Source organism: Sarcophilus harrisii, chromosome 3 (genome assembly GCF_902635505.1).
Source record: "Sarcophilus harrisii chromosome 3, mSarHar1.11, whole genome shotgun sequence".
NCBI classification, from domain to species: Eukaryota; Metazoa; Chordata; class Mammalia; order Dasyuromorphia; family Dasyuridae; genus Sarcophilus; species Sarcophilus harrisii.
Genome location: NC_045428.1, coordinates 82,885,830 through 82,996,762, shown reverse-complemented (window position 1 = coordinate 82,996,762; position 110,933 = coordinate 82,885,830). Strand labels below are relative to the sequence as shown.

Below are 110,933 nucleotides of genomic sequence, written 5' to 3'. Positions count from 1 at the left end.
GGTCCAGTTAGGCTCCTTGCAGTTACGTTATCCTTTGAGTCACTGATTCTCTGTGTCTCCAATACCCACAAGAGGTCACTGTGTAATGGACTGGATGAAGAGAATTTTTCACCCCCAGCATTTAGAGGAAATAGACCTAGGTGGTATTGACTGACAGTTTCCAAACAGTGGGGCTCAAGCCAGGTCCTGCTCTTCTCTTGACATCTCTTGCTTTGGTTCTGTGCAAGAGTAGATTGCTTTTGTACTCCATCTCTCCCAACCAGCTGAAAAGCTCTGTTGTCTCGGAGGAGCGGATTTGGACCTGATATTCCAGCCCTGGTTATTCCTCTGAAAGCCGGACTAGACTTTGAAAATGAGAGGTGCATGTATACTTATTGTGTATCTAATTTATGTTTTAATATATTTAACATCTACTGGTCATCCTGCCATCTGGTGGAGGGGGTAGGGGGAAGGAAGGGAAAAATTGGAACAAGAGGTTTGGCAATTGTCAATGCTGTAAAGTTACCCATACATATAACCTGTAAATAAAAAGCTATTAAAAATAAAAATAAAGAAAGAAAATGAGACCTGATATTGTACCTGAGGTCCGAGTTACCTCACTGCTGCTATTTCCATTACAGATAGGTTCTAAACTTCCTGCTTCCTTTAAACTCTGCCCAGGGCCACCCTATCTGGGAAAGCTACTTCCCTGTGTAGTTATCCCTTTCAGTCAGCCCTGGATCTGGATACTGGTTTGTCAGTTCTCCCTTGTCCTTGAACAGGAAGGGCCTCTGGATGAGTTTAAGTCTGTGACCTACTCTATTGCTCTTATACAATCTCTCTTTGGACCTTGGAGTACTCAGTGCACATGCTCTTGATTTGACTTGATCCCCTCGCTGTCTCTCTTTGCCAAGCTGTCCTGGATAAAGGACTCACTATGACTTTTTTAGATTTCCTCGTAAGGATTTGGTCTGGTATATTTTCTAGATTTCTCTGGAGAGGTTTGTGAATGGGAGCTCACTGCATTGCTTCCTATCAATTCACTATTTGACCTCTACCCTGATAAAAATCCTAAAACAAAAAAAGTACAAAGCACCTATCTACTTGAGAAAATGATATTAATTCATTAGAGTTTGGATATGCTTAACTTTCAGTGTCAAGTCTTGCTTACACTCTTAAAATTATTGAGGAGCCTAAAGAGTTTTTGCTTAAGTCAAATATATACATATATATATATATATATATATATATACACACACATACATATATATATATATATACACACACCATATTAGAAATCAACATTATTATGAAAATTTTATTTCATGAATCCCCCAAAAGGATAGATCACATAAACTAATAGAAATAAGATAGAACTTCAGTTTCTTCAATTTGCATTTTTCTAATTATTACTGATTTTGAGCATGTTTTCAGAGGATGCTTGATATATTAGATTTCTTCTTCTGAAAACTGCCTTTTCATACCCTTTGATAGTTTAATATTTGCGGAATAACATAAATTTGATTCAGCTCTTTCTAGTCTTTGTGTTATGGCACAGTTCTCTTTTATTGTCCTGAATCTGTTTCCCTAATTATCCTGACCCAGTCCTGACTCAGTTTCTCTGCTTCAAACTTATCAAAATGCCTCTCCCCATCTCCGGGGAGGCTCACCCCATCCTGTCAGAATCCTGTTCCCATTCTCAGCTCCCTGACTCTGCCCCTGCCTCAGTCTGAGCCATGTGTATATAGGTCACTGAGAAGTCATATTGTTTGCTGGATTCTTGGAGACAATAGTCTCATTCAGCCCTGGAACCAAACCATGGCTCCATTTGGTCCCAGTAAAGCTCTAGATTAAATAAATTATTAAATACTCTCTAATCTCTATCTTGCCTCAGTTTCTCTGGCATTACATTTTGGAGGCTTCCTAACAAGATGTTAGAAAATGAGCAGGATTAAAGATGAGACCTTGGGGTCTCCTCTTGGGCCTCAGGGAGGCTGGGGATCTGGGTTCTCTGCTTGGAGAGGCTGGCCCTCTGGATTTTTTTTCCAGAGCCTCCAGGAAAGAGCAGTTTCCAGCCACAACTATGCCTGATGGTGGACACTTCCATTTGGCCATGAGAGAATCTGATCTGAAACCCCTGCAGGGTAAGTTTTCTGTCTGGTCTGATTGCTAGCAAATCTGGTCCCCAGAAAAATTTGGGCTGATGAGCCACACAACTCTGGCAAATGCCAGTAGGACTATATGTGGCATTATCTAGTTCTGAGTACCCTTTGGGTACTATCTGGTTTTAATCTGAGCATTCTCTGTGAAGGCAGAGAAATGCACCAAACTGGGAGGGAAGACTCTGGAGCTGACAACTTCCCTCAGGGCTATCCTTTCCAGATAGCCCCTGTTCCATGTTAAATGTTTTGTTTTATGTTATAACTGCTCAGTCAAAATCTGAGTGTGACTTGTCTGTCCTGTTGGTTCAGAGCTGTGCTAAATTAAGAAATTTGGGAATTGGTTATTTCAATGTTGCATTTGTACTTAGTATGAAATTTGCTTGTGATCTTAAACTTTTAAAAACTGGCACTCAAGTAGTTTAAATTCAGGTGTGGGTTGGATTGAGCTATCCTAGATAAAGCCTCTGGAGAACAAAAGGAGCTTATGCTAATTGCTTTGAACTCTGGCTGGAGAAACATCTGATTAGAAATTATAGGATGATTTTAAAATTGTGGGAAATAATTTTACTGTTGCCTATGCAGGCTAGATTTAGTTATCTTTGAATGTAAGATCTTAAGAACTTGGAGTGAAGTTCTGTTAATTTACCTGAAAGGGGTCACATTTCTCTAATTAGGTAAAGACAGGTCATACTTTTCTACAGGCTTCAACTCTGGTTTAGGAAAAGTCCATTGGGAAGGGTGGCCAGGTGAAATCCTCTCCACCCCCTTCTCACACCCCCTCCCCCCCACTACTTTCTACTACTCTACTAGAGTAGGAATCCATTTGTCTTCAAAGGTGAAGATTAAACTCACCCCCACAGCTCTCTGCTACTCCAGCTATGGATCACCTAGTTAGCCTGGGGTGAAGGTTAGCTCACCTTCCTTGCCCTCTGCCTCTTAGGAGGTGGAGTGGGGGGGAAAGGTGGCCATGTGGAATTTCCCCCCACAATAAGTGTGCTCAAGCCTCTTTCTGCAGAGGTTTGACTTTGGCAGAAGATTTCAAGAGATAGGCCTGATTTTAAGTTAATTGATGTATAATTCTATAGGGCTATTTCTAAAAGTTTAAAAGATATTTTTAAGACTCTTTCAGATTCTTTTCTGTAGAATTGGGTATTCTGTATAAGTTTAATTAATTGTATCCTGAGATTATGCCCATCATTTAAAGGGCTTCTGAAAATAATATTTTTTTTGTCTTTTTGAAAATATTTCTGTTATGGACAATACGTAATTTGGAATATTTGTTTATGTATTGGGTATTTTTAAAAGCAAACTGATTTGTATGTATAATGTTCACTTATGGAAACATCTACTTAGATATGAAAGAAGTGAGACAAATTCTTACTGTTATCAATATAAGGTTATGGTAAATATCTGTTTAGGATTTATCTGAAACTTCAGTTAATGGAATTTGCTATTAGAAGTAAAATTCATTGGGTTTATAATTAGTGCTATTTAGGAGTTTTAAAGCTCCATCCTCTGACAGTTAGTGGGACAATTAACTGTAGTAAAAAATGAATTAAAGCTATTTTATCCTGTTTTTGCTGAAAGTTAAGTTTTAACTGCTTATGTTATAGTTGTATGCCTGCATTTTTTCCTCCCATGACTGATTTCCATGACCAGAGCAATGCTCAATAAGAAACTGTTAATGCAATTCAATCATGTCATACCTTGCTATTTCCAATCTGGGTTATATGTTATACCTTGCTGTTTCCAACCTGGTTATATGTAATCAGTATATTCTGAATACTTGGCAAACGGTCATCTATCTGTTACTGAATATTTATGTCTGTAGATATTCAGGTTTTTAAAGGTTTCTAAATAATGAGAGAGCAAAAGCCTAACTGCCATTTTATCTATTGGGAAGCTGCTGGCCAATTCATACTGGTCTCTTCACATTTTGTATCAGTCTGTTCTAACCTTTACTTGTTGGATTTGTGTTTTTTGTTCTAGATTTTGGCCAAAATTACAGGTATTGACTTGCTTCAGAGACATGGATCAGCCCATCTGAAACTTTGGTAGAAGGCAGCACAGCCCCGCCCATCCCCTCCATGGACAGAGCATCTCCTCAGTAGGAAGCAGGGGAAGTGGGAAAGCGGTTGAATTATTGTTAAAATTTTAACTATATCATTGTGTTTAAGATTTGTTAAAACTGTTTAACTATTGCTGTATGTTTGAGGGATTTTTAGGAAACTTAACTATACTAGTCTGTTATGAATAGGAATTTTGATTCACTCTAGGGATTTATATATGGAATGGTCATTTGATAATTCTTTTCCATGAGAAAAAAAAAGGAAGGAAACTGGTTGAAACTGGTTAGGAAATTGGGAAAAACTGATGTATTTTTCTTAGGCACTTCTGCCCTGCCCCCTATTTCATTAGTTCAGATTGAATTGGAAATTATTTAAACCGTCCTTTTCGTTTTTACTCCTTGCTTAAAATTTACTGCATTATAATTTGCTGGTTATGTTTTAACTTTGAAATCCCTTATTCTGCTGGAATTGCCCTGGCACACTCAGTTTTGGGGATTATTTTTTAGAAACAACCAGAAATCAGACACCTGTCCTGGGACTGGCAGTCTCTCTGATCTGTTTCTCCACTCCTGTTAGCCCAGTTCCTTAATTAAGCATACTTAAAAGGACTTTGCAGTATTGATATCAGGACTCTAATAGTTCGGGCTTGCCTGCCTTGGTCTAACTGCATAATTTGCTCAGAAATCTGGATCCCAGTAGCAGCTCCTGTTCTATCCAGAGGGGACAGGTGGAGCTACTTCAGGCCCCACTTTTTCCCCTCTTTGGAGTCCCTGACAGAATTAGGAAGCCTCTCTTAGGATGTGCAGCAGGACTGTCTTGAGCACTGCTACTCAGCAGAAGCTGAGTTTAATGCACAAATGACCACAGACCTAACTTACAGTGAACTGTCCATCTCAAACTGGATTCTCTGGCTGAGATGACCCAACTGCAGAGGACCTGCTATATCTGCAACAGGGGAGTTTGTGTGTCTCTCTGAATGAGGAATGCTGTTTGATGCTAATAATTCTGGGGTTATCAGGGAGAAACTGGTCCTTGCCATAAGTGCTTGCGTTTTTCTAGTTTTAGTTTGGTTTATTTGCTTTCCATGGGGTGATCAAAATTATTGGTGCTAAGACCTTCTAAAGGAAGATAATTCAATGATTTGAATATTCAGAAGAGAGAGAGAGTGTGGAATGTTATGCCACAGTTCTGTTTCCATAATATCCTGACTCAGTTTCCCTGCTTCTCAATCCTGCAAAACCTCCCCTCCTTCTTTATCAGAATATTTGATAAGGATAAAAGATCTTATGTTTTAGAATATCAGAATGCCTCTCCCTGTCCCAAGCTATCAGACCCCCACCCTGTCAGAATCCCATCCTGCTCTCAGCACCCTGACTCCACCCCTGCCTCAGTCTACCCCGAGCCTGAGCAATGTGAATTTAGGTCATTGAGAACTCACATTGTTTGCTGGATTCTGGATTCTTGGAGATAATAGTCTCATTCAGCCCTGGGACCAAACTATGGATCCATTTGGTCCCAGTATATCTCTCCCTTTAAATAAATTATTAAATACTCTCTAATCTCTATCTTGCCTCAGTTTCTCCAGCATTACACTTGGAAATGAGGCTTTTATTGAAGAAACTTGCTGCAAATACCTTTTTTTTTTAACCTATTAACTATTTTCCTTCTAATCTTCTACATTAGTTTTGTGTAAAAACATTTAAATTTTTTGTATTAAAAATTGTCTATTTTATTCTGTGATATTGTGTGATACTTTCAATTTCCTATTTGGTCAACTATTTCACTATTCATAGATTAGAAAGTTAATTTCTTCCTTGTTTCTTTAATCTGTCTATAATAAGACTTTTATATTGAAGTCATATATATTTTTGAAATATGTTGATGTACAAAATAAGATATACAAAGTATTGGTATAAATTTAATTTATGCAAGAACATTGGGCAAGGCTACATCCTAATTTTACTTCTGCATGTTGTGAATTTAATCTGTTCCATTTATTTGCCTATATTTTAAGCAGTAGCAAATCATTTTGATGACTACTACTTATATAGCTTAAGATCTAGGGCTCCTATGCTCTTTGCTTTCCCCCTTTTTCATTATATTTTTGACCTTTCTTCAGAAGAAAGGAAGAAATTTTCTTGTTTTTCTAGCTCTAGAAAATAATCTTCTGGTTGTTATGAATCTAAAGTAAACTAATTTTAGTATTTTCATTTTTATTATCATAACTAGGCCTAGTCATGACAAATTAATATTTCTCCAATTATTGAGGTTATCTCCATAAAAACTGTTTTGTAATTCTATTCATATTATGTGTATCTTTCTCCTTTTATCTCTGTTGAGTATGCCTAGTAATATATAGAAATGCTGACAATTTGTGTGGTTTCAGTTTATAATCTCGTAACTTGTTAAAATTATTAATTATTCCAATTAATTTTTAGTTGATACTATGGTTTTCTAAGTAAACCAACATATCATCTGAAAATAGTTAAAAATCTTTGTGTCTTTTAATTAAGTAGCATGACTAACATTTTGTCAAATAAGAGTGGTGATAATGGGCATTCTTGTTTTATGTCTAATTTTATTAGAAAAATAATGCAAATTAAGACAATTCTGAGTATCACTTCTCACCTTTCAGATTGACTAAGATGACAGGAAAAGATGACAAATATTGGAGGGGATGTGGGAAAACTGGAACACATACATTATTGGTAGAGTTGTGAAATGATCCAATCATTTTGGAGAACAATTTGGAACTATGCTCAAAGGGCTATAAAACTGCAAATCCTTTGATCCAAGCATTATCACTATTGGGTCTGTATCCCAAAGAGATCATAAAAAAGGGGCCAGAACCCACATGTGCAAATTGTTTGTAGCAGTTCTTTTTGTAAAGACAAGAAATTAGAAATTAAGTTTCCATCAGTTGGAAAAAGGCTGAATAATTTATGGAATATGAAGGTAATGGAATATTATTGTTCTATAACAAATGATGAATAGGCTGATTTCAGAAAAGCCTGAAAAGACCTATATGAACTGATGCTGAGTGAAATGAGCAGAACCAGGAGAACATTGTACACACAGTAACAAGACGATTATATGATGATCAACTGTGATGAACTTGTCTCTTTTCAACAATGAGGTGATTCAAGGCAATTCCAATAGAATTGTGATGGAAAGGGCCATTAACATCCAGAGAGATCAATGGAGACTGAATATGGATCAAAGCATAGTATTTTCAATTTTATGTTGTTTGCTTGTTTTTTTTTCCCTTTATCATTTTTCCCCTTTTTGATCTATTTTTCTTGTGCAGCATGACAAATATGGAAATATGGTTTAGAAGATTTTTACATATTTAACTTATATTTGGTTGCTTGCTATCTAGGGGAAGGCAAAAGTGACAGGGAGGGAGAAAAATTTGGAAAATAAATTTGGAACACAAAGTTGTGTAAAGGTGAATTTTGAAAACTCTTTGCATGTATTTAAAAAAATAAAAGACTATTAAAAAAAGAAGAAAAAAGTCTCTCATTTCCCCCTGATACATATAACTCTGGATCTTTTTTTGGGAAAGGTACATTTATAGTTTTTAAAAATCCATTTATTCCTGTGCTTTTTAATGTTTGAATTTTTTTTTTAAGTTTATAAATTTAGCATTGTTTGAACCTTAATCTCATTGGATTATTTTTCTTTTAACATGAGAAATGAGTGCCATATTTATTGAAAGCTTTTATACATTTTGATAAAATCATGATTTTTAAACTTATTAAAATAGTACCTTATTTCAATACTTTTGTTGACATAGAACCAACCATGAATTAGTGAGATAAATACAATGTGGTCAAAGTATAAAATCTTTTTACTATATTGATATAGACTCTTTGCTTATATTTTAATGAAAAGCTTTAGTATCATTCTTTAAAGATATTGGTCTTTAATTTTCTTTCTCCATCTTGACTTTTTTGGTTTAGGTGTTAAAAACAATTTTATCATAAGAGAAATTGAGTAGATCCCATCTTTTCCTATTTTTGTAAGCAATTTACGTAATATTGGAACTAATTTTTCTTGGAAACTTTTATAATATTCACTTATAAATCCATTTAATTCTGAGGTTTTTTTCCTTTTGGGAATTTATTTATGGCTTATTCAGTTTCTTTTTCTGAGATTGAGTTATTTAAATTCTCTATTTCTTGTGCTGTTAACTAGGGAATTTATATTTTTGTCACTATTCATTTAAGTTACTGATTTTATTTGCATTTGTTGTTCAATTGTTTTCGATCATATCTAAATCTTCATGACTCCATTTGGAGTTTACTTGGCAGAGATGCTGGAGTGATTTGTCATTTCCTTTTAGAATTCATTTTACAATTACAAATTACATTACTAAGAGAAATGAGATTAAATGACTTGACTAGGTCATATAACTTATGTCTGAAGACTGAATGCAGGAATATGTCTGGCACTTTATCTACTGTACCACTTAGCTGGCATATCATTGGACAAAATGGTTTCTAATAACTTATTTTATTTCTACTCTTCTTTCTTGATGAATTTGTCTTTTTTCCTTTTAGATGTTAATAATTTACCTCTTTTTAAAAAATCAAGTGGTTACTTTTTTTTTTGCCCTCTTCCTCTTTGCAGTGAAAAAGATGATAAAATAAATGGGCTGATATCAACTAGGAGTCTATAATTGGAGGATATCTTCCTCTTCTTCCTACCCTCTTTGCCTTTCCTAGTCCTAGATTATTAGATGATTCCTTACCTCTTTTAACAACCTTTTTGGTAATCATTGTTCCATAGTTGATATTTGTTTTGTTGCTTCTATTCTCTTCCAACTCTGCCTCTTTTTAAATTCTCTACGCACACGGCCTTTCTCTCTCTGGGTGTTCTTTCTTAGTTTATTGTATTTCTGCACTGTGTACATGTTTTTGTCCAACCATCTTTTGCTTTTCTAAGATGAGCAAAGTTTCTGAGAGGCTAGCTTTCCTCATAATACCTCCTCCATGCTTGTATACCTTCTTCAATTGTGCCACAATTATGAAGAATTATTAATCTTTCCCCTCCTGTTTTATTATAATGCAGTTATTACTACCTCTATATTCTTTTTTTTTCTCTTAAGAACAAAACTGTCCCATATTCAGACAATGAGTTTGTTTTTCTTTGCTATTTTGACCCTTGAAGGAAGTTACATTCTGAATAGCTGTCTTTCCAATTAAGCCAAACACTTAATTACTAGTCCTTTTAAATTAATTGAACAATTTTCTAGGGTTCTCTCATCTCCTGCATTTGCATTTTAAAAATTGTACCTAATTGTTTTGTCACCAGGAATGCTTTGATGTTATCTATTCCATTAAAGATTCTTTTTTCTCCCTGTAGGATTATGTTTGTCTTTGTAAGATGTTATTCTTTAAATCTTTTTTTCTTGCCTTTTGGTGTGGAGTATTTCAAAATTTCCTTTCATTTATTGTAACTGTTGCATAACCTTATGTGATCCTTGTTTTTCCTTGGTATCTTATTCCTGGCTTCTTAGCATTCTTTAACATGAAAATCCTGCAGCTTGACAATCAGAATTCTGAGAGTTAAATTTAAGATTTACCTCAAGCGGGATTCACTGTGGATTCACTTTGTCCTGAAGTGCTAATAATTTGGGGCAGTTAAAAAATTAATGCAAAATTTTGTTGATGTTTTTTCTTTTCATGCTATTTACATTTTCTACTAGTTCCCTTTTCTTACCTCTTCCCAAAAAGTCACCCCTTATAATAAGAATAAAAAAATAGAATAAAGAAAAACAAGCCTTGATGAATGAAACAACATATCAAAAAAGTTAGATACTATTTGTAGTGTTCCACACCCAGGTTCACTCATCTCTGCATAAAGGAAGGACCTATTTGATCTTAGAGGCAAGCTTGTTCATCATACTTTTGGAACATTCAATTTCAATTTTGTTGTTGTTACTGCTGATATTCTCTATCCATTTACATTGTATCCATGTTACAGTTAGTCAAATGAGTAATACTTCACTCTGCTTCAGTTCATATGTCTTTCTATACTTTCTTATTTTAACCATGTTCATTCTTTTTATGCACTCTTGAAATAGGATATCCAGATTTTTGGGTTTTTTTTTTTTTCCCATTTAGTCTTAAGCGAGTCCAGTGATTCTTAAAGCATCTTTCTCCATCCTGCTGTCTGGGTCATTTGTTTCTTATAATAGGTATCTCATTTTTTGTTTCCAACTTTCCAGTTTTTTGACTTAATTGTAATATTTTTTCTTGTATATTGATTTTCAAGTTGTTTATTCCATTTTACTTTTCTTCCACATGAATTAGCTAAGATCCACTATCATCTGTCTTTTTTTAGTTTTTGTCTGTTTACTCATGTATTCAAACTACACATTAGGCCTTTTGGTAAAAGTCTCCATCCCTTTCAAGATTCTCTTGGCTCATCAGTTGAATGATCATTTATCAGTTAGCTTTGTAGAGGAGCATTTGCTGATTCATACCAGAAAAATCCTTTCAGAAATTTTCTTTGATTTCTGTCTTCAGCAAGTTAATACTCAATCTGTTCTCAAATGATTTTTAAATTTATATATGTACCATTTGTAACCTATTGTATTATAAACTCCTTGGGAACAAAAATTATTTGCTTTTCTTTTTATCATGAATATTTAGCAAAGTATCTTTCATATGGAATATTTAATAGATATTTCTTAGTTTATGTCTTAGCATGTCTACAGTTCTATTATTCCTTTTCTTTCCTTCCCTTCCTCTTCCTCATTTAAAAATATCTACCAATTGGAGTTAATTTAGACTAACTACATAAAATCTATTTTAATATACTTATTGAATGCAATTTTATGTTTTATTCTTAAGAGAGCTAAGTGATCAAATAATACAGGTAGTTTTCAAGAAATATAAGCCATTAGTAACCACATGAAAAAAATACTCTAAATGCAAGACTGAGATATTGCTAAAATTCATCAAATTACAAAGAACTACATTTAAAATGTTGTAGAATTGGGGCAGCTAGGTGGTGCAGTGCATAGAGCACCAGCCCTGAAGTCAGGAGGACTTGAGTTCAAATTTGATCTCAGATGCTTAACTTCATGTGTGACCCTGGGCAAGTCACTTAACCCCATTTGCTTCAGAAAAAAAAAAAGGTTGTAGAATCTGAGAAATTGGCATAGCAATACCTTGTTATTGTGGAGTAGATAGAGCATCAACCCTGGAATCAGGACGAGTTCAATTCTAGTCTCAAACACTTATTAACTGTATGACCCTGGGCAAATCTCTTAACTCTGATGGCTTTAAAAAAAAAAAAAAAAAAAAAAAAAAAAAAAAAAAAAAACTTACCAAAACTGTCATTAGAAATACGAATTCAAACTATTCTGGAAAACTATTTGAAATTATATTGGAAAAGTTACCAAACAATTCATATTCTTTGATCCAGTCATCCCAGTACTGGTCCCAGTGACTACAAAGTCATTGAAAGTAATGTCCTATGTGTACTAAAATGTTCATACAACTTTTGGCACCAGCAGCCCTTACTTCTGCCTATCCTCTCCTGCACCCCAAATAAACCAAACTTGGAAACAAATTTTGTCTGTTAACTGGTAAATTGCTGAATAAATTGCAGCATACAAATACAGTGGAAATATTGTATTACAAGGAGTGATATGAAAGATTTAGAGAAATATAAAATTTGTTTGAACTGATGCAAAGGGTGAAAGTGGGAAGCAGTCACAAGTTATCATATGATGATAAAGAAGATACATTTAAAGAAACATGAAAATTCAAGTTGAATACAAATCACAATTTTATTTTCAAAAGACATGTAGGAGACATGTAAAAGTGAAAGAGGAAAGTAAAGGGAAATGTCATGCATAAAAATTTCAATTAGAATGTACATTAAAACAGTATTAAGGAGCCACTAACTCAGATTGGCTATTAGTGATCTGAATTCTAGAAAACAAAACATTTGATAGTCTTCCTCATAGTTAAAAGGCGGAGGACTATCTGTGTGAAATATAGTAGAATGTTTAAACTATGGCTGCTCTGTCATTTGGTTGTGTGTTTCATCCCAAATACCTTTATCACCTTGACACCATTCCCCAATCTCTTCCTTTATTCAAGTTTTTGATGATGAAAAAGGTGAAGTGAAGAACAGCCCCTCTATTTTGATCCCATTCTTTCCTATTTCCATTGAAAGCCCAGTCTTCTGGATTTGTAACTTTTGACATTATCCTGGAATTTTATCTGCAATTAACTGCTAAACCTTGAAGTTTCTGTTTCCACATGATCTTGGACTCTCCACTCATAGCTGTCACTTTAGTTTGGGCTTTCATTACATTTTGCTTAAGTTATTGCAAGTCTCTTATTTGGTCTGTCTCCAACCTTTCACCATTCTAGGCCATTTTATACAGTGCTGTCAAAGTAATTTTCTTTTAAGCACAGTTCTATGAATTTCTTACGTACTCAATTCTGGTGGCTTCTTTTAGCTGCTAGTATAAAATATTTCTTTTTTTAAAGACATCGTAGCCAGCTAAATGGCAAAGTGGATAAAGCACAGACCCTTAAGTCAGGAGGACCCGAATTCAAATGGAATTTTTGATGCCTAACACTTTTTAGCTGTGTAACCCTGGGCAAGTCACTCAACCCTAATTGCCTCAAAAACAAAACAACTCCCCCCCCAAAAAAAAAAATTCACAAGCTGAATGTAATCCTCTATTTTTTCAGTTTCAAGGACTACTCCTTCCTGACTCTGAAATACAGCCAAACAGGCCTTTTTTCTTTTCTCTCCACATTGCACAAGAAAAACTCTGCTTCCTAAATGGCCCTATCAGGGAATAATACTCAGGACTCCTCCATCATACCACACAGAAATCACTCAGCCCTGGAACCTTCCTCTACTTGAGGTTATTCCCTTTAAATGGAAAGTAGAAGGCTTCTAGAATTTCCATTTAAAGAGGATGCATGCCTACTATCTCATCTCCTCTCCTTTCAGTTTTCTTTTATGTACTGTCTTCCCTATAAAATATAACCCTCCATTCAGGAAAGTGACTGTCTTTCATATTTTAAATAATTAACAGTGCTGAGAACTATCTCACTGCCTAGTCTCTCTCCAAGTTATTCCATCGTACATTAAGCTGTCATTTAAAAAAAAATGTAGATTTAATTATATCATGCCCTAACTACAGGTTCTCTTACGTAGGTCCTGGAGGGTAAGAAATATTTTTTTCTTTCTATATTAGGTGCTTGGCACAGCGTCTGACACATTATAGGGTCTTGTATGCTTATCAAACGTAATATAATACACCCTCCCTAGGCCTATTACTGTTAAGACAGAGTTTCTATTTGGATTTCTCGATTGTCTAAACCAAGTATCCTTACCCTCCAAAAATTACCTTGTATATATATATATATATATATATATATATATATATATATATATATATATACATACTATATTCGTTTTTCAATATGACTCATTCGTTTCTATTTTCAAATGTGCCAGGCCTTAAAAAAGTTTTGATACACTATCACACCTCAAGCTATTTCCCTATTATTTCTTCTTTCTCAGCCAATTTCTCAGAAAAAGTTTACAGGCATTGATTCATCTTCTCCCTTCCCAGTCATTTCAATCTTTTATCATATGGCTTTTGACCCCATCTCTAAAACTGTTTTCTACAAAGTTTAAAAGTGATTTTCCTTAAGTGAAGGTCTGACCATTCATGCTCTTCCTACTCAGTCGATAACTCCTAGAACTTCCGGTTGTCTCTAGGATTAAATATAGTTTACCACTTGGCTTTTAAAACTTTATAATCTGATTCCAATTTACCTTTCCATCCTTCTTAAATATTCCCCTTCTGGACTCTAGTCAAACTGGTCTTTTTGCTATTTCTCACACATGTTTCATTTTCTCTTATTGCCTTTGCATTACACTGCATTTTCCCCAGTTCTGAAATGCTTTTCCCACTTTTACTTCAGAGAATGTAACTTTTTCAAGTGTTGTTAAATTTAATGAGTTAAACTGATACACTTCTCTGAGGAAGTTGTGAACCTATTAATTAAAGGGATCTATGGCGCCTGGCCCTGCTTTTGTCAAAAGACTTGGAAGGAGGGAAGACAGGGCTTTTAAAACCTGGGTGTATCTTCTAATTGGCCTGACAGTGGATTATTTGGACCTTTCCTGGCAAGGGTAAGGCAATCTCAATTGGTGGACACTTTAATGAGATGGGTCAATAGTTCTCAGCTCCTCCCTACTACTTAATGGAAATTTCATTTCTCTCTAACACTTAAGGAATGATAGTTGCTCTGAGATCCAGCTGCCTCTAGAAACCTTAGCTGGAAAAATCATCCCAATAATTATCTTCCTGCGTTAGTCTCTCACCAGATCACCCCAACTTTAATGAAGGAAAAGCAAGGACCAAAAACACGGGCCCCTGGAAAGAGCCTACCTCAGGCTGGCTTCAGTTTACAGAGGAATGAGAAGCAAGGGCAAGGGCCCCACTTGAGGCCTGGCAGAAGCTGAGTAATGAACATATGTCTTGGGACTCACATGTTTATTCATGTCCTTCAAAAGTGGGGCCTGACAAAATCGGGATGGATCATTGAAAAGTATTAAATACAGCATATTTTTTTGTCAGTGCAAGTACTACAAAGCCCTTCCTAATCTGCCCAACAGCTAAAGTCCTACATTCCCTAAATTTACCAGTATTTGTTTTCTATTTATTTGGTATATACTCATATTTGTGTGCATATGTCTCTCCAGTAAAATAAGAACTTCTCTGAGAACAAGAGGAGTTTCATTTTTCTCTTTATGTCACCCATCTGGTACACAGCAGACATTTGTTGACACAAACAACGAGGCTATAGTAGAGGGATTAAGAAAGTTCTAGGATATTTACATAAATAAACTAAGAATATCTTAAGAGGACGTAATGAAGATTCAAATACAAGAAATCAACACTGATAGCTGAAGGGAAGCATTGAGTCCCTTTATATTTAAAAAAAAAAAAAAAATCCACATACATAAATAAGGTTTATTCAGGGAAAAAAAAAAGTACACAGCTCTCCAGAAACACAATATTTATTTAACATTTTTTAGATATTCTTTTCTGCTTGGCAGACTGATAATGAATTTTTTACATCTCTATTTACAATGACTTAAAATATTTTTTTTAAATCTCTGGCAGATATTTACAAGGTCAACAGTAAATATATTTCACATTTCAACAACAGTCAATAGCATTAACCAGTTTCAGTAAGACAATTATTAAAATAATGGCTTACATGCACATGATCTTCAATGTGTGTGTCACCCTCAGTTCTAAAAGAATGAAGATTTTTACTGGTCCTACGTTAAGGGACATCACACAGAAGAGATCTCATTTTTTAGATAAATTTTCACCAGCAATAAATCTTAAATAGTTAAGCAGGTTAGTGCAACCATCAATTTAATGCTGGTGAAAAATAAGGGTTTATTTGTTTTTGTTTTTTTTTTTAACATGGTCCACATCTTTTCATCTAATAAACATTCTCAGCAAGGGTTTATTTACTGCTTCCTTTTCTATTAAGACAGAGAAAACTATACAATGCCAAAGTCATAAAAGTCCTTCAGAAACCTTAGCTCAGAAGAGCCAAACTAGCATGAGAAACAAGTATGAAAATAATCTTTTAACCATTAAAGACTGTATCTCTTAGCTAGTCAAACTGAATGTAAATCCAGTATAATTTCAAGGATAAGAATCAAAAAGATTCATTGTAAAGTATATGAATTTATTACAAATGTTAAAAAGACCACATGAGGGGCATACTTCTCAGTACAGTTTTCTTAATAAAACTTAAAAAAAAAAATACCCTCCTAATGTCTAGAAAACAAACCTATTTATAGCTTCAAAATGGTCTGGTTAAACTTACCAAACCATTAATCATTTTTCTAATTTCTCTGTTAAGGAAAAACAGTATGCAGAAGCGACTTGAGTACAGCATCTTATTTTCTTGATCACATTTCTTATTTTTAATAAAATGACTAGTTAAAATGGCAGATTTAAGAGTAATAATCCAATCAGCTCACATTACACATAAATAATTCTTAGCTCAAGATAACTATAAAGAAAAAAAAATCCTGAGTAATTACTCATAAATTATAGGTGAAGAAATTACCCATTTTACCAATTACATTCCCCCATATGCCACAAACAAATCTAGCAGAAATGTTTGTGAGTGCTAATTTAAAGAGGTCCATTTCTGTGACTTTCCTGTGGCATGTCACATTAATAAGGTGTTTTTTGGTCCAGATCTGATTTCATCAGTGTAGTGATGAGGTATGAAGACCTCCTTGAAGGTTGATGATGAACTAATCATCTCTAACTTGATTATAGCAAGTTGTCTGGGAGTATTAATATGCCTAGTGCTCAGATCCATCCACTCTACCTCTCAATTTGAAAGATGATGATGTCCAAGTTCTCTCACTCTCGCTCTTTTTTATCATGACTTTCAAGAAGACCAATAATTTTAAAATTATTTCTCCTGTATCTATTTTCCAGGTCAGTTATTTTTCCAATTTGATATTTCAATTTTTTTTTCTTTTTTTTGATTTTACTTTAATGTATCTTGATTTTCTATGATATCTCATAATCATTAGCTTCCATTTGTTCAATTCAATTTTTTTTCTTTCTTCCTTTTTTTGGTGGGTAGGGGCTGAGGTAATTGGGGTTAAGTGACTTGCCCAGGGTCACACAGCTAGGAAGTGTTAAGTATCTGAGGCCAGATTTGAATTATGTCCTAATGTCAGGGCTAGTGCTCTATTCACTGCACCATCTAGCTGCCCTTCAATTCTATTTTTTAAGAAATTATTTTCCTCAGTGAGCTTTTGTACCTCCTTTACTAAATGGCCAATTTTTTTATGGCATTCTCTTCATTAGCTTTTTCTTTTTCCTTTTTTCCCCCCTAATTTTTCTTCTCTCTCTCTTACTTGATTTTCCAAGTCCCTTCTGAGCTCATCCATGGCCTGAGGCCAATTCTTATTTTTCTTGGAGGCTCTACCTCTCAGTTTGAAGATGAGTTACTGATTTTTAAATTGTTCTATTCAAAATTGGCATATTGTAGGATCTTTAGTCTCCTACATAAATTGGTGAAAAGACATAGAAAAGATGTCACATTACATGTGCCATGAGAAGTCTTCAGTAGGCAATAACATATGAATTTATATGTATCTTTTATTGAAAATGGCTTTATCTTCTATATGACTTTCTTATGAAAAATATTTCTAATTCTTACTTTGTTTCATAGACACAATCAGATCTTCTATTCTATATATTTTAAGTTAGCTTAAAATTAATAGAAATCACCATTAGAATAAGGACAAAAATCAATTTATTTCAAGTAAAGAAAAAAGAATAGAAATCTCTAAGAATTCTACCCAGACCCCCAAGTGTAGTATATCTATAGATAATCTATATTTCAAAAAATCTATTCCGTTTACTTTTTTTCCAAATTAAAAAAAAAAAAGGGGGGGAAGGAAGAATTGTACAAATCCAAGATAATTTAAAAATCATATTTGGTCTGTAAATTTCTTTGGTAAAATTAATGAAATCAGGGAAGACAAAAAGGCAACATAGGACTAAAAATCTACAAACAATGCAACTCAGAATGAAATCAGTCTTTTAGTAGAGAATCAAGTAGTCAATTAAGTTTTTTTTGGGAAAAATGATTTATGATAGTTTCCTACATTGAAACAATAAAAAAAAATTAGGCATTCTCACTGCTATTGTCCACGTTACACTTATTTCTACATACCATTCTTTTTATAAGTCATATTCAACATCATAGTAGTGTACCTTCAAGAATTCATTTATATAACAACTGTAAACGGTACCAATACATTTTTTCAAATTAAGAAGCAAAAAAACTTTACTCACATTTCCAGCTCTATACTACTTATTATTTCATACAAATCAGCTTTTCAAACTGTGACAATGCTAGTTTTACAGTTTTTTCCAAGCTAATTCACTACTAAACAGTACTGTGGAAGTAGTATATCTCTAAAATAAAAACGCTGTCTGGTTCAAAATGAATTCTACCAAATTGGGGGGGGGGGGGGGGGGGGGGGGGGGGGGGGGAGGGGCCGGGGAAAGGTGGACTCTTTAATTCTAGTGACTCAGAATGATCATTCATCTGTTACTCATTTTCTTGAACATGCAAATCTATCATTAAGATGATAATTTTGGCAAAGGCTAACTATACCAATTTTGATGACTAAGATTTCATTAGCATCATTAACCCAATTTTACTATTCTGTAATCTGACAAATTCTACAGAGAATTTGAGCACTTTGTTTTATGAAATAATTTTTTAGAGAACATGTATCTTTAAGGCAAACCATAAATTAATCATTACAAAGGCTTGTCAAATGATTTTTTAATACTCTGAAACATAAAACAATCAACTATCTTGAAAGATGAAAAATAATTTATATATAGACTGTTTAACATGGCCTTAAAATAAAAAAGGATCTAAAGCTTATATGGAATTTCCTGATTCACTCAATAGCTCTGACTTAGAACATATACTTTTCCCCTCCAATAAAATGCAGAAATAAAATACTGATCTTCAAATATGCAAAACACACATATTGACATTTTGGGGCAGAGTTGGGACAATAGTTGCCACTATTCAGCAGAAGGCTACTATCCTTTAATCCTAAAATGTTTTTTTTCTATTTACAAATGAAGATGGGAGAGAATTCACTGAAGGAAGTGGATTGTTAAACATACTCAAAGTACACATACAAACTTCAAGTGGTGGGGAAAAGAAAATACTATTTCATTCTAATATTCATAAAATAGTGCAAATTAAACAAATTAGAAATTTTTTCATTCTTGTTTTCCTAATGTCATTAATCAGATAATTAATTTTAAAGTTAACAAGTAGAATTTGAGAATTCAGATTAGAAATGTTAAACTTATGCATCTGAAACTACTGCAACTACAAGACACTTAATAAGGTATTTACTTATTATGATATGATGACTATTACAATAAAGAAGCAGAAGATTTACAATAAATATAACTTTCCATTCATGCCAGGAAATTTGACCTGTATTAATAATGTAATATTAAGTATAATCTCTAAACATTATTAAAAAAAAAAAAAAAAAAAAAAAAAAAGACTGGAGCAGAAACTTCAGTACTTTAATTCTAATTTGCAATATTCAATTAAAATTGTAATTACTTTACTACATTGATATTTTAGTAAAATTTGAGTAACAAAAATATTAAGTCATTGCAGTGGGAGTTACTTTGCCTTTAAATAAAGCCTCAGAAAAATTATCAAATACGGAAGCATATCAATAAAATGTGGTAGAAATTATGACATAATATATTAATACTACCTTATGTGTACAAAGAAACCTACATTTCCAGCACTTGTGTGTATGTAGTATTCAACCACTGGAAAAAAATGGTTTAATCTACATTTTACTTGCATATATCTTTTCCTTTAAATGCTTTACCAAATAACAGAATAAAAGACTGAAGGGATCAGAGTGCTTGATGCTATATACTACATGTACTGTAAAAGAATAGTTAGTGCCTAGTATAGGCACTATAAAGACAAGAATCCTAGATTTAGTCCTAGTTTCCACCAGCTGTGTGGCACTGGACAAGCCACTTTATGTCTCTGAGCTTCAGCTTTCCCATCTATAATGGGAGGGAAGGGGTTGGACTAAATGATCTTCAAAGTTCTTCTAGCTCCAAAATCCCATGATTCTACAATACACATGTAGAATAGCGTAAGCTAAGGAAAAACAACAGCTTCAAATTAAAATCTCCCTACTACCAACAAAGAGCAGCTTATTTAAAAAAATTTTTTTAATAATTTATTCCTCAAAGGCAACTTTTCATTTTATACTTTATTTTGCTTCTCATCAAGTTCCTTTTTAGTGAAAGACCTGTTTTAACCTGGGCTTAAAATAAGCTGCTCTAACCCTATAAATATTTCCTATCCCTTCAGGCACTTTGCCAAATCATGATCTAATATGGGCAACCATCAATGAAAACCTACTTTATTATAGACAACTGGCATTTCATTCCTTAATAGCTTTACTATAGATGGCTCAATTCTGATTTTGGTGACACATTTAAGGTTAGGTTTGTTATAATTATCTGTAAGACACTTTATGGAAATTATGAATAGCCAGTCTAAAATGAATTAATTTTTATGACAAAAATACATGAATAAAGATTTCCAAATGCTTATATCCCAATTATGGTGTATACAAAAAGGCATTACTTCAAGAAAAAAGTGCCAACAAATAAACCAAACAATCATATAAAAACCTACACCGGAAGCCATAAGGCATTTTCCTAAACTGACAACTCAATGATAATGCCATTTTATTATTTTTTTAACTACTATTAACAACTTGGATATTTATTTTTAACTCAATAAAATGTTTCAAAAATAGAATCTAATTGTAGTAAATAAAAGGACATAATGAAAACACAACTGTTCATCAAAATTATGATGTTCTGATGGGTATAATAAGTATGCATGTGTACACTGAGTATAGATATATCTCCAAAGTATAAATAATATTTTTCAAAACCAAGTTTATATATACATCTTGTACTTTGAGCAAGAAAAAAGGGGGACTTTGAAGTTTTGAACTATTTATTATTTCAGACTCCTATTTATACTTGTAATTTTGTGCTTGAAGACACTTAACAAATGTTTGTGGAATCACTGAATTTTACAAAAGACAAATCTTTTGCTCTTTTAAAAATAAATGTCTTCTGCAAAACAGTTACTCATTACTTCCAGTAATCTACAAGTGATCCTCTCCTTTTATACATGAAATTTTAATATGGTCAAAATTCTGCCTTCTCATTTATTTAAGATGTCTTTCATTTCTATGGTATTTTTATGGACCAATTTAAAAAAAAATATATTGTGCCTGTCTAAAATGTGAGATAGTTACACACATACATCTATGCATGTACATATGCAAATGTGTATATATAAAATCTCTACCTTACTTCTGGGTTTTGCCAGTGGTATAGGTATCTTTGATTCACTGATCTACATATGAACTGAAAATATGACAACGTCATCTTGAAATAAGAATCTAATTGTTCTAGTAATTGAAAATCTTTCCCATCAAAATTAAAAGATTCTTTTTATTTTAAAAAATGAAGAATTAAGGGCCTTTTCTGGCATTCATGTTTATCAAATTTCAATAAAATTTCAATTTCTAGAATTTTTCTTACAACTTTTTTGAATTTTAAGAGAAAAATCTATTTTCTACGAATTCCCCAAAACATTTTTTCCACAATAACCATGAAAAATGCCTAAAAAAAACCTGCATAACATTAGCACTGATCTGTGTTATAGGAAGATAACTTATGTGATTCCAAGACAGCAGAGTGACAGACACTGTTCTCTGTGAGCATGTGTATATGCGTTTATTTTCCAAAGGCAGCATATTTCCTTCTATTTTAATTAGCAAAGCCAAAAGACTCAGGGAAGCTATGTAGTATCTAAAATGATTTTTCAATCAAATCAGAATTTCAAAAGATACACTTTTGTAGCTTCTTGCACAATTTCTAAAAGCTAGTCATACATTTAATGTCAGGCTCAATGACATGATTTTAAAATTTTCAAAAGGATGCGGAAAACACTTTCAAATCGATGTTGAACATGTTCACATACTGTAGTAAACTGATGAATAAAAAGGTAGTGTGGTCCTATTAGCAGAAAACATTTCAATATTCCCTAGTAGGAAATTGTTTTCTAAAAATGTATCATACTGAATCTTCAGTGATTCCCCCAAGCAAGTTATCTTACGTACCTCCATGAAGCATATAATTTTAGGATTAGATTTCTTAATCCAAAATATGTCACTGAATGAGAGGGCTTCACTAATTAACGGTATCACTGAAAATGAGCTGATAAATTTCTCTGTTTACTTGAAGATATACTTATTTGAATCAGTCATCAACAACTCATAAACTGTTCATCATGTCTAAGAAATAGGATACCCCGTCTGGATTCTTGGACTTGTTTATTGTATCAAATTTTAACCAATAGACAGAATAACCCTATATGTCCTGGTGGGAAAAAGGGAAGACATTATATTAAATTTGGCTATAAAGCCAATAAAAGTGCATTACCATTTGTACAATAAACTTAAGAGTCTTCTCTGTAATGGAGACGATTAAAACTTGGTTTGAATGTTTCAGTGACTAAATGTTTTAACATTTAAGAGTAAAAGAGTTGGGGAAAAGAGCTATCCTCATTTTAATGAAAAAGTGCAGCAGAGCTAGGGAGCACATCTGATCTATTTCCACCCATCTCCTTTCCCCAAACTTCTTAAAAATTTAAAAAAAAAGAAAGAAAGAAAGAAACAAAAGATTGCACAAACTCAGAGAAGTCCCAAGTCATAGTAGAATCTCTGAGGCACTCCTGGTTTTGAGGGAAAAAAAACAAACATACAATCCAGTAGTTTTCATAGTTCTGTGCATTGAGAAAACCCGTTTTCTATTTCTTAACAAAGCCAAAGAATCATTTCATAGGGATCACATACACCATTTCCTCTAATGTCTCTGCAGTCTCACAGTGTTGAAATGGGACCGATCAGCCTACGATGAATTGCACATCACCCAAGGAGAAAGGAAGGCATGAAAAAGGCATACATTTTATACTGCTTCACAAACACATTTTTGGGGGGGAGAGAGGGAGGATTGGGAAGTAGAGAGGAAGAATAGGAAGGGAAAGAAAATCTTATTGCTGTTTCAGTACAAAATACAGTATGATGATACCTAAACCAAATAAAATCTGATTACAATGGTCAGTAGTTTCAGACTGTGGGATGAAGTTTCTTCTTGCACAATGAAATGTTTGATTTTAAAAGATAAGCAAAAGAAGAAAGCAGAGCTGTCAAAACTACACCTGTGATATCAGCTGCATATTGAAACTTGGGGAGCGAGACTGCTTAGTTAGGGGGGCTCCCGGACTGAGAAGATCTTTACCTTCCCCAGCTTGACCTAGCCGGTCTTCCTGTAGACTGATAGTTGAAAATCGATTGACATTGCTACCTGCTAAATTAGTAACTCCCTCAGTGCCAACCCCAATGCTTGTACTGGCTTGACTGCCATTCACATAGTCAAATGATTTACTTGAGGAAGCACTGGCCGTCCGGATCAAACTCAAGCTATTAGCTTTTGGCACCACCTGGCCAGCAGGTAAGCTCAGGTGTTTCTTCATCGGGGTCAACTCAATGGAATCTACACTAATATCAGCTGGTTGGTGTGTGTACTGCTTACGAACTACGGACTCTCGAGGGCTCTCGATGCATTTGGTACCAGAAGCTGTTTCTTTATCCTTGGCTGAACGCCCACTTGCTACTTTCCTTAAGCTTCCCCTCTGAGAGGAGGATGATGGTTTGGTCCCAACTGGCTGACTGCTGAGGGAAGCCCCTGATGAAAATCCTTCATCTGCATCATTCAGGTTCACAGACTCCTCTCCTCCATTTACACCCTCAGCACCTAAAAAACAAATCAGATAGACTCAGCACAAACTAAGTTAATGGAAGGAGCAGTTGTGATTAGCATCACAACAGACCTCATCTGTCATGAAGTTCTGTCTGTTGTATACTGATGACTGTGCCAAACAATATTCCTGATAAACACCCTATTCCACACTGATTTCCAATATGTCAGCATCCTGTTTTCTGCATTATTCTAATGTGCAATAATCCCATTAATATCCTTCTGCAGATATTTCAACTACCTCTTATTAAAAATAAAGTCAAAAATTGAACACCACAAGTAAATTTAGGCTCCATTCAACTTTCCTGTAGTATAGACTGTTGACACAAAACAATTCAGCACATAAACCTTCAGCTTAAGATAACTTTGCCTTTAGACATTACCTGATGAAGTCAGTAGTCTTAGATTTTTTGCACTATTTGACAAAAAAATCAAATGTAATGAAAACCCTTCTGAAAACTCTTGTATATGAAATCATTAATAGATTTGAAAAAAATGTTTGCCACCTGAAAAAGATCTAATTCTATTAAATTACATGGAAGCTTTTTCCATGTATCATTTCAATTTTAAATGCCTCTTTTGCGTAAAATATTTTACTTAATCTACAACCCAGTAGAACATAGTAGTGACATAGGTGAACCTTTTAACATAGAACTATCTAGCCTTTCACTTACAAACACAAAATTTCACAATCCTGTCAATAATATCTACTTTTCAAAACAGCTTCCAAAATTTAATTAAAATTCTACAATTTAAAGAAATTAGAACTTAAAAGCTAAAAAAATTAAATTTTTCCATAGCTATAAACTATTCAACTAATGAATTCAGTATCAAGTTTCTCTCTTTTACATGAGAACCCAAGTATCAAAACATACGAAAAAAATTCTTGAGCTTTATCATGAAGAAAAAAGTAGATTTCATCTTTTAGAAGCAATTTTTTTTTTTTTTAATCATGACTATTCCAACAACTTTCCCTCTTTCTGGGACTGAAAGGGGAAGAGAAAAGGAAGAATTTCAGACAATTCCATTTTTTTTTTTTTTTTTTTTTTTAGAAATATAACCAATATTGTAAAAATCATTACTCCAAAGGCAAACCTTTAAAAGGATCTTTCTTTATTATATATATATATACACACATATTTATTATTATTATTATATATGCAAGCCTTTTTATTTATTATCTTTCAAGTGCTGAATGTTTTGCTAGGGAGTTATTTTTTATACAGTTCCCCAAACACCAAGAAAATTTAACTTGAATCTATGAAAAATAAATATTTTTACATAAGAAACAATATCCATCAAGGCAATTTTTAAACAGTTACATGAAACATATTAAGATAGGTAATTAAATTCTTTTCTTTAATATATTCCCTTAAAAAAAAAGCTAAAAACAAAAGAAATGCCTGATTTTCAAAGGTGCTGGGAAAAAATGATAATCAAGCTACTCTTAAAACAAAAACATCTTATTTGGCAACCGACAGAAGTTGGTGACCATAGAAATGGTCATCATGCAAAAGCCTTCTTTATGACAGTGAATATGGAAAAATAGTTGCAGCCACTTCTTCTCAAACTCTTTCTTCAAAGAAAAAGTTCATAATGTACACTAGGATAAGAATATCAAACTCTATAAATACACATTATATCACATTATAATCATTTAAGAAAAACAGCAAAGTATCCATAGAAAATACTTATAAGTATTGAGTATATAAATATAAAGAGTAACAAGGGCACAAAATAACATTAGAAGTATCCATTTAATCAAGAGAGGAAATCAAGATACTTGGTGCTTGCTTTGGATTACCGCTACATGCAGATTAGATGCTCAAGCAGGTCAGCAACATTAAAGATGACGATGGTAGAAAGGTAGTGCATGCAAAAAGGAATCAGTGGATCTCAAATACCCAGAAATGTTAGTTTCATTATAGTGGAGGAGTATTGCAGTAGACATTCAAATTCATTTAAGGTATTAATTCTTGCTATACTGATGACTTTAAGAACATCTTCAAAAGTTAGTTTCTTCATACTGCGTAGTAAAATTCTTAAATTTGAGCTCCCTGTCATCTTCTCTCTGCTTTTCAACATATAAGCAACACAATTCAAATATGTGAAATCCAATTTTAGTGTCATGATTGAAGTTTCCCCAAAGAGCACTGAATAAAGAAGCAAAGGATGTGAGTGAGTCTGATTTTTTTTCTCCCTTCCCTAAGTTATAAAAATATTAACAAAATGGATTAGGGCAAAGAATATACAAAAAGGAATACTGCTGATTACTGTCGTATTTCCCTCTCCAATTTATGCCTCCATTTTTTATTTTAAACTTACAAATATGAGAAGTCTATGAACTAAGAAAAACTGTATATATTTATGGAAAAAATACTTTTCCTAGCTATATCCAAAAAATATAATTATTAACAATTATAGGAAATACGAAAATTGGCTATATATTTCTGATCCTTTTTCAGGATCTTTTAACTTTTGCTGAATTAAATAAAAGCTCGAATTTCCTAATCTCAAAACTTTCTGCTTCATTACCTTTCTAATTAACAAGGTACTAATAAACTTAGAATAAAAATAGCAATTGATAGAGAAAGCCAAACAAGTTCATCCAACCTTTCTTTTATACCAGAGTGTCAAGAAGTAGGGTTTTGTCCACTTTAAGCAAATAATATATTTGACATTTATTTATATATTCATTTTCTTTTGCCTATGTAAGATAAATGGCTCCAGGGAATAATGTTAAATTGTGTAAAACTTCTGGAATGGGAAGATTGCATCTTTCATAACCATTTAAGATGGGTCTCAAAAAGTAACAACAATGTCTCCAGATTCTTCAGAGTCATGCACATGCAACACTGAGAAAAATGAAGACCACTTTGGCCAAATGGCTAGGAATTAAAAAGTAGCTTCAGATTCTTACTGAGCATGCTCAAATTCCAGATGCACCAAGGAGCAGGAGTCCTCCTAAAATATACTTCTAAAACGGAAATTAACTGACCCTTACAACTTAAATAACATATTCTAATGTCAATTTACTTTAGTACACCAACGAATCAATGCAGTTTCCACAGTAGCAACACATTAAATTGGCAAGGAACTCTTAAGTTTATTTGTACTCTTCTTCTAGAGAGCAATTCCTGGGAGATGACAATAAAGAATAGCTAGCAAATTCTTTCCTATTAGGAAGAAGTTGAGATCTTCAACAGTGAAAATACCACAGAAACATTCTCAGAGTGAAGGTACAACTACATTAAATAAAAGTTGCTACTTTTATAGCTAAACTCCCAAGAATACATTTTCACTTCAGTGCTGAAAGTGAAATACGAAAAAATTAATGAGAAGCTGGAAATCCATTTCAATGCATACATGATTTTAAGTTCCAACATAGCTCATGATCCAAACTATCTTAGTGAGCATTACAAAGTCATCCACAGACACTAAAATAAGTATTGCGTTCTGCTTCAGAACTGGAGATTGAATTGAGAATCACATTTATTGAGTAAAATTGGTGGTTAAAGTCATTGGAAGCATGGCAACTTGATCTATTCAAATACTGAAGTGACTCAATATCAATAAAGGTTCTGCAATTAAACTGGGGTAAATCTGTTCTTGGATCAATGAAAGTGGAAACAAGTCAGACAATTCCACTTCAGTTCTCTTTTCTGATTAAAGATGATAGATCTGTGTTTTGAAGCAGTCTTCACAAGTTCTTTAAGTATCAATTCCTGAAGATTTGAAATCTAAACAAGTTTAAACTGGCAATCAGGGCTCGTGTTCATTGGATGCATTTTTCCTTAATGTTAAAGTACACATGCTCAGTAATTAAAACATCCCAAGCTTTTGCACACCTCTTGAAGATGGCTGCTTGCTTTGTTATTAGCCATGCCAAGCTGTTCTTTAACCACACAGGGATGCAAACTCCAGGCCAGCACACATGATAACAAAAGGTTGTACCTGACCTGGTGCTAGGCATAAAGGGAAGTGTGTGTATTGCAAAGAGAAGCTAATACACCCTGGGAGAGTGGAAACACACACTAGAATGGAAAGATGCTCTGCTTGGGGATAGGGAGCCAGGATCCTTCTCCAGCAACTGCCTCACTGACTTCTGCCTCCTCATCTCTGTCCTACCCTCTGTTGTGGCTGCTGCCAAGGTGGGCTCCGGCGAGCCATGCTCAGGGGTCCTGCGCATCAGCACCTCCCCCTCTTGCACACGTTTGATCCCTAGGTCTGTGGAGCCGTGTTGGATCGGGGAGCCAGGAATACTCGAGTCAGCCTCGTTTGAGAAGTCAAAGCCATCTGGGATTCAACATATAAAGTTTTAGTGCTTTTGTGCTCTTCTATAACTTTCTGAGCATTTTGACCCAGGCAGATTAAAGAAGTTTATGTGGATATGGTATTAAAAAACAAAAAAATACTATCCATATACAATTATATGTGTGTACAATGACATACATACGCAAGAAGGCAGATGAAAAATGTGAGGGCCGGCAAATGAATAGGATAGAGAAGTGAAAAAAAGATCATTAAAATGGCAATAATGAGCTCCTACAACAAGGCTAAGCCAGCTTGATTATACAAGTACTATGTCCATGAGAGAACTGTTGCAAACAAACTCACAGTAAAATCAAACATAAAAATCTAAAAACAGAACAAATCTTTCTTGGGAAATTGCTTGTTTTATATTTTTGTTTCAACCAGTTAGAGTTTTGTTTTGCATTTTTTTGCTTTTTAATTAAAATGTTCATACATGCACAAATTGAAATTAATGAAAATAGGAATATTAAATGAAAACATTTCCTCTATATTATTGTTAGAGTTTTTAAATAAGCAAAGATGAAAATTTTAAGTCTCTTGTCTTTCTGTACGCTCTATTTTATACTTCATCTTATTTGAAATATTTTCTAAAGAAATACCATCATAAGGAAAATCTTAAAAAAAAAAACAAAACACTAGAAGAGCTATGGACATTTTAAATCCCATTTCCATCACTAACAGTATCTAATCAAACTTTTTCTGGATTAACTGTGCAACATATGCTAATGCCATATAGGAGTAATATAAATTTTTTATTATAACAGAGCAATAATCTATTTACAATGATGGAATTACTGACTGCTTGCTAAACTCTCACCTTCTCGCCTCCATCGATGGCGACGAATTGAAGCAGTTGTGATTGCAGTCCGAGAAATTCTTGGCACTGTGGGTGTAACCTCTACTTTAAGTACTTTCTGACCTTCTTGTGAAGAATCAGGAGCATCAAATGGTAATGAATTCTTCATGGCATTAGCAACCTAAAATAGCAGGATGATAACAAATTTCATAAGCAATTACCCTATTATATTATCCTTATATGACACTTCATAACTTTCAACAAGTAGAATGTCAAATTATAAAATGATCAAGATTTACTATTAATAAACCCTAGCAAAATTGATGTGATTAGAACCAATAAAGCACACATTTTTATTCCCAAATTTCACAGATCAACTAAACATCCAAACACCTTAATAGAGGCTATAGTTAAGTGAACAAGTTCAAAAGAAGCAGAAAAATTAGGACAAATTTTAGATTATCTTAAAAATGTTTTCTGTGAAAAAATACTCTAAATAACTATTGATAAGAGTAAAGCAAATTAATACAACTCTGATGGTACCATTTCATACCTCTCAGATTGGCTAAGATGACAGAAAAAGATAACGAACAATGTTGGAGGGGATGTGGAAAACTGGGACACAGCATTATTGGTGGAGTTGTGAATTGAACCAACCATTTTGAACAGCAATTTGAAACTATGCTCAAAGGGCTATCTGCACATACTCTCTGATCCAACAGTGTCTCAAAGGGAAAAGGACCTACAAGTGCAAAAATGTTTGTAACAATTTTGTTTTGTTTTGTTTGGTAGTGGCAAGGAATTGAAAATTGAGAAGATGCTCATCAATTGGGGAATACCTGAATAAGTTATGGTATATGAATGTAATGAAATACTATTGTTCTATAACAAATGAAGAGCAAGCAGGCTGATTGCAGAAAAACTTGGAAAGACGTGCATAAACTGATGCTAAGTGAAGTGAGTAAGAACCAAGAGAACAGCAACAAGATCATGTGGTGATCAACTGTGATGGATTTGACTCTTCAGCAAGGAGGTAGTTCAAGGCAATTCTAATACATTTGTGATAGAAAGAGTCCTCTCATCCAAAGAGAAAATTATGAAGACTGAATGTGAATTGAAGCATTTTCACTTTGTTGTTTGCTTGTTCTTTTCTTTTAATCTGATTTTCTTAAGCAGCATGAAGAATATACAAATATATTTAAAAGAATTGCATATGTTTACCCTACATTGGATTGTTTGCTGTCTATGGGAGAAAATGGGGGAAAAGGAGAAAAATTTGAAACACAGTTTTCAATATTCACTTTTGCGTGTATTTAGAAAAATAAAAAAAGCAAACTGACTTGATAAGGCAGAATTCAGGAAAGGAGATTACTAATATCTGGAAGTACTTTTCATTTCATCACTCAACTGAAATGGCTTTCTCCAGTTACCAAAAACCTGTCAAATCTGATGCAAGTTTATCAGCCCTTATTCTTCTAGTACTCTCTGCAGCATCTGATGCTCTTTTATAATTCTCTCTTCTCTGACATTTTTAATATGCATTATTCTCAACTGGTTCATTTTCTTCTTATGTGACTGCTTTTCAGTTTCTATCTCTATCATATGCTTTTACTTGTTGATGTACCCTACAGATTTGACTGAATTGAACACTCTTGTCCCCTCTCTCTATATTCTCATTTGAAATGAACTCATAGTTTTAAATTCCTTAACTAGTTAGGCATCACCAAGTTGCCCAGTGGACATTTCAAATGGGATACCTCTCTGATATCTCAAACTCAAAACAGATGTCATTATCTTTCCCCTCAAGTCTAATTACCTATTCCATTTCTTTCTGATAAAGTCACCAAAACCAAGTCAAAGTTCATTCTTTCAGGTTTGTATTTTAGTGTAATCATAGATTCCTTACTCCCCTTCACTCCACATATCTAAGCAGGTGCCAAATTTTTGCCATTTTTACCTCCACAATATCTTGCATCAACCCCTTTTCACTATTCACACAACCACTATCTTAGTTCAAGTCTTTATGACCCAAATCTGAAAATTATTGCAATCGTCTTCAGTTTGTCTCCTTGATTCAAGTTTTTCCTGACTTCATTTTTTCTTTTGCATATAGCTGCCAAAAGTATTTTCCTTAAGCAAAGGTTCAATTACAGTACATCCCTACTCAGAAAACTACTACAGTGTTCCCTTTTGTTTGTAGAATCAAATGTAAGCTACTCTTGGCTCTTCACGCTTGGCTCCAATTTAACATTCCACCCCAGATATATTCCATCCCAGATATTACTTCTTACACATAACATTTCATCTCCGAAAACAAAACAAAACAACATTTCATCTCCTGTATCCAGGCCTTTGTACTGACCCCCAGTCCTAGATTTTTTTTTCCCCCATTCTCAAAGAATCCTTTAGTTTCTTTAAGATTTAGTTTAAACATTATCTTTTAGATGAAGCTTGTCTAGATCTTGTGGTAGCGCTTTTTCTTCCTAAACTGCTTTGTATTTAATTTGTTTTCCATTAAATGAGAATTTTTTAAAGCCAGGAACTGTTTTATGCCTTTCTTTGTATCTCCAATGCTCAGTTCAGTGCCTGGAATGTAATAAATGATTAATAAATGTTTCCTAACTCTGACCAAATAATAACTTGCATTTATTTATGTAGAACTCTATAGTTTACGTTGAACTTTTCTTACAAATGCCCTGTGAAGTGGGTAGTACAAATATTTTCCCCCAAAAAATCAAAGGCTCAACAAGAAGCAAAATGACTTTCTAATGTCACAGTGCTTTTAGGCATCCAGAGTTAAGATTCAAACCCAGGTCACCTTCTTCAAATCCAGCATGTTATGCACTACGTCATTTGTTTCCAATACATTTGATACTTTAACCTCGTCATATTTAACTTTCTTCATCTTAAACACTAGTCTAAAAGATCAGGATATTTATTAATAGTTATTTTGGATAATAATGTTCACTAGAATCAAACATCATAGATAAAAATGTACAGGTCTCATGTTGCATATATTGTTACTTATGTAAAGATTATTGGGTACCATACAATTTCCATCTCTGTTAACTTCTGCCTTACCAGTAATGGCTGAGAAAAAAGTTCTAGTTGGGCTCTGTAAATAATATCATCCAGTACTTCTTGGCCAAGATCCCACTGTCCATTATATCTACCAAGGAAACATAAAACATCAATTTACAATATTATATGAATCTTAAGTAAATTTTTAAAATAGTTAAGGATCTCAAATTCTTTTGTTCCTAATTTCACTTCAAATTATAACTTAAGAAAATACAAAAAGTTAAATGCTAATGCTTCCTTATATAAAGGTTTCTGGTGAAAGAGTATATAAACTGTTCTAGTGGCTGACTACTGCATGACATCCACGGTAAACTAGGTAACGATTAATTCTTAGTGCAGGTATATACTAACAATTTCTAGTTAGGAGAAACTGCCATTATACAACTGTCAATACTGATTATTAAATAGCTTTTTAGCTACCCTCAAAGCATCCCATAACTAAAATAAAGGATTACTAAAATCAGAAAGACAAGATAATTAAAATGTACTATGAAACAAAGGACAATAAAGACATGTCAATACAAGAAAAGAAAAACATAAAAAATTTCCAAGGTTCAGTAAGAACTCATTTAATTTTAAATTCTACCTACTTACATGGCATAATAGACCCCTGTCAGAAGCTGCACCATAAATTCAGGATCCAATACTATTCGGCCACAGGGTTCTTTCCAGTGTTTTTCATTTTGCCGTGGAAAACCACTCACGCAAAGCCTAGAAGACAGTGTTTACCTTGTATTACCCCTAGAAGCATTAAAATAGCTACTTAACTTTCTGGCCCATGATTTAAATTTAACACAATAACTATTTTAGGTACCTTAAAGTGTAATAAAAACTTACCATATTAAATGTTGAAAAACCAAACTGGAAATGTAAGTGATAGATACAAAAGGCAAATCCTAAGAATTTTCAATTTACCTGAAAATGGTATTTCAGGATGTTTTATCACTAGAGTTCAGAAAACTTGGGAGAACAATTCCAAATTTTATATATGAAAATCAGTCTCAGTTCATGACTATTTTGCACAATTACATGAAAATAAACATTAAGCTATAAATAAAACTGAACACTGAGTAGGTTAAAGCTATTAATTTGTAAGCAAGATTTTGTTGAATGTTAGGGGAGTCATTTAAAAATGACACATTAAAAATAAACATTTTTAAATGACCCATTTTTATAAATTGCAAAACAGAAATTTGACTTTAAACAGCTCTAGTTTTTAGTTATTTTATCTGAAGCATAATCTCAAATGTTACTGTGTAGCAAAAAAAAGTAGGATAATAAAGGGTTATTTCTCTTGTGAGCCTCCAAATATGTAAAATATTCTTGAAATTCTACTTGGGATTAGACTAGTAAACTACTTTCCTGAAATATCCCTTTCTAAGAGATATAACTATCATTATCTAAACAAAAACAAAATGTTCTTACATTTCATTCGAAACTTTAACAATACTTATTACTTTTAAGTATTACTTTTTAAAATTCCTAAAGACTTAAGTAAAAGTACCAAATTAAAATTTGGACTTGTATATGTAGTTACCAATTTAATCATTTAAATAATCACATACTATTTCTACCAGTTTAGAACTATCAGGATTAGCAGCAGACCTTTGTTAAAATCATGATGTTAAACACTTCATATTTAAACAAAGCCAAATTGCTCACATTTAACATTTGTCTTCTACAGTACTGGATAAACTTCAAATTAAAATTTCTTAGTATTATAAATATTTAGTTGATTACTTGGAGATGGGCTAAAGTAGCCCAGATATGTTTCCCTTATTGAGCCAAAAAGCAAAAAAAAAAAAAAAAAAAAAAAATTATTTTTATATATATATAAAATGTTTACTATATTTCAGGGATATAAAAATGTTAGTGATACTGAAAGAGTTCCTCAAAAAAGGTTACTAGTATTAGAATTATGCTGCCAGATGGTGACATAATTATAATTAGTCTCTTCCTAAGCTTAGTTGTTAATGACTTTATCCAAATTAAAGTATTGGTAATAAATACTAAAAGCTAAACTTGCTGAAGCAATATACTTTTAAAAACAACAGAAAACACTTTTAATTATATTCTGTGAACTTTTTTTTTTTAAAGAAATATTTAACCTTGGACAATATTTGGGTATGTAAATACCTGTATATCTGGGAGATCATAAAACTTCAAACAAAATAATAAAAAACTGTAAATGTTTGACTGCTTAGCATCTCTCAGTCTGTCCCCTGCTTGACATATTCTCACTCCATGCTGAGAACACAATGTATCAAATTTCAGAATAATGCAGAGAATCAATGTGAAGCAGAGATAGGTTCTCCATATACTACTGGTTTGTTTTCTTCCATAGGCAGGACGGACCTCATTTTAGTTGAAAAGTTGTTTTTTTTCCCCCCCTTTTCATCTTTAGCTAGATAAGAATAAATACAAAGGCAGAATATGAACTCAGATTTTGGGGATATTCAGGCTAACTCTTTATCCACCTGGCCATGGTTGCTATCCTGAGCCACAAAAGTGTAAATTAGTAAAGTCAGTGGCAATCTCACTAAAAGTTTTGAAAGGATAATTTGTTCCTTGGATTACAACAACAGAAAATATCAACATTTAACTGCTAATTTATTGTTCAATTGCAGAATTTATTAATCTAGAAAGCAACAGTAAAGAGTAGGTATACTTTTATAGATGGATGGTGGAATTATTAGATTGTGAGATACATATATAGATCTAAATGTGGGCTGGGAAAACTGTGGTGGTGTAATAGTAAATGGAGTGAACAGGGAATCAAAAAATCACAGACCAAGTGCTTAAGAAAATTACTCTGGGACATTTTCTCCTTTAAACATATTAAAACATAACATTTTTGTTAAAAATTTGTAGGCTTCATTTAATAGTTTCACTTTAGAATATCTTCCAGATAATATAACAATTATCTTTCTTGGATTGCACTACAAGAGGGCAATGAGGAATTTATCAAAAGACTTACGAGATATTTTAATATAGTTTAGTAACATATTTTTTATGCTACAATACTATATAATTATATATTACATATGCTATGTATTTAAATATATATATATATACACACACACACACACACATCATATATAATATGCTTATATTTGAAGGGAAAAAAAATTATTTACTATCCAACATCTCCTGAAACAAATTATACATGGTTTTATAAACTATTATCCATGGAGTGTGATTTTTGTTGTTGAGTCATTTCAGACATGTTCCGCTCATCATGATCCCATTTGGGGTTTTTTGGGCAAATATATTGGAGAAGTCTGTTATTTCCTTCTCTAGCTCATTTTACAGATGAGGAAATTAAGACAAAAAGGGTTAAGACAAAAAGTGACTACCAAGAGTCACACAGCTAGTAAGTGTCTTGAGGCTGCATTTGAGCATATGAAGATGAGTCTTCTTGATTCCAAGTCTGTGTTCTGTAGACTGTGCCACTTAGTTGCCATGGGGCAATTAGGCACATCATTAAATTATCCCTTAAGAAGAATTATATCTGATTTTTTAATTTGTTACATAGCTTGGCAACATTTTTGCTTCCTAAATAACTGAAGAAATATTTCTATTACATAAAGGTTAATAATCAATTTTCCCCACTGCTTACCTGGAGCCCATGCGGCACAGTGCCTGATAAGAGGAGGCAGGCATATAAACAATAGCCGAGTTGTAGCAGAGCATGAGAAAACTCAAAACCTCAAACCTAATGAAAACAAAAGGAATATTAAGGAAGAAAAAGGTTTACAGTATTCTTATCCTTTTCAAAAATTCTGAACTTAGCACAAAATGAGCATTTCCTTATAAAAAATAGAAAAGAGAATTGCACATGAAATGGTTAATCTCTATTATGGTGTATTGATTTTTTTCTTTTTTAAGGATATAATTCAACATGAAGCTTTTAGCATTTTCCAGCATATCTGTATTTTCTTTTATCTTTCCTTCTATTTTCTTCTGTGCATTAAAAAATGTTTTAATGACCCTCTCTTCCTTCTGTTTTTGGCAAGCCAATCTGTAACTCCCATTAAAGTAACATTCTTAAGAATTTTTTTTTTTATTAAATAATTTATCCTTGTGCCTACCGCCATGATGTGGAAAATAACTTCAAAATTATCTTTTTGTTTCACCATTATTACATCTCTACATATTTGGGGATTTTCATTTTAATAAAAATAGCAATCAAACTACTAATGTTAGTCTGAGTGTATTTCTTCCCACTCTTCATTCACTGGAAACAAATTCTAAATCTCAGACCTTATACAAATGATGGAGCTATAGAAAATCTCCATATTAATATTACTATATTGAGAGAAAATTTGTGAGGGAAAGTACCTAAGAAGCCATAGGATACTCAAGGGAGAATCATTATCAGCAATTGCAGATCCAAAGAGTCAGATGAGAGGGTTGATAATTTGGAAAGCACACAACAAGTATGTAATAGATATTTGTTGAGTTTACTGGATTTCACTCACATCTCTCTGAAATGCCAGCTCCCAGTATTCCCAAACTTCACAAATGGACTGTTTTATTAGGAATAACAAACAATTTATAGGCTAAATAATGGCTGTTATGGCATAGTGATATTGTACTTTTAGACAAATTCATAATAACTTCTTTGTATTTTCCCTTTCCACAAGATTTAGGCTGACAATACCAACTATTTTGTAAGACATATTTAAGTTTTGAGGTCCTTGATATATCAGATTCAGTTTTAAATATTTCAGTTCAGCAAATGAAAAATTGTATTAAGTAAAGATTTAACAGAATAGCTTAAACTATTACCTGTTTTGTGCAGTAAATGTTTCCCTCTGAGGATGAAGATCACTATAAACTACCCTAATGAGGTCATGCTGACACAGTGCTCCCTCTGTCAAGGCCATAGATCCAATAGTTGAGGGCTATTAAAAAAATATTATGAAGAAAGATTAGATAAAGGAAGAATAAAAAACCCAAAACAATAGATGGTATCCATAATAATTTGCAAAACACCAACATTACATAACTGTAAAAGGTTTTTCAAAGCATCACTTCTATCCTCTTCCCATTTTCCTTCATATATAAATTCTACAATTCTTCTCTGAAAAGATGTTTCAAAGAATAAAACACCTGCAATTTTAAAAAAATTACACAGCTTCAATTTTTGGAATAAGTCATTACTCTGAAACTTGTTAGAAAAAGGATTCTTAACCTTTTTTGTGCCATGGAGATCTTTGGCAATGTGGCAAAACCTATAGACTTCTTGGAATGGTGTTTTTAAACACACACACACACACACACACACACACACACACACACACACACTTACAAAGGTAACCAAGTACAGATACCAAGATATATTTTTTAAAAAGTTCACAGGTCCCCATGTTAAGAACACTAGTCCTTAGAGCAAGAAAACTATTAAAACAACCAAAATAGGAATATATCAGTTACAGTTTTGACTCAAAGTAACTTTTTGAGGTCCAAAATATAAAGAACAATTGTTCAAAGTGTACTAGTATGTCACATAAGCACCCTTTGAAAAGAATAGTAGACGTACTATCATGTTTCAAAACATATTAAACTATTTAAATGATTTCATATTTCTGGTTATATATACCTATCATTTATTAATTTATACCTCATTAACCCCATAATTTAATTAAAATCTATTTTTCAGAAATAACTGATATCTTTTTCCCCAGAGATTTTTTTTTAAATTAAAGCTTTTCTTCAAAACATATACATAACTTTCAACATTCATCCTTGCAAAATCTTGTGTTCCAAAGCTTTTCCCCTCCATTTCCTCTATCCCCTTCCCTAGACACACTTGCTATCTAGTTAATAAAAGTTAAATATGTGTAATTTTTCTATACATATTTCCACAATTATCATGCTGCACAAGAAAATTCAGACCAAAAAGGAAAAAATGAGAAAAAAATGGAAACAAACAACAAGAAAAGTGAAAATACTATAGTATGATCCACACTCTCTTGGGGTGTAGATAAATTCTCTTCATCACAAGATTATTGGAAAGGGACTGAATTATCTTGCTGTTGAAAAGTCATATCCATCAGAATTGATCATCATATAATAAATAACTGATATTATCAAAAAGAAAGCTACTACTAACAAAATAAATAAGTAATTATGTGTCAAGAACTATTTATTTGAAAGGTTTGGATAGCTCCTTGTTGGGTTTCTAAGATAAAAAAAATACGTGAAACCACTAGAAAAAAACTTAATCTTTGAATGGTTCAGAATTTGATTCAAATTTTTATTTTATTAATAATTATTCTCCACATATATCATAGAACAGCAAAAACTATTCATGAAAGTATAAATTTCTATTATGTATAACCTAATTTTTAAAAACGTGTAAAATAAATTAAACACATTTCTTAAAGCCATCCTGCTCATCTGTGATTTTTTTGGACTTCTTTTTGTCTTCTCCATTTCTTTTTTTTGAATCCTAAAACAGATTCTTTTAAACTGAAAACCAGCATTTTATAATCACTATTATTTTTCTAAGGAAAAAAAAAAGAAGGGGAAGGAAAGAAAGAAAAGGTAAGAAAAGGGGAAAGAAGGACTCTTTGAGAGTTCTTGGGTTATATAAAACAAAAGATGCCAATAAAAATTTATTTTAAAAAAAATACCCCCCCCAAATAAAAAAATTCTCAAAACTGAACTCCTCCCTTCAAACAGATAGTCACACTGACATTAACCAATATGTAAGAATATGTAATAACACCCAAAAGGATGAACCAAAAGAATAAAAAGGAACAAAAATCTAACTGAAAAAAGTTATATCATTCTCAGGATACATTTCTTACTCAATTGCAAAATTTTACCTTAAGTTGTTCATCAGCAATATGCAATTAACAATGCATCTTGTAACAACATACATATAACAATGTTTCTCTCTTACACTGAATGAAATTTGATTTTTATTTACTCCTACAACCCAATTATTCTAACTTTTACTCACCTCGTGGTATATCGAAGGCTTGGATAAGGAAGGGATAGTAAAAGATAGCACTTTATTGTTTCCATCTTTATCAGCAATTTCCTATGAGATTAAATAAAAGACATATATATATATAACATATCTACATAAGAATCAAGAAAGGAATTAAAGGAATAATAACAATTTTCTTCATTATGGGGACACTATTATCCAGGAAGAGATTTTGAAAAGCTGAGATAAACTTCTTACCTCCTAATTTCTGATACAAAAAGATGTTAATTATCCTAGTAAAGTTCTTGTAATCTAAGCTTCATTTAGTGAATGAAATCTCCCAATAAAACTTATAAATAGTATATTTCACCCGAGTCCCGCACTGAATTATCAAATATGGCATGAGACTATGAAAAGCTAGAGACAAAAAAAGAACTCAAATATTTACCAAGTGGCTACTTCTGAATGCTTAGCATTGTTAGGAGTTTGAGAAAGGCACAAAGATCAAAGATAATTTTTGGCCCTAATAAATTTTGAAGTATTGTAAATGCATACCCAAATAATTACAATACAAAATAATACATGATATATACATTAGAAATATTATTAAATATTATAAAGGTCTGAGGAGGAAAAGTCCTTACCAAGGGAAAGAGAGATTAAGAAATGATGTAGCCTTTGATGGAGCTAGAACATACAAACATTTTCTCTAAGTTGTAAGTTATCCAGGTTGGTTGAAGGGAAAAATGAGGAGAATTTTATTTAGACATAATAGAACTTTGCTTAAACTTCATTTAGAAGGCAATGAGAAGCCACTGAAAGGTAGAAAGAAGTATTATACAACATCTATATATAACTAGCAGTATGGTGATTAGATTGGAGCAAGATCTATTAGAAAGCTATTGTAATTACGAAGGAATCAATTCCAGTGATCAAGAAACTAGGTAATGCAGAACTGAGTGGGACTACAAAGGAAGCAGATTCCAGAGATAATAAATAGGTACAATTTACAATAAGAAGTATGGGAAAGAAAATAGATTTAAATATAATACTGAAGATTTTTAACATGATAGAATGATGAGTGATGACACCATAGGGAAAAAACTGGTTTGTCAGAAGAGAGGACAGGTATGGGAGAGCTAGGTATATATATGTAATTATATTACATTTGAGGTACCATGAGATATTCTGGTAGATATGTTCAATAAGTAGCTGGAGGAATGACTCCAGGTTGAAAAAATATCTAGGCTATTACTATAGATTTGAAAATCATATACAGAGATGATAGCTGAATAAAGTGAATTTTAAATATATTTTTAAAAACCTATTCTTATTAATATCTTTCCACATCATCTAGTTTTCCCCTTTGTATCTCTCTCTTGACAACTCTGAGAGTCATCACTTTTAACAAAGAATATTTTTATAAGAAAAAAAAAATCAGCAAAATCTCCATATATTTTGGGGAGAAGTATCTCCATATCTTTAAAGCTAAGTTTCTGTAAGCTGTTAAGCTTCTCTTAATTTTATAATTGAGTCTCAGTCCTTTATTCTTTGTATTTACATTGCTGTAGTCAATATTTTCCTGGCTCTTCATAGTTCATTTTTGAGTTGGTCTAAATTTTTCTTTCCGTGTATCTTGGTATTCATCATATTAATCATTTCTTACAGCATAGTAAAATTCCAATACTTTTACGTACTATAATTTCTTTAGACATTTATTAATATACTGGTTTATGCTTTGTTTCTGATTTTTTGCTGCCACCAACAAATGTTGCTATAAGAATTCTGGCTTGTATAATTGAATTAGTGATATCTTTGAAGTATATACCTAATAGTGGAGTACTCTGGGTTAAAGGATACCAGTCATTTATTTGCATAATTACAAATGTTGTACAGATTTATAGCTCCATCAATAATGTATCATATCAGTGTGTTTATCTTTCCACAATGCATCCAATATTTATTATCACAGTCGTTTTTTAAAAAATAATTTTTGCCAATTTGCTGATGATAAAATAACTCAAAGTTGCATCTTATTTGCATTCTATTATCATTATTAATCTGAAACATTATTTCATGTTTTTAATAGTTTACAATTCTTTGATAACTATCTGTAACATTTGGCTACTTCTCTATTAAAGGCTGTTCATCTTATATATGTGTTCATTTTCTATATATTCTGAATATCAAAGTCTTCTTGAATATTTTTAACACAATGATTTTTAACACAGCTGACTGCTTCCCTTTTTATATTAGAAGATTAATTCTGTTTGTGTCAAAGCCCATTAATTTCACATAATCAAAAGTCAAAAGTATCTATTTTAAAGGGACACAGGAGACTGTTGGAATTGTCTTGGATCACCTGTATTGCTGAAAAGAGCCTAGTCAATCGTAGCTGATCGTTTTACAATATTGCTATTATGGTACCAGGGGTCCTCAAACTTTTTAAATAGGGGGCCAGTTCACTGCCCCTCAGACTGTTAGAGGGCCGGACTTTAGTAAAAACAAAAACTTTGTTTTGTGGGCCTTTAAATAAAGAAACTTCATAACCCTGGTGTGAGGGGGATAAACGTCCTCAGCTGCATCTGGCCCATGGGCCATAGTTTGAGGAACCCTGCGGTATACAATGTTTTCCTAATTCTGCTCATTTCTCTAAGCATCACTTCAGGTAAATTTAAACTTTAAGCAACTATTGGCTTATTCAGGGAATCATAGACTTAGGGATGGAAAAAGGCTTAAACGTCTTCATTTTCTTTAAAAAAGAAAAAGGAAAAGAAGTCAGCAGAACAAATGACAAAACAAGGGACATAACCAAGTCCTGTAATTCCAAATTCAGCACTATTATTACTATTTCAGGCTGAATGTCTATTACTAATTCTCAAGACCTTTCTACTTTTAAATCTTCTGATCCACAATGGCAGGATTTCTTAACCACTGTTGTATCATGGAATTCTTTGGCCATTTGGACAAACCTAGCCCTTTCCCCAGCCAACTATGTCTGTAGAGGCAAATGTTTTCTAAAAATTAAAGGAACATCATAAAATCTGCTTATAAAAACTGTTAAGACCAAGTTTAATTTTAATGTTACTTTTCACATACTCTCCAAATCCTAAAAGTTAAAAATTGGTCAAAGTCCAATGATTTTGTATTTGTGAAACATACACAATCCTAGTAAGAGTGATTAATAAATTATACTATAGGTAAAAAGATTTCACTCCAAATATCTCCATCTTTCAAATCCCTGGGTGAAATACTACCTTATGCATAAATCGTAATCTTATCTTATCATTTCAGTTGCAAATTACCTTTCCTTATCTCTGAAGGTTACAGAATTTTTAGAAACTATTTTAATGATATTTGTTATATGTTAATTTGTAGCACAATTATTTCTGTACATGTCTAATTTAACTATATAATGAACAAATTGAGGTTATGCTCAATCTCTTTTTATGCCCTTACTCAATACACAGTAGGTGAAATAATAAATATTTGAGGCCACAAAATACATTAACATTACACTAAAGTCATGATAATATCATTTAAATTACAAAGTCAAAGCAAAGAAGATGGAATAATAAGAGCAGGAAATTGCCCAACCTCTCCCAAATTCCCCTCCTAACGATATTAGAGAATGCCTCAAAATGAATTCTGGAGTGGCAAAACCAACAAAAGATGGATGAAACAATTTTTCAGCCTAAGACAATTTAGAAGGTAGGCAGGAAAGGTCTGCCTCACTGGAGTGAGAATGGAGTGCAATGCAGGCTTGTCCATCCCCAGTAAGTTAGCTGCAAGGCAAAACACCCTAATACAAGCCAGCAATGAAGCCCTAAGCCTTGGCACAAGTCAGCAGGCCTCTGCACTAGAGAGTTAGTAGCAGACTATACTCTACGTAACCCCGAAGCAGGGCTTTAGAGTTGCTGTATCTGCAACAGCAGCCTTCAAAAATCTCAGCCCACAGATGGCAAGGGAGATGGAAAATTTGTCAGAAGAAAGTTATAAATTATGCTGGTACTGGAATCTTTTACATTGCCCAGGCATGGTGGAAGATCATTACCAAGAACTGGGACCTTGGTCATAGTTGCCCAAAAAAAGTGCTTGTAGTCATTCACAAATCAGAACACAGACCAAGACAGAAGTGACCATACCTCTCCTTAGATAACACCACCCTGGAAGAACTGAAAACTTATAAATCCAAAGAACTTGTTCTGAACAAAGCAGCAAAAAAAATCTTAAAGCTTGGGATGGTAACCCCTCCCCCAGGAGGGAACCTTAATTTTCAATAAAGTTAAAAGATTTGTTTTATTTAAGGGTGAGAAAATGAACATCAAAAAAGAATATCACAATAGAAAATTATTATAGTGTTAGGTAAGATGAAGACAAAAATTCAGAAGACAATGAGATCAAAGCAGCTACATGCAAAGCCTCAAAAAAAAAAGAAAAGAAAAAGAAAAAAAAATAATTGTTCTCAAGTCAAATCAGTTGGTCAGAAAAGAACTTGAGGACAAAAGGGATTTTAAAAATCAAATAAGAGAGACAGTCAAAAAATGGAGGGGAAAATGAAAGTAATGCAAGAAAGGAACAACAGTTTGATAAATTATACTGAAGAAAATAATACCTTAAAAAACAGAACAGGCTAAATAAGAAAAGAGGCAGAAAAATTCACTAAAGAAAATCATTCCTTAAAGATCAGAATTGGCCAAGTAGAAGCTAATGACTGAACAGTTTTCCAATTCCCTTACCATGTGTGGGCTGAGACGCTTGAAGGCTGCTACAGCAGACTCAGTTGCCCCCAAGACTTGCTTCTGGGTTATAGAATATAGACATCAAGGAAATTATCAAAGAAAATTGTCCCAATATTGTAGAACCAGAGAGTAGAATAGAAATCGAAAGAATTCATCTATCATCTCCTAAAGAGTTCCCAAAACGAAAACTTCCAGGAATATAATAGTGAAATTCCAGAGCTCCAGTCAAGAAGGAAATATTGAAAGCAGCCAGAAAGAAACAATTCAAATATCATGGAGCCATAGTCAAATTAATACAAGATTTAGCAGCTTCTACATTAAACGGTCAGAGAGCTTGGAATATGATATTCTGGAAGGCAACGGAGCTAGGATTACAACCAAGATTCACCTACCCAGCAAAACTGACTATAATTCTTCAGAGGAAAAAATAGGCAAAAATAAGCATTCAATGCAATAGACAACTTCTAAGCATTCCTGATGAAAAGACCAGAGCTCAATAGAAAATCTGACATTCAAACACAAGACTTTTAAACTCCTGTTTCAAAGATTAAATAGGAAAAAGAAATCATAAGGGATTCAATAAAATTAAACTGTTTATATCCTACAAAGGAGGATAATACTTGTAACTCATAAGAACGTTCAAATTGTTAGCACAATGAGAATGAGTATACATAGACAGAGGTCACTGATGTGAGTTGAATATGATGGAATATCTTTAAAAAATAATAAAATTAAGGGGTGAGAAAAAGAAATGTACTGGGAAAAGGGAAAAGGAAGAGGTTTAATGGGAAGAGTTATCACACATAAAAGAGGCTTGAAAGAGTTTTTACAATGGAGGGGAAGATGGGTAGATGAGATAGTGGGCAATGCTTGCATGTTACCCTCACTGCAATAGGGTCAAAGAAGGAACAACTTACAAATTAGTTGTGTATGGAAATCTATCTTATCCTTGAGAGAAGAAAGAGAAAAAACAGATAAGGAAAATAGGAAGGCTGATAGAAAGGAGGGCTGATCGGAGGAATCAGCTGATTTTGAGGAGAGACAAGATGAAAGAAAGGAGAAGAAAAAACAGGAGGAAAAAAAAGAAGTCTGTGGAAACATTAAAAATTAACTGGAAACTCAATAATCTAATCCTAAGGAATAAGTAGGTCAAAGAACAAATCATAGAAACAATAATTTCATTAAAGAGAAAAAACAACAATAAGACAATGTATGAAAACACATTCATTCATTCATTTAGTCACTCACTCATTCATTTATTTATTTATTCCCTTATTCATTTATTTATTGTTGAGGATAGCCAGGTGGGATTTATACCAGGAATGCATTTTCAAACAGTCAGATCTCAACATTTCAAGAAATATTCATCACTCATAGTTAGGCTGAATCAATATAATTAAAGCGACAATTCTATTTAATCATACCAATCAAACTAACAAAAAAGTTTATAGAGCTTTTTAAAAACATAATAATAAAATTCATCTGGAAGAACATAAGATCAAGAACATCACAGGAATTAACAAAAAAAAAAAAAAAAGAAAAAGAAAAGAAAAAAGGAGTCACCTAGCTTTACCTGATCTCAAAGCAAAGGGTAATGCCATAAGCAAATTAAGAGATCATTGAATGGTTTACCTGTCAGATCTATTGAGAAAGGAAATTTATATGATCAAAGATACTGCTCAGAGATAATGAACATTACAAGATGCAAAATGGATGACTTTATTATATTAAAAACGTTTTACATAAAACAAAATCATCATCAAGATTAAAAGGAAATTAGAAAGCTAAGAAAAACTTTACAGCAACAATGTCTTATAAAGGCCTCATTTCTCAAATACAGAAAACTGAACCAAATTTAAAAGAATGAGTCATTTTTCAATTGATAAATGGTCAAAGAATATGAACAGGCAATTTACAAATGAAAAACCAAAACTATGGTTATTTGAAAAAATGCTCTACAAGATGAATACAGAGAGGCTTGGAGAGACTTACATGAACTGATGCTAAGTAAAATAAGCAGAACCAGGAGATCATTATATGCTTCAACAACAATACTGTATGAGGATGTATTCTGATGGAAGTGGATTTCTTCAACAAAGAGAAGATCTAATTCAGTTCCAATTGATCAATGATGGACAGAAGCAGCTATACCCAAAGAAAGAACACTGGGAAATGAATGCAAACTGTTTGCAATTTTGTTTTTCTTCCAAGGTTATTTTTACCTTCTGAATCAAATTCTTCCTGTGCAACAAGAGAACTGTTCAGTTCTGCACACATATATTGTATCTAGGATATACTGTGACATATTTAACATGTATAGAACTGCTTGCCATCTGGGCGAAGGGGTAGAGGAAGGGAGGGGAAAAGTAGGAACAGAAGTGAGTGCAAGGGATAATATTGTAAAAAAATCACCCAGGCATGGGTTCTGTCAATAAAAAAGTTATAATTATTAAAAATAAATAAATAAATTTAAAAAGAAAAAATGTGCAAACTAAAACAACTCTGAGCTACCACCTCATACCTGTCAGATTGGCTACTATGATAGAAAAAGAAAATGATAAAATGTTGGAGAGGATGTGGGAAAACTGGGACACTACAGCACTGGAGTTGTAAACCGATCCAAATATTCTGGAGAGTAGTTTAGAACTATGTCGAAAGGGTTATTTAATTGTGCACATCTTCTGACTCAGCAATATCATTAGTAGGTCTATATCCCAAAGATATCAAAAGGAAAAGGAAAAGAAAAAGGGAAAGAATCTATTTGTACAAAAGTATTTATAATAGCTTTCTGAGATGACTAAGAATTGGAAACTGGGGGGAAATCCATCAAGGGGAATGGCTAATCAAGTGGTGGTATACGATTATAATGGAATAATGTTGCTCTATTAAGAAATAAATAGACTAAGCATTGACCCACACTTAACGCCATACACCAAGATAAGGTCAAAATGGGTTCATGACCTAGGCATAAAGAATGAGATTATAAATAAATTAGAGGAACACAGGATAGTTTACCTCTCAGACCTGTGGAAGAGGAAGGAATTTATGACCAAAGAAGAACTAGAGATCATTACTGATCACAAAATAGAAAATTTTGATTATATCAAATTGAAAAGTTTTTGTACAAACAAAACTAATGCAGACAAGATTAGAAGGAAGCAATAAACTGGGAAAAGATTCTTACAGTCAAAGCTTCTGATAAAGGCCTCATTTCCAAAATATATAGAGAATTGATTCTAATTTATAAATCAAGCCATTCTCCAAATGATAAAATGGTCAAAGGATATGAACAGACAATTCTCAAAGAAATTAAAACTATTTCTAGCCATATGAAAAGATGCTCCAAGTCATTATTAATCAGAGAAATGAAAATTAAGACAACTCTGAGGTACCACTACACACCTGTCAGACTGGGTAGAGTGACAGGGAAAGATAATATGGAATGTTGGAGGGGATGTGGGAAAACAGGGACATTAATACATTGTTGGTGGAATTGTGAATATATCCAAACATTCTGGAGAGCAATTTGGAACTATGCTCAAAAAGTTATCAAACTGTGCATACCCTTTGATCCAGCAGTGTTACTACTGGGCTTATATCTCAAAGAGATCTTAAAGAAGGGAAAGGGACTTGTATGTGCAAGAATGTTTGTGGCAGCCCTCTTTGTAGTGGCCAGAAACTGGAAACTAAATGGATGCCCATCAATTGGAGAATGGCTGAATAAATTGTGGTATGAATATTACGGAATATTATTGTTTGGTAAGAAATGACCAATAGGATGATTTCAGAAAGGCCTGGAGAGACTTACACGAACTGATGCTAGTGAAATGAGCAGGGCCAGGAGAGCATTATATACTTTAACAACAATACTATATGATGATCAATTCTGATGGACCTGGCCATCTTCAGCAATGAGATGAACCAAATCAATTCCAATGGAGCAGTAATGAATTGAACCAGCTACACCCAGCGAAAGAACTCTGGGAGATGACTAAGAATCATTATGTTGAATTCCCAATCCCTATATTTTTGCCTGCCTGCATTTTTTATTTCCTTCACAGGCTAATTGTACACTATTTCAAAGTCTGATTCTTTTTGTACAACAAAATAATGGTTTGGTCATGTATACTTATTTTGTATTTAATTTATACTTTAATATATTTAATATAATATAAAATATACTTTTATATATTTAAATATATTTAGCTTTAATATATTTAAAGTATAATAATATACTTTAATATATTGGTCATTCTGCCATCTAGGGGAGGGGGTTGGGAGGAGGGGAAAAACTGGAACAAAAGTTTTGGCAACTGTCAATGCTGTAAAATTACCCATGCATATAACTTGTAAATAAAAAGCTATTAAAAATTTTAAAAAATTTTAAAAAAGAAATAATTGGGATGTTTTCAGAAAAACCTGAACAGACTTATATGAACTGATGGAAAATGATGTGAGAACTAGGAGAACAATCTATATACAATAACAGCAATATTGTATGATGATCAACTATGAATGCCTTAGCTATCAAAGGACTCATGATGAAAAATGCTATCTTACCTCCAGAGAAAGATCTGATGGAGTCTACATGAAGATCAAAGCATACTTTTTTTTTCCCCACCCAATATGATTAACATGGAAATTGTTTTGTATGACATACATGTATAACCTGTATAAAACTACTTGCTTTCTCAAGGAAAGGAAAGAAAAAATGAGAAGGGAGAGAATTTGGAACTCAAAATTAAAAAAAAAAAAAAACCCACAAAAAACAAAACATCAAATGTTAAAAACTGTTTTTACATAATATTAGGAAAAAATAAAAAATTCCAAATTTTTTTAAAATTCTGTGACATGTATATTAAATATCTAGCACACAAGCAGTTTAAAGAAACTCAATGAAAAAATTTATGATTTCGGTATTTTTCCTTAAGTATATATATTTTAATCAAGGATATAAAATAATTACATTATTTTCAGAGGATCTGTTTTAAATTCACTTAAAGCATCCCAACAACTTCTCAAAGTTCCTTTAACTTACCAAATTATAGATCCCTAGTAGCAGTGCTTCTATGCAACCATTACTCTGTCTGTCCCGGCTAACAGTAAGTCGTAAATAAACCCATATCAATTCTGGTAAGAATTGCAGAGTGAATCTCTTGAGCCGAACTTCAGAACTACGATATAGTTCAAAAAGCTGGTGACAGACAGGTTCTAGGAGCTAAAGGAAAAATAAAACAGGATAATTACAACCACCTTTTTTGGTTATAACTACATAGGAGGAAATGAAACAATTATCCACAAAGGAATAGAAAAAAATTCAGTATCTAAATTGTTGTGTAACTTTAATTCACTTCAATCACATAGCAACATCGACCAAATTAGCTCCTGACTCCACTGTAGGAAAAAGAGACTGAATTAGACTAGCATAAGAAGAAACAGGATTTCAACTGATGCAAAAATTTTGTTGTAATTTTATTTTGAAATAAAAATTTTCATCCTCCATTTTACCTTGAGGCTAAAAAAAAAAAAATGTCCTTCATTACCTATACCAGCTTGGTTCTTTGAGGTTTTCTAAAATTCAGGGTTTTTTCTAGTGTTATCCTTTTTTAATAAAAGAGGTCCCCCAAGAAAAGGGTTATAACACATTGGCATATCTTTTAATTATACTGTTCTAAAGATTATGAATGGAGCAAAGAGCAACTGATCTTTTAACAAATATAGTACAATAATACTTCAAGTTTTCCTTTCCCTTAATTTCCTCTTGCCTCAAAAAGTCTGTTAAAAAAAAAAAAGTACCCAAATAATTGGAAATTGAATTTTTAAGTGTCTTTATTCTCTGCCTCATATTTCAAGGAAGATTATAATTAAAGTTATATCATTTGATACTTGAGAACAAAAAGCTGCTAATATAAAAAATAAATTAATAAATCACAATTATAAATTCTTTTAATTATATTAATTTATTAATTTTTATAGTTGTGATTTATTTCAAAACTTATCTTTATACCAAAACTTTTAAAAGGACAGAAATGTAGAAATATTGTTTTTCTTTCTCGTGAATTCTGAATTCCCTGTAAAATCAGTTTTACTTATTCTGAGGGAAACTCATGGCAAAGTTTTATCAGTAAGATATATTTTGCTGTACTTTTCTGGAAAACATATAGATATATTGGCAATGAATTTCAAATGTAAATCTAATAGCTTTCTAAACATGATATGTAGTCAATTCTTTACTTTTTACTAAGATTTAACATCAAAAACTTAAACATGAAAAGCCTGTGGTTTGTATGCCCCATAATTCCATTGAAACTATATGATTCTAATTATATCTAGGAATCTGCTTAAATATAACTTGAATATACCCATTTTCTACCCATCTTCTACTAAAGAGGTGGGGTATCCCTTCTTCCTTAGCAAGGCTAAAATTCCACTTGTGTCCTTGGGTCCTATTTTTACCAGTTTCATCTGAAAGTTGACTAATGATTCATTCCCTCTCTTTATCTTCAAACTTTCCCTCTCTAATGGATCCTTCTTTTACTGCCTACAAAAGTGCTCTGATCTTCTATATACTTAAAAAAATTAAATAAGACAAACAAAACCCTAGCCTTAATTCAATATTTTACTCTATGTCTATTTTCTCCTTCTCTAGTAAACTTCCAGAAAGTAGATTATACTTGCTCTCTCCTTACCCCCTTACAATTTAGCTTCATCATAATGCTCTCTCAGAAGAGAAATCTAAATCTAGTGACCTTTTCTCAATCCTTATTTTAATTCCCTGATTAACAATTCTAGTGTTGGATTTTTAAAAGTAAATTTCTTGAGGACAAGAACTGTCATCTTTCATCTTTGAAGTCTTACTGACTAGCACAGTACTGTACAAAGTACATCCTAACAAGTAGTTTATTAAATTAAGCTAAATTACAGATTTGTTCTTTTATGGTTTTACCTTTTATCAATCTTTGGAACAAAAATCACAATATTTATATTTTCTAAAACTGGGAATCACTAAATCCTATAATAATTCCACACTTCAGATTGATATAAACTAATAGTGTAATTCTAATATAACCAAAAGGAAAGATAATTAACATGTATAAAATGATAATCTTTGGTCAGACTCAAATATTTCTATAAAGTAAATGATTTTATATCAGGAATGAAGTTGAGAAAGATAACTCATTAGCAGACATTTTACCGTTTTAAAAATTAGGAAGATTTAGTAATAAAAAATACTTAAGGAAAAACAAAGAAATGTTAAGGGAAAGTAAAGTGATATGACTGGCTTTTTGTTCCAAAACACATGGTGCATAAATTCTCATTTCTTCTAAGAACTTGAAATTTTCTATGATTTTTCAAGTATGTAGCTTCTAATACTAGTAGTCTTAATTCTGAACTTAGCTCTGAAAATACTATTTGGTTGGAATTGGAAGAGAATTTAGAAATTATCTAATCTAATTCTTTCATTTTATAGATGAGAATGGAGTAACCTTCCAGAAGGCTCTAAAGAGCCAAGTAATTTCCCAAGGGTCTCAAAAACAAAAATGACAATTAGGATTTCAATGTTATTTCTGGAAGTATATTTTGTGAAAACAAATATTAAAGATTAACTTTCCACCCTTAAAAGGTAAAGTAAGAACAGTCATAAGAATTTGATGCAAATTCTGAAGTCATTTTAAAGGAGAAATATTGTTGTATGTCTTCACTAATGAAACATTTCCAAACAATCTGTCTTCACGAAGTTTTATTTGGGAAAAGAAAAAATTAGTAGTCAGTCAACAAGCATTTATTAACTGCTTAATATATGTCAAGCACTGTAGCAATTGCTGGACACAAAGAGTGGCAAAATCATTTTCTCTATCCTCAAGTAGTTCACATAGTTCTCATTCTAATGTGGGAGACAACATATAACTATGTCTATAAATATCATAAGCAATATGACTAGAAGGCAATCTCAGGGGAGAGGAAAATAGGAGTGGGAGAAACCAATAAAGGCCTCTTGCACACAGTGATATTTGAGTTGACTCTTGAAGGAAACTAGGAAAGGGAAATGAAGAAGGCATTTTTGGCCTGTCAACAACCAGTGAAAAAGGACAGTGTCTGGAAGTAGAACTATAAAGACAGGTAGAGAAGAATCAGGAAAGAGAAATATTATGAAAACTTAGAGAAGAAAGAACATTCAGGAGTAGAAGATTAACAGTGTTAAAGGCTGCAGAGAGATCAAGAAGGACAAAAAATGAGGATATTAGGTTTGGGAATTAAGAGAGCTTTAGTAAATTAGGAGGCAGTTTCAGTTGACTGATGAAGTCTGAAGGTAAAGTACAGAGTGTTTAAAGAGGGTGAGAGGTGAGGAAGAAGAGACACTGATTATCAGGGCATTGTGATTTAGGAAGATAGCTAGGAGACTGAAACTTCTCAAGTAAGAGGGATTATCTGTTAGGGAAGATGAGATGGAATGAGTCAAGAGTTCGAGAAGTTCAATTTGCCTTGTAAAAATTTTTATCTAAGAGGACTTTTTTCTTCTTTTAAAACAGCTGAACAATTATATTTTAATTAACAATGGAAAAGATACAAGGATTCCCCCTAAAGGAATAAGCTTTTTTGAGGAAGAGAGAGAGGGGAAGCTTGAGAGCCAGTATCTTTGTAACAGCAAAATAAGACTGGGGCAGCTAGGTGGGAGCACCAGCCCTGAAGTCAGGAGGACCCGAGGTTCAAATCTAGTCTCAGACACTTAACAGTGCCTAGCTATGTGACCCTGGGCAAGTCACTTTACCCCAACTGCCTCAGCAAAAAAAAAAAAAAAAGTTTAAAGATGATTATGAATCTAAATTATTTAAATGAGTATGCCCTCTTAAAAGATATTTTGTAATCCAAAAAGACTTTAAAAATTTATCCTTGGCACTGTTAGAGGCAGCCTGTGTTGTAACAAACAGAAAGAGCCGGTTTGGGAATTTAGGGCTCAAGTCCCATCCACCTCAGACACATACAGATTGTGTGACTGAGCAAGTCACTTTATTTCTCAGTGTTCTAAACCATAGTATTGAACTTATACTGAAAAGTTTTCCTGGCAGCAACATGTTGATAACCTCAAAAATTACATTGCCAAATACTTTTTGATATGGTTTGGCTACTCTAAAGAGGAAGAAGAGTTTGACAGCTCTGCTCTGAACAATTCTCAAATACTAAACTGCAGATAAGGTAGTTGATCTGCATTGATGGAAGAAGTTTCTCATCAAAGGTCTCCATGTAAATGAAATCCTTTTGGGAATTTTCAAGGCTTAACTTTTGCTTTGAGTCTAAATCCAGCTTTAGACACTAACAAGGTGTGTGACCTTCGGCAAGTCAGTTAACCTCTCTTTGCCACAGATTTCTCATTTATAAAGTGGGGATAATAATAGCCACTATACCCCAGGATTGTTGTGAGTATAAAATGAGATATTTGGAAGAATATTTTGCAAGTATTTTAAAGTTCTATAAAAATTATTACAATTGATGCTGTTAGCATGTGACAAAGAAAAAGTGGTCCAGCTTTTTTCCTTAATATCTTTGCCCTCAAATTAGTTTTCTACCAATTGAAAAGAAGCTTTAAATCTTGGAAAGGTTCAGAGTATTTCATTTTTCATAAGTAAGCATGAGAAAAATATTTTTAATATTAAAAACTTCCCATGTTCCAACTATACAACCATGGTCTATCCCACCAGAAGATTTTCATCACTAGAAAGGACTTTGTTACAAAACCATACTATCAGAAACATTCTTTCCAGTGAATATCATAATCATTAGTTCCTTCTATGGGAAGAAATATAAAGATGGTAAAATAACATTTCTACTGAAAATCCATGAAAGCAAATGTTTTATGTAACTGATTAGGTTTTTTTAAGCTACCTTTAAACAATTTAACTCCTAATGCAAATATTTGGAGACTGGTTTTCCATCCACTTGGTTTATCCATCTAGTATATATATACATGGCATAACGGTAATTTTGAGGAAATTACAAATTTTCACGGGAATGACTGCCCATGAAAAGAATACACCATAAAAAGAGGTCGACATAAATTAATTTTTAATACTAAGTAAACTTTAAACATTAAAACAGCACAAAACAACAAGAGATGATGGAAATAGAACTTTTGAGTCTGGGATTCTGAAAACTGTGACTCAGGCAAGTATATATGCTCTAATTGCAGCTCTAATGGTAAATCTTGGAAACACTAGAAATATATTGCAAAGAAATAACTTTTTGGTCAGGTATACTTATTGTGTATCTAATTTATATTTTAATATATTTAACATCTACTAGTCATCCTGCCATCTAGGGGAGGGGGTGGGGGGGGCAAGAGGTGAAAAATTGGAACAAGAGGTTTGGCAATTGTTAATGCTGTAAAGTTACCCATGTATATATCCTGTAAATAAAAGGCTATTAAATTTAAAAAAAAAATATATATATATATATATATTGCAAAGAAAAAAGAGACCATTAAGTATAAATGTAATTGCTGCTACCACTTATAAGAAGCACAAGACCAATTCTAAGTCATACCAAGATTAGGTGACGAGGGTTGAAAGAGAGGGAACAAAAAGACTGAAGGTAGCAATAGGTCAGTAAGCAAATTTTTAGTGATATAGGGAAAACAAAGAAGCACTTTTAAGTCAAGCTGCTTGTTAAGAGAAGATTACCTGAAATTCTTCAAACTCACTCCAGTAAACAGCAGAGACATCGAGGAGGCTGTATCTGGGAAAATAAGAAGCTACTTTCCTGTGTGTTCCTTTTATTTTCATTTTAAAGCACACAAGAAACCAGCGGTGATCAAAGTTTTCCCGACAACTTGTGTCACATTATATTAGTTTAACATTCAGTAGAAAAGTGATGCGAGTATATTTCCAGGAGATTATAATGAAATTTAAGAAATCTTTCCCTTTCCCCTATTTTATACTCTAAAATTCTGAGTATTAAGAAAATATTACTCTAATTTTATGGTTTTGAGTGATTAGAATTGAAATATGTTTCCTCTTTTTACTTTAATATTTTACCACTAGGGTATTGCAATCTTTGTTAAAAGAAAACCATTAATTTATTAATTTAATTTTACTGATTAATTTGAATAAACTGCAGTTATATGTCATTATAAGTCAATGAATATTAAAGAATGATCATACAAATTTTAATGAATATGTTGATCTAGATATCATTAACACTTGGGCTTATAGAAAATGAAACATTTTCATTTCTCAAATCTAAATAGTCTACAGTGAAAATGGGTATTAAAATGGAGAGATTAAAAGATAAATGGACACACCTTTTTTCTGATTTTAAATGTATTCCAGAAACTTTAGTTTACTTGCACAAGGAGAAAAAAGCAATTATAAGAATGAGAAAAAAAAAGAGAAAGAAAGATTTTCATTCCCCAAAGTAAAAACAGTAATAATAGTACAAGTAATAAAAAAGGAAATAAAACCTTCAAATATTAAACACTTATGCATATATTAACACATGCACTGTCACATATCAAAACTGTATTTTTTATGAACTCCCCTACCTCATTATTTGAGTCTTGAATGACTTTATAGAGAGCAGGTACCAGTGTTTTTTTCCTGTGCAGAGTTGCTGCATAGTTGGTGATTTGAGTTTCAGGTAATGCCTAAAAGATCAAAAGGAAGAGAGAAAGATGAATGGATTAATATTTGGAAACCCAAAAGTTTCTACATATTAGCTACTGCAGGAAAAATAATGAAGGATTTATTTTCAAAAATGAAAATAGTTTAACATTAATTAAACTAACTTTGGAGGGTGAGTGAAAAATTTCAAGTTGCAGTATCTGAAAATCTGTGACATGAACAAAATATATTTTCAATTAAAAAAATTAGAACTCACAAATCACATATAAATGTATAGTCATGAGAAACTATTAATTGACCTAGTTTCAAAGAAAATCAATAAGTAATTTTTAATTCTTTAATTTTAACTTTTAGAAACAGTGCCAATAATTCCCAAGTGTTTTTGTTAAGTACTTTTGTAACTGTAAATTTTCTTGTAAAGTTATCTATATAACACATTGAGTATTTAGTCTGCCCTTTTAAAATTGGTAACTTAAAAATAAAGTTGAATGCTTGAATTACTTTTAGTCTGAATATTAATGACATACACTCTCATTAACACCTCTCTCCAATCATTTATCCCAATTTACCTTGAATTCTGAAAGCCATTCTTCCACTACACCACGTTCAGATCCCAACATCTTCTTATACCGTTGATTCCTTTTTTATCTGTGGAAAAGAAAAGCCTTATAACTGAAATGCAATACAAAATTTTCACAAGTACTAAATCCCAACATTTTAAGCCTTATATTAAAAAGAAAAAAAAATTAATCCAATTATCTGTGGTAAACATATGAAAAACTTAGCAGACTGATTTCCAAAAAGCCTGGAAAGACTTACATGAAATGATAATGAGTTAAGCAAGTAGAACCAAGAGAAAATCATATACAATAACAAGATTACATGATGATCAACTGTGATGGATTTGGCTCTTTTCAATCAGGTGATTCAAGGCCATTCTAATAGACTTGTGATGGAAAAGTGCCATCCCTATCCAGAGAGAGGTCTTGGAGACTGAATCAGGGCAGAGTATTTTCACCTTTTTTGTTGTTGTTATTTGTTTGAGGAAGGAGGGCAGGAAAAGAGAGGGAGAAAAATTTGGACCGCCAAGTGTAGAGGGCCGAGAAATCTTGAGAAAAGTCTACTTGAAGCAAAGATACTTGTTACAGCAGGGTATTTACTCAGTGTAACTGATGATATAATGGTTCTCTAGTTCACATATTTAGTACTTAGGGTGATATGGTAATGTAATAATGGTAGTTGGCAAATGCTAAGTGTGCTGTAGTGATGTAATTATACTAAGGTATTTAAGGGCTGAGAGGACTTTAAATAAACAGACTCCAATGAGTGTGTGAGCTCGAGCTCAGACTCCAGACTCCAGATTCTATCCCTGCCTATCTTTGTGGTGACTCTCCTGCTAAGACCAAGGCCCATCCAGAGACCCTCGAGAAAGCTAGCCTGGATATTACACACAAGGTTTTGCAAAGATGAACACTGAAAGCTATCTTTGCATGCATTTGGAAAAATAAATACTATAATAAAATTTTTTACAAAGAATTGTTCTTATAGATATGAAGGTTTCCACTGCAAAATCCAATAAATACTACTTTCAGAAATAAGCTATATATTTTAATGGTGCTTTCAAAATCTTATCAAGTAAGGCTTTCAGATTATTCTTAATTACTGTATCTTAGACTATCAGGGAAAGCTCACTTTATCAAGGTAAAAACAGTAGCACTATGTAAATCAAATAATCCGTGATTCATGTTCTTACAAATATGATATGAAGAAAAACCAAGTGGAACAAATTAAATATTATGGAACAAAGCAGAAATTATACTAAATATGTTACAAAGATTACTAATATTGAGCAAGTTTTTTTGTACATACATATGTGTACATGCACGTGCACACAGAAAAACATGCTCGATGTTCAATCTAAAATATAAGTCACTTTAAAAACAGATTTTGGGCTCAAAAATTTATTGTCCTAATTTTCTCCCAAATTGAACACATTCTTTTATGACTAATTCAAAACACAAATAATGAAGTAAATACCCCATAATGCAAATATAAATCAAAGAAACTTTAACAAGTAAGTTACAGGAAAAAGATGGCAAAACTATTACTGCTGGGGGACCTCAACCTCCCCCTCTTAGAAGATAAATCTAACTAAAAAATAAACAAGAAAAAAGTTAAGGAGGTAAATCAAATTTTAGAAGAGTTAAATATGACAGATTTCTAGTGAAAATTGAATAGGAATAGAAAGGAATATACATTTTTCTAGCGGTCCTCAAAAACTGACCATGTTATTAGAGCATAAAAATCTAACAGTCTAATACAGAAAGGCAAAAATATAAAATGCATCCTTTTCAGATCATGATGCAATAAAAGTTCCATGTAATAAAGGGCCATGGAAAGACAGACTAAAAAGTAACTGAAAACCAATGCTAAAGAATGAGTGAATCAAACAACAAATAAGAAACAATCAATAATTTTATCCAAGAGAATGACAGTTATGAGGCAAAATACCAAAATTTATGAGATGCAGGTAAAGCAGTTCTTAGGGATAATTTTGAATGTCCTAAATGCTTACATGAATATAATTGAAAAAGAAGAGATCAACGAATCTAAGTATGCAACAACAAAAAAAGAAAAAGAACAAATTTAAAATCCTCAATTAAATTCAAATAGAAATTCTGAAAATCAAAGGAGACTTTAATAAAATGGAAAGTGAGACAATTATTAACTAATAAATAATATCTACAGCAGATTTTATGAAAAATAAATAAAATAGATAAACCTTTCGTTAATTAGAAAAAAGAAAGAAGAAAACCAAATTATCAGTATCAAAAATGAAAAGGGTGGGGGGCAGTGAGACAGTACAGTAGATAGAACACCAATCCAGAAGTCAGGAGTTCAAATTTGACCTCAGACACTTAACACTTTCTAACTATGTGACCCTGGGCAAGTTACTTAACCCCAAATGCCTGGGGGGTGGGATGAGGGGTGGAGGAAGTGGAGAATGAAAATGGTGAATTCACCAATCAATGAGGGAGAAATTAAAGCAATTAATTAAAGAAATTAAAGGAGTTATTTTGCCCAATTGTATGCCAATAAATGTGACAATCTAAATGAAATGGACGAGTATTTTTAAAATATGTAAATTGCCCACATTAAAAGAAGAGTTAATAAAACACTTAAATAACCCCATTTTAGAAAAAGAAACTGTGCTTGCCATCTAGGGGAGGGGGTAGAGGGTGGGAGGGAAAAATCGGAACAGAAGTGAGTGCAAGGGATAATGTTGTAAAAAAAATTACCCTGGCATGGATTCTGTCAATAAAAAGTTACTATAACAATAATAAAATAAATAAATAAATAAAAAGAAAAAAGAAAAAAAAAAAAAAAAAGAAACTGAACAAGTCATCAATGAGCTAGCTCCTGTTCCCAGGCCAGATGGATTTACAAGTGAAATCTACCTAACATTTAAAGAACACTTAATTCCAATACTATATAAACCATCTGGGAAAATGGCAATGGAGCCCCACAAAATTCCTTTTATGACACAAATATGTTACTGATGTCTAAACAGGAAGGGTTAAAATAGAGAAAGAAAATTATAGACCAAATTTCCTAATGAATATTGAATAAAGTATTAGCTAAAAGATTATAGCAATTTATTATCAGTAATAGACAATACAGATGGGATTTATAACAGGAATTCAAGGTTAGTTCAATGTCAGAAAATTATGAGCATGATAATGTGGAAATATCTTTAGAAGAATCGCAGATGTTCAACCTATATTGAATTAGCTGCTATCTAAGAGGGGAGAGATGAGGAGGGAGAGAGAAAAATTTGGAACACAAGGTTTTTCAAGGGTGAATGTTGAAAACTATCTTTGCATGTATTTTGAAAAATAAAAATCTATTATTAAAAAAAGGGGAAAAATAAAACTATGAGCATAATGTACCAAGTCAATAACAAAACCAATAGAAATCATAAGATTATTTCAACAAATGTAGAAAAAGCTTTTTGACAAAACACACTATCCATTCCTATTAAAAATACCAGAAAGCTTAATAATAAGTGTTGTTTTTCTTTAAATGATAAGCAGGATCTAAAACTATCAGCAAACATCATATATAATGGGGATAAGCTAACCTTCTCAGTAAGACCAGGGATAAACCAAGCATGCCCATTATCACCACTATTATTCAGTATTGTACTAAAAAGGTTAACTTTAGCACAAAAGAAAAGAAGAAGAAATTGAAGAAATTAATACAGGCAATAAGGAAACAAAACTATCATTCTTTGCAAATGATATGATAGTATACTTAGATAATAATCTAAAAAAACTACTTTGAAACAATTAACTTTGGCAAAGTTACAAGTTATAAAATAAACCCACATAAATCATCAGCATTTCTACTTATTACCAACAAAGCTCAGCAGCATGACAGATATATTTTATTTAAAACAACTTTAGATAATCAAAAGATACTTGTGAGTCTATCTGCCAAGAAAAATCCAGAAACTATATGAACACAATTACAAAACACTTTTCATGCAAATAAAGTCAGATATAAACAAATGGGAAAATGTCAATTGCTAGTGAGTTAAAGCAGAGCTAATATAAAAAAAATTTACAATTCTACCTAAATTTATTTAGTTTCATACCAAGAAAACTAACAAAAAATTATTTTACAGAGATAGAAAAAATAACAACAAAATTCACCTGGAAGAATAAAAAGAACATTATGGGAATTCATGAAAAGAAACTCACAAGGGAAGGTGGTCCCACTGTATCAAATCTAAAACTATAGTGTAAAACAGTAATCATCTAAACTATTTGGTACTGATTAAGAAACAGAGTGGTGGATCAGTGGAAAAGTTAGGAACACAAGTCATAGTAGTAAATGACTATAGCAATCTACTATTTGATAAACCAAAAGATTCTAATTTCTGCAGTAACTCATTATATGATAAAAAATGCTGAGACAACCAGAAAACAATATAGGAGAAAACAAGGCAAGGACCAACATCTCACTGCATATTAAAATTAAGTCAAAGTGAGTATATGATTAAGCATAAATGGTGATACCATTAGAAAACTAGAAAAGCAAGGAATAGCTTAATTGTCAGATCTATAAGGAACAGAAGAATTTATAACCAAACAAGAAATAGAGAATATTACAAAATGCAAAACAGATCATTTTAATTAAATTAAAGAGATTATACAAATAAAACCAATGCAACCAAGATTAGAAGGAAAGCAGAAAGCTGGAAAAATTTTAAAGTCAACATTCCTGATAAAGTCAAATGTTCCTCATTTCTAAAACAGAGAATTGAATCAAATTTATAATAGAAGTCATTACCCAATTGGTAAATGGTCAAAGAATATGAACAGGTAGTTTTCAGATGAGGAAATTAAAACTATCTACAGATATATGAAGGAGTGCCTTAAATCACTTTTGAGTAGAGAAATGCAAATTTAAAAAAAAAAAAAAAAAAGCAGAATCAAGAAAATAAGGGGCAGCTAGGAGGTTCAGTGTATAGAGCACTGAAGTCAGGACGACCTGAGTTCAAATGTAACCATACCGGGGTCCTCAAACTTTTTAAATAGGGGGCTAGTTCACTGTCCCTCAAACTGTTGGAGGGCCAGACTATAGTAAAAACAAAAACTTTGTTTTGTGGGCCTTTAAATAAAGAAACTTCATAGCCCTGGGTGAGGGGGATAAATGTCCTCAGCTGCCGAATCTGGCCCGAGATACTTGCCTTAGATACTTAGCACTGCCTGGCTATGTGACCCTGGGCATGTCACTTAACCCCAATTGCCTAAGCAAAAAAAAAAAAGAATGGAGAAATGCGAATTAAAGGAGCACCTCACACCTATCATCAGATTGGCTAAGATAGAAAAAAAGATAAGTATAAATACTGGAGAACATGTGAAAAAGTTAGAATACTAATGCATTATCCGTAGAGTTGTGAATTGATCCAACTATTTTGGAGAGCAATTTGGAACTATGCCCAAAGGGCTATAAAACTGTGAATACCCTTTAATACAGCAACAACACTAGTAAAAGTCTATATCCTAAAGAGATCATTAAAAAAAGGAAAAGGACACATATATACAAAAGTAATTCAAGTAGCTCTTTTTGTTGTGGTAAAGAATTGGAAACTGAGGGAACGTCCATGAATTGGGGAATTACTGAACAAGTTTTGGTATATGAATGTAATGGAATACCACTGTGTTATAAGAAATGATGAATATACAGATTTCACAAAAACCTGGAAAGACTTATATGAACTTACACTGAGTGAAGTGAGCAGACATAAGAGAATATTATACAAAGTAATAGCAAGATGCAATGCAATGATCCATGATAATTCCAAGGGATGCTGGATGCTGTGATGGGAACTTGTTGACTATGGAATCTGAATAAAGATTGAAGCATACTATTTTATGTTTTTTTGTTGTTTTTCCTTCTTTCTTGTGGTTTTTCTCTTTTGTTCTAAGTCTTCTTTGGCAACATGATTAATGCAGAAATATGCTTGGCATGATTGTACATGTATAACTTATCAGACTGCTTGCTGTCTTTTGGAGGGAGAAACAATGGATAGAAAAATTTAAAGCTCAAAATCTTACAAAGATAAATGTTGAAAATTATCTTTACATATAATTGAGAAAAAATACTAATAAGTAAAAAAAAAATTAGTCGATATTCTCAAACCTTGCTGCAGCTTTATTAAATTAAGTGCATGTAATATTTTTCAATATTCTTTTGTCTGAGGGAACAGGGAAGCCTGAAGATAAGGAGAGAGATCAGGAAATACTCGGTAGACAAGTCAGAACACACATAACATTTATTAATAAATTCATTCTCTTCTAGGGTGTATACAGTTTGTGATGCTTCCAAATAATTACAATAGTTATATATCAAAGATCACCATAACACATTTTTAAAAAATGCAGTATCTGCAAAGCACAATAAAATAAGGTATGCCTATATGGCAGTACAAGGACAGCACATTCCACCAGAATGGCTCAATAACTTATCTCTAGCCAAGAAGCACATTTCTTTCACAAAGACTAAAAGTATGGCATCTTTCAAGGAACAATAAACTCACCAGTAACTGAGCATAGTCAGAAAATATATTTGGGCTAAACTTTATCCTAGATAATAAGGTTATTATAACAATTTTCAGAGAGTGTTAGTAATAAGGGAGCCCTGAAACTCTCTAAAACTCCTTCAAGGAAAAAATCTCCTTGAATCCTGCCTCTCTGTAGGGGAACCTGTTGGAGGACAAACAGCTTCATTCTGTTGGGGCTGGTTGAGTCCTGAGCAGGAGAATTCCAACTCTGTTGAATTGAAGAGACACCCATTCATTTCTAAGATTTTCTATTCAATTCAGCTCAAGCTGTATCCAGCCCAATCCAGAACTGCCCCCAGCTTGTAGATAAAAAGAGCCAACTTGGGACTCAGTCCTTGCAGAGGACCCAATATACCATGCCAAGGAAAGTCTCTCTCTTCCTGGCATAGGAACAAGCCTCTGCCCACTGGATGATATTCTCTTTCAATGCTATCCTTTCTTTATTCTCACCTATTTCCCCAATGAAATTTTATATTTCTGTCGGGTTCTCTCCACTAGAAACTTTACTTCTGTCAGAACTTGCCACTAAGGGATTCAGTCTTTCTATTCATGCATAGCCAAGGCTGACTTCCCAATGCCAATAATAAACTTTTTTTTAATCAGTCTAGCTTTTCAGGTTTGTAAATTCCTTTACGAAGGACCTCTGCGCCGCCAGAATGGGGTTCCCACAACTCCCTACCTTGTGTAGAATCCAAAAGGGGATTTAGGGGAGCCAAATCTTTTCATTTGGTTCCCTGAACCCCAAACTTGGTGTTAGTTAACCTCATCATTTAACTCCCTGACCACCAGGAACCCTAATCTCATCATTTTGGTTCCCTGAATCTAATCTCATCATTAGTATAAATTAAAAGAACAAAAACTGGCTAATATGAAATGTGTTTTACGTGATCTCACATAATCAATATCAAATCGCTTGCTTTCTCAAAGAGGGGGAGTGAGAAGGAAAAAAAATTTGGAAATCAAAATTTTTAAAAAACTGATGTTAAATTTTATTTTACATGTAATTAGGAAATATTTAATAAAATAAAAACATTTTTGAAAAATAACCTTAACATAATCTATGCTAAATCTATGCTTGATTATTCAGATGGATGATACTAACAGAATATTATTATATACTGAATAAGGAGTGGAAGTGACAGTTAAGGTTGATCAAAATCAGCATCAAAGTAAAATGCAAATTGATGCTCACCTGCAATAGAGGGAGTTTCCTCACCTGGAGCTTTTTATGAAATCATAGGTCCCAATTAAATAAACCAACTCAATATTATGTACCTTCTGCTGCTTTAAAAAAAATAGCATCCCACATTTGTATATTGTTTTAAGGTTGACAAAATTCTTTCTCCATAACTCTACAAAGTATTATTAGATAGTTATTTCAAGTAATGAACTATTAGTCTTAAATAGGGGCAGAGAAAGGTTACTGATATGCTCAGGGTTATGTAATATCAAAGTCAAAACCTAGAGGAGTGGTATCCTTATCTAAACATGAATAAAAAAAAAATATGTAGCATTTAACTGCTTTACATGTGTTACCTAACTTGAGCTTCCTGACAACTTTGTGTACTGCAGGCACCATTGCTATTTTACAGATAAGGAATGAGGGCAGGAGATATAAAAGTACAGTTAATGAATGTCTGAAGTAAAATTAGAACCAAGTCTTTTTTGACTCTAAATCGGACTCATCTTCTATACTACACCAAAGGGCACCCCATGAGATAAGAATGTTTCCCCCCATTGTTAAATAACATCTTAGCATATGTAAAAGTGTTTAAACCATTTTCAGCTCCTAGCTATAATAAAACAGATTTCAAAGATTTGGCTTTAAGCTGTAGGAAGCTGACCTATACTTGTTGCAAGTAACAATAAATTCACAAATAACTGGGCATGGTCAGGAAATATATTTGGACTAAACTTTATCCTAGATAATATACAAGGTTACTAAAAACACTTTTCACAGAGTGTTAGTACAAATGAGAACTATAACAAGAACTGGCTAATATGAAACTCCAAATAGCATAACTATATTAAATTTTATTTTAAATCTTTATAATTTTCCCAAACTTCTTTATAAACATTGATTTAGAGAAAAATTGACATTAAAAACAGATAAATATGACCATTAGAAAAGGAAAAAGTTTCTACCAAGACAAAGCAGTACATCTAAAAAAAAGTAAGTCAAGATACAAACTAGGAGAAAAATTATGACATCACTTGTTTTTGATAAAAGAATGACATCTAAAAAATAAGAGAAAAATTTATCAAAGTAATAGTCATTCCATAAATAAACGGTAAAAGGATATGAACAGACAATACTTGAAACACAAAATAGCAATCTTCACATAAAAAGAAGTTCAAAAATTAATAATCGGAAAATGCAAATTAAAACAAACTAGACTTCAGCTGACCAACATCAAATAGGAACTATGTTCCCCTGATCTTTTTTTTTGGGGGGGAGAGGGGGACCCGAGTTGGAAAAACCCTAAAACTTAACCCCTCAGGACCTTTTGAAGCAATCCCACCTTCCTATTCCTAAGGGAAACTCCCATAATAATCTCCACCTTCAATTCAATTGGAGATCTTGCCTAGGGCATAATTACTACCCTTTACTGATTAGTCTCACAATTCATTTAGAGAATGCTCCCTAGTCCCAGGCCATAGAAACCTAAATATAATCAAGATTGTGAAATCCAAACCTCAGGAATAGGTCACCAAGGGAAGTTGTTTCTCAGGGTAATAAACCCACTTTTTGCCAAAAACCTCACCTGGAAATCTTGACAGTGAAGTCTTTCAGAAAAAACTGCAACACGACCTGGGGACCCTATCACTATTAGGGCATTTCTCACCCCTCAACAAAACTAGTAAAGATAATTCAAGATAACAAAATTCAGTGCTGGAGAGAGGGAAAGAAAAAATATAAAAAGTTTACAGCAGAGAACAAAAGAAAACATCAAAGGTAGCAAACAAAAGCTATGCAGCTTTAAAAACAATGTATAATATTTATTATGTACGTTTTCTGGAATAGGAAATGTATTGTTTTATAATGAATCCTCCTATGTTTTGCTGTATATATGGAATTTTTTTTTCCTTTTCTTGTTTTGTATTTAAGTTTAAATGAATAAAAAATTTACAAACACATACAAACAAAACAAACCCCAAAAAACAAAACTCAGTGTTCAAATTCAGGGAAGATATTGAGGCACCAGTAGAAACCCCAGAACCCAGACTAATCAGGAACATCAGCCTAGTTAGGACAGGTTCCACAAGCTTCTCCAAGGGATCAAAGCAATTTTTTTTCCTTCAGTTTTTCTGTACTTTTCAGGTTAAGGACCTCAGAAGGCTTTTAGTCATATAATTTAAGCCTACTTAAAAATACAATAGACTAACTCTAGTTAGCTGATTGAGAGAGTGCCAAGCAACTTAATGATTAGTCTCAAAAAGCCTAGAATCTGTTAAAATGCTTTAGCAGTTGTATAAACTTAACCAATTATTTCAGCAGACCCAAATTGGCCAATTCTAGGTCTACAGAAACATCAGGTTGGTTTTTTTTTTCTTTTTGATGTGGCAGTTAAAAACTTTTCCTGTCTCAGAATTAGTTTTTCTTTAAGGTAAAAGGTATTTGCATAAGTCCAATTATGCATAAAATAAGTACTTCTAAATCCCAAAGGGCCAGATCTTTTCCTTTGTAATTCATCTGACTGAGAGAAACATAGGAGACACACACACACACACACACACCCCTTTTCTAAATCAATCAAGCTCCTCTTCTTAGCCCCTTTTTGGGAGCCACAGCCATAGGAGCTGGCTGCCTGGAAAGCATACAAATTGTCCCACAGTTGGCAACCACAAGGCTGCATAGTCATTCTAAAGACTCCTCTTTGAATTTAAACCTAGCAGGAGGAGGAAGAGAGATCTGTACTTTGGCCAAAAGATAAAACAAAGTATTTAATCATTTTTCTTTTTGTCTTTCCCTGTAAATTTTGATGCTTCATTCCAATGCTTCCTAAAGGGCTATCTAGAACTCTAATGGACTCTAACTGCTTAAAGTCTCCCAATCCCAATCCCAGTTCCAGTCACCAAGAAGTTTACCACTCCTTGTCAAAGAGAAAGTACTCTTATGGACTCTAAACCGCTTAGAATCTCTCCATCTCTCTTCACCAGTTTCTTGCCCACCTGGATTATGCACAATTTATCTGACTGATTCCAAACTTCTCCCACCTGGCTTATCTCTTGAGCTGAATTAATCCTTTACCTTCGTCAGCCCACTTATTTCTGTTTTTGCTTTTTTCAAGTGTCTCTTTAGGAATTTACCCCATTAGAACGGAGGTTTCCAAGCTGAATTCAAAGACCACAGGAAATTCTCTGGAGGGGGACTGCCCAAAGATTTGATACAGGAGAGATCCCTCATGAATAGGAAATATTCTGGAACAAGCCCCCCAAACTGTGTGGGTCAGCTATAACCCCTACCCAAATTAAATTCAGAGACTCTCAAGGCAGAAAAACAAAAAAGGATTTATCATGATCTCATGAGAAAGGGCAATTCCTAACAGACAAGGTGTCACCAGTAAAGGAGTGGAAAGCATAAACTACAAAAACAAGATTATACAGACTCTAATGCAGAAACACCTCCACTTTTCCTGGCCCTTCTTTCCATTGGCTAGGAATCTGGACTCCCAATTTGATAAAAAAATCTACTCCAGAAACAAAGAATACTAGTCAATAACACACTTTTTACAATATTAAGTATTTCCAATAATTCAGAGTCTGATTCTTTTTGTACAGCAAAATAATGTTTTGGTCATGTATACTTATTGTGTATCTAAGTTATATTTTAATATATTTAACATCTACTGGTCATCCTGCCATTTAGGGAGGGGGGGGGTAAGAGGTGAAAAATTGGAACAAGAGGTTTGGCAATTGTTAATGCTGTAAAGTTACCCATGTATATATCCTGTAAATTAAAGGCTATTAAATAAAAAAAAATAAATAAATTAAAAAAAAAAAGGATTTTACCTAATAAAGTCTCAGGGATATGTCTAAGAAAAAAAAAAAAAAAAAACAATATTAAGTATTTCAATTCTAATGAAAAGGTGGGGAAAGGAGACAGGGACAGTAGGGGAATGTAAGTTTAAGATAATCAAATGCCTGCAGCTTTTAAGTATAGCTCAATTTATTGCAAAGTCTTAAGGCACAGTTAGGGCATAGTTCAAGGTCACATTCCTATGTTCATCCCACTATGCAAATATATGCATATCCCTTGATCTAGTGATCTATTACAATTTACTATCCTACTAAAGTAGTTATTGACTGGAAAAAAGACAAAACATTACTAGCAGCACTATTTATAATAGAAAAAAATAGAAATCAAGACATTATGTAATGGATTATTGTATCATACCAATGATTAGAAATAGTTCAAGGGAATATCCAACAACTCACATCAAGTGATGTAGAATGAAAAAAACAAAAAATGAAGAATATAATCATTAACTTTAACTATATAGTTATTGATAAGGTCTTAAATAGGGTGTTAGAAAGAGAGAAAGTAAAGAATTGATCCCTGAGGCAAGTAAGGGGGAGAGACACTGATAGAGATCAATCAATTTAGTTCCAAGGTATCACGCTCTGGGGAGGTCTTGAGCAGTCTCATGTTGCTATACTCTGTCAGAAATCCCAGTCATGTCTCTGAAGTTAAATTTTTTCTATAAAATCTACTTATAGGCCATTCCATGACTACTGTCTTCCTTTGGGTCAGTTTGCCATGACATATTGCATTGTGGAATTTCTCCTTCTCTCTTTCCCCATGCCACATGAAACCTCCCTTAACTCCACTATTCTTCCCAACCTTGAGGTGTGAGTCTCTTTCTACATTTAACTTGCTAGGTAAGGGCATACCCAACCTCAAGGGATGTTCCCTTTGTACTGAGTAACTGTTGAGTTCTACTGAGTAACTAGACTTTCATATGCTCTCCCACTCTATTTTATATTTACTATTCCTGGTATCTTATTGTTATTTTATTTTCCTGACATATTTTTCTTCATTTCTATTTTATAACCTTGCTTAACATTGGAATATCTATGTTTGTCAACATAAGTCAAAATAAAATTTTTACTTAAAAGACATAATAATGACATACAGGCACTAAAATCTTTTGCTGTTATTAAAAGTTGCAAAAGTATCAGAAATAGCTTATAATAGTACCAGAAGTAAACACTCAAATATTACTATGTTCAGTATAAATTAAATAACTGTTCAATATCTAGAATATTGTCTTGAAATGAAAATTTAGGCAAAAAAAAATTTTTTTTTATGAAATGCAAATACTACTAAAAATAAAAAAAGTTATGCTTAAGATTGTTACTGTTTAGATTATGATGCTATTTTGGGGGGAAGCTCAAGTAAAATTGTTTAATAAGGAACTTCAGATTACAAAAATTTTAACAGTCTTAGATGAGCAGAGTAAGGTACATAAGTACACTTATTTAAATATACATTTTTATTTAAAGGTAACCTTATATAACTTTACCTTTTGTTTAAGAAGTCAGATTTCTAAAGGAGGTGGTAGTAGAAGAAAACAGCAGATTTCAAGTGTGGAATACATTTGTTGAATTTTTAAAATAGCCAGTCTGTAAAATAAATAAATAAATAAAGATGTGAAAATTAAGAAACATTCTTAGGAAAGTTATAACAGTTATAAAGTTTAAAAAAAAACAGGATTCAATTGGCAGAACAAAAACAAATTAGCAATTCAATTTAAGTGTGTATTTAAAATTGACATAAATTTCATTAGATCAAAAAAAACAGATATAATAATTGTTTTCTTAGAAATGTGTTATGATTTCACAAGTTTTTATATGACAACTGATTTCTGGGTCAAAATCCTAGTGCAGATTCTTTAATCTTCCAAATAATTTGTACACAATATATTAATACAATGATAAATAAAATGTTTTAAGTATTTATGTAATTTTTATATTTAATACATGTTTACCATCATATTAACATATCAACTAATCTTTGTTTCTCCTTCTTATAAAATTACCTCCTTGATTTTGACTCTTTACTAAATTCCTTTGGAATTAGTCTGCTGTCGAGCAGTGTAATATCCTCTTATTTTTGTTTTTTTGCTAAATTTCTTTAGAAATTTAGCTTGTATCACTCAGTGTCACAATTATAACTCTTTGCCCCTTAACTTGGAGATAAACTGAGGGTGCTAATTCTTTCGCCAAACCCATGACACCGACCTAGGGGAATCCTAATCTTGTTGGGTATCTTTTCCCTCAATACTGGGAGAGATAAAAAGCTTAGATAAATCAAGAGACACTTGCAATTGCCATTTCTTAAGGAATTTGATACCCAAATTCTTACAAGTAAGAAGTAAGTGTATTAGAGAACACAAGCAAAATGCAATGAGAGTTTAGGAACTACAAGGGTGTATGAGTCAGCTGTTTATGAGAAGGAAGAAAGGAAAAAGTAATCAATGGACATTTATAATTACCTATTAATTGCTAAGCACAGTGCTAAGAGCTGGGAATACAAAAAGAGGTAAGACAGTCCCAGCCCTGAAGGAATTTACAATCTAATGAGACAATATGCAAATACATATATACAAAGCAAACTACATACAGGATAAATAAGAAACATTTAACCAAGAAAAGGCATGGGAAGAGTTTCCAGTAGAAAATGGGATTTTAGTTGGAACTTAAAAGAAAACCACATTACCCAATAGTCAAGAGCAGAAAAGGTGAATGGGACCAGAAAAAGATTTCTCAAAAAGTCTATGGGATAGCATGGGTCAGACCTTGAGCCTAAGTTTCAGGAAGTCCCATAATCCATATTCTCAGAGGGCTGTAGAGCAGAAAAGGTCAAACCCGAGGTTTAAGCTTCAGGAAGTCACATGACCTACAGGAAGTGGACAGCATTGTTGACTACTGATCAATAGTAACATCCTTTTCAATCCATCCAATGAACCCAAGTCTTTTTACTATAGTAAAACTGTTTACTGTTTATAGAAAAACTGTTTTCTGCCATGTGTAAAACATTATATAGGGCTGCTCAACTGGTGTGCTTGGACCTTTCCTTGCAAGGACCAAATCAATTTTCTCCTATTTGTATCTGAAGATGCCTCTGAGTAGTCAATTTGGGTAAGTTTTGAGGGGCCCATCTGGGATCTGTGACTTCCTAGAGATGGCTGGGGTTTTGATATAAGGCAGGTGCCAGGTTGGGTTTTCTCTAACCATCCCTGAGATGGGACTCAGCCTACCTCTCCATGAGTCTGAAGAGAGGCATTCAAATACAGACAGAAATACAAGTCTTCAAAGAAGCAAGGAGACAAGTCAGGTAACTTTTAAGTGCATAATCCAGAGGTAATAGTCACTGCCTGTGCACTTGGGCTGAATGGGACCTTGGGATCATCAAGGATTGGTGATTCAAGTTTAAGGGGTGGTGCCTAGTAAGCCAAAAGGAAATCCTGATAAACAACACAGAGCAGGGGTGCTCTGGATCACTGCTAGATGGGGACGACCCCTTTGGACTTGAAGATCCAAGTCAAGAGGTTGGCTCTCTGCATTACAGGATCACAAACCATGAGATTAGAACTGTTTTCCCCAGAAGGGAAAGGGGAAAGAGCAGTCCAAACCAAATCTTCAGAGCAAAAATTTAAAATGCCACCAAAGAATGCACTTGATGAGATGACTGCTGTTTTGTGTGAGTAAAGAATGGACCTCTTCCATGTAATTTTTGTCTGTATCTGTGTCATGTGTATTCTGTAAACCAGATTTTGTTACCTGCAAAAATTTAAAATGCTGCCAGCAAGAAGAAAATTTTCTATGCTGCAGTTAGAACACTGGGAAAGATTTCTTAACACCCTTGACTCCCACCTTAGAAAGAAAAAAAAAAAACCTGACTTTTTCCTGTGGATCCCAGCTCTGGCCAAACTTGGGGCTACAGAAATAAAGTTAGCTAATTTTTGAAACAATGATTGGGAAGTTTGGCAATTGGTCATTTCAAGATTGCCAAAGTACTTAGCATAAAACAAATGCTATATGTTTTAAATTCTCTATTGAAGTTAATTGCTTGGGTTTTTCGATGTTATCAACATAGAATATCAATGTTGAGATAAATGATTTTTCTGTGTGTGTAAAGTAATTTGGAAGCAAATTCAACTAAATCCTCGCTACAAGGAGTATAATGCATAGAGTAAAGATGGTCTCTTTTTCTTTCTTCCTCCTTTCCTCAGTCCCTAACCACAGCAGGACACATGGATGAAGGGATCAGAGGGAGAGAATTAAAATATACTCACTCAGTTCAGTGAAATTTGTTATTTGTGATATGATAGTAAAAGTAGTTTTATGTAAATTGTAATCTGTTTGCACCGATTGTGTTAACAGAAGATTTAAGTGTTTGGAAATTTTAGAGAAAACAGAAAAGAGCTTGACTGCTTTAAAACCTGGCAGTAAACAGCCTAGGCTGCAAGCTTTTTCTGGTTCACAGAGGAAAGAGAAAAAGATTTGTATGGACTGGCAAAAACAATCAAAAGGTAATGGTTTCTAAAATTGTAGAACTGAGATTTCTCTTGTATCTAAAAAAAAAAAAAAAAAAAAAAAAGCCAAATCTTATCTGGATCAGGTTTGCACTTTAAAAGCCTAGAGACCTGAGAGTATTCAGTTCTGAATTGGGGGGAGGTAAAAGAGAACAAAGAAAGCAGATGTCAATCAAAGAAAGAAAACAGGAAGGAGTCTTTTTTTTTTTTTTTTTTTTTTTGGAATTCCTCTTAAACTGTAAGTTTGTTAGGCTTCTTAAAACTACCTTGTGAGTAAGTTAATTATACAATATTTCAGAGTCTGATTCTTTTTGTACAGCAAAATAACATTTTGGTCATGTATACTTATTGTGTATCTAATTTATATTTTAATGTACTTAACATCTACTGGTCATCCTGCCATCTGGGGGAGAGGGTGGGGGATAAGAGGTGAAGAGATGGAACAAGAGGTTTGGCAATTGTTAATGCTGTAAAGTTACCCATGCATATATCCTGTAAATAAAAGGCTATTAAATAAAAAAAAAAAAGAAAGAAAAAAAAAAAACTACCTTGTGAGTAAGATTGTTATCCCCGAGAAATAACTTGTTTGAGTTACATAGGTCCCAATGAAGGATGAATTTACAGACTACAACTTTATTAAGTAGGAACACTTTCTAATAATTAGCTTTTACACTAGGAAAGTTGAGCTTAAAGGACACCTTAGATAGCAAGATGAATTGTAAATTTGATATGAGGGATTTCTTACTATTGCTAACATGAGACAATCACTATTAACTGATATATGCTAGACTTGTGAGTTTATTTACTTTAAGCAAAAGATCTTAGAAATTTGTATGCAAATATTGAAATATTACTACTGGAAATTTAAATCTATATTTGATTTGATCTTAAGTCATAAAAACAGGTTATTAAAACAAAGTTCTGGTAACTTACTCTAAGAGGTTCACATGTTTGTATCTCTAATTAGATGAAATATTTTGCTTTCTAAAATGTATATTGGATAATTTGTAAAAATTATGAGCAATGCCTTAAAATTTTGTCAGTTCTGTTAGACATATGTGTAAGTTTTATGAAATTTGGTCCAAAGTTAGATATTAGCTATACTGTGAATCTTAAAGTTTAAAAAAAGTGATTTAAAAAACAAAGACCAAGAAAGATTGGCTTGCAAAAACAATTGATAATTTGAATATCACAAGATAAAGTATTTATTTTTAAAATAACTTTTTAAAATTGATATGTATATTAAAATTGGAAATGACTGTAAATTACTGAGATTCTTATACACTTTTGTGATGTTTATTTGGTTATCGCTTATAAAAATTGTGAAATTGTTAATTAAGTAGGGGTTATAATATTGCAACCTAAAATTGCCAAACATTCTTGATGTGACAGGGGTAGGGAGGGAGGGAGAGAGAGGTGTGAGGGCAGAGGATGTTCTACCTGGTACCAAAAGGTGGTTCCAGGACCCGAAAATGGAGGGACAGAATGGACACCAGAGGTGGTAGATATGAGATGGGAGAACATAGAAAGGGATTTTAATAATTAATGAGGGAAAGAAAGAGGAAGTTCTTTAATGAACTTATCATTTGCCAGGAGAAAGGAAACATACCATGAGGTTGAGGTATGTTTTTAATTGGTAGGCTAAATCCTGAAAAGGGCTTAGCACCCTAAAAGAGTTAGCTATAAGGAAGAGAAGTGGGGTTGAGGAGCATAGAGGAGTTAGTAGAGATACTACATTGCATGGAAAGGGGAAAGATACCATGAGATGGAGTGCCTAGGTAGGCTGACTCAAGGGAGGGCAGCAGCCATGGGATAGCCTATAGACAGATTTTGTGAGGAGGATTTGGCCCCAGGGACATGACAGGAGTTTCGGGGGTTAGAGAGGCAGGGGAAAAAGACTTCAGCCCCTTCTTTCTGAATTTGCCAGGTTTGGAAAAAGACTTGGTTCTGGGTGTGGAGTTCTAATCTCTTTACCTTTAGTTTTCTGGAAGTTTTTTGATTGGGATTTTTAGTAGTTAATCTAAAATTTAGGATTGAAAATTGCGTATTATTTGCATGAAGGCAAGGTTCTTTTTGATGCTGTTTCAAAGATTCCACTGCTTAGCAATTCAAGAAACTTTTAGGAGAATTGTTAGAACTCCAAATCCTCTGAAAAGGGTTATTTCTACTAAGGTCTCCATCTGCCTTCAGCAGATTATTTAATATTTATTTAAGTGGATAATGGTCTCCTTATTTAATGAATGATACCAAATATGATCTATAACTTTATTGAAGTACCCAGAGCAGAATTTTATCCTGATATCCCTGCATTTGTTTTGACTGTCTTACAAGCGTATTTAACAGGATATATACAATGGTTTGTAAAATTTTTTTGATCTGTTTTTATAGACCTGAAGTCTCTGATTAGTGAAACTTGCTGAGATGAAATCTCTTGGGATTGTAACTAATATTGTTTTGAGTTTCAAATTTGGATATGATTGCCTGATTATTAAGTCAGTAACCCACCATTTCTGAGAAATGCCTTGTTACTCAGAGGGATGCCTTCCTGAACTGTTACAGATGGATGTCTTATCTGGGCAAGAGCTGGGAGGACTACATTAGCCTCTGCTTAAGGTGGGATCTTCTGATTCAGTTTCCTGATTGTTTGTTTCCCATCGTTATTCCTGAGTCTGGCTATGAGGTAGAATTGTTACTGAATTATTGGTTGGCAGAGCTAAGGACTGTCATGTAGTGCTCTCAGGCTGTGGCCTGAAGGATCAGTTTTGACTGATTATATTATAATCATGTCCCTGCTTTTTCCTCTTGTAGCAAATTTCTGTAATCAGAGCAAGTGGTCAATAGAAAACATGAGCACAATACAAGTATGTAGATGATATCTTGAACTGCAGCCCAGTCCTGGAGACTTCTCTGGCTGCTGCCATAAAAACCCTTAGCTTTCTGGCTTCCAGTGTCTTTATCTGAAGGCTCATTTTCCCTATCAGTCTGTTAAGTATTTGGACCAAGAATTAATTCTCACCTCCCTTTTGGTCACAGCTGAAGAAGGAGACAAGCCACAGCTTTTTAAGACCTGAAAAGGTCTCAAAGAAACTTGGTGTGTTTGGGGTGACCCTCCTGCCTTAGAACAGTGGCTTCCATAGGTCCTTCTAATTGAGGAAGCCTCTAAAGCCATCTTGAGCCCATTATTGGAGATGCTGGCTCCCCTCCAGGTTTGGAGCATTTTTACCCTCATCAAAGCTTTAGAATTGGGGAAAGGAATGAGAGTATCTATGACCACTCCAAATAAGCCTTTCATGTTTTGCATGTTTTCATATATGGCAAGAAAGGGGATTTTTGCATTAAGTATGCAGGGGAACAAAATTATTGCAAGCTATCCATGGATCCAGAGCAGTTTCTGTTACGTTTTGTAAAGGACAACAGAAGAGAGGACTTCGGGCCAAGGGAAACAGGCTTGCAGATTCAGCTGCTCATACAGCTGCCTGTTTGCCCCTAAGCATGGCATTTTAATTCCTCAACTCCTGACTCCTACATTCCTTCATATAGCTCCCAGGCAAGTAAATTCTGAAAGAATTTTTTGCTTTTTCGTTTTGTTTTGTTTTTTGCTGAGGTGATTAGGGTTAAGTCACTTGCCCAGGATCACACAGGTAGCAAGTGTTAAGCATGTGAGACCAGATTTGAATTCAGGTCCTCCTGATTTCAGGGCTGGTGCTCTATTCACTGTGCCACCTAGCTGCCCCCTGAAAGGATTGTTTAAAATGGCCTATCTGTATAGAAGGTCACAGTCAGTGGGAAAACTCTGGGTAAGGTATAAGACCCTTTAGCCTAGAGGGAACCTGCTAACAATGTCTGATCCAGCTCCCCATCTCCCCTAAGGGCTCTCGGCCTTCCTGAGAAGATGGGGACAATGACAACCTGGGTTGAGATTGAAGCAGTGATACAAGGTAGAAAAGTGATACCAGGTGGCAAACTACATACAATAGCAAGTTGTTTATGTGGTTCCGCGTGCACAGTGTTGTTTTTGTTACATTATAAAAAGAGGAAAGTCCGTGAAATAAATTGACTCCATTTTTCCACCATCTTCAGGAGTACCGCCTCATCACTTCTCCACTAGGAAGATATATTTCAATCACCCAGACATGGGGATTCTAGAAAGCAGGACACAACATATCTGGAGGAAGGGTACATACATAGAGGAGGATTGGCAGATAGATTTTGCACACATACCCTGGAAGGGGTTTTAAACTACTTTTGGTTTTTGTTGACACCTGTACTAACTGGGTAAAAGCCTTCCTCTGTAAGACTGAAAAGGCTCTAGAGTTTTTGCTAAAGAAGATCATACTCACTTAAGGCCACACTGTTCCACCTAATGCCTTGACTCCTTCAAGAAAACAAAACTAGGAATTTGGGGAATATGTTCTTTGTTATTTATTCTAGGAAAAGGTATCTGGATTGGAGACATTCATGATAGCCTCATCTCCTCCCACCCCCCAGTCTTCCTCTGGATGGGGTTCCTGGAGTCCCCTAGTAACCTCCATACTAACTCCACTTTTTTTTTTTTTTTTTGGTGAGAGTTGTTTCTTCCAGACTTCAGGCCATGAAATTCCAACTACTTGGTCAAACTGAAATTACCCAATACCTGATTCTGACATTTTTGGCCCCCAAATGCTGCTGATGCTACAAGTCATTTGTCTCCTCTCCTCAGTCTGGACCCATTAGACAGGGCCAGCTTATGCCCCTTATCAACCTGAAACAGCTCCATAAGATGAGACCTTCATCCCTTGTCCCAGTGAATTTGGGTCTGGACTGCTTGAGGTGGGAATGATGCCTCTGGGTCTGGACAGTGCTGTAGTTCCATGGATAACACTGGCTGCCAGATGCCATTCTGTTGGTCTGTGACGACAAGATTTCCAAGACAGAGAGTGGAAGTTGATGGAAGTGATGTGGGAAAGATTCCTTTCTAGATTCCTACCCCCTCCTAGTTAATAATGTAAATTACCCTTTGACTCACAAATCCTGGTCCCTTTGAATTCCAATAGAAGATCAGGACCTGTCCCAGCCCCACCCGGATCTGAGCCAACTTTGGGGCTACACCCAAAAGCCCCTCCAGCTAAGTCTCCTACTATAAAAGGGCCATGCTGGGAACCCCTCTTTGCAGAGATTACAAACATGCTAGCCATGTGGGGACCCTCTGTCCACTGGACCCTCTGTCCAGTACCCTCCTTATTCCTATCCTCACCTATCTCCTACTTCTAAACTCAATAATAAACCTCTTTTATCAATCTAGTTCTCGGGCTAATAAATGCTTTTATTGGGGACTCGGGCCACTACTAGACCTCATTTACCGCTGTGTCCTTGCACCGAATCCAAGGGGGTTGCAGGGGAACTCTGTTTGACTCCCTGTACCCCAAACCTGCCACTAGACCTTAATTAAACCCTAATTTCATTTAGGTACCCCAAATGTAGATCTCAACCTTTGGTCTAGACCTCAACAGAAGCAGGATCTCTGATTCTTGCTCATTGCTTTAAGCAGCAATATTTTATCACCTGCTTGCTTATAGCACTAGAATATTTCAGATTTCTTAGCTTAAAATGGTTCTTGAAAGCTTCCACTGATGTGCAGGTATTGGTTCTAAATGGCAGAGGGGAGGTTATAGTTAATGCTGAAGAGAGCAACGAGCAGAAGGTTTAGATAACAAGGATGTCCTATTAGAAGGCATGTATCAGGATTGGTGTGAGAAAACTTAAAAGGTATGAAATAAAGAGGAGGGACTGAATGGGACTCAGAAAGTCTATGAGATGGAATGGGTCAGACCTTAGGCCTAAGTTTCAGGAAGTCACATGATCTCTATTCTCAGAGGGTTGTAGGGCAGAAAAGGCCAAACCCTGGGCTTAAATTTCAGGAAATCATGTGACTTCCTGGAAAGTCATGTAACTTCCTCTCTACTTTTAGGAAGTAGACCTCATTGCTGACCATTGGTCAATAATCAGCATTCCTTCCTTTTCAATTCATCCAATGAACCCAAGTCATTTGGCTAAATAATTCACTCCCTGTTTTCCGCTACGTGCCACATATCATGCTGGGCTGCCCAATTGGTCTCCACATTCATGCTTGGACTTCTTGCAAGGACTGAAAAAATGCTTTCTGTTTGTATCTGAAGTGTTCATTTTGGGTAAGGGGATCCAGCACTTTGTCCACACAAAAGGAAAGCATTCTAGGGATGGGGGATTTGGTCTTTGAAGAGAAGATGATTTTTCAAAAGGCATTACAGGTCAAACAGAAGGATAAAACAACAAAAAAGTTTCAGACATGTTATACTGAGTTATCACTGGGTGCAGTTGGCAGAAAGGCTGAAGCCTTGATAGAATTACCTACTTGGGGTAGGCGCTGATGGAGATCACTTTTAGCTTCATGGTCTCACCCTCAGTGGAGGCCCCCTCTTCTGTAGGTGGCCCCACTCTGCTCGCTCTGATAAAAAATCAGAGCTATATCGCTATATCAAACCCTTTAGGTTAAATTGCCCTTATAAATGTGTTCATGGCTCTTGCCACCTTTGTTCCCTCTTTGGGTTATAGCCTACCATAGAACTTTGCTTTGAGGTTTTTCTCCTCTCAACTCCTCAACGTGTCTTATGACGTCTTTCGCCTTCTGACAGCCAACTCTGAGGGTACCAAATCTCTTTTAGGATTTAACCTGCCAGCCAAGGGCACACCCTAGGGTGCTCCCTTTCTACTTGGTAATTGTGAGTTCCACTGAGGAATTTGTCTTTTATTTTTTGTTCCACTCTATTTCATATTTACCATTCCCAGTGTCTCTTGTATCTCTTCATTTTGTCTGTAACCTCTTATCCAAAATAAACGTACCTTTTGCCATAGAGAATGGCCATTGTGAATTCTTCACATCAAACCCCAACATTTGATGCCTTCAATCACATCATGTTATATAAAGCATGACCAAAGGCATGAATATTAAATGCTAAGAGCAACAACTCACAGTTTGGCTGCAATATAGAACAGGTAAAGGAGAACAGCATAAAGTAATGTTGGAGTCAAGAGTATAAATGTTCTTGAATGCTTAACAATGTAGTCTACAAAATGACTAGAATCAGTGCATCCAATTTTCCTTTCACACTTTTCTTAACCTTCTGCAATGATTTCCAATCTCATCATTCAAATGAAACTTGCTCTTTATAAAGTTACCAAAGATTTTCTAATTTCAAATTGAACAGCCTCTTTTCAATTCTCATTCATCTTGACCTCGCTGCTATATTTGACACTTTGGATCACTCTTTTCTAATGCACACTTTCTCAACCACTTCTTCTCAGTCACTGCTGATTCATCATGTATGTGACGGTTATGTGTATATCATAAGGTTCTGGCCTCAAATCTCTTTAAACTATCTCACTTAGTGATCTCAATTACAATGAATTCAATTCAGATCTGTATATTCAATCAGTCATATTCTGCTTTTAGGACTCCAATTCTGCACATTACCAAATGTCTGTTGAACATTTCAAACTGAATATCCTATAGGCACTCACACTCAACATATCCAAAGCAAAACCCATTTTGTCCCCTGCCTTGCCCTCAAAATCTATATTTCAAAATCCCTTATTACAGTAAAAGGCATGCACCATCATCTTTCCAATTACCTTGGTTATTAACTTCTCACTTTGGCTCAAACTATTTATCAAATCAGATGTCTAATCTTTCCTAGTTTCACACATCATCTCTTATCAGGATTTCTACAGTAGCATTTGACATTTAAAGCTTCTTTTGACCTTTTTAGTATTTTTACACTTTCCCCCCTTTGAATTGTACAACTTGACTATCCATAAGGTCTATTCACTGTTACATACATGTCCCATTAACTGTGCCTTTGCACTAGCTATTCTCTATGTCTAGAATCTTTCCTCATTTGGAATTTTTTTCCCAATTTTTTGGAATTCCTGGTTTCAGATCAATCACTATATTCTTAATAGGCCCTTTCTTGGTTCCTATAGCCACCAGTACAATTTCTATATCAAGACCAGCTTGTTTCATGGTTTCATTTTATTCTCCCTCTCTCTCCCCTTCCTTTCCTTTCTCCCCTCTCCCCTTCTCTTTTTTTCTACCTCCACCCCCCAACCTGTGATTGGAGTCTGGACTACAGGAAGAAAAGAACAGGGAAGTTTAAGCTAATTGTAACAATCCTAGAGTACTAGTTCTGAGAAAACTCCCTTCCCACAACAATTTTCTCTATACAGAAGAAAGTATTAAGGATGAGGAAAACGAAGTTATTGAAGGAAAACATAAAAAAGCAGAAATAGTAAATTTACTTTTTGTAGACAATGCAATAAAAATAGTAAATGTTAACAAGACTATAAACAAAATTCACAAACCCAAATAATCAACTAACAGTGAAATCTAAACAATAAATGAGCTTACAAATAAATCATAAAAATAATTATGTGAAAGAAAATAATGAAGAAATATGACAATTTCTGGTTTGTAACTTAAGCAACCTTAAGAAAAACCATGTCCATAATAAACAAAACAGAAAAAGATTAATAGATTGAATTACCCAACCCACCTCTGGTTGAGTTCATTAACATATCAACATGACTTCAAAGTTATTAGCATCACTGACAGGTCATTAGCATAATCGTTTTGTTGGTTCTTTGCTGGTCTTATTCTGCTCTTACTATACATGTCAGGAGCATATCTACAGTTACACACAGGCCAATTAGTAGCATCTACCAGTCAGTACTTCAGTGTGTAGCTGACTTCCCCTAATTTAGCACGGTCTCAGGAAAGGGCCCAAATTAATTTATGATATGATTGCCAGTGGCTCCTATATGCCCCTAATTTATGAAACAGTTTATGAATAGTTGCTATGCTTACTTAATTTATGGGATGGTATGTGACTTTTATGCTTCCTTTTGCCATTTTATTTCTTACTACTACCTTATTTTAGCTCTTTATAAACTTACTATATTAATTAGGGCAGGGGTTGGGGGAGAGTAAGGAAGACCAGAACCAGATATAATTTCAAAACAAACTTCAGTTTCTAATAACATCAATTGCTCTGATCTTGATATTATTTTCTCTCCTTTTCATCTGGGTTCTCTTCCTGTCTGGCCACTCCTCCTTAGTTTTTATTTTTGTTTTTGCTAGATTTTCATGCAAGTTAGGCCTCCTAATCATGGTATCCCCCAAGGCTCTGTTCCAGGCCCTCTTTTCTCTACAGGCCTTCTTTTCACCCTGTGATCCATAAGTTTAAAGTCTTCCATTTTTAACTCTATCCTGAGGATTCTCAGATCTATTAATCCAGTATTAACTTTTATACTAACCCCTAGATACATATCTCCTTACTAAATATTTTGAACTGGATGTCTATTTCATGTCTAAAACTGCCAACATGTCTAAACCGAACTTATAAATTTTTTGGGATCTTTCAGAACTGATTTGGGAGAAAAACTAGTGACAGAACTGCTAATAGCTCTTCCAACATTGGTCTGACAGGTAAAAGGTGAAAACATGAAGTTGTCTCGATTTGCATTTCTCTAATTATTAGTAATGGGAAGCATTTTTTCATATGGCTACTGATTGGTTTCTTTGAAAACTGACTTTTTATATCCTCTGACCATCTATCTATTGAGGAATGTTCCTTTTAGATCTCTTTAACTAAGAAATATGCCATAAAGATATTTTCCTAGTTACTTCTTTTTCCTCTAAATGCCTCAGCAGTTTTACATTCACTGTTCAAGTTCTGCCCTCTAAAGCAGGTAAAGTAAATCTAAAAAGAGATTTTGTTCCTTCCTATGTCTCCATTTCCAGTTCCTTCAACTAACTTAAATGGTATGGTATCCATTTCCCTTCACCTTCCTGGTCATTCTCAAAATATGATATTGAGAACTTAATAAAACTGAACTAACGAGAGCTGAATATGACAGACTCATTCTCTTCCTGTTCTGGATTCATTCTTCTCTTAATGAAATCTAAGTCAGAATTACCAATTCTGGATGAATGTGGTAGGGGGGTTGATAGTAAGAAATAGGACCAGTGGAATGTGAAGAAACTCTAAGGAAAGTTAGATAAAGTGGGTCATCTAGTCATTTAATTTTTGTTCTTACCTATTCATCACTAAGAAGAAAAAGTGAAAGCTACAGGGTAAAAGTACAAGAATTGAGGGAGTTAAGTCTTACAGGACAGGAAAGATCTTTAGAGTTCTGGTAGTCCAGAATGGGCAGATAAAAAGATGGCCAATGTAGAACATGAAGCAAGGTTGGAATGGATTTAATTATTATATTATAAATATGAAGAGAGCTATAGTTAAATATATAGTGCTATACCTCTGGCTTTCTCATTACCAGACAATGTTAGTATTAACCATACCATTTGTCTTTCTTGTCTTCAAGAGAATAATTTAAATCATGTTGAAAATGATCATGATAAAAATATGAGATAGAAATAGGAATGTTTTTGTACAGAACTTTGGAAATCCTATAGTAGATCTAAAGTAACTATCAGAAATTTTTTTTTAACAAAGTTTAAGGCTTCTTGAGTTGGAAGAACTTCCTGATGGATATGTTACCAGGATAATGTTACATTTAGATATATACATATGTATATGTGTGTGAAAGATAAAGATTTATTGACTAGATATAGTCAAACTACATTGCTGACCCATAATGAGCTTGAAATTAACTACAACTCTCAGTTCTTTTTCACATGAACATGTTCACATGAACTTTTTCAAATGATCATGACTTTCCATCTCTATCAGCCTTCATTGTCTATCCTTTTAACATCTGAACATCTTTAAACATTCCTTGATATATGAACAATTTTCAGATGATGAAATTAAAATCACTTATAGCCATATGAAAACAATGCTCTAAACCATTATTGATCAGAGGAAATGTAAATTAAGACATCTCTGAGGTACCACTACATACCTCTCAGTTTGGATAGGATGATAGAATAAGATAACAATGAATGCTAGAGCACGTGTGGGAAAACTGGGACACTACTACATTGTTAGTGGAGTTGTGAACTGATCCAACCATTGTGGAAAGCAATTTGGAACTATGGCCAAAGGGTTATAAAATTGTGCATACCCTTTGATTCATCAGTCTCACTACTGGGTCTGTATCTCAAAAAGGAGAAAGAACTCATATGTGCAAAAACATTTTATAATGGCAAGAAACTGGAAATTAGGTGGATATCCATCATTTGGGGAATGGCTGTAAGTTATGCTATATGAATGTAATGAAATGTTATTGTTCTTTAAGAAATGATGAGCAGTTTAATTTCATAAAATCCTGGAAAGACTTACATAAGTTGATGCTGAATGAAATAAGCAGAACCAAGAGAACACTGTAAATAGTATCAGCAAGATTATATGATGATCAACTGTGTTGGACTTGGCTCTTCTCAGCAATGAAGTGTTCAAACCAATTCTAATAAGACTTAGGCTGGAAAATGCCATCTACATGCAAAGAGAACTATGGAGTCTGACTGAAGATTGAAACAGACCTTTTTGTTTTGGTTTGGTTTTTTCCTTTCTCATCATTTTTTCCCCCTTTTGGTCTGCTTTTTCTTGCACAACATGACAAATATGGCGATATGTTTAAAAGGATTGCACATATTTAACCTTTATCAGATTGCTTGCTGTCTTGGGGAAGGGAGAGACAAAAGATGGAGGAGAAAAATTTGGAATTCAAAATCTTACAAAAGTGCATATTGAAAACTATCTTTACATATATTTGAAAAAACTAAAGTACTACTGAAAATCTTTTTAAAATTAGTACATAATATATATATATGTTTAGTTTGGAGAGAAAAATATATTTCCTTTCACCCTACCTGAGTCCTAGCACACTGAGGTCTTCCTAGTACCTTGTATCCAAACAGGAAAAACTGTCCTCTGTACTACTCCCCAGCCTCCTATTCTTTATGGGGATGCTTGGTGTTACTGCACTTCTCTCAACAACAAATGACTGTTCCTCTGCAACTGTTTTCCTTACTCCCATCATAGAAAGAATTCTTACTTCTGGGAACGAATCTTTTTAGTGTAGTTTGAATCAGAAACAAGGAGATGATACCCACAGGACTTTAGAATGGTTAGTAAGACAGAATATGCAGATACAGGGAAAGAAAGAAGTTACAAATTTTTAGAAAAATGACTTTAAAATATCCTTCAGATTGGAAAGACCAATCATATCATGTCTATGAAGATGAAACACTTCATGCTTTGAAATGATCTTCATTTTCTGTTTTTGCCATTAAGAAAAGAGTCAAAGCTTTTTTTGAGAGGAAATCCTTTAAAAAAAATAAGACTGTGCAATGAATACAAATTAATTTCTCTCAAATGAAGTTTATTCTCCAGAGAGAGAACCAAAATACTGAAATACAAAACTGCCTGCAGGAATGAATACAAAGAGGCTTGGAGAGACTTACATGAACTGATGCTAAGTGAAATGAGCAGAACCAGGAGATCATTATACACTTCAACAACAATACTACATGAATATCTTCAACAATGAGAGAATCCAAATCAGTTCCAATTGATCAGTAATGAACAGAACCAGCTATACCCAGCGAAAGAACACTGGGAAATGAGTGAGGACCACAATATAGCATTTACACTCTTGCTGTTACTATTTGCTTGCATTTTTGTTTTTCTTCCCAGGTTAATTTGTACCTTCTTTCTAAATCTAATTTTTCTTGTGTAGCAAGACAACTGTATAAATATGTATACATATATTGTATTGAATATTATTTAACATGTATGGGACTACCTGCCATCTAGAGGAGGGGGTGGGGGAAGAAGGGGAAAAGTTGGAACAGAAGTTTTTGCAAGGGTCAACATTTAAAAATTACCTATGCATATGTTTTGTCAATAAAAAGTTATAATAATAATAATAAAAAAAAAATCAACTGTAATTAAAAAAAAAAACTGCCTGCAGAAGCTTTTGACAAGTTGCTGCCACAAAACCCCAAAGTTCCAGATCGGAGAATATTTGTGTTAGACCAGATCTTGGAGTTCACAAGATATTAGGCTGGAAGGGACCTTAAATCATTTATTATTCTCTTCTTTTACAGGAAACAGTATCAGAAAGGGCAAGGAGTTTTCCTAAGATTACATATCCAGTAGTACAAAGTCTTCTGACTCTAAATCAATACTATTTCTTTTTTTCTTTCTTTTAAATCAATACTCTTTCTACAATGTTGTACTGTTCGCCTAGGCTAACAAAAACAGTCTTTTCTACCAAACCTGCAAGAAGTAATCATCCAATTTCAGAAAGGCCTGGAGCGACTTGCATGAACTGATGCTGAGTGAAATGAGCAGGACCAGGAGATCATTATATACCTAAACAACAATACTATATGATGATCAATTCTGATGGACGTGACCCTCTTCAACAATGAGATGAGCCAAATCAGTTCTAATAGAGCAGTAATGAATTGAACAGCTACACCTAGCGAAAGAATTCTGGGAGATGACTATGAACCACTACATAGAATTCCCAATCCCTCTATTTTTATCCGCCTTCACTTTTTATTTCCTTTATAGGTTAATTGTACACTGTTTCAAAGTCCAATTCTTTTTGTACAGCAAAATAACTATATGGACATGTATACATATATTGTATTTAACTTATACTTTAACATATTTAGCATGTATCGGTCAACCTGCCATCTGGGGGAGGGGGTGGGAGAAAGGAGGGGAAAAATTGGAACAAAAGGTTTTGCAATTGTCAATGCTGAAAAATTACACATGCATATATCTTGTAAATAAAAAGCTCTATGAAGAAGGAGAAAGGAGGAAGGAGGAAGGAAGGAGAAGGAGAAGGAGAAGTAGTAGTAGTAAGCATCCACTCAGTCTAAAGATTTCCACTGAGGGAGAAGTTGCCAATTTACATATCAGCCCAGTCCCCCACTGAATACTAGGAAATTTTTCCTTATTTCAAGTCAAAATCTGTCACTTCCATTCACTGTTTTGAATTCAGCCTTTTAGTGCCAAATAAAACAAAGCTAAATCCCTTAAAAATGCACTTTATTGATGCCTTTTATTTTTATATCCCCTCCCCACACAATAAACACTTTTAAGACGAAGAAAAACAATTTTTAAAAGAAAAATATTCTACATAATGACAATTTCTGACAGTAGATTTAAAAAAATTCTGTCCTAGTAATCATATAACTTATGAGGAAAAAGATGTTGCATTATCTAGAAAAACTTCAACACTCAGATTTTGCTTCAGTTTCCATTTAGCTTGTTGTAGCTTTCATCTTTTTTCCAGGTGACATTCCTTCAGATACTTAAACACAACTAACTTTCTTTTGCCCCTTAAGTTCTCTCTTCTCCAAGCTGGACATTCCCAATTCTTTTACCCAATGACTTTTAATTCCCTCACCATTCTGGTCATCTTCCTCTGCACATGTTCCAGCTTGTCAATGGTCCAATAATCAATATAGTGTTGAGAGAACAGAACGGAATATTCCACATGTAGTCTGACTAAAGATAACAATAAAAATGGACATTCATGCAATATTTTCTCTCACTAAATTTGTAAGCTCACTGAGGACAAATACTGTCCTTTTTTCTTATTTCTATCTCTAGCACTTAAGCAGAATGCCTTTCACACAGTATACAATTAATATTTACTGAATTGAGAAAGCTTGGTTTAAGATCCAGAAATCCACAGAACTGTTCTGTGGATAAATAAAACTGAAAGAAAAACAAGGATCACCATTCTTGCCTTTACAAGATTTCTCAAATTTATCCCTTTTTCTTTATTCACCTTGGCTTAAGGCTCCTACTTCTCCCATCAAAAATTTCTTAAATAGGCTCATTCAAATCTAGCCTCCTCCACATAATTGCCAAAATAATCTTCCTAAAAGCACATTACAGGCCGAGTGTCACTATTCCCAGCTCAACATTCAGTGTCTTCTTACTGCTTTGTCTGTAGGGTAAATGCAGAATCAATTTGGAATTTAAAGTCTCTTATATATGATATCAAGCCTCCCTCCCAAACTTATAGTACATCACAGTCCTTCATATAATCTAATTTCAGACAAACTGGCCTTCCTACTTGCTCTTCCTTGAATTTGGAGCTCCATCTCCTGCCTCAATGCTTTTGCACAGACTGGCCAGTAATGTACTGGCCTACTGTGCATTAAGAATGCACACCCTCTATATTTCTATCTCTAAGAGACAAATTCCTTCAAGTTTGAGGTTGTATATCACAAGTTCTTCCAGATCCTATTAATTGTTATTGCTTTCTTCATCTTTACATTCTCTCTCCCCCCAAAGGAGGAGGAATGGCATTTTTATATTTTTAAAAATTACACAAAAGAAAACTGCTAAATTTCTGAGAACTCTAGGGCAATGTAGAAAATGCCACCTTTTGAAAAAAAAAAAAAAAAAAAAAAATCGAAATTCCCAGGAATATGTAACCAAAATCTAGAACTTCCAAGCCAAAGAAAGTATACTTCAAAGTATACTTCAAGCAGACAAAAAGAAAACCTAAAGGGAGTCATCTTCCTAACCAGATCTCATTTCTTTCTTCGTCATACCTGAAGGGGGAGGGAAACTGTTCCCTTTAAAATTAAATTGTGTCTCAGAAAGGCCTGGAGAGACTTACACGAACTGATGCTGAGTGAAATGAGCAGGACCAGGAGATCATTATATACTTCAACAACAATACTAGATGATGACCAGTTCTGATGGATCAGGCCATCCTCGCAAATCTAGATCAACTAAATCATTTCTAATGGAGCAGTAATGAACTGAGCTAGCTATGCCCAGAAAATAACTCTGGGAGATGACTAAAACCATTACATTAAATTCTAATCCCTATATTTATGCACACATGCATTTTTGATTTCCTTCACAAGCTAATTGTACAATATTTCAGAGTCTGATTCTTTTTGTACAGCAAAATAATGTTTTGGTCATGTATACTTATTGTGTATCTAAGTTATATTTTAATATATTTAATATCTACTGGTCATCCTGCCATCTAGGGGAGGGGGTGGGGGGGGGGTAAGAGGTGAAAAATTGGAACAAGAGGTTTGGCAATTGTTAATGCTGTAAAGTTACCCATGTATAAATCCTGTAAATAAAAGGCTATTAAATAAAAAAAAAAAATTATATATTACATATAAACATATGCCAAAAAAAAAAAAAAAAATTAAATTGTGTCCCTTTTTTGATCTGAGAGATCAGAATCTCCCAGGTTCCAAAGTATCTAGAGAGGTCCCATCTTCCCAGGATGTGAGAAGCTCTATTCAAGGGCAAATCAACTCCCATTGATCTTTTTGAAATTCTAAATTCTCATTTGATTAAAAAATCCTGGTGTGATCAGCTCAGGCTGTCCCAGCCTCTCCAAGCTACCCATATAACAGGTTTCCTTAAACTCACTGCTTGCAGAAGGCCCAAAGTAGCTTGCTCAGCTGCTAAGACCCTGCCCACTGGAAGGCATTCTCTTATTAGTGTCATACTCCATTTACCTTGCAGAAGGTCTAAAGCAGCCTGCTAGGATCCTGCCGGCTGAGAAGGCATTCTCTTCTCAGTGTTAAGACTCCATTTCCCTAATAGGACCTTGCCACTAAAAAAGTCAGACTCTTAGCAGAACTGGCTTCCTGTCCAACAATAAACTTTCATTTTTGCCAATTAAAAATTCGGAGTTTCATGAATTCTTTCATGAAGAACCTGTGCCGACCAAAAGGGGACTCTGACTGCCACTAACCTCATCATTTTGGTTCCCATAACAGGAGTCAAGGGGATCTGAATTTCATCATACCCACCATTCTCTATATCCTCTAGCTACACAATTCTTCCTATTCCACAAATTCAGCTCTAGAAGCAAATATCCATAGTATTTTCTCAAGAAAATATCTCTTATTGATAACATTGTTCCTATGACATTAACAATCTAGAAGCAAATATCCATAGTATTTTCTCAAGAAAATATCTCTTATTGATAACATTGTTCCTATGACACTAACAATCTATTTGAGTTATTTTAAGGAAAAAAATAAATGTTGGATGGAATGTGCCTTTTCAATGCCCAAAATTACGTTTCCTATCCACTTCTTATCTGGTTCTAGCTCCAAGAAGCCTCAGCAAGATCTAAAGCAAAACAAAGCCTTTATGACCAACAAGTTTGTTTTTGTTTTTTAACCTCAAAACAACTTGTATAAAATGCAAGAAAAAAAAAAAGTTAGCAATCCATTAGTCACAAATCACCAACATTTAATCTTGCAGTACTAAAATCATTTAAAGCCCTATTATTTTGTCTAAATTCAAAAGAATACAGATTTTCCTTATATTCACATTCAAAGAAAAATCCATTTATGTTTAACCTGATTTGACTTAACCTGACTAGATTTCAACATAGTGTGATTTTGTTAATAAGTCACTGAGTCATTTCAGAAAAGGAAGGCTAATCAATGACAAACAGCCAGCTATCTTAAAAAGCAAAGGAAAGATTTCCAGCTAAGATGGCTGCTTGAATTAGGCAGGTTGCTCCACTTCCCTTATGCTTTCTTCAGAGGCAAAGAAGCCCATACCCTCCAAGGACACCAAAGATAAACCAGAGATTATAACTAGGGGATCCTCTAAAAAGAGCCAGCAAAAGCAAGGAGTCAACAAGAAAATCCTAGGGTGGCTATAAAAAGGAAAGTGACAGGGGCATACTAGAAATCCCAAAGAGTAGCAGTAATCTACTGCTATGGCAAACAATTATGGTGGTAGTTTGAGCATACCCCTTTACCTTCAGGGCCTTTAGCAATTGGTCCTAAGACACAATGGAAGGCTTATTTTAATATCCAGTACTCAGAACCTCAAATATCCAGGGATTTTAACCCTGGGAAGAAGTCAGCACAGGAATCCAACTATGACTGAATAGACTGACCCCAAAAAGGGTTAGAGCTTGGCTCTTTTACAAAGCCCCATTTCATGGGCATTTTTGGGATGCCCATCAATTGGTAAATGGCTAAACAAATTGTGTGTACAATAACAATGGAATATTATGTATGAAATAATGAAAAACAAAATAAGCAGAACCAACAATATAAATGCTAACAGTAATAATTTTAAGAAAAATTATGAATGACGGTCATCTTAAATATTATGCAAAGAACCTATGAAAGAAGATATTATGTACCTCTAGAGAAAGAACTGACAAGTATTAATATAAATAAATAGAAACATATTATGATATACATGCATCTATCTATATAAAATTCCTGTGTATTTCTTGGTAGCTATCTGTAAGGCAGAATGGAGAGGGAAGGGAAAAAATATAAAAAGTCCACAGTAGAGGATAAAAGAAAATTTAGAAGGAAGCACAGAATACAGAGTAGCTTTAAAAATAATGTGTAGCACTGAACTGAAAAAAATTTAAATAAAGGAAAAATAACTTTTTTTTGGAAAGACTCAAGAATTTTAATTAAAGTATGTCTCTAGGGGATCCTACCTCCTAAAATAGAAGTGTTTGATACAAGATAAAGAGATATGTATATTTTGAAATAGTGTAAATGGATTCATTTTATATATTAGTAAGTATTTATTTGTTATATAGGATTTATATATCCCTTTCTATCTCGGTTAATGGAGGTGTATCTAGATATGGGGACAGGAACTAATAGTGATACCCTACCCAAAAGGGACCACCAAATATGTTTTTTAAGTGCATAGAAGAAAATTAAGAAGGAATCACAGCCAAGCAGAATAGTCTTGAAAAGGAACATTTTAGAATTTATCATGAACTTGTTAAAAATAAAGTAAAATGAAATGGAGATTCATAGCCTTCCACAAAATAACGTTTTAATTTTCTGTTTTATTTTCCATTGTGCTCTTGAGTGTTTTTATACCAAAATAAAAAATAATCTGGCACAACCAAAGCACCTATACATAGCAGCTACTCATACAAAATTCCCTCACTTGTTTTTCTCATCTTAATGTCCCCATACACCCATTTCAGCCATTGGTTCTGTGCCCTAGTGTAGTGGCCGATAAAGTAAGCATTATCCCCATTTTCACTTCTCTATGACAGTATCATAAGATGATCATTCCAGATGGTTTGCAACTCCATTGTTTACTCCCATTCCTAAAACTATCCTCTTCCTAACTTCCTTATTTCTGTTGAAGGCATCATTATCCTTCCAATCTTCTATATTCCCCTCTCTCCCTATTGTTGTAGGGTCTTCAATTCAACCAAAAAAATGTTCCTCCTTCAATATAATCAAAGATCTCTTAACTGCTAAAACTGAAGGCTCTCCTTTGATCCTTATCTTTTTTTCCCCACTATCTTTCTTGCACCTAGATACATAACTCGTATTCCTGGATTGTCAGACATTTCTTTCTCACTTCTCCCACTAATCTGGCTACTCTCAATTTCCTTTACTGGTTCTTTATTTACATTACATGTCTTTACTATAACACAAATCTCTAACATTTTTTATATGTGTATACCTCCTTGTTGCGTTATCAGTTATGATGGATTTAATTATTATCATCTCTAGGCAGGTGACTCTCAAATCTATATATTTAGCTGTAAGCTGTAATCTTCTAAACTCCAGGAGTACATCACCCTTTTGGATATTTCCTAAAGGCATCTTAAACTATTATATCCAAAACAAAATTCAATCTCTTTCCTTTCAAACCCACCCCCTTCCAAAATTTACTCTTTCAGAAGAGTACCACCATTTTTCTAGCTATCCAAGTGTGCAATCCTGGCATAATCCTTGACTCTTCACTTTCCCCTCAATTTATATATCTAAGCCACTTGCCAAATAGTGTTTCTATTTTAATGATATCTCCTCATTCACCTTTTCTCATAATATCACTTTTCATATGGACTATTATTGCAGTAACTTCCTAATTGGTCTCTGGATCAAGTTTTCTCTTCTCAGATTCATCCTCTCAACAGTCATCAAATTTTTTTTTTCAAAAAATGAAATTCTGTTATTCCTCCTACTCAGTAAATTGCAGTAACTACTTACTGGTGCTGGGATTAAATGTTATTTCACCTTTATCTCATCCTTTTGTATTTTATTTTGTACTTACATAAATTTTAGAGCTTAAGTATATATGAAGTCCATGTTTACAATTTACAAGTAAGTAAATATGCTACTGCAATTGTCTCTACTTCCCTAGATTCTTTAAAAGAGACTATTATCTTAAGCCCTTCATTTTACATATGACACTATGGATCACAAAAGTACTTACTTGCTCAAGATCACATAACTAGTTAGTCTCAGGTCTTTTGACTTCTAGTCCAATTCTCTTGTGCTAATATATTTCAAAGCATGTCCATGAAACTGCTGCTGCTAACAGAAATGGATATATAAAAAAGTATGATAAAAGAAAGGACGTTGTTTTCAATGATTTTCTACTGCCTTAGAAATGTACTAAAATTCACAATATTTCATAATTTTCAAAATATCAATAAAAGAAAGCAATTTAATAAGTTAACCAAATGTACCCAGTTTCATTTTTAATATCAACCATTTTTCATGTTAATAAAAAATTTTGACATACCACCTTTGTCTATAAGACTATAGCAACCATTTCAGTAATTTCAAACCAACTGGAACTACTGGATAATTTAATTCTAATTTTTATCAAAGGAAAGAAAGTTTAATTCAAAATCAATGTTATGCTTTATATAAAATAACTGACTAAGGTTACAGTCAAATTGCTGATTGAAAGTGTCAACAATAATCAATCAATAAACAAACATTTATTAAGCACCTAACATGTCAGACACTTCTAAGCACTGGGGATATAAAAAGAGGTAAAAGACAATTTCTGTTCTCAAAAGAGTTTACAATTTAATGTGGCAAACATGCAAATAAATATATACAAACCAAGGACAAATGGGAAATAATTAACAGAAGGAAAGCACTGGCATTAAGAGGGGTTGGGGAAGATTTCCCATACAAGAATTTTAGTTAAGACTTAAAGAAATCAGGGAGATTACAGTGAAAATGGAGAAGAGAGACCATTAAAGGCATGGGAGACAGAAAGAATCCCCAGGACTGAGAAATGGAATGTCTTGTTCATGGAATAGCCAGGATCACTGGATCAAAAAATACATATTGGGGAGTAATGTAAGAGACTAAAATGGTAGAAAGGATTAGTTTATGAGGTCTTTGAATGCCAAAAAGAGTACTTATATTTGCTTCTGGAAGAAAAGGTGAGCCACTAGAGTTCTGCTAAGTGGGAGTAAAATACATGACTGTATTTTAGAAAAAAATCACTTTAGAGGCTGAATGGAAGATGGTTTAAAGTGGAGAAAGATTTGAGGGAGGTATGTCAATACTCAAGATGTGAGGTGATGAGGGCCTGTACTAGAGAGTAGTAGTAGCATCTGGGGAGAGGAGGAGTAATATTTGAGACACTGCAAAGGTAAAATTGACAGATTGGCAATTAACTGGATATGAGAGAGTGAAAGATAATGAGGAACCATGAGGATGCTGTTGTCCTCTACAATAATAGAGAGGGGTGAGAAGAGGTTTAGGGGTATGAACTTTGTTTTGAACATATTGAGTTTAAGATATCTACTGGATATCCAATTCAAGATGTCTAAAAGGCAGTTGGAGATGAGAGTGAAGATCAGCAGACAATCTGGGGCAGAATAGGTATATTTAAGAATCAGCATAGATATTGATTATATACATGGGAGTTGATAAGGCTCTGAAGAAGAAAATTTAAAAATTAGTGGTATCACTTAGATAAAAAGTATTCAGATTTTAGTGTCTTTTTGGGCATAGTTCCAAATTCTTCTTCAGATAATTGAATCAATTCACAGATTCACCAATACTCTACAATCCCTAATATTTGTCATTTTCTTCTCTTATTTTCTTTGACAGGTTCAAGGTAGAAACTCAAAATTGCTTTAATTTGAATTTCTCCAATTAGTAGTGATTTAGAACATTTTGTCAGATGATTTTTGATAGCTCAGATTTCTTCCTTTGAAACTATTTGTTGTTATCTTTTGACCATTTATTCACGAGGGAATGATTCTTAAGTCTTACAAATTAGAATCTTTTCCATATATATCTTGGAAATGAGATCTTTATCAGAGAAATTTCTTTTTAAAGAATTTTCCAAATCACCCATTTACCACTTTTTAATTATTATTCTCTAATACTTCCCTACAATTATCAGACTTAGTCCTTTATTTCCTATCAGCTGCTCTGCTTAGTTTCAACTCCAAGAATATACAACCTGCCTCAGTTTATTACCCGAAATCTCATCAACATGGGGAATGATTAGCTTTGATAATTCAATACCTCAACACTCTCAGTTGCCTCTCTCCTCTTATTGAAGAATATAGCAATAAACTCCTCCATTCCTTTATAGTAGACTCAGAATTTTCTTTATTTTCCCATCAGTTGCTCTGCTTGGTGCCTTCCTCCTTTTTATATACTGTCTTCCCTCATTAGACTATAAACTCTTTAAGGTAAGGATGAGTGTTGTTTTTTTAAATTTATATCCCCAGCACTTAAGCACCGTACCTGGTACAAAGTGGATACTTAATAAATGTTAATAAAATACTGATTAGATTGAATCTGAATTTTCCTTATGCAAAGAAAATCCATCTTATCTATTAAAATTTCTCAGTTCATTGCTCTAACATGGGCCCTATATTCTATTTACATTCATTCCTTTAACATTACTTCACAGGCTATCTTTACTCTGACATTGGTACCTTTATGCAATTCTGCCACCTGTAATATCATCTCTCTCCATTAAATTCTACATTTTCTTCAACATAAATATTAATTACTTTTTTGAAAATGGTTTTATTTATTTCTTACAGGTCTTACTGCCCTACAGGTTTTTATATACATTTCTATTTATATACATTTTTAATGTTATACACACATATATATGCATATATATGAAATGTTATATTTATATACATTATCAATAATTGCTATATCTACTCATTTCAATTAGACTATAAATTCAGCAAAGACAAGAATCACTTCCCTGATATTAACCACACAAGTGGTGCTCAATTTATAGTTGAAAATCATTAAATAAAAAGTTCAAAGCAAAGAAATTTCTCATATCTACATAAGGAAAAAAAAAATCAGGTGCTAGACTTAATTCTATAGAGGCCTATATCCTAAAAATAACTTGCCTAAGCCTAAAAGTAACAATGGACAAGTGAAATTAAAATTAAAATTGAAGTAGTAATGTTCTGGCTATTCAGCTCACTGTTAGAAGATCCATCATGACAATTACAATATTAAGTAAAAATATTGGAAATTTTTAATAATTTAAATAATAAAACTGATTAAAATGTCAATGAAACCAGCAAACCTCTTCTGTAAGGCCAAAATTCTTGTTCTAGTATAATTAACAAAGGTCTTCCATGAGATCAGACACTTTAGTAATGTTAAGTAGTACAACAATGAAAGGAGCAATATAGCGATTTGAGTTCAACAAATCTTTCTGTACAGAAAGTTATAGGGCTCAATACCAGCTTTACTTTTCAATCTTTTGGGCCAATCCTTCTAAGATATATTAGTCTGCATATGATAAATAGGTAGAATAATATTCTGGAAATATAAAAAATACTAGCTAAAAGAAAGGTAGAAGAGAAGACTTGTTAGGCACAAAAGAAAAATTGGGAAACCATAAACAAAGATTTTTTTTAAAGTACATCTGTTCTGGAAGGGGAGGCAATTTAATGACTATATTGTTAGTCACTCTCTTAAAGGTATTATGTGTATACTTCATTGCAATATTGAGTTTCTTGCTATTTTTTCCATTAAAAAAATCCTCAAGTCAAGCATAAAATTTTCAAACTTATGCTTCCAAATTACAAATATCAAAATTTCATATTAAAAGTAAAATTTTCATGACATTAATAAACTTATAAATTAGGTGTTTAAAAACAATTTCCAGGTCCATTTTAGATGAATTTTATATTCCTACTGGCACCTCAAACTCATATCCAAAACTAACACCTGCTTTCATCCCAAATCTCGTCTCCCAAAAAACATCTCTATTTGTTAGATCATTTTAGGCACCCAGATTCAAAACCTCAAAACTCATCCTTGATTCTTCCCTCTTAACCCCCCAAAAAACAATTTTGTCTCTGTAGTATTTCTGGCATCTATCTCTTGTTTATCAAGAACCTAAAATAGAATCTTTTTATCTATTCAACTAGCCTTCTAATGGTGGTGTCTCTTCTGGCCTGTTGCCTCTCTAATTTATTCTTCATATTGCTGCCAGAATAATTTTCCTAAAGATTTGATACTCCCAACTTCAAAATGTGGTTTTAACCTACCATTCCAGTCTTATTTCAGAGTACTAACTGCTTGTACAAGCTCTCAAACCAAACAAATTTCCTCTTCACACTTTTTAGTTCTTAAAGCTATCTTTTCACAAAAACCCTACAATCACATCTGGAAGATTTCTCCTCCCTCTTTCCCCTCTTCCCTCCATGGGTCTACCTACAGAAATTATTCTCTATGTTCATTTTCAGTTGCTAACTTCTTCTAATGAAGCCTTCCTGCATCTTTAGGCAGAAATGATGTCCCATAAACCAATGTCTCATTTCTATTTTACTGTTCCTGTGCTTTAGACATTCAGGCAGTTATGTGGCACTGTGCCTAGAGTCAGGAAGACCAATTCAAATTCGACCTCAGAAACTCACTAGTTCTGTGACCCTGAGAGATACATCATTTAAGTTCTGTTTGCCTTAATTTTCTCAAATGTAAAATGGGAAAATAATAGCAACCACCTTAAAGGATTGTTGTGAAGTTCAAATCAGATAATGTTTAGCATAGTACTTTAGCAGAATAGGTGTTATGTAAATGCTTATTCCCTTCCCTATCACATGCCATATTTATTAAATTATAAATTCCTTAAAAGCAGCATTATATCTTTTTTTTTTTTTTTTTTTTTTTTTTTTTTTTTCTGAGGCAATTGGGGTTAAGTGATTTGGCCAGGATCACACAGCTAAGGAAGTGTTAAGTGTCTGAGGTCAAATTTGAACTCATGTCCTCTCCACTTCAGGGCTGGTGCTCTATCCATTGTGCCACCTAGCTGCCCCCATTATATCATTTTTCATCTTTGTATCCTCAGATCCTAGTATAGTGCATTCAATATATGCTGCTTGAAATGAAGACAAGCAAGAAAAATTCTAATGATTGATCAATATCCATAAATAATTATCCTCATATTTTTAAGTAATCAATCACTAACTTGGTTTATTATTCCTCCAGGTATTGGAGTTCCCTTCCATATAATGTTCAATCCAATTATATTCTACAATGACACCTGCTGGCCATTCAGAATTAAGTCATTAGCTCTCCAAATAGTCTGGCATTTTTGTTACATAACAGCAAAAAAGAACAACACAGGCATAAATGCAAAAATAACTTTCAGACATCTCGGCATATTTGTAAATAAGATTTAAGCTCACAAGTATCTTAATAAAAGGAAGGATTAGAAACATGTTATGTAAAGACAGACAAGGTTGGTCAAAGGCATATAAAAAATAATCTAAAATAAAATCACTCTTTCTGATATCTGACATATTTGTTGACTGATTCTCCTAGAATCATCTTTTTCCCCACCTGAAATTCAAAATTAGGTGTCAGATTATAATATTGAAATGACCACGGGGGAGGGGAGAGAGACTATCCGAGGAAGTAATTCTGGCATTGGATACGGGAATATTATAATCCTTAAGAGTAAGTTTAAGAAAATAACATACTTGCTAAAACTAATTTTGTCCTTACTTGTTTAAAAATATACAAAATCAAGATATTTTTTTATAATTTAAATAGTCCTATTTCAAAATTCTGTTTTTGTTTATAAAACCGAGAATTTTGAATCCTCTGAATCTGTTCTTCACGATGAATAGTAAGGAAGTACCTGCAATTTTGTCAGTATTTACTTCATCTTACTATCAAACTGCCATGGTACCTTTATAACAAGAGAATCATAATCAATTAAACACAGAATATTTACAACTCGTTCCATTTTCAAGAATGCTCCCTGTAGTAACAAGTAAATAATACACACGTCTTTTCAACAACCTACAGCAGGGACTGTACTTTTGTTTGTAATTTCAGATCTTTTTTGTCGCCACACACTCCCTAAGGCTCCTAATCTCAGTCAACATCGGTTCCCATTCATTACATCTCCCAATTTGTACTTACCTCCTACCGTTGACAGCCGAAGCTCAAGCGTCTCTTCTTCCCTAAAGGAAGAAAAACATTCAAAGCGGTGCTAACTCCCAGTGTTGATAATTCATGCACAATCAATCCAGCCAAACTTTAAAACCTGTTCCATGACAATTCTCTGCACCCTGAGACCAGCACACATCTGGCAGAAAGCAGAGCGCCCCGGTCACGACAGCATCGTGACACGCCAAACCCCCCCCCCCCCCCCATTCAGAGGCGAGAGGATGACCCGCGCGTCTGTCAGTCTCGCCGCCTGGGAGTGTGGAATAGCCCGGGTTATATAACGAGCACCCACAAAGGGCTCCGAGGAGGTGGCTGCCCGCTCTGTGCCGCGGCAGCGCGACTTCCTCGCAGCCCCCGCTGCTTCCCCCCACCGTCACCTCAGCAAGGCGCCAGCAAAGCCTCAAGCTCCGAGGGAGGAATTCCCCCCGCCGCGAGCTGCCCGCCCCGCAGGCCCCACTTGGAACTCGATCTCCGGCCCCCCGCGCCGCCCCCGCGAGGGTCTTCCAGAGCTGTCTTCTCGCTCCTCTCATGAGGCGTTTACCTGGGCACTCAGAGGCTGCGAAGCAGCTGACTGACCGAGCCACCCCTCGGGCTCCCCGACCCGCTCCTTCGGTCTAGCCCCTCCAGTGCAGCGCGCTCCCTTCTACTCGGCCACGGAGGGAACCACCCATCCGCGTCGGCCGCGGCTAGTTCCTCGACCGCTCAGCAGGCGCCTACCTGTCACCGCCGCCGCCGCCGCCGTTCCCTTCCTGCTCCAGGAGCCGCCACCGCCTCTCACAGCGGCTGGCCAACTGCAACACAACAACTCGCCCTCCCATTGGGCAGCTCCACGCCCTCAACAACGGACACGCTCATTGGCCGCCGGGCTCTCTCCACATTTCCCGCCCCCTACGCCCCCTTTAGGGGCGTGCATCGACTAAAGGGTTCCACGACCTACATCCCCATACCCCTCCGCGCTCCGATCTTCAGTTTCAGTCGCTTCCTTTTAAGCAGCCAGAATATAAGTGGTTCAGCAGTGAAGCAGGCAAGTTAGGACTCTTCCCCGCTCCCTAGCACTCTTTCATATCCTGCCTCCGCTTTCCCCATGCCTAGAATGCTTCGGCTAGCCTCGGATTCCCCCCCTCCCTCCCCAAGGTAGTTCCGTCCAGTTGACTTCCGCTTCCTCTCGGCTCTCGTTGGGGGGGTTGGGGGGCGGTGTTTGAGATTCCTGTGTCCCCGAGAGGTCAAGATTTCTGTCAGGTAATTCGGGGAGGAGAGGGGGGAGGGGAAAGGGACGTGCGAGACCGCCGGATGTGGGGACCAAAAGGTGGGGGTGGGGGGTCGCTTCGGAGGAGCAAAATAAGGTAGCCCGGACCCCCCCAGTTATCGTCCCGGGTGCCCTCGGCGTTCGCACCCAGCACGCTGTTTCCCCGCCTGCCCCCGGTTCGGGAGACACTCCCTCCGTCTGTGGGAACCACCTCCAAGAGGTCGCTCCCCGGACCTTGGAAACTGCCGGGTCACTCTGACCTTCCCTGTCCTCTCAGAACTTGTACCAGCGTGAGGGTCCTGCGCCGCAACGGCCGCCGCGCAGCTTTGGAGCCCGGCTATTTTATTCCTCTCTCTCTCATAACCCTTCAACGGCCGTTAAGAACTAGCTTTTATAATGAGCCGGCTCGGCATCCCCGGATCGCCCTCCCCAAGCATTCCATGAGCTGAGAAGCTTGAGACCGTCCCCACGGAGGTCCTGCGCCTTCTTCCGCTCCTCGGTCTCCAGAGCTCCCCATCCTTGCCTGCCCGCTCCTCAAGTCTAAGGCGAAAGACTTGTCCCTAGTCGTCCCCAGAGCCGATCCGATGGCTCAGAGGCCCGCAGACTCGCCTTGTACATCTCTAAGTCACTGACTCCTTCAGGACCTAATCTAGCAGTCGTGACCTCTTATAATCCCTTCAGCCTCTTTTTTTTTTTTTTTTTTTTTTTTTTAAATTTAATAGCCTTTTATTTACAGGATATATACATGGGTAACTTTACAGCGTTAACAATTGCCAAACCTCTTGTTCCAATTTTTCACCTCTTACCCCCCACCCCCCCTAGATGGCAGGATGACCAGTAGATGTTAAATATATTAAAATATAACTTAGATACACAATAAGTATACATGACCAAAACACTATTTTGCTGTACAAAAAGAATCAGACTCTGAATTATTGTACAATTAGCTTGTGAAGGAAATCAAAGATGCAGGTGTGCATAAATATAGGGATTGGGAATTCAATGTAATGTTTTTTAGTCATCTCCCAGAGTTCTTTTTCTGGGTATAGCTAGTTCAGTTCATTACTGCTCCATTAGAAATGATTTGGTTGATCTCGTTGCCTTCAGCCTCTTTTTCATCACTCTCCTCTCCATCCGCCTACAAGATATCTCTGGAGGAGAACATGTGAAGCTAGTGACTTTGCTAGCCCTCTCTCCTTCTCTTCTATTCACTTCCATGGTATGGCACCACCTCCCCGAGGTCATGGTCTTTTTGGAGAAGGAAGGATCAACAGCAAATATGCTGGGGTCATTCAGTCGAGTCCACTTTTCTTACTACCTGTTTTCCTAGATGAAAGGAGGGAATCAAGGAAGTTTGGCTTTGGCTGCCATTATTGTGTTGAAACTGCTCTCTCAAAGCAGTGGTGTTCTCTTTGCCAAATGTAATGACCTTTCTGTATTACTCATTTTCATTGAGCATTTGGCCCTTGGTGCTCTCTCTACTATAATCTTCCTTAGTTTCAATAACATATCTCAGTTGCTTCTCTGCCTTTTGTTAGTAGTTCGTCCTCTCTTTAAGCACAGAGCTGAAAGTTCCAGTACACAGATGTGTTACTCTCTTCATAATTTAGCTTTAATTTGTCATTCCAGGCTTTTTTCAAGATAGATGGGTACACCATAAGGACCTGTCCTTGGCCCTCTTCTACTATCTTTCTTTTACTTTCTTTCATTCCCAATCCATCCCCAATAGTACTTTTCAATTAAAAAGTTGTGAAAAACAGCCTGTTACTTTCCACTTTTACAGTTTATTGTTTAAGAGAAAGGGCAGGAACTTAATTTTTAATAATTTGATCCATCCCCAATAGTACTTTTCAATTAAAAAGTTGTGAAAAACAGCCTGTTACTTTCCACTTTTACAGTTTATTGTTTAAGAGAAAGGGCAGGAACTTAATTTTTAATAATTTGATCCATCCCCAATAGTACTTTTCAATTAAAAAGTTGTGAAAAACAGCCTGTTACTTTCCACTTTTACAGTTTATTGTTTAAGAGAAAGGGCAGGAACTTAATTTTTAATGATTTGATCTATCCCCAATAGTACTTTTCAATTAAAAAGTTGTGAAAAACAGCCTGTTACTTTCCACTTTTACAGTTTATTGTTTAAGAGAAAGGGCAGGAACTTAATTTTTAATAATTTGATCCATCCCCAATAGTACTTTTCAATTAAAAAGTTGTGAAAAACAGCCTGTTACTTTCCACTTTTACAGTTTATTGTTTAAGAGAAAGGGCAGGAACTTAATTTTTAATAATTTGATCCATCCCCAATAGTACTTTTCAATTAAAAAGTTGTGAAAAACAGCCTGTTACTTTCCACTTTTACAGTTTATTGTTTAAGAGAAAAGGGCAGGAACTTAATTTTTAATAATTTGATCCATCCCCAATAGTACTTTTCAATTAAAAAGTTGTGAAAAACAGCCTGTTACTTTCCACTTTTACAGTTTATTGTTTAAGAGAAAGGGCAGGAACTTAATTTTTAATGATTTGAACCAGATCCCACTGACATTACTACTTTTAAAATTCAGCCAGATTAAGTGCCTACTATATCTGAGGAACATGGTAGGGACACAAAGATGAAAAATAACAGTCCCTCTCCTTAAAGAGTATTGTGCTAGATACAAGGGAATATATCAAAGACTCTCTACTGTCCCTTCCTTGTTGATGTCATTCATTACCTTAGCTTTCTGCAGATTTACTGTCTTTCTGCTGATGACTCCAAATCTTTTACCTCTGGTCCTGACGTGACTTCTCAGCTCTAAATTCACATCTCTTAAATACTTATAGGACTTCAATACTTGGTATCGCTCTGCTCTGATCTAAAACCACTTTTAATAAAAGATTTTAGGTTTGGAAAGAACTTTAGAGATAATATAATTCAATGACTTTTTATGAATTAAAATACTTGAAGTCTAGAGCTACTAAATGATACGTGCAAAGTGCAGTATAGAAGTTTTCTGTGAAGATCAAATGACCTAACATACGTAGAGGGCTTTGCAAACCTTAAAGCACTCTTTAGATAAAACTATTGTTACTGTAGTAAATTGAAGGATGAAGGTACTTACTGTGTGATGCTGCATAGTTGTCTGTGTAGGCATCTCTTCTCTCTACTACACTATAAACTCGTTGAAGGCAAAGATTGCCATATATGTCTTTGATATCTTCCCTTGTATCTAGCACAATACTCTTTAAGGAGAGGGACTGTTATTTTTCATCTTTGTATCCCTGCCATGCTCCTCAGATATAGTAGGCACTTAGTCTGGCTGAATTTTAAAAGTAGTAATGTCAGTGGGATCTGGTTCAAATTATTAAAAATTAAGCTCCTGCCCTTTCTCTTAAACAATAAACTGTAAAAGTGAAAAGTAACAGGCTGTTTTTCACAACTTTTTAATTGAAAAGTACTATTGGGGATGGATTGGGAATGAAAAAAAGTAATATATCAAAATAATATATTTTAAAAGCCCCCATAAAATCAACAACCTTTTTACAGTGTGCCATTTGGCTTATATGTGTGCTTACCAGATCAGACCAGACAAGGTAGCTTGATCTGGTTTCTTCAAATCATTTCACTGGTTTCTAGCCTCTTCAGTGTTACGGGGAAAACAGCGTCTCAATGAGTCTCTAATGCAAGCTGGACTGTGTATGAAAGGCATTTGAATTGGTTCTAATGGGAGGCTAGTCAGCTAGCTTAACAGTTTTTAACCTCATACAACACTGAAGAGCAGTACCAAAGCCAGAGTGCAAAATTATTGCATTTCCCTCCCTTATATGGTGAAGATTCTTTAATTCTTAAACTCTGGTACGTACATTTATTAACCTAAATAATCAAAAAGAAAAATGAAGAATTTGTACTTCCCAACCTCAGCTATCAAATAACAAATCCCAGGCCTCAAAATTGTCACTTACAGATGTTATTTACATGAAGGGGGAAAAAGTTTTCTGTTATTTTAAAAAGAGTTACCTAGATCTTTAGAGCTACTATTTAGCTGCCATTTAGTATCATCACAATTTAAAATTGAACAATCATTTATAATTGATAAATATATGCTAGATAGGGTGCTAATCCATGGGGATACAAAGAAAAGCAAAAACCTCTGCTCTCTAGGAGCCAATGGATATTGATATGCAGAATGAAATAAGCAGAGCCAGGAGATTATTATATAAATATTACACAATTACAGCAGTGTAAACAGCAAAAACAACAACTAAAAAAAGCCCATGTGAGACCGAATGCTATATAATGAACAAGCTTGACCCCAGAGAAGAGAGGGGGGAAATGTGCCTTTCTTAACAAAGAGAACAGGAAGTGGAACATATGTAATGTTGTCTACCTCAGTTTGTTGATTGCTTTTGCTAAATTGACTTCGGGGGGGGAAAAAAATGATGCAATAATGTGCTATTTAGGCATGAGGAGAATGATGTCTTCAGAAGTCAAGGTGATATAAATACAAAGGATAACAAAGTTTATTTTTCTTATTTAAATCATTAGCAGATGTCTTGAAGATAGAGCATTTGATTTAAAGTTGGCAGATGTAAACTCCAGTTCTGAGCTCAAGTGCTTCCCAGTTTTAAATTAAAAAATAAATCTGATTTTATGAGTATGGAATTCAAATCAGATGAAGGACTAAAAAAAGTTATTCTTACCATGGGATCATAACAACTCAAAGGGACCATTGTGATCATCTGGTCCAGAGGTGTTCAACACTGTCGTAGACAGCCCACCAGGGAACCTGAACTACATTTAGATGTAATTGAGATAAAAGTAGGGGTTGCAATCATTGATCTCATCAGAAAAAGGGAAAAGGACCCACATTGCAAAAATATCTGTAGCACTGTTTGTAGTGGCAAGGAACTGGAAACTGAGTGAATGCCCATCAGTTGGGGAATGGCTGAATAAGTTATGGTATATGAATGATATGGAATATTATTGTTCTATAAGAAATGATCAGCAGGATGATTTCAAAGAGGCCTGGAGAGACTTACATTAGCTGATGCTGAGTGAAGTTAGTAGAACCAAGAGATCATTATGCATAACAACGAGATTGTGTGATAATCAACTGTGATGGACTTGGCTCTTTTCAACAATAAGGTGATTCAGGCCAATTCCATAATCTTGCGATGGAAAGAGCCATCTGCATCCAGAGAGAGAACAGTGGTGATTTAGTATGGATCAAAGCATAGTACTTTCACCTTTTTTGTTGTTTGCTTGCTTGTTTTTTTCATTCTCACTTTTTTCCCTTTTCAACTGATTTTTCTTGTGCAGTGTGTTAAGTGTGGAAATGTTTAGAAAAATTACCCATGTTTAACCTATATTGAATTAACTTGTCTAGAGGAAAGGGGTGGGGAGAAGGGAGGGAGAAAAATTTGGAGCTCTCACGTTTTTGCAAGGGTGAATACTGAAAACTATCTTCGCATGTATAATGAAAAATAAAAAGATGTTATAAAGAAAAAATAATTACTGATCTCAAAGTCAAAATTTTAAAAGATTTGATCAAGAGAGAAATCTACATTATTTGTCAGTCATATTAATTAATATTGTTTTAGGTGTATATCCATATATATGTGTGTATATGTATGTAAGGGAGTATCTGCATGTGTGTGTATGTGTATATATATATATATATATATATATATATATATATATATTATAAATATATCTATGCTTAATTGCAGCTCGGTTGGCAAAGATGGGTGGAAGGAAAGAGGGAAAAAAGAATAAAGTAAAAAGTACACAGCAGAAAACAAAAGAAAAGATGGGCAATTATGAATACAATGTCTTCTCTTATTATATATGCTTTCTTGAAATGGAAAATTTATAGTTACATATTTTGAATCCTTCCCAATGTCCTCCTGGTCACAACTTTTTCTGTCTTCCTTTTTCTGTTTTTTTTTTCCCTTATTTTGCATTTAAGTTTTAAATAAGTACATTTTTAAAAAGATGTCATTTGAGATGTTTAATAAAAATACAATAAAACATAGATAACATTATTTTATAAGTCAATATGTGGCTCGCAATTAACCTTATCTATAGTTAGTGGTCCCCCTTTCTATTTGAGTTTGACACTACTGATATGGTGCAGTCACTTTATCTTATAGATAAACAGGCCCAGGGACAATGTGTCTCATCATGGTAATAAAAATATCAGATCTGAGAATCAAACCTGAGTCTTCTGATTTCAAATTGGATCTTTTCTACCATTCCATCCTTCAAGTGATTCAGATTAATTTAAAATAAAAATTAAGTTATTTTATAAATACACTGACCTTTTATACCCCATTTTTTCTGTATTACCCTGCATTTTGAATTTCAGTTATGTTCTGTGACAAGTGCTACAACGATTAATCCTGTAGTTTTTTCAAAAAAAAAAAGGTTACCTAACCTTAAACCCTTTTTAATCATCCTTGTAACAACATTTAATAACCAACTTCAGTACTTATTTAATTAAGTATCTAATTTTGGAATTGGGGTTATGTGATTAAAAACTATTGTGATAAATTTGAAGTAATACCATTTGTTCTACCTTATAGGTTGCAATTTAAGCCCTTGCTATTTTCAGGAAACTATTGCTTTGAAGAAAGTAAGGTTTACAAAATAATCTAATAACGTAAAAAAAATAATAAAATAACATAAGTTATTGGGACAGCTAAATGGCGCAGGGAATAGAGCACTGACCCTGGAGCCAGGAGAACCTGACTTCTAATCCGGCCTCAGAAAGCTAACACTTAGTAGCTGTGTGACTCTGGGCAAGTCACTTAACACCAATTGTCTTGTCTCTATTTCCCCCCCTAATTCCCCCCCCCCCCCCCCAAAAAAAAAAAAAAAGTATGAGTTATCATTGAGAGATAAAGTATTTATTAAGCCCTTACTCTGAGCCGGGTACTATACTAAGCATTGGAGTTAGATACAAGCAAATAAAAAAGACTTTACTTAAGATTAACCTCCATGTCTTAGAATCAATTTATTTCTTGTTTAATAAATTTCTTTCTATAGGCATGGCACATGGACATGAGCATGGACATGGTCATGGAAAAATTGAACTCCCTGACTACAAACAGTGGAAGATAGAAGGAACACCACTACAGCGAGTTCAGGAGAGATTGGCTAGGCAAGGTCTCAGGGATCCATGGGCTCGGTAAGAGAACTTCAGCAGGTTGGATGTAATCATCCTTTAATATCAGTTAAATCCTCAGTTTTTGTTTTCTATATATATCTTTTCCTGAAGGAAAAAAATTTTTTAAAGTTTATGTGATAGTGATTTTTTGTTAGCTCTACTCTATCTAGCATGCAGCAAGAATCCTGATGGGTGATAAAAGCTTTTCCACAGATATCACATAATGCAGGGGACAGTGACTCATGACATCTTTTCTACTCTAGAAGGGAGATTATCATCTAAATTGATCTTACATGTCTATCTAATAATTTCATTTAGTGATTTTAAGAAGACTTTTGAGAGATAATCTGTATTTGTCCAGGGTAAATGTGTTTGTAGGATAATTAGTCGTACCCCTTGTTGTACTAAACATATTGAGCAAGATATCCTTTTTCCCCCCTCATTTTTAATTAATATTTTCCCCAGTTATATGTAAAGACAATTTTTAAGATTCATTTTTAATAGCTTTTAATTTTCAAAATCATGCAAAGATAGTTTTAACATTCACCTTTGCAAAATCCTGTGTTCCAAGTTTTAACATTTAAAAAAAAATTGAATTCCAAATTTTCTCTTATGATGATAATTCGATATAGGTTATATATGTGCAGTCATGTAAAACATATTTCCATATTAAGTTATGTTATAAAAAAAGAAACATACCACAAGAAAAAGTAAACAACAGTATGCTTTGATCTACATTCAGGCTCCCATCAGTTCTGTCTCTGGATATGAATAGTACTTTTCTTCATAAGTCATTTGGAGTTGTCTTGAGTCGTTGTATTGCTGAGAATAATTAAGTCATTTCCTTATTGATCATCATGTGATGTTATTGTTACTATTTATAATGTTCTGGTTCTGTTCATTTCATTTTGCATCTGTTTGTTGAAGTCTTTCTAGTCATAAGAAATTATGAGCAGGCTGATTTCAGAAAATCCCAGAAAAGGTTTTTTCCCCTGGGTTTTTCTGAAGTCAGCTTACTTGTTATTTCTTATAGCATAATAGTTTTCTTTTATGTTCACAACTTGTTCAGCTATTCCCCATTTGTTGAGCATCCCCTTGATTTCCAATTCTTTGACACCACAAAAAAAGAAAACTAGATATTCTTTGCTAAAGTGCTGTTGATTCAGTTCACCTTTCTATTTTAAAAGTAGCCAGAAACAGAAATGCCAGATGAAGAAAAATTTTTTGCTTCTCAGTGTAGGTCCCTCTCTGAAAACAGTTCTAATTATCTTTAAGTGAATGTAGTCTTACGCCTAATGGGACCCAACTCAGAGACTTAGAATTTTCATGAATTTTCTTACATATGATATTAAAAGAAAATTTATTATATATATATTATAATAGTATATAAATATATTTATTCGAACAAGAGGTTTGGCAATTGTTAATGCTGTAAAGTTACCCATGTATATATCCTGTAAATAAAAGGCTATTAAATAAAAAAAAATAATAATAAAAATAAATATATTTATTCCCTATGGACTTGAGTCTTAATTCATAAAATCCAAAGTATAACAAGACTATTATGAAATACATGATTGTTTGTTCATAGATTATCTTTATTTTCACATGTTACATTAAGGCATTAGGGTATGTTTCTTTTTTAATAACATAACTTAATGTGGAAATATGTTTTACATGACTGCACATATATAACCTATATCGAATTACCATCAGAAGAGAAAATTTGGAATATATCTTATGCCACGGAAAAGTGGCTATTTGGTTGTTATTAGGTCCTCTGTATATATCTACCTGAAAGTTAGGAATTAAATATGAAATTTTTGCAACTAGGTAATTATGACTAAAAATTTTTTCCCTGATTTTTTTTCTCCCCCTAGCAATGAAGCTTGGAGATACATGGGTCGTTTTGGAAAAACTCCTACTTTGTGGACTGCTTTGACAAGAGGATTCAAATGGGGTTTTGGAGCATTTTTATTAGCTGTTGGAGTGGAATATTACCTAACTGCTCCAAAGAATGAGGAGGAACATGATTCTAACCACTGAAGTTAAGATGTGAAAGAATTATAACTAATAGAATGAATGTTTGCTGTTCTGTAGTTTACTTATTTGTCCTGTTAAAGATTAATATTAAAATTTCACTTGGTTATAAGAACCTGTGTACCTGGTTTTGTTATTGTGTCCAGTAAAAACATATATTATATACAGATATATATCATTTGGGTCAGAGTCCTAAAAGTGATAAATACAACTGGGTATGTTCTTAGATATTTTTTTGTGAAAGTTGATCATGATTATTTGGCCATATTCTGCATAATGCAAGGTTTATAGGTTTTATATATATATATATATATATATATGGGACAAATGCTATTACAAATTCCTCACTATCTAATCCTATTTGGTAACTCAAACACATTTTCCCTTAAGCTATTATTTTCTGCTCTTGAAGTGAAACACTTACTAAATTCTTACAAAGTGCTATATGGACATTTATGTTAAAAGCTAGAAAGAAAGATGAAAAATGACAGTTCTTGCCCTTGTGGAGTTTATTTTCTTATAAAAGATATTGCACATGCTCAAAATAATTGTAATCCAAGATAAGATGTTATTGGGGTAAAAGAGCAATCCAGAGTTCTAGGAAAATTTGATGAGAGCATTTTTTGGAGTAGGGAGATCAAGAAAGACTTTATGGCAGAAGAGGCTCCTAGGTTGGGCCTTTAATACATAATAAGAGTAGGGGATTTTGTACCACACATGGAATATAGCATGTCAACTTCAAGAACTAGTAGTTTAGTTTGAGTGTAGCTTAGAATGTTTGAAAGGGAATAGTGAGAAATAAGACCAGATTCAAATTCCAACTCTGATTTATTCATTACCTTGGTGAACTTGTCAGCTTAATTCTCTGGTCCTCAATTCCTTTGCCTGTATAATGAAGGAGTTGAGGTAAGTAATACCCAGTCCAGTGTTTATACACTTCAGTGAATTTCTTAATAATAGTCTTATACAAATTCTAGGATCTATCAATCTGTAAGCTATGTGTGACTTATTCAGTCAACACATTTTCTGTTCCCCTGTGTACAGGTGGACACTTGTTTTATAGGTAGGTTGGAACTATTAATGTTCTATCAATTGCCTTTTCCAGATTATCCATTAGATTGTCTCTAGAGCCTTGAAGTGCATATTTTATTGTAACTTTTTGTGAAGATCGTGTATTTTTAAATCAACAGGAGTCAAGAATTCAGGTTAGGGGAAAATCGTCAGTCTTTATTCTCAGTGAAGAAGGATTGGAGGTGGAAGAGAATCGGCGATAGCAATGTGTGCAGCTGAGTCAAGAAGCTAGCTTGACCAGCAGCACACAACCAGCAGCTGGAGTCTCGAAACCCAGCCCAACCCCTCCCAGCTTGTCTTCTTCCCTCTCTCTCTGCCTCCACCCACCAAAATCGTCATTTCCTATACAACACATCAGGACTTGCACGGAGAGTGGGCAGGGACCATTCTTTATCCAATCATGTATATTAATAGAGTATAGCCCAATTACTATCTAGCCTCATGTACTTGGGACCTCAGTGCATCAGCTCAAACCTCAGCCCATTACATTTCCCGCTTTCTTTTATTTTAGAACACCGGTGGTCATGCCATCCCTGACTCCTCAGGGAGGTCAGAGCCCCAAGGGAGGTGATCACAGCCTCCTAACTTCTCAGGGAAGGAGGTGAAAGCACCGAAAGGAGGTGATCACAGCCTCCTGACTTCTCAGAAAAGGCGGTGAAAGCACTAAAAGGAGATGATCACGCCCTACCTGACATCTCAGGAAGGGAGATGAAAAGCACCAAAGGGAAATGGGTGTTGCTAGCGGGTTTCTGGGCTGAAGGGTCTTATTATGCACAAACCCATCAGCATGGGAGGTATTACACAAGCACATAGCAATAACAGAGAGGCTATTAGGATGACCCTCCCCTCAGTCAGTGCAGGCTCGATGTGGTGTAACAAACATGAATTGTACACACAAGTAGCGGAATAGCAAACAATATAAATCAACATGGTGTTGGAAAAGATCACCAGAAGTCCTAGAAGGTGGGTATGTAAACAACAGTCACACACCTTCTTCAGCAGCCAAGAGATAGTCCAAAACCAATCTATTGTCCATTGTTTCACATGTCAGGGAATCCAATGATCCCCTGAGTTTTGAAGTCCTGAAAAAGTCTTTTATGTGTTAGGGAATCCAATGATTCCAGCAGATTTTGAAGTGTTGTAACAGTCTTATCATTTCTCAGAGAATCCAATGATTCCTGAGAGTTTTCAAGTCCTATGTCTCAGAGAATCCAATGATTCCTGAGGGTTTTCAAGTCCTATGGCTCAGAGAATCCAATGATTCCTGAGGGTTTTGAAGTCCAACAATCTTTGATGTCCATGAGTCAAAC

The 110,933-nt window shown here is 34.2% G+C and overlaps 2 protein-coding genes across 11 annotated transcripts; one reads left to right on the top strand and one right to left on the bottom strand.

Moving 5' to 3' along the window:
* Positions 1 to 18,294: 18,294 nt before the first annotated feature.
* Positions 18,295 to 98,837, bottom strand: FAM126B (family with sequence similarity 126 member B). Of its 7 annotated transcripts, XM_031958358.1 has the most exons (16): positions 98,666 to 98,837; positions 98,098 to 98,138; positions 92,135 to 92,235; positions 68,898 to 68,997; positions 55,808 to 55,886; positions 55,160 to 55,261; positions 54,300 to 54,354; positions 48,662 to 48,841; positions 38,912 to 38,992; positions 36,730 to 36,845; positions 35,558 to 35,653; positions 32,533 to 32,649; positions 31,939 to 32,026; positions 28,879 to 29,038; positions 27,876 to 28,043; positions 18,295 to 23,744 (listed from the first exon to the last, which is right to left on the bottom strand). In XM_031958358.1, exons 6-16 carry the CDS (start codon positions 55,231 to 55,233, stop codon positions 23,143 to 23,145), a joined length of 1,737 nt encoding a protein of 578 aa, XP_031814218.1. In that variant the 5' UTR covers positions 55,234 to 55,261; positions 55,808 to 55,886; positions 68,898 to 68,997; positions 92,135 to 92,235; positions 98,098 to 98,138; positions 98,666 to 98,837; the 3' UTR covers positions 18,295 to 23,142. The 7 variants fall into 7 exon arrangements, with proteins under 7 accessions (XP_031814218.1, XP_031814211.1, XP_031814213.1 ...); XM_031958351.1 differs by lacking the exon at positions 54,300 to 54,354 and having other exon boundaries at positions 98,666 to 98,836; XM_031958353.1 differs by lacking the exon at positions 54,300 to 54,354 and having other exon boundaries at positions 92,135 to 92,232; positions 98,666 to 98,836.
* A 104-nt stretch (positions 98,838 to 98,941) lies between these two features.
* NDUFB3 (NADH:ubiquinone oxidoreductase subunit B3) lies at positions 98,942 to 108,667 on the top strand. 4 transcript variants are annotated; one of them, XM_003765879.3, is made up of 3 exons: positions 98,942 to 99,148; positions 106,392 to 106,533; positions 108,393 to 108,667. In XM_003765879.3, exons 2-3 carry the CDS (start codon positions 106,394 to 106,396, stop codon positions 108,556 to 108,558), a joined length of 306 nt encoding a protein of 101 aa, XP_003765927.1. In that variant the 5' UTR covers positions 98,942 to 99,148; positions 106,392 to 106,393; the 3' UTR covers positions 108,559 to 108,667. The 4 variants fall into 4 exon arrangements, with proteins under 4 accessions (XP_003765927.1, XP_003765926.1, XP_031814221.1 ...); XM_003765878.3 differs by lacking the exon at positions 98,942 to 99,148 and adding an exon at positions 99,255 to 99,363; XM_031958361.1 differs by lacking the exon at positions 98,942 to 99,148 and adding an exon at positions 99,446 to 99,467.
* The last annotated feature ends 2,266 nt before the right edge of the window (positions 108,668 to 110,933 follow it).

What these genes read in the sequence shown, in the direction of transcription:
- FAM126B (XM_031958351.1), bottom strand. Translation starts at nt 55,858, where the DNA reads ATGTTGGGATCTGAACGTGGTGTAGTGGAAGAATGGCTTTCAGAATTC. An exon ending in TTCAAGACTCAAATAATGAG is followed by an intron (nt 48,842 to 55,159) that starts GTAGGGGAGTTC and finishes TTTTTCCTTTAG; the next exon opens with CTCCTAGAACCTGTCTGTCA. An exon ending in TACTAGGGATCTATAATTTG is followed by an intron (nt 38,993 to 48,661) that starts GTAAGTTAAAGG and finishes TTAATCTCATAG; the next exon opens with GAAATTGCTGATAAAGATGG.
- NDUFB3 (XM_003765879.3), top strand. Translation starts at nt 106,394, where the DNA reads ATGGCACATGGACATGAGCATGGACATGGTCATGGAAAAATTGAACTC. An exon ending in CTCAGGGATCCATGGGCTCG is followed by an intron (nt 106,534 to 108,392) that starts GTAAGAGAACTT and finishes TTCTCCCCCTAG; the next exon opens with CAATGAAGCTTGGAGATACA.